This window comes from Ranitomeya variabilis, chromosome 6, assembly GCF_051348905.1.
Source record: "Ranitomeya variabilis isolate aRanVar5 chromosome 6, aRanVar5.hap1, whole genome shotgun sequence".
Taxonomy (NCBI): domain Eukaryota; kingdom Metazoa; phylum Chordata; class Amphibia; order Anura; family Dendrobatidae; genus Ranitomeya; species Ranitomeya variabilis.
Genome location: NC_135237.1, coordinates 127,295,683 through 127,439,861, shown reverse-complemented (window position 1 = coordinate 127,439,861; position 144,179 = coordinate 127,295,683). Strand labels below are relative to the sequence as shown.

Here is a 144,179-nt window from a genome sequence, read left to right as displayed (position 1 = left end):
TTAAATGGAACCTGTCACATTGTTCATGCGGTGCTATCTATGGACAGCATGGTATAGAGGAGGAGAAGCTGACCAGAATGATATATACAGTAGGTTTGTTTGAAAAGATTCAGTGTAACTTAAATTTTGTTAATTGAAATTCAATTGTAAGAATAGAAGTCCAGTGGGTGGTCCTACTATTGATTGACAGCTATCTATGCATGCATGATCACATCAGAAGACTGTAAATCACTGACTGGGATCACCCAATGGACTTATGCATACAAACACCAGGAAATTCAATAAAAAAATGTAAGTTTTATAGGAAAACATTTTGCATAACTTGTATTTGTCACTGAAATCCCTAGTATTCGTATACATAGGAGTCCAGTGGATGGTCCTAATAGTGATTGACGGTTATCTTTGCATATCAGTCATACAGGGAAGTACCGCTCAAGTTTTACTGAAACTTTTCCCACAAAAATGTACATCAATCTGATTGGCTCCTGTTCTATGACATTCTGTCTTGAGATCATATGCCATTTTCAACATGTCAGGTTCTCTTTAAAGGGTTGATCTACTACTTTGATATTGATTATCTCTCGTTGGGATAGGTAATTAATATAAGATCAGTTGGGGTCTGACACCTGGCATTTCAATTAATGAGGAACAGGTCTGCAGACTCGCCAGCGGCCAAGAAAACATGGATGGAGCTGTGCTGCTCACCTCTGTAACTGCTTACATCCAGCTGCCGACGCTGAGAACAGATAATTGGTGGGAGTTAGGGTGTTGAACTTGTACCCCACTGATCTGATGATCTTTCCTAACAGAGGCGTAACAACCGCGATCGCAGCAGACGTCCCTGCAATCGGGCCCGGCAGGTTGGGGGCCCGCCGATGGCAGCAGAAACCTCAAGTGGAAGTGGCTCCTTGGACGTACATCTAGTTGAAGTGTATTGTGGCGCACAGATACACATTGCCGGCCAATCAGAGCCCAGCAGCTGACGTCGTCATGCACATGATGGGGCGCATGGCAGGCAGTGACGTCATTCGCTACCGTAGCATGCCTAAAGAAACTAAATCCATTTAATATGGGACACAAATCATACCATCTCTAAAGAAGATCTACGATTCATTACCAGATGTGACTGTCTAACCAGGTCTTCCAGGGGGACATGACAGAAATGAACAGGTGTTTTCAAGTTCAATTCCCTCCTTGGACTCTCTGCAGGCCCCAATTTGCATCTGCTCTCCTCCCTCAATAGGATAAGATGGAGAAGTCACTAAAATACCCTCAAATGTGTTGTTAGCCCTAAGACTAGATGAGGTGGGAGCCTGTGCGGGTGCGGGACACACATCCAGTTGAACTATATTGTGGCACACAGACCCATTGGGTCCATGCACCTGCCAATCTCGTCGCTTGCACACTGAATTCAGCTGCTTGCTCCTGAAGAGGACGCCAAGCAGTGGGGGAGCAGAGGGAGTGTGAGTATAATGGTTGAATTTTTCTATGCATTAAAGAACAGCAGCAGAATGAAGGACATATGCCAGCATGGCGCTGGGAACATATTACCAGGATAAGGGACATGTTACCAGAACGGCAGATATATACACAGTGGATACGGAAAGTATTCAGACCCCTTTAAACTTTTCACTCTTTGTTTCATTGCAGCCATTTGATAAATTCAAAAAAGTTAATTTTTTTTCACATTAATGTACACTCTGCACCCCATCTTGATGGAGAAAAACAGAAATGTAGTCATTTTTGCAAATTTAATAAAAAAGAAAAACTGAAATATCACATGGTCATAAGTATTCAGACCCTTTGCTCCGACACTCATATTTAAGTCACTTGCTGTCCATTTCCTTGTGATCCTCCTTGAAAAGGTTCTACTCCATCAGTGGAGTCCAGCTGTGTTTAATTAAACTAATTGGACTTGATTTGGAAAGGCACACACCTGTCTATATAAGACCTCACAGCTCACAGTGCATGTCAGACCAAATGAGAATCATGAGGTCAAAGGAACTGGCCAAGGAGATCAGAGACAGAATTGTGGCAAGGCACAGATCTGGCCAAGGTTACAACAGAATTTCTGCAGTACTCAAAGTTCCTAAGAGCACAGTGGCCTCCATAATCCTTAAATAGAAGAAATTTGGGACCACCAGAAGTCTTCCTAGACCTGGCCATCCAGCCAAACTGAGCAATCATGGGAGAAGAGCCTTGGTGAGAGAGGTAAAGACAAACCCCAAAATCACTGTGGCTGAGCTCCAGAGATGCAGTAGGGAGATGGGAGACAAATCCACAAAGCAAACTATCACTGCAGCCCTCCACCAGTCAGGCCTTTATGGCAGAGTGGCCTGACAGAAGCCTCTCCTCAGTGCAACACATATGAAAGCCCGCATAGAGTTTGCTAAAAACACATGAAGAACTCCCAGACTATGAGAAATAAGATTCTCTGGCCTGATGAGATGAAGATAGACCTTTTTGGTGATAATTCCAAGTGGTATGTGTGGAGAAAATCAGGCACTGCTCATCCCCTGCCCAATACAATCCCAACAGTGAAACATGGTGGTAGCAGCATCAGGCTATGGGGGTGTGTTTCAGCTTCAGGGACAGGACAACTGGTTGTCATTGAACGAAACATGAATGCGGCCAAGTACAGAGCTATCCTGGATGAAAACCTCTTCCAGAGTGCTCTGGACCTCAGACTTGGCCGAAGGTTCACCTTCCAACAAGACAATGACCTTAAGCACACAGCTAAAATAACAAAGGAGTGACTTCAGAAAAACTCTATGTCCATTCCTGACTGGCCCAGCCAGAGACCTGACCTAAACCCAATTGAGCATCTCTGGAGAGACCTGAAAATGGCTGTCCACCAATGTTCACCATCCAACCTAACGGAACTGGAGAGGATCTGCAAGGAAGAATGGCAGAGGATACCTAAATCCAAGTGTGAAAAACTTGTTGCATCATTCCCAAGACTCATGGCTGTACTAGCTCAAAAGGGTGCTTCTACTCAATGCTGAGCAAATGGTCTGAATACTTAGTTATGACCATGTGATATTTCAGATTTTCTTTTTAAATACATTTGCAAAAAATACTACATTCCTGGGAAAAAAAGTGAACTCTTGAATTTACCAAATGGCTGCAATAAAACAAAGAGGGAAAAATTTGAAGTGGTATGAATACTTTCCGTACCCACTGTATATACAGTACAGACCAAAAGTTTGGACACACCTTCTCATTTAAAGATTTTTCTGTATTTTCAGGACTATGAAAATTGTACATTCACACTGAAGGCATCACAACTATGAATTAACACATGTGGAATTATATACTTAACAAAAAAGTGTGAAACAACTGAAACTATGTCTTATATTCTAGGTTCTTCGAAGTAGCCACCTTTTGCTTTGCTGACTGCTTTGCACACTATTGGCATTTCCCCTCAAGCTTTAAACATGCCTCCATCACACCTATCCTCAAAAAGCCCTCTCTTGACCCATCCTCTGTATCTAGCTATCGCCCTATATCACTTCTCCCTTATGCCTCCAAACTACTGGAACAACACGTCTACCTTGAACTGTCCTCCCATCTCTCTTCTTGCTCCCTCTTTGACCGCTTACAATCTGGCTTCCGGTCACACCATTCCACTGAAACTGCCCTAACTAAGGTCACCAACGACCTCTTAACCGCCATGTTATGATCCGGTGGTAGGATCACAAAACTGACCTGATAGGTAAACCTGAATTGTAGGACAAGCTCCGGGATTGTGGGAACTATACCGACCGCAATCCTGATCCTATCCACACACACTAAAGGCAGCCGTGGAGCGGTACCTAAAAACCTAGACGCCTCTTCACAGCCTAAGAAACTGGCTACCCCTAGAGAGAAAGCAAAGCCTCACTTGCCTCAGAGAAATAACCCCAAAGTTTAGACAGCCCCCCACAAATAATAACGGTGAGTTAAGAGGAAAATACAAACGTAGGAATGAAAAACAGGTTTAAGCAAATGAGGCCCGCTAACACTAAATAGACAGAAGAAAGCAAGGGATCTGTGCGGTCGGTACAAAAACTATCAAAAACTATCCACGCAGAAAGTACAAGAACCCCCACACCGACTCACGATGTGAGGGGCGCACTGCACCCCAGAGCTACCAGCAAGCGAAAAATCACATATAAGCAAGCTGGACTGAACACATCATATACTGAGAAACATATTCAAGGAAACAATGAGCAAAAAGAACTAGCAAGACTTAGCTTCTCAGGAAGAGACAGGTCACCAGGGAGATCCGGGAGAGGTCAGAACCAGTACTGAATACAACGACAGCAGGCAACAAGTAAAGGTCCAGGTGGAGTTAAATAGGAACCAGCATAGCAGGAAATGAGGCAGCTGAGCCCAGCTCCAGACCCGCAGTATCGCTAAAGGCCACCAGAGGGAGCCCAGACGGAATTCACAACACGCCAAGAGCAAGCGACACTACTCTGTTCTCCTCCTCCTCGACCTGTCGGCTGCCTTTATCACAGTGGACCATTCCCTATTATTACAGATCCTCTCATCCCTTGGCATCACAGACTTGGCCCTATCCTGGATCTCATCATACCTAACAGACCGGACATTCAGCGTCTCCCACTCACACACCACCTCCTCACCTCGCCCCCTATCTGTCGGAGTCACACAAGGTTCAGTTCTTGGGCCCCTGCTCTTCTCCATTTACACCTTTGGCCTGGGACAGCTCATAGAATCTCATGGCTTTCAGTATCACCTCTATGCTGATGACACACAGATCTACATCTCTGGACCAGATATCACCTCCCTACTAACCAGAATCCCTCAATGTCTGTCCACTATTTCATCCTTCTTCTCCACTAGATTTCTGAAACTTAACATGGACAAAACAGAACTTATCATCTTTCCCCCATCTCACGTGACCCCCCCAACGAACCTAACCATTACAGTAAATGGCTGCCCACTCTCCCCAGTCCCACAAGCTCGCTGCCTCGGGGTAATCCTTGACGCTGATCTCTCCTTCAAACCACATATCCAAGCCCTTTCCACTTCCTGCCGACTTCAACTCAAAAATATTTCACGAATCCGTTCATTCCTCAACCAAGAATCTGCAAAAACCCTAGTCCATGCCCTCATCATCTCTCGCTTTGACTACTGCAACCTCCTGCTCTGTGGCCTCCCCTCGAACACTCTCGCACCCCTCCAATCTATTCTAAACTCTGCTGCCAGACTAATCCACCTGTCCCCCCGCTATTCCCCTGCCTCTCCCCTCTGTCAATCCCTTCACTGGCTCCCCATTGCCCAGAGACTCCAGTACAAAACCTTAACCATGACGTACAAAGCCATCCACAACCTGTCTCCTCCATACATCTGTGACCTTGTTTCCCGGTACTTACCTACACGCAACCTCCGATCCTCACAAGATCTCCTTCTCTACTCCCCTCTTATCTCCTCTTCCCACAATCGCATACAAGATTTCTCTCGCGTATCACCCCTACTCTGGAACCCTCTACCACAACACATCAGACTCTCGCCTACCATCGAAATCTTCAAAAAGAACCTGAAGACCCACCTCTTCCGACAAGCCTACAACCTGCAGTAACCACCAATCAACCAAACCACTGTATGACCAGCTCTATCCTCACCTACTGTATCCTCACCCATCCCTTGTAGATTGTGAGCCTTCGCGGGCAGGGTCCTCTCTCCTGCTGTACCAGTTATGACTTGTATTGTTTAAGATTATTGTACTTGTTTTTATTATGTATACCCCTCCTCACATGTAAAGCGCCATGGAATAAATGGCGCTATAACAATAAATAATAATAATACTAATATTGATGAGCTTCAAGAGGTAGTCACCGGGAATGGTCTTCCAACAATCTTGATGGAGTTCCCAGAGATGCTTAGCACTTGTTGGCACCTTTTGCCTTCACTCTGCGGACCAGCTCACCCCAAACCATCTCGATTGGGTTCAGGTCTGGTGACTGTGGAGACCAAGTCATCTGGCGTAGCACCCGATCACTCTCCTTCTTGGTCAAATAGCCCTTACACAGCCTATAGGTGTGTTTGGGGTCATTGTCCTGTTGAAAAATAAATGATGGTCCAACTAAACGCAAACCAGATGGAATAGCATGCCGCTGCAAGATGCTGTGGTAGCCATGCTGGTTCAGTATGCCTTCAATTTTGAATAAATCCCCAACAGTGTCACCAGCAAAGCACCCCCACACCATCAGACCTCCTCCTCCATGCTTCACAGTGGGAACCAGGCATGTAGAGTCCATCCGTTCACCTTTTCGGCGTCGCACAAAGACACAGTGGTTGGAACCAAAGATCTCAAATTTGAACTCATCAGACCAAAGCCAGATTTCCACTGGTCTAATGTCCATTCCTTGTGTTCTTTAGCCCAAACAAGTCTCTTTTGCTTGTTGCCTGTCCTTAGTAGTGGTTTTGTAGCAGCTATTTTACCATGAAGGCCTGCTGCACAAAGTCTCCTCTTAACAGTTGTTGTAGAGATGTGTTTGCTGCTAGAACTCTGTGTGGCATTGACCTGGTCTCTAATCTAAGCTGCTGTTAACCTGCGATTTCTGAGGCTGGTGACTCGGATAAACTTATCCTCAGAAGCAGAGGTGACTCTTGGTCTTCCTTTCCTGGGGTGGTCCTCATATGAGCCAGTTTCTTTGTAGCGCTTGATGGTTTTTGCCACTGCACTTGGGGACGCTTTCAAAGTTTTTCCAATTTTTCGGACTGACTGACCTTCATTTCTTAAAGTAATGATGGCCACTCGTTTTTCTTTACTTAGGCTAGTTTCACATTAGCGTTTAAATCTGCAGCGTTTAAATCGCATCCGCAAGTGGTGGAAAAAACGCATATAAACGCATACAAACGCGGCGTTTTTTAGACACATGCGTTGTCGCATGCGTTTGCGTTTTTGCTGCGCATGATGAGAAATTTCACAAGAGAAAAATCAAGATAACCAGACACCGCCAATGGGACTACAGAGGGCGTGTATTATGGGATCTCTATATATAGACCCTAGGACTACTGCAACTTTAACAGTTTGCTACTGTATCCTGTGTCATGATGGATCTTCACATGGAGAGCTTTTATTTCAACCTGGATTTCAGCTTCAAAATGTTTCTTGCCTGTGCTTTTGCTTGGGAGCAAGACAGAAATCGCGAAAGATGGAGGAGACAACGTAGGCGTTTTTGGAGGCACCCCATTATCGAACTACGTGAGAGCCGTGGAGCCTATCACACGCTCTATGCCGAGCTTAATGCCAACCCGGAGAAATTCCAGGAATACACCAGGATGTCGCAAGACTCGTTCCGGGATTTGCTTTCTCGTGTCCAAGGAGCCATACGGAGACAGGACACCCAGCTCCGTAGAACGATTCCACCCGAGGAACGTCTGCTGGTTACATTAAGGTACGTTCAAAATCTAAACCAATGACAGTCCAAATTTAGTGTTTTCTGACATGTATTTATTGGCTATTTTCCTTTATTTCTTTAGCGTAACCACACCATAAAAAGAATAGATTGTAATGTTTTTTGTGTGTGTTTTTCTTCCAGATTTCTGGCAACCGGAGAGAGTTTATCATCCCTCCACTTCCAATACCGGCTTGGAATATCCACCCTGTCCGGAATAGTTGTGGACACCTGCCGGGCTTTGTGGAATGTACTCCGGGATGAGTTTATACCCCTACCCACCTTGGACATGTGGCTTGAAATTGCGGAACAATTCTGGAGTGTGTGTGATTTCCCCAAATGTTTAGGAGCGGTGGATGGAAAGCACATTCGCATTATCAAACCAGCCAGAACAGGATCGAAGTACTTCAATTACAAAAAATATTTTTCTGTTGTGCTCATGGCAATAGCCGATGCGAAGTGTCGCTTCATCGCCGTGGACATTGGAGCTTTTGGCCGTGGCAACGATTCCCAGACTTTCAAGAACTCGGATATGGGCCGCCGAGTGTATGGCAAAAATTTCAATTTTCCCCCGCCACAACCTCTCCCCAACACTCAAGGTCCACCGATGCCATTTGTTATGGTTAGGGATGAGGCCTTTCAGATGTGTGAAAACCTACTGAAGCCCTATTCCAGTCGGGACTTGAACCACACTAGAAGGATCTTTAACTACAGACTGACCAGGACCCGAAGAACAGTGGAATGTACCTTTGGCATTCTGGTGGCTAAATGGCGCATTCTTGCATCAGCCATTAATCTAAAAGTGGAAACAGTCGACGAGGTGGTCAAAGCCTGTGTGGTTCTGCACAATTACATAATGGTTAAGGAGCAACCCAACATTGAACTGGATGAACCAGTTGCACACCCACTGCCCGATTTCCAGCATCACCCACTGCGGTCAACTGCAGCCGTTGGTCACATGCGGGACCAATTTGCTGCCTTTTTTTATTCAGATATTGGACGTGTGTCATGGCAGGACAACGTTGTGTAAATGTCCTGTTGTAATTACATCTGTACCAGTAATTTTCTACAATGATAATAATATTTCTCATTAATAAACTTTAGTTTTGGTTGTGTTGACCGTGTCTCCTATCTTTTTCATCTCCAAACCAAGGCTGTCCTAAAACTGGCAGTATTTGATCTGTATTTAATATCAGTTTTTGTAATCCAGGAGTGGGTGATAAAAGCATAGGTGCTAGTTATTATGTTAATATCATAATTTACCTCTAATTGTTCCACTCCTTGTTTTGGCTTACAAATACTGATATAAAACACTGGCCACATACTGCTAGTAATGGCAGCCATGTTGTAAAGTAAAGTAAAGTAAAGGCCATGCCAGGTTCCTGCTGCATCGTGGTGGTGGCGGTACGGAAGGCCATGCCAGGGTCCTGCTGCATCGTGGAGGTGGCGGTACGGAAGGCCATGCCAGGGTCCTGCTGCATCGTGGAGGTGGCGGTACGGAAGGCCATGCCAGGGTCCTGCTGCATCGTGGAGGTGGCGGTACGGAAGGCCATGCCAGGGTCCTGCTGCATCGTGGTGTCAGTGGAGGAGGTCCAAGCAGGAGCAGCGGATGAATCAGCGGCTTATCAGTGTCTAGACATGTTTTTCTCAATTGAAACGCATGCGTTCAAAAACGCAACAAGACGCATGTGCTTAAAAACGCATGCATTTACATTGACAGCAATCTGTTTTTTTGTCGCAATCCTTGCGCAATCGAACGCATGCGTTTCTTGGCGGCAAATAGACGCCTCTAGAAATTACTACATGTTGCATTTCCGCGCCAAGCCGCAAACGACGAGACAACGCATGTGTCGTCAAACGCGGCAAAACGCGAACAAAAAAAAAGCATGCGTTTTTAATGTTAAATATAGGAAAACACAACGCATGCGTTTATATGCGGTACAAATGCTGCGGCCACAAATGCAAATGTGAAACCAGCCTTAGCTGCTTTTTTCTTGCCACAATACAAATTCTAACAGTCTATTCAGTAGGACTATCAGCTGTGTATCCACCAGACTTCTGCACAACACAACTGATGGTCCCAACCCCATTTATAAGGCAAGAAATCCCACTTATTAAACCTGACAGGGCACACATGTGAAGTGAAAACCATTCCCGGTGACTACCTCTTGAAGCTCATCAAGAGAATGCCAATAGTGTGCAAAGCAGTCATCAAAGCAAAAGGTGGCTACTTTGAAGAACCTAGAATATAAGACATAGTTTCAGTTGTTTCACACTTTTTTGTTAAGTATATACCGTATTTTCCGGCATATAAGACGACTGGGCGTATAAGACGACCCCCCAACTTTTCCAGTTAAAATATAAAATCTTCTTAAAAGTTGGGGGTCTTCTTATACGCCATATGTCATCTTATAGGGCCGGTGAATATGTGCCTTTTGGCGTGGGGAGTGGTCCCGATGACGAAGAGAGGGGGCGTCTCACAGTAAAGTGTGAGTGGAGTATATCCCCCTATTACCTCACTGCGGCAGCATGGGGGTCTCTGTGCTGGGAGCGGCAGCTCCTCTTCATGCCGTGGGTGCTCTGTGCCGTGGGTGCTGTAGGGAGGCAGCGGCGCATCTTCTTGCAGCGTCGGGGCTTCTCCGGCATCTCCTCCAGGCCCGGAGGCAGTCCGGCAGCCCCACTGCTGTGATGCGGTGGCCTCCGGGAAAATGGCCGCTGCTCAGATTCAGATCTCGTCTCCCGAGATCTCGGGAGACGAGATCTGAATCTGAGCAGCGGCCATTTTCCCGGAGGCTGCGATGCGGTGGCCTCCGGGAAAATGGCCGCTGGGGGCGGTGCATGCTCAGATTCAGATCTCATCTCCCGAGATCTCGGGAGACGAGATCTGAATCTGAGCAGCGGCCATTTTCCCGGAGGCCACCGCATCACAGCAATGGGGCTGCCAGTGCCTCCAGGCCTGGAGGAGATGCCGGAGGAGCCCCGACGCCGAGATGCCTCGCCGCCGCCGCCCCACAGCACCCACGGCACGAAGATCCGCCGCCGCCCCACAGCACAGAGCACCCACGGCACGAAGAGGAGCTGTCGCTCCCAGCACAGAGGCCCCCACGTTGCCGCAATGAGGTAATAGGGGGATATACTCCACTCACACTTTACTGTGAGACGCCCCCTGTCTTAGTCATCGGGACCACTCCCCCCCACCCACCATATGCACATTTTATCTGTACCCGGCGTATAAGACGACCCCCGACTTTTAAGAAGATTTTGAGGGGTTAAAAAGTCGTCTTATACGCCAGAAAACACGGTAATTCCACATGTGTTAATTCATAGTTTTGATGCCTTCAGTGTGAATGTACAATTTTTATAGTCATGAAAATACAGAAAAATATTTAAATGAGAAGGTGTGTCCAAACTTTTGGTCTGTACTGTATATACAGTGGGTACGAAAAGTATTCATACCACTTCAAATTTTTCCCTCTTTGTTTTATTGCCGCCATTTGGTAAATTCAAGAGTTCACTTTTTTTCTCATTAAGGTACACTCTGTTCCCCGTCTTGACTGAAAAACCCCCCAGAAATGTAGTATTTTTTGCAAATGTATTAAAAAAGAAAATCTGAAATATCACATGGTCATAAGTAGGGTTGAGCGAAACGGATCGGATATTTTCAAAAATCGCCGATTTTCGGCAAAGTCGGGTTTCGTGAAACCCGAATCGATCCCAGCGTGGGATCGGCCATGCTGTTGGCGATCTTCACGCCAAAGTCGTGTTTCGTATGACGCTTTCAGCGCCATTTCTCAGCCAATGAAGGTGGACGCAGAGTGTGGGCAGCGTGATGACATAGGTCTCGGTCCCCACCATCTTAGAGAAGGGCATGACAGTGATTGGCTTGCTTTCTGCGGCGTCACAGGGGCTATAAAGGGGCGTTCCCGCCGACCGCCATCTTACTTCTGCCGATCTGAGCATAGGGAGAGGTTGCTGCAGCTTCGTCAGAAGCAGGGATATTGTTAGGGAGGAAATATTAACCCCCAAACCGCTTATGCTGTAGCAATTTCCACTGTCCAACACCACCCTTTCTTGGCAGGGACAGTGGAGGCTAGATTTCTGTGCATCAGCTCTGTAGCTTATAAGGCTCCCTGATAGCTGCATTGCCGTTTGTACGCCGCTGTGCAAACCAACTGCTTTTTTAAAAGCAAAAGTCCTGTAGCTCCTTTCTGCACAGTTCTATTGTTTATTTGTCCACACTTTTGTGTTCAGCAGTCCTTTTTATTGCTGGTTGCCATACTTTTCCTGAGATAATTGTAGGGAGATTGTTATTGTAGTACAGTCCCTTTTTTTTTTTATATATATCTTCCAGCCATTTTCTGCCACTAAAACTGTGTAGTGTAATACAGTGGGCCTGATTTTTGCAGCAGTGTCCCACACATAAAAAGGGAGATTTATATTGCCACTAAGTGCCTCTGCGGCAGTCCTGTTTGTGGTATATCTGCCAGCCACTTTCTGCCACTTATACTGTGTAGTGTAATACAGTGGGCCTGATTTTTCCAGCAGTCTCCCACACAAAAAAGGGAGATTTATATTGCCACTAAGTGCATCTGTGGCAGTCCTGTTTGTGGTATATCTGCCAGCCACTTTCTGCCGCTGAAACTGTGTAGTGTAATACAGTGGGCCTGATTTTTCCAGCAGTCTCCCACACATAAAAAGGGAGATTTATATTGCCACTAAGTGCATCTGTGGCAGTCCTGTTTGTGGTATATCTGCCAGCCACTTTCTGCCACTGAAACTGTGTAGTGTAATACAGTGGGCCTGATTTTTCCAGCAGTCTCCCACACATAAAAAGGGAGATTTATATTGCCACTAAGTGCCTCTGCGGCAGTCCTGTTTGTGGTATATCTGCCAGCCACTTTCTGCCACTGAAACTGTGTAGTGTAATACAGTGGGCCTGATTTTTCCAGCAGTGTCCCACACATAAAAAGTGAGATTTATATTGCCACTAAGTGCATCTGCCGCAGTCCTGTTTGTGGTATTTCTGCCAGCCACTTTCTGCCACTGAAACTGTGTAATACAGTGGGCCTGATTTTTCCAGCAGTCTCCCACACATAAAAAGTGAGATTTATATTGCCACTAAGTGCATCTGCGGCAGTCCTGTTTGTGGTATATCTGCCAGCTACTTTCTGCCACTGAAACTGTGTAGTGTAATACAGTGGGCCTGATTTTTCCAGCAGTCTCCCACACATAAAAAGGGAGATTTATATTGCCACTAAGTGCATCTGCGTCCGTTGTGTTTGGCGTATATCTGCCAGCCACTTTCTGCCACTTATACAGTGTAGTGTAATACAGTGGGCCTGTTTTTTTTTTTTTTTGCAGCAGTCTCCCACACAAAAAAGGGAGATTTAAATTCTCAACAAGTTTATATACACCTTCTACCTTGTTTTACAGTACCATATAACGGTTGTTACTTTGGTTACATTTTCACAAAAATGAGGAAGCCTGGTGGAAGAGGCCGTGGGCGGTCTGTTGTGGATTCTGTTTGTGGGCTCCCTCTGGTGGTTACTGCTGGTACTGGGTGACTTTGGTGGGTTGCGGCCTTTGGTTTCCACCTGTCCATCAGAGGCTGGGTGTTTCCTATTTTACCTGGCCTTTCTGTCATTCCCTTGCCGGCTATCAATGTATTCAGATGTGCTCTGTTTGGTTCCTGCCTACCTGCTCCCAGATCTTTCAGGATAAGCTAAGTGCTGATTTTCAGTTGTTTGTTTTTTTGTCCAGCTTGCTTATTATGTCTCTATGCTAGCTGGTAGCTCTAGTGGACTGAGGTTCTCCCCATGTGCCATGAGTTGGCACATGGGTTCTTGTAATCTCAGGATGGTTTTTTTGATTAGGGTTTTTTGCTGACCGCTCAGTCCCCTTTTGTATCGTTCTGCTTTCTAGTTTACAGCGGGCCTCAATTTGCTAAATCTATATATATCATCTCTATGTGTGTGCCTTCCTCTCATTTCACCGTCAATACATGTGAGGGGGCAACTATATCTTTTGGGGTTTATTCCTCTGGAGGCAAGTGAGGTCTTTATTTTCTCTGCAGTACTAGTTAGCTCTTAGGCTGGTGCGTGGCGTCTAGAACCAACGTAGGCACGCTCCCTGGCTATCTCTAGTTGCGTTTGTCAGGCGTAGGGCAGCGGTCAGCCCAGGTTCCATCACCCTAGAGCTCGTCCGTTATTTATTTGTACTTTGCTTGTCCTGTGCTATCCCTAGCCATTGGGGATTCATGACAGTATAGCCGGCCCACAAAGTGTTAATTGTTTGGGCTGAAGCAGGAGAAAAAGAAGTGTTTAAGGGAAATTTTTTTATTTTTTTTTTCCCTTCAGAGTTTTGCTGCCTAGCCCTTAATTGCTGTCTAGCTGCTTCTTACCTCCTCTTAACCCTTGAATGGCTCTGATCTTAGCTGTTTAACATGGATGTCCAGAGTTTGGCTTCCAGCCTGAGTAATCTCGCGGCAAAAGTTCAAAACATACAGGATTTTGTTGTTCACACTCCCATGTCTGAACCGAGAATTCCTATTCCAGAGTTCTTCTCTGGAGATAGATCTACCTTCCTGAATTTCAGGAACAATTGTAAATTGTTTCTTTCTTTAAAATCTCGCTCCTCTGGAGACCCTGCTCAACAGGTCAGGATTGTAATATCTTTCCTGCGGGGCGACCCTCAGAATTGGGCATTTGCATTGGCACCAGGGGATCCTGCATTGCTCAGTGTGGATGCGTTTTTTCTGGCATTGGGATTGCTCTATGAGGAACCCAACCTGGAGATTCAGGCTGAAAAGGCTTTATTAGCCCTCTCTCAGGGGCATGATGAAGCGGAAATATATTGTCAAAAATTTCGGAAATGGTCGGTGCTTACTCAGTGGAATGAGTGCGCCCTGGCTGCAAGCTTCAGAGATGGTCTTTCTGAGGCCATTAAGGATATTATGGTGGGGTTCCCTACGCCTACAGGTCTGAATGAGTCTATGGCTATGGCCATTCAGATTGATCGGCGTTTGCGGGAGCGCAAACCCGTGCACCAGTTGGCGGTGTCTTCTGAACAGGCACCTGAGACTATGCAATGTGATAGAATTCAGTCCAGAAGTGAACGGCAAAATTATAGGCGGAAAAATGGATTGTGTTTTTATTGTGGTGATTCAGCTCATGTTATATCAGCATGCTCTAAACGCACAAAAAAGCTTGATAAATCTTTTGCCATTGGTACTCTGCAGCCTAAGTTCATTTTGTCTGTGACTCTGATTTTTTCACTGTCTTCCATTTCCGTTGATGCCTATGTGGATTCGGGTGCTGCCCTGAGTCTTATGGATTGGTCATTTGCTAAACGCTGCGGTTTTAGTCTGGAGCCTCTGGAAGTCCCTATTCCTCTGAAGGGAATTGACTCTACACCATTGGCTATGAATAAACCGCAGTATTGGACACAAGTGACCATGCGCATGACTCCCGTTCATCAGGAGGTGATTCGCTTCCTTGTACTGTATAATTTACATGATGTACTAGTGCTGGGTCTACCATGGTTACAAACTCATAATCCTGTCCTGGACTGGAAAACAATGTCTGTGTTATGCTGGGGATGTCAGGGGGTTCATGATGATGCACCTCCGATTTCTATCGCTTCATCTACTCCTTCTGAGATCCCTGAGTTTTTGTCTGACTATAGGGATGTTTTTGAGGAGCCTAAGCTCAATTCGCTCCCTCCTCATAGAGATTGTGACTGTGCTATAGAATTGATTCCTGGCAGTAAGTTCCCTAAGGGTCGTTTATTTAATCTGTCACTGCCAGAGCATACTGCTATGCGGAATTATATTAAGGAGTCCTTGGAAAAGGGACATATTCGTCCATCTTCGTCCCCTCTGGGAGCAGGTTTTTTTTTCGTGGCAAAAAAAGATGGTTCCCTGAGGCCTTGTATAGATTATCGCCTTCTGAATAAGATTACAGTCAAATATCAGTATCCATTGCCATTATTGACTGACTTGTTTGCTCGCATTAAGGGGGCTAGGTGGTTCACAAAGATAGATCTTCGCGGTGCGTATAATCTGGTGCGGATAAAACAAGGTGATGAGTGGAAAACCGCATTTAATACGCCTGAGGGCCATTTTGAGTATTTGGTAATGCCTTTTGGACTCTCCAATGCTCCGTCAGTCTTCCAGTCCTTTATGCACAATATTTTCCGTGAATATCTGGATAAGTTTATGATTGTGTATTTGGATGATATTTTGGTGTTTTCTGATGACTGGGAGTCTCATGTTCTACAGGTCAGGAAGGTGTTTCAGGTTCTGCGGGCCAATTCTCTGTTTGTGAAGGGCTCAAAGTGTCTCTTCGGAGTCCAGAAGATTTCTTTTTTGGGGTACATTTTTTCTCCTTCTACTATTGAGATGGATCCCGTTAAGGTTCAGGCAATTTGTGACTGGACACAACCTACATCTGTTAAGAGCCTACAGAAGTTCTTGGGGTTTGCTAATTTTTATCGTCGGTTCATTGCAAATTTTTCCAGTATTGTTAAACCTTTGACTGATTTAACTAAAAAGGGTGCTGATGTTGCTAATTGGTCTCCTGCGGCTGTGGGGGCCTTTCAGGAACTTAAGCGCCGGTTTTCTTCTGCTCCTGTGTTGTGTCAACCAGATGTTTCACTTCCTTTTCAGGTTGAGGTTGATGCTTCCGAGATTGGAGCGGGGGCGGTTTTGTCACAGAGAAGTTCTGATGGCTCGGTGATGAAGCCATGTGCATTCTTCTCTAGAAAATTCTCGCCCGCCGAGCGCGATTATGATGTGGGTAATCGGGAGCTTTTGGCCATGAAGTGGGCATTTGAGGAGTGGCGTCATTGGCTTGAGGGTGCTAAACATCGTGTGGTGGTCTTGACTGATCACAAGAATCTCATTTACCTTGAGTCTGCCAGGCGTTTGAATCCTAGACAGGCTCGTTGGTCGTTGTTTTTTTCTCGTTTCAATTTCGTGGTTTCATACCTGCCAGGTTCAAAGAATGTGAAGGCAGATGCTCTTTCCAGGAGTTTTGTGCCTGACTCTCCTGGAGACTCTGGGCCTACTGGTATCCTTAGGGATGGGGTAATATTGTCCGCCGTATCCCCAGACTTGCGACGTGCATTGCAGGAGTTTCAGGTGGATAAACCGGATCGTTGTCCACCAGAAAGACTGTTTGTTCCGGATGATTGGACCAGTAGAGTCATCTCCGAGGTCCATTCTTCTGTGTTGGCTGGTCATCCTGGAATATTTGGTACTAGAGACTTGGTGGCCAGGTCTTTTTGGTGGCCTTCCTTGTCTAGGGATGTGCGTACCTTTGTGCAGTCTTGTGAAGTGTGTGCTCGAGCTAAGCCTTGCTGTTCTCGGGCCAGTGGGTTGTTGTTATCCTTGCCCATCCCGAAGAGGCCTTGGACGCACATTTCCATGGATTTTATTTCTGATCTCCCGGTTTCACAGAAAATGTCCGTTATCTGGGTTGCGTGTGACCACTTTTCTAAGATGGTTCATTTGGTGCCCTTGCCTAAGTTGCCTTCCTCCTCTGAGTTGGTCCCTTTATTTTTTCAGAACGTGGTTCGTTTGCATGGGATTCCGGAGAATATCGTTTCTGACAGGGGATCCCAGTTTGTGTCTAGATTTTGGCGGACGTTTTGTGCCAAGATGGGCATTGATTTGTCTTTCTCGTCTGCATTCCATCCTCAGACGAATGGCCAGACGGAGCGAACTAATCAGACCTTGGAAACTTATTTGAGGTGTTTTGTTTCTGCTGACCAGGATGACTGGGTTGCTTTTTTGCCACTGGCCGAATTTGCTCTTAATAATCGGGCTAGTTCTGCTACGTTGGTCTCTCCTTTTTTTTGTAATTCGGGGTTTCATCCTCGTTTTTCCTCTGGTCAGGTGGAGTCTTCGGATTGTCCTGGAGTGGACATGGTGGTGGACAGGCTACATCAGATTTGGAATCAGGTGGTGGACAATTTGAAGTTATCTCAGGAGAAGACTCAGCAGTTTGCTAATCGCCGTCGCCGTGTGGGTCCCCGACTTCTTGTTGGGGATTTGGTGTGGTTGTCTTCTCGTTTTGTCCCTATGAAGGTCTCTTCTCCTAAGTTCAAGCCTCGGTTCATCGGTCCTTATAGGATCTCGGAGATTCTTAACCCTGTATCTTTTCGTTTGGATCTCCCAGCATCGTTTGCTATTCATAATGTGTTCCATCGGTCGTTGTTGCGGAGGTATGAGGTGCCCGTTGTTCCTTCGGTTGAGCCTCCTGCTCCGGTGCTGGTGGAGGGAGAATTGGAGTATGTTGTTGAGAAGATCTTGGATTCTCGTGTTTCCAGACGCAAACTCCAGTATTTGGTTAAGTGGAAGGGTTATGGTCAGGAGGATAATTCCTGGGTGGTCGCCTCCGATGTTCATGCGACTGATTTGGTCCGCGCCTTCCATAGAGCTCACCCTGATCGCCCTGGGGGTTCTCGTGAGGGTTCGGTGACCCCTCCTCAAGGGGGGGGTACTGTTGTGGATTCTGTTTGTGGGCTCCCTCTGGTGGTTACTGCTGGTACTGGGTGACTTTGGTGGGTTGCGGCCTTTGGTTTCCACCTGTCCATCAGAGGCTGGGTGTTTCCTATTTTACCTGGCCTTTCTGTCATTCCCTTGCTGGCTATCAATGTATTCAGATGTGCTCTGTTTGGTTCCTGCCTACCTGCTCCCAGATCTTTCAGGATAAGCTAAGTGCTGATTTTCAGTTGTTTGGTTTTTTGTCCAGCTTGCTTATTATGTCTCTATGCTAGCTGGTAGCTCTAGTGGACTGAGGTTCTCCCCATGTGCCATGAGTTGGCACATGGGTTCTTGTAATCTCAGGATGTTTTTTTTGATTAGGGTTTTTTGCTGACCGCTCAGTCCCCTTTTGTATCGTTCTGCTTTCTAGTTTACAGCGGGCCTCAATTTGCTAAATCTATATATATCATCTCTATGTGTGTGCCTTCCTCTCATTTCACCGTCAATACATGTGAGGGGGCAACTATATCTTTTGGGGTTTATTCCTCTGGAGGCAAGTGAGGTCTTCTCTGCAGTACTAGTTAGCTCTTAGGCTGGTGCGTGGCGTCTAGAACCAACGTAGGCACGCTCCCTGGCTATCTCTAGTTGCGTTTGTCAGGTGTAGGGCAGCGGTCAGCCCAGGTTCCATCACCCTAGAGCTCGTCCGTTATTTATTTGTACTTTGCTTGTCCTGTGCTATCCCTAGCCATTGGGGATTCATGACAGCGGTCATTGCCAGCTGGTAATGATGGTGGTGGTGGTGGTGGTAGTGGTGGAGCATCTGGTGGTAGTGGGAAAAGCAAAATAGCACCTAAGGCTCGAGTTGTTGAGCCAGCGTCATCGTCTGCCTACATAAGGCCTCGAAGGCTCCCTTATCTTGGAGTAGGAAAACCGCTTTTAAAGCCGGAGCAGCAGGAAAAAGTTTTGGCTTTCCTTGCTGACTCAGCCTCTAGCTCTTTCGCTTCCTCTTCCGAAAGTTCCAAATTTAAAAGCAGCGAGTCGTCAGTGTGTGCTCCCGGGCAGGAACAAGTCGCTTCCTTGTGTCCTTCACCCAAACCAAAAGCGAAGGATGCGGCAGGCGACACTACAGTTTACTCCATGGAGCTCTTTACACAAATTGTTAACAGCCCATTACAAGATGAATTGGACATGGAGTGCACAGATGCACAGCCACAGCTAGATTATTATGCTGTTCCATTGACTCAGATCACAACATTGCCCTCGCAGTGTACTGAGCCAGAATCTGACCCTGATGAGACTATGGTGCCCCGTCCCGAACGCTATAGCACCTTACACGGTGACACAGAGGAAGGTGCACAGGACATTGAAGAGGAGGTGATAGATGACCCAGTTGTTGACCAAGATTGGCAGCCATTGGGGGAACAGGGTGCCGCTGGCAGTAGCTCAGAAGCGAAGGAGGATGAGCCGCAGCAGGCATCAACATCGCAACAGCTTTCATCTGGCAGGCCCGTATCAGGCCAAAAACGTGTGTCAAAAACAAAACCAGTTTTAGGACAGCGTGGCCATCCGGTGAAAGTAGCACAGCGTGCAATGCCTGAAAAGGTATTTGATAATAGGAAGAGTGCAGTGTGGCAATTTTTTAACCAAGATCCGAATGATCAGTGCAAAGTTATCTGTAAGAAATGCTCAAAGACCTTTAGCAGAGGGCAGAATGTCAAAAATTTAAATACAACGTGCATGCGTAGACATTTAACCAGCATGCACTTGCAAGCCTGGACTAACTACCAAATGTCCCGTAACGTTGGTGCACCAGCTCAGAATGAAGGTAGTCAGCAACGCTACATTGCTTCCCTCACTGTAAGCCCACCGTTTAGGACACCACCTGCAGCAAATGCGGAGGTATCGTCGCAAGGCCAAAGCAGTCAGGGAATCACAAGGTTTTTGGTAGGAAACACTGTATGTAGGTCAACATCAAGAATACCATCACCAACCCTCTCTCAATCCACCATGTCCACCAGCACCACCACCGCTGCTTGTTCCACCATATGCAGCTCTCCAGTCCAGCTCACCCTACAAGAGACTCTCGTTAGGAAAAGGAAGTACTCATCCTCACATCCGCGTACACAGGGTTTGAACGCCCACATTGCTAGACTAATCTCGTTAGAGATGATGCCCTACCGGTTGGTTCAAAGCGAAGCTTTCAAAGCCTTGATGGCGTACGCAGTACCATGCTATGACCTACCCAGTCGTCACTTCTTTGTGAGAAAAGCCATCCCAGCCCTCCACCAGCATGTCAAGACCGCATAGTCCATGCACTCAGGCAATCAGTCAGTAGAAAGGTGCACCTCACAACAGATGCATGGACCAGTAGGCATGGCCAGGGATGTTACGTGTCCATCACGGCACACTGAGTTAATGTGGTGGATGCAGGGTCCACAGGGGACAGCCATAGTGGGACAGTTCTGCCTAGCCCACGGTCTAGGAAACAGTTGGCAGTAGGCGTTCGACACCCCTCCTCCTCCTCCTCCTCCACAAGCAGAAGCTCATCCACAGAGCGCATTCGCCCTACCACTCCATCCGCAGCTGCCAGTGTTGCACACGAGGTGTCCCATTATGGAACAGCAAGTGGTAAGCGTCCGCAGGCTGTGTTGGAAATGAAGTGTTTGGGCGACAACAGACACACCGCGGAAGTTCTGGCCGAGTTCTTGCAGCAAGAAACTCATTCATGGCTGGGCAGTGTACATCTTGAGGCAGGCAAGGTAGTCAGTGATAACGGAAGGAATTTTATGGCTGCCATAGCTGTTATGGACCTGGTGGTTAGGAGCACCCGAAATGACCTGATGGTTAAAACAGAAAACCTGAGACAAGCTCTGAGGAGGTGGAAACTCTACTGACCGCAATCCCTAATCCTATCACAAACACTAGAAATAGCCGTGGAGCGTGCCTAACTCTCCCTAGATGCCTCTTCACAGCCTAAGAGCTAACTACCCCTAAAGATAGAAATAGCAGCCTACCTTGCCTCAGAGAAATTCCCCAAAGTAAAGGTAGCCCCCCACAAATATTGACTGTGAGTTAAGAGGGAAGTAACAAACACAGGAATGAAACAGATTTTAGAGCTTCCAGCTAGCAAGGAAATATCATAATAGCAAGCTGGACTAGAAACATAGCATGTACTGAGAAATATATTCAAAAACCAATGAACAGCAAATGAACTAGCAGGGACTTAGCTTCTGCTGGAGTAGACAGGTCAACTGAGAAATCCAAGAGAGATCTGAACCAGTACTGAGACATTGACAGCTGGCATGAACTAACGACCTGGGCAGAGTTAAATAGGGAAGCCAGCAGAAGCAATAAGCGAGGGCAGCTGAGAAAGCAACCTCAAAGATCAGCAGTTCCACTCAAAGCCACCAGAGGGTGTCCAAGAACAGAACTCACCAAAGTACCATTCACGACCACAGGAGGGAGCCCGAGAACGGAATTCACAACAGTACCCCCCCTTGAGGAGGGGTCACCGAACCCTCACCAGAGCCCCCAGGCCGATCAGGACGAGCCAAATGAAAGGCACGAACCAAATCGGCAGCATGGACATCGGAGGCAACAACCCAGGAATTATCCTCCTGACCATAGCCCTTCCATTTAACCAGGTACTGAAGCTTCCGTCTCGAAATACGAGAATCCAAAATCTTCTCCACCACATACTCCAACTCCCCCTCAACCAACACCGGAGCAGGAGGATCAACGGAGGGAACCATAGGCGCCACATATCTCCGCAACAACGACCTATGGAACACATTATGGATGGCAAAAGAAGCTGGAAGGGCCAAATGAAACGACACAGGATTGATAATTTCAGAAATCTTATAAGGACCAATGAAACGAGGCTTGAACTTAGGAGAAGAAACCTTCATAGGAACATAACGAGAAGACAACCAGACCAAATCCCCAACACGAAGTCGGGGACCAACACAGCGACGGCGGTTAGCAAAACGTTGCGCCTTCTCCTGAGACAACGTCAAATTGTCCACCCCGTGAGTCCAAATTTGCTGCAACCTGTCCACCACAGAATCCACACCAGGACAGTCAGAAGGCTCAACCTGCCCTGAAGAAAAACGAGGATGAAAACCAGAATTACAAAAAAAAGGCGAAACCAAAGTAGCAGAACTAGCCCGATTATTAAGGGCAAACTCGGCCAATGGCAAGAAGGTCACCCAATCATCCTGATCAGCAGAAAGAAAGCATCTCAGATAGGTTTCCAAGGTCTGATTGGTTCGTTCGGTTTGGCCATTTGTCTGAGGATGGAACGCTGAAGAAAAAGACAAATCAATGCCGATCTTAGCACAAAAGGACCGCCAAAACCTAGAAACAAACTGGGAACCTCTGTCCGACACAATGTTCTCCGGAATGCCATGCAAACGAACCACATGCTGAAAAAATAATGGAACCAACTCAGAGGAGGAAGGCAATTTAGGCAAGGGTACCAAATGGACCATCTTAGAAAACCGATCACAAACCACCCAGATGACAGACATCCTTTGAGAGACAGGAAGATCAGAAATAAAATCCATGGAAATATGCGTCCAGGGCCTCTTCGGGACAGGTAAAGGCAAAAGCCACCCACTGGCACGAGAACAGCAAGGTTTGGCCCGAGCACAAGTCCCACAGGACTGCACAAAAGAACGCACATCCCGTGACAAGGAAGGCCACCAAAAGGACCTAGCAACCAAATCTCTGGTACCAAAAATCCCAGGATGACCAGCCAATACTGACCAATGAACCTCAGAAATAACCCTACTAGTCCATCTATCAGGGACAAACAGTTTCTCCACTGGACAGCGGTCAGGTCTATCAGCCTGAAACTCCTGCAGCACCCGCCGCAAATCAAGGGAGATGGCAGACAGAATCACCCCCTCTTTGAGAATACCAGCCGGCTCAGGGACTCCCGGAGAATCAGGCAAAAAACTCCTAGAAAGGGCATCAGCCTTCACATTCTTAGATCCCGGAAGGTATGAGACCACAAAATCGAAACGGGAGAAAAACAGTGACCATCGAGCCTGTCTAGGATTCAACCGCTTGGCGGACTCGAGGTAAGTCAGATTCTTGTGATCAGTCAGGACCACCACGCGATGTTTGGCTCCCTCAAGCCAATGTCGCCACTCCTCGAATGCCCACTTCATAGCCAACAACTCCCGATTGCCAACATCATAATTACGCTCAGCAGGCGAAAACTTTCTAGAAAAGAAAGCACATGGCTTCATCAAAGAGCCATCAGAACTTCTCTGAGACAAAACAGCCCCTGCCCCAATCTCAGAAGCATCAACCTCGACCTGAAAAGGGAGCAAAACATCTGGCTGACGCAACACAGGGGCCGAAGTAAAACGACGTTTAAGCTCCTGAAAAGCCTCAACGGCCGCAGGGGACCAATTCACCACATCAGCGCCTTTCTTCGTCAAATCAGTCAAAGGCTTAACCACACTAGAAAAATTAGCGATGAAGCGACGGTAAAAATTAGCAAAGCCCAGGAACTTCTGAAGACTCTTCACAGATGTAGGTTGAGTCCAATCATAAATGGCCTGAACTTTAACAGGGTCCATCTTGATAGTAGAAGGGGAAAAAATGAAGCCCAAAAAGGAAACCTTCTGAACTCCTAAGAGGCATTTAGACCCCTTCACAAACAACGCATTAGCACGAAGGACCTGGAATACCATCCTGACCTGCTTCACATGAGACTCCCAATCATCCGAAAAGACCAAAATATCATCCAAATATACAATCATGAATCTATCCAGATACTTCCGGAAGATATCGTGCATAAAGGACTGAAACACAGATGGAGCATTAGAAAGCCCGAATGGCATCACCAGGTACTCAAAATGGCCCTCGGGCGTATTAAATGCTGTTTTCCATTCATCGCCCTGTTTAATACGCACAAGATTATACGCCCCTCGAAGGTCAATCTTGGTAAACCAACTAGCCCCCTTAATCCGAGCAAATAAATCAGACAGCAGAGGCAAAGGGTACTGAAATTTGACCGTGATTTTATTGAGAAGGCGGTAATCTATACAGGGTCTCAGAGAGCCATCCTTCTTGGCCACAAAAAAGAACCCTGCTCCCAATGGTGACGAAGACGGGCGAATATGCCCTTTCTCCAAGGACTCCTTTACATAACTCCGCATAGCGGCATGTTCTGGCACAGATAAATTGAACAGTCGGCCCTTAGGGAACTTACTACCAGGAATCAAATTAATAGCGCAATCACAGTCCCTATGAGGAGGTAGGGCACTGGACTTGGGCTCATCAAATACATCCTGGTAATCCGACAAAAACTCAGGGACTTCAGAAGGAGTGGAAGAAGAAATTGACATCATAGGAACATCACTATGTATCCCTTGACAACCCCAACTAGACACAAACATTGATTTCCAATCCAGTACTGGATTATGAACCTGCAACCATGGCAAACCCAACACGACAACATCATGCAAATTATGCAACACCAAAAAGCGAATATTTTCCTGATGTGCGGGAGCCATGTACATGGTCAGCTGAGTCCAGTACTGAGGTTTATTCTTGGCCAATGGCGTAGCATCAATCCCCCTTAAGGGAATAGGATTCTGCAAAGGCTCCAAGGAAAAACCACAGCGCCTGGCAAACTCCAAGTCCATCAAGTTCAGGGCAGCGCCCGAATCCACAAATGCCATAACAGAGTAGGACGACAATGAGCAAATCAGAGTAACAGATAAGAGAAATTTAGGCTGCACAGTACTAATGGTGACAGACCTAGCGAACCTCTTAGTGCGCTTAGGACAATCAGAGATAGCATGAGAGGAGTCACCACAGTAAAAACACAGCCCATTCTGACGTCTGTGTTCTTGCCGTTCAGCTCTGGTCAAAGTCCTATCACAGTGCATAGGCTCAGGCCTCCGCTCAGAGGACACCGCCAAATGGTGCACAACTTTGCGCTCGCGCAAACGCCGATCTATCTGAATGGCCAAAGACATTGATTCATTCAGACCAGCAGGCATGGGGAACCCCACCATAACATCTTTAAGGGCTTCAGAAAGACCCTTTCTGAAAATTGCTGCCAGGGCACACTCATTCCATTGTGTAAGCACAGACCACTTTCTAAACTTCTGGCAATATACTTCTGCTTCATCCTGACCCTGACATAGAGTCGGCAAGATCTTTTCTGCCTGATCCACAGAATTTGGTTCGTCATAAAGCAATCCAAGCGCTAGAAAAAATGCATCTACATTAACCCCTTCACCCCCGGAGCTTTTTCCGTTTTTCCATTTTCGTTTTTCGCTCCCCTCCTTCCCAGAGCCATAACTTTTTTATTTTTCCGTCAATTTGGCCATGTGAGGGCTTATTTTTTGCGGGACGAGTTGTACTTTTGAACGACATCATTGGTTTTAGCATGTCGTGTACTAGAAAACGGGAAAAAAATTCCAAGTGCAGTGAAATTGCAAAAAAAGTGCAATCCCACACTTGTTTTTTGCTTGCCTATTTTGCTAGGTTCACTAAATGCTAAAACTGACCTGCCATTATGATTCTCCAGGTCACTACGAGTTCATAGACACCTAACATGACTAGGTGGTGAAAAAAAATTCCAAACTTTGCAAAAAACAAAACAAAACAAAATTGCGCCATTTTCCGATACTCGTAGCGTCTCCATTTTTCGTGATCTGGGGTCAGGTGAGGGCTTATTTTTTGCGTGCCGAGCTGGCGTTTTTAATGATAGCATTTTGGTGTAGATACGTTCTTTTGATCGCCCGTTATTGCATTTTAATGCAATGTCGTGGCGACCAAAAAAACGTAAATCTGGCGTTTCGAATTTTTTTCTCATTACGCCATTTAGCGATCAGGTTAATGCTTTTTTTTTATTGATAGATCGGGCGATTCTGAACGCGGCGATACCAAATATGTGTAGGTTGGGTTTTTTTTTTATTGATTTATTTTGATTGGGGCGAAAGGGGGGTGATTTAAACTTTTATATTTTTTTTATTTTTTTCACATTTTTAAAAACTTTTTTTTTTTACTTTTGCCATGCTTCAATAGCCTCCATGGGAGGCTAGAAGCAGGCACAGCCCGATCGGCTCTGCTATGCAGCAGTGATCATAAGATCGCTGCTACACAGCAGATTTGCAGGTGTGCTGTGAGCGCCGACCACAGGGGGGCGCTCACAGCCACCGGCAATCAGTAACCATAGAGGTCTCAAGGACCTCTATGGTTACCTTCCTGACACATCGCCGACCCCCGATCATGTGACGGGGGTCGGCGATGCGCTCATATCCGGCCGCACGGCCGGATGCGGTAGTTAAATGCCGCTGTCTGCGCTTGACAGCGGCATTTAACTAGTTAATAGCGGCGGGTGATCGCGATTTCACCCGCCGCTATTGCGCGCACATGTCAGCTGTAAAAAACAGCTGACATGTCGCGACTTTGATGTGCGCTCACCGCCGGAGCGCACATCAAAGCGGGGGTCCCGACATGTGACGTACTATACCGTCACATGTCGGGAAGGGGTTAAGCAATGCAGGATTTCCTGGCTCAAGGGAGAATGCCCAGTCTTGCGGGTCGCCACGCAACAAAGAAATAATAATCTTTACTTGCTGAATGGGGTCACCAGAGGAGCGGGGTTTCAGAGCAAGAAACAGTCTGCAATTATTTTTGAAATTCAAAAATTTTGATCTATCCCCAGAAAACAAATCAGGAATTGGAATTCTAGGCTCTAACATCGGATTCTGAACTACATAATCTTGAATCCTTTGTACCCTTGCAGTGAGTTGATCCACACAAGAGGACAAACCTTGAACATCCATATCTACACCGAAGTCCTGAACCACCCAGAGGTTAAGGGGAAAAGAAAGACAAAACAAGCTGCAAAGAAAAAAAAATTGACTCAGAACTTCTCTTATCCCTTTTTTGAGATGCATTAACACTTTGTTTCAGGCCAGCTGTACTGTTATGGACCTGGTGGTTAGGAGCACCCGAAATGACCTGATGGTTAAAACAGAAAACCTGGGACAAGCTCTGAGGAGGTGGAAACTCTACTGACCGCAATCCCTAATCCTATCACAAACACTAGAAATAGCCGTGGAGCGTGCCTAACTCTCCCTAGATGCCTCTTCACAGCCTAAGAGCTAACTACCCCTAAAGATAGAAATAGCAGCCTACCTTGCCTCAGAGAAATTCCCCAAAGTAAAGGTAGCCCCCCACAAATATTGACTGTGAGTTAAGAGGGAAGTAACAAACACAGGAATGAAACAGATTTTAGCAAAGGAGGCCAAATCTTCTCTAGATAGACAGAGGATAGGAAAGGGAACTATTCGGTCAGTATTAAAAACTACAAAAACCACGCAGAGTGTGCAAAAAGACCTCCACACCGACTCACGGTGTGGAGGTGCAGCTCTGCACCCCCAGAGCTTCCAGCTAGCAAGGAAATATAATAGCAAGCTGGACTAGAAACATAGCATGTACTGAGAAATATATTCAAAAACCAATGAACAGCAAATGAACTAGCAGGGACTTAGCTTCTGCTGGAGTAGACAGGTCAACTGAGAAATCCAAGAGAGATCTGAACCAGTACTGAGACATTGACAGCTGGCATGAACTAACGACCTGGGCAGAGTTAAATAGGGAAGCCAGCAGAAGCAATAAGCGAGGGCAGCTGAGAAAGCAACCTCAAAGATCAGCAGTTCCACTCAAAGCCACCAGAGGGTGTCCAAGAACAGAACTCACCAAAGTACCATTCACGACCACAGGAGGGAGCCCGAGAACGGAATTCACAACACATAGCCCTTTCAAAACTGAAACACATAAATTGCCTGGCTCACACATTGAACCTGGTGGTGCAGTGATTCCTGAAAAGTTATCCGGGGTTACCAGCCCTGCTCCTGAAGGTGCGAAGACTTTGCTCGCACATCCGCTGGTCGCCCGTACACTTCAGCCGTATGCAAAACCATCAGCAATCGTTGAAGCTTCCCCAGCACCGCCTAATAATCGACGTTGCAACAAGGTGGAACTCCACACTGCACATGCTTCAGAGGCTGTGCGAACAGAGGCGTGCTGTAATGTATTTGTGGAAGGATACACATACACGGGCAGGCTGTTGGATGGCAGACATGGAGTTGTCAGGTGTGCAGTGGTCGAAGCTACAAGACCTCTGTCAAGTCCTTCAGTGTTTTGAGGAATGCACATGGCTGGTAAGTGCAGATGACGCCATCCTAAGCATGAGCATCCCACTAATGCATCTGCTGATGTAAAGTTTGACGCACATTAAGGAGCAGGCGTGTGCAGCCGAGGAGGGAAAGCCTTGATGACAGTCAGCCATTGTCTGCTCAGGGAACTCTCCTGAACGAGGTGGCGGACGAAGAGGAGGAGGAGGAGGATGATGGGGATGAATATTTATGGGAGGAGGAAGCTTCTCAGGGGGCAATAAAAACTGGTGGCGTTGCAAGGTCAGGTACAGGGTTTTTGCGGGAGACAAGTGATGTTGATTTGCCAGAAAGTACTCCTCAACCCAGCACAAGCAATGATTTGACACCTGGAACATTGGCCCACGTGGCTGATTATGCCTTGCGCATCCTAAAAAGGGACCCCCGCATTATCAAAATGATGACCGATGACTAGGGTTGAGCGACTTTTATTTTTATAGGATCGGGTCCGGTTTCATGAAACCCGACTTTCTCAAAAGTCGGGTCGAGTGAAATCGGCCTATCCTATAAAAAAGTCGGGGACGGGGTCGGCCGAAACACGAAACCCAATGCAGTGCAATGGGATACTATGGTTCCCAGGGTCTGAAGGAGAGGAAACTCTCCTTCAGGCCCTGGGATCCATATTAATGTGTAAAATAAAGAATTAAAATAAAAAATATTGATATACTCACCTCTCCGACGCAGCCTGGACCTTACCGCTGGTGACCGGCAGCCTTCTTTGCTTAAAATGAGCGCGTTCAGGGCCTTAGATGACGTCACGGCTTGTGATTGGTCGCGGCCGCCCATGTGACCGCCACGCGACCAATCACAAGCCGTGACGTAATTCTCAGGTCCTAAATTCCTAATTTAGGACCTGAGAATTACGTCACGGCTTGTGATTGGTCGCGTGGCGGTCACATGGGCGGCCGCGACCAATCACAAGCCGTGACGTCATCTAAGGCCCTGAACGCGCTCATTCTTAGGAAGGAAGGCTGCCGGAAAGAAGCCGAGGGTGAGTATATTCCTATTAGGTATATACTCAACCTCGGACGCGCCCTGCTTCTTTCCGGCAGCCTTCCTTCTTAAGAATGAGCGCGTTCAGGGCCTTAGATGACGTCACGGCTTGTGATTGGTCGCGACCGCCCATGTGACCGCCACGCGACCAATCACAAGCCGTGACGTAATTCTCAGGTCCTAAATTCCTAGAATTAGGAATTTAGGACCTGAGAATTACGTCACGGCTTGTGATTGGTCGCGTGGCGGTCGCATGAGCGGCACGCGACCAATCAGAAGCCGTGATGTCATGGAAGGCCGTAAACGCGCTCATTTTAAGCAAAGAAGGCTGCCGGTTACCAGCGGCGATGTCCAGGGGCCTCCGGAGAGGTGAGTATATCAATATTTTTTATTTTAAATCTTTATTTTACACTTAAATGTGGATTCCGATACCGATTTCCGATATCGCAAACATATCGGAACTCGGTATCGGAATTCCGATACCAGATTCAGAAGATCGCCGACCTCATGGCCGACCCCACACAGGGGTCGGGTCGGGTTTCATGAAACCCGACTTTGCCAAAAGTCGGCGACTTCTGAAAATGGCCGACCCGTTTCGCTCAACCCTACCGATGACGATTACTGGTTGGCCTGCCTCCTGGATCCACGCTATAAAGGGAAATTGCAAAATATCATGCCACATGAGAACCTTGAGCAAATATTGGCTACCAAACAAGCAACTCTTGTAGACCGTTTGGTTCAGGCATTCCCAGCATACAGCGGCGGTGATGGTTCTCACACGAGCTGCAGGGGGCAACATGGCAGAGGTGATAGAGGTGCACAAATCAGAAGTGGCATTGGACAGAGGGGTTTTATGACCAGGTTGTGGAGTGATTTCGCAATGACCGCAGACACGACAGGTACTGCTGCATCAATTCAAAGTGACAGGAGACAACATTTGTCCAGTATGGTTACGAACTATTTTTCCTCCCTTATCGATGTTCTCCCTCACACGTCATTCCCCTTTGATTACTGGGCATCTAAAATAGACACTTGGCCTGAATTGGCAGAATATGCATTACAGGAGCTCGCTTGCCCAGCTGCTAGTGTGCTATCAGAAAGAGTATTCAGTGCTGCTGGTTCAATACTGACCGAAAAAAGGACTCGTCTGGCTACCCAAAATGTTGATGATCTAACCTTCATTAAAATGAACCAATCATGGATTTCTAATTATTTTGCCCCACCTTCCCCTGATGACACGTAGCTTTCCTGTAAAAAGGTCTTGCTTTTGGACTCCTCTTACTGACTGCTCCAATTCCTCCATTTGCAGCTGCTGAATGTCCACCATAGGCCATTTTTACACATCCCTAAATGGGCTGACTCCCCCCACGGGGCCGTGGTCACCACTTGGCGCAAGCACCCTTGCGAGTGCCGTTTGCCTGGACAGGTGGGGGTGCCCACTTTTGGCCGACGGCACTGGCACAGGGTCCCTCATAGTACAATGAAGTGTCTCTGGCGGTGGTGGTGCACACCCAATGTCAGACACACCGTCGTAATATGAGGGGCCCTGGGCCAGTACCGCCGCCCGCGAGACAGTGTTCCCCCCCCAGCTCAAACAGTGCTCTACCACTTGCAAAACTTACCTCTCACTGCTCCACCACTGTTTAGTCTGTGCTGTTAAATCCTTCAATGGCACTGCCAATACAAATTTGTTGAAATGATAATAATAATAATAACAATAATAATTTTTATTTATATAGGGCCAACATATTCCGCAGCACTTTACAATTAAGCGGGGACATGTACAAACAATAAATTCAGTACGAGTTAAGACAATTTAAACAGTGACTTTAGGAGTGAGGTCCCTGCTCGCAAGCTTACAATCTACAAGGAAATGGGGGGACACAATAGGTAAAAAGTGCTCGTTATTAAATAAATTATATATGATAGTAAAAATATACAGGGGCCCTGCCCTCCATTTAGACCTGTGAATACTGTGCGCGAACTACCACTGTCTGCTACTCAGCAGAGGAACCTACCCCTGTACCTAGCTTTGCCACCTGTTTATTTAGGAACATTTTTTTTGCAGACATTTAGCCCACTTTACTATTTTGGCCAACTTACTGTGTCAGCCACTTCTTCCAGTTGTCCTCCGCCGAACAAAGCAGTGCCGCCAGATTACTCCTGTTACCAGTTTAGAACAGCATAGAGCCTACTTTTTTATTTTAGGCCTAGTAAGTCTGCGCCACACCTTGCAATCGTCCTCCGCTGACCAAACCGATGCTGCCTGTGTATCCCTGTAACCCATTTTAAACTGCATTGAGCCTACTTTTTTACTTTAGGCCTAGTAAGTCTGCGCCACTCCTTGCAATCGTCCTCCGCTGACCAAACCAATGCTGCCTGTGTACCCCTGTAACCCATTTTAAACTGCATTGAGCATACTTTTTTATTTTAGGCCTAGTAAGTCTGCGCCACTTCTTGCAATCGTCCTACGCTGACCAAACCAATGCTGCCTGTGTACCCCTGTAACCCATTTTAAACTGCATTAAGCCTACTTTTTTATTTTAGACCTAGTAAGTCTGCGCCACTCCTTGCAATTGTCCTTCGTTGACCAAACCATAGCTGCCTGTGTACCCCTGTAACCTATTTTAAACTGCATTGAGCCTACTTTTTTATTTTAGGCCTAGTAAGTCTGTCTGCGCCACTCCTTGCAATCGTCCTCTGCTGACCAAACCAATGCTGCCTGTGTACCCCTGTAACCCATTTTAAACTGCATTGAGCCTGCTTTTTTATTTTACGCCTACTACCTGTGTCTGTCTGCGCCACTCAATATAGCTGTCCTCCACTGAACAAAGCTGATCTTCAATCTTCAGGCTTTCGGCCTATATTTAGAATATGAAAATGCATTTGGCCTACTTGTTTGGTTGGGCCTAATAACGGTGTCTGCCGCTCCGTGGTGTTCTCCTCCACTGAACAAAGCTGAGCTTCAATCTTCAGGCTTTCGGCCTATATTTAGAATATGAAAATGCATTTGGCCTATTAGTTTGGTTGGGCCCTACTAACGGTGTCTGCCGCTCCTTGCTTTTCTCTTCCACTGAACAAAGCTGAGCTTCAGTCTTCAGGCTTTCGGCCTATATTTAGAATATGAAAATGCATTTGGCCTACTTGTTTGGTTGGGCCTACTAATGGTGTCTGCCACTCCTTGCTTTTCTCCTCCACTGAACAAAGCTGAGCTTCAATCTTCAGGCTTTCGGCCTATATTTAGAATATGAAAATGCATTTGGCCTACTTGTTTGGTTGGGCCTACTAACGGTGTCTGCCGCTCCGTGCTTTTCTCCTCCACTGAACAAAGCTGAGCTTCAATCTTCAGGCTTTCGGACTATATTTAGAATATGAAAATGCATTTGGCCTACTTGTTTGGTTGGGCCTACTAACGGTGTCTGCCACTCCTTGCTTTTCTCCTCCACTGAACAAAGCTGAGCTTCAATCTTCAGGCTTTCGGCCTATATTTAGAATATGAAAATGCATTTGGCCTACTTGTTTGGTTGGGCCTACTAACGGTGTCTGCCGCTCCTTGCTATTCTCCTCCACTGAACAAAGCTGAGCTTCAATCTTCAGGCTTTCGGCCTATATTTAGAATATGAAAATGCATTTGGCCTACTAGTTTGGTTGGGCCCTACTAACGGTGTCTGCCGCTCCTTGCTTTTCTCCTCCTCTGAACAAAGCTGAGCTTCAATCTTCAGGCTTTCGGCCTATATTTAGAATATGAAAATGCATTTGGCCTACTTGTTTGGTTGGGCCTACTAACGGTGTCTGCCGCTCCTTGCTTTTCTCCTCCACTGAACAAAGCTGAGCTTCAATCTTCAGGCTTTCGGCCTATATTTAGAATATGAAAATGCATTTGGCCTACTAGTTTGGTTGGGCCTACTAACGGTGTCTGCCGCTCCTTGCTTTTCTCCTCCACTGAACAAAGCTGAGCTTCAATCTACAGGCTTTCGGCCTATATTTAGAATATGAAAATGCATTTGGCCTACTAGTTTGGTTGGGCCCTAATAACGGTGTCTGCTACTCCTTGCTTTTCTCCTCCACTGAACAAAGCTGAGCTTCAATCTTCAGGCTTTCGGCCTAATTTAGAATATGAAAATGCATTTGGCCTACTAGTTTGGTTGGGCCTACTAACGGTGTCTGCCGCTCCTTGGTGTTCTCCTCCACTGAACAAAGCAGTGCCGCCTGTTTACTCCTGTTACCAATTTTGAACTTAATTTGGTCCACTTTATTATTTGGGCCTACTAACTGTGTCTGCCACTCATTACAGTTGTCCTCCACTTAACAAAGCAATGCCGCCAGTTTAGTTCTGTTACCAATTTTGAACTGCATTTAGCCTACTTTATTATTTGGGCCTACTAACTGTGTTTCCTCCTCATCCTGCCCATTGCCCAGCCACTACTAGATGAGTCTGCTGGTACATTGACCCAGACCACTACATTCCCCTTGCACTCTACACAGCCAGAATCTGACCCTGCTGAAAGTCAGGTTCCCCTTCCCGCATACTATACCACCTTACACGGGGACAAAGAGGAAGGTGCAGATGAAAGTGCAGGTTCCTTCATCAGGTGGGGGGGAACATACTCGTTGGCGATGTCTGTTGTGAACTCTGTTTTTGGGCTCCCTCTTGTGGTCACAAGTGGTACTGTGTGAGTGCTGTCTTTGGGCTCCCTCTGGTGGCTCTTTGTGTCTTTCTGCAGGTCTGGGGCTGGCTTCAGCTGTCTCGTTATCTGTTAGCTGGTTTCCTATTTAGCTCACCTGGACTTTCAGTGGTTGCCTGCTGTCGATGTATTCAGTGCTATTTTGATCGCTCCTGAATTCCTTTGTTATCAGTCTCTCCAAGAGAGGCTAAGTTTCTGTTTGGTTATTTTTTGCTCATCAGTGTTCAATATGTTTCTTGGTTATTTATTTGTCCTTGTCCAGCTTGCTAATATGTGATTTCCTTGCTTGCAGGTAGCTCTAGGGGGCTGAGTTTCTCCCCTCACACTGTTAGTTGGTGTGGGGGTTCTTGAATTCTCAGCGTGGATATTTTGTATAGGGTTTTTTACTGACCGCACAGTTCCCTGTCTGTCTTCTGCTATCTAGTATTAGTGGGCCTCATTTGCTGAATCTGTTTTCATTTCTACGTTTTGTATTTTCCCTTTACCTCACCGTTATTATTTGTTGGGGGCTTCCTATATCTTTGGGGTCATTTCTCGGAGGCAAGTGAGGTCTTACTTTCTCTATAGGGGTAGCAAGTTTCTCAGGCTGCGTCGAGACGTCCAGGAATTTAGGCACGTTCACCGGCTACCTTTAGTGTGTTTGGTTAGGATCAGGTTTTGCGGTCAGTCCAGTTACCACTTCCCTAGAGCTCGTTCTATGTTCAGTAACTAAGCTAGTCCATTCTGTGATCCTCAGCCACTAAGGATCATAACAGATGTCACTGGCACAGGGCCCCTCATAGTACGCAAAAGTGTCTCTGCCGGTGGGAGGCACCCCCGCCGTCAAACACACCGCCGTACTTTGAGGGGCCCTGTGCCAGTGCCAATGCGAACGAGTGTGCCCCCCGTGCTTGCTCAGGATCACAGCACCTGCAAAGTTGAAATACTTACCTCTCCCTGCTCCACCACCATGATGTAGTCCGCGTTTCCTGGGCACACAAAAAACTTGAGCCAGCCCTACCCCCCCCACAACTTTAGCCAAATGACCCCCAATTTTCAATGCCTATTATTATAAGGTAAATTAATATTGACAAGCTTAAGTAACAAGAATGGATGTTTTTGGCATTAAAATGGGCACTGTAGGTGTTTTCCTGTCCTCCACTCACTGCCGACTTTGCTTCCCCATTGACTTGCATTGGGTTTCGTGTTTCAGTCGGATCCCCGACTTCGCAATAATCGGCCGATTTCACCCGACCCGACTTTTGACAAAGTCGGGTTTCGCGAAACCCGACTCGATCCTCAAAAAGTAAAAGTCGCTCAACTCTAGTCATAACTATTCAGACCATTTGCTCAGTATTGAGTAGAAGCACCCTTTTGAGCTAGTACAGCCATGAGTCTTGGGAATTATGCAACACGTTTTTCACATTTGGATTTAGATATATTTTTGAGCAAAATGTAAAATGTTCTTTTTTTCTATAACATGTCTCCGAAATTCCAAGCAATACATTTTGTATTTATTTTCTGAAAATGAGAAATGGTCAAAATATCAAAAAAATGCATTGCTTGCAGACCTCATATAAGGAAAAAAAAAATAAGTTCATAATTATTTAAAAACAACAATATTATTGTTTTAACTCAGGAAGAGTTCAGAAATAAATATTTTGTGGAATATCCATGATTTTTAATCACAGCTTTCATGCGTCTTGGCATGCTTTCCACCAGTCTTTCACATTGCTTTTGGATGACCTTATGCCACTCCTGGTACAAAAATGTAAGCAGTTCATTGTTTGATGGCTTGTCACTATCCATCTCCCTTTTGATTACATTTCAGATATTTTCAATGGCTTCAGATCTGGAGATTGGGCTGGCCATGACAGGGATTTGATGTGGTGGTCCTTCATCCACACCTTGATTGACCTAGCTGTGTGGCATGGTGCATTTTCCTGCTGGAAAAACCAGTCCTGCGAAGGACGTATGAATCAAGATGCATACAAGGTTATCCTGGAAAAACAGTTGATTCCTTCTGCTCAGGCAATGTTCCCCAACTCTGAAGACTGTTTTTTTCAGCAGGACAATGCGCCATGCCACACAGTGCTGGATTGGCCTTAACCCCATAAAGACTCTATGGGGTATTGTCAATAGGAAGATGAGAGACACCAGACCCAACAATGCAGACAAGCTGAAGGCTGCTATCAAAGCAACCTGGGCTTCCATAACGCCTCAGCAGTGCTACAGGCTGATCGCCTCCATGCCACGCCGCATTGATGCAGTAATTGATGCAAAAGGGGCCTCGACCAAATCCACAACATGTCAATTTCTCTTGTGGGTACGCTGAGTTTTCTGTGCGGAATTTTCTCACACAGGTAAAAAACACGCATGCATTTTTAGTGCATTTCCATTGCGGAAACTCATCTAAAATGTATGTAATCCACACAAGACTGTATCAATAAAGTTTTGTCAAAGCCAAATACTAGGAAGTCTCAAAAACAAAGTAGCTTTATTGATAACATGAAACAGAAACAACAAAGAACGCAATAAAATGCACTCAGAAACACAACTAACCTAATAGGTGCAGAAAAGCTGCAACATCAAAAGCTCAAAGTGGAAACGTAGCCTTAAAGGTAATTTTTTTCTATTGATGTGCCCATATACAGTGGTTTACCCTCCTTGTGGAGTGTGTCAATGACTGCCTTCTGGACATCTGCCAAGTCAGCAGTCTTCCCCATGATTGTGGAGCCTACTGAAACCGTCTAAGGCCAGAGTCACACTAGAGAGGAATACGGACGAGTGCTATGCGATAAAAAAATTGCATAGCACTTGGACCAATGTTAATCTATGGGGCAGCTCCCAATGAAAGTCTATGGGTGCGAGAAAAACTCGCACACCACACGGACCAGCAGTGTGACTTGAGACAAATATGCTCCAAGTTTTTGAATTTCCACAAAAATTTAAAATAAATAATACATTTCTTTCAACTTCACATTTGTGTTCCACTTGTTAATTCTTCACCAAAAATTTACATTTGGTATCTTTATGTTTGAAGCATGATATGTGGGAAAAGGTTGAAAAGTTCCAGGGCACTGAATACTTTTGCAAGGCACTGTATATATATATATATATATATATATATATATATATATATATATATATATATATATATCGACACACATATATATTGTGATGCAGTGACCTCTGGTAGGGGGCGCTGCATGGTCTCCCCAGAATGCGCATGGAGGCGTATTGACGCCATAGGAATGCATGGCAGTCGCAGGCATGACTATGGTGGTGAGATAAAGTCTGGCATTATTGTGAATGGCTGGTATGTGTGTCGCAGAGGAAGATACTCTGCGCTGTAAGCCTGAAGTAAGGTTGTTCTGGGACCTGTAGTCCTACAAGTACTTGTGTTGTTTTAGAGGGAGGCTGTCAGGGCTAGTTCTGAGAGCTGGGCGGGTCGAACTAGCCACACACAAACCACCCACCTATGGGAGTGGTTACAGGTTTTCCTGTGTATGGACCTGAATGGATATTGGCTGGAAGGTCCTGTGAAAGGAAAGGCCTGGGTATTGGGAGGTCCAGAGTGGGGACCGGATCCCTGAATAGTACCTGGTGAGGCCGTGACCCTGAGTGGCCTGGGTGTTGGGAGGTCCAGAGTGGGGACCGGATCCCTGAATAGCACCTGGTGAGGCTGTGATCCTGAGTGGCCTGGGTGTTGGGAGGTCCAGAGTGGGGACCGGATCCCTGAATAGCACCTGGTGAGGCCCTGATCCTGAGTGGCCTGGGTGTTAGGAGGCCCAGAGTGGGGACCGGATCCCTGAATAGCACCTGGTGAGGCCGTGATCCTGAGTGGCCTCTGTGTTGGGAGGTCCTGGGAGTAGGACCGGATCCCTGAAGAGCACGAGGTGAGGCCAAGGACTTGCAGAGCCGGTGACAGCTACTGTGTTGGGGAAGCTACCATCCTTTGGTGGGTCTGGACTGACTAAGGTGTGCCTGCCAGGCAAGTTGGTGATCCCCATGAGGCAGCTTTCCCAGGGAGAGAGGACTGATAAGGAGTCAGCAGGTAGAGCAGGAGCTCCCATAAGGTACTGTACCTTCACAGACTGTTGATGCTTATTATGTTCTATGAACTGTGCGGTCACCCACGGCAACTGGTCAGAGGAGGACCAGCGTGTTCAGTTGCCGCAGACTAATGATGTGAAATCTAATGTCATGTCCTGATACAGTGTGTAATGGACTGTTCGTGGTACGGTATATGACTCTATAATAAACCACATAGACTGTTATGTGTTAAAAAGTGTTCCTGTGTACCTTGAATCCCATTGCTAAGCGAGTATTCCCCAAGCCGTTAATGAGTGCTATCTCACTATATATATATATTTCATAGAGAGTTAAGTAGCAAAATAGCCGATTATTCAATTGTCGGCATCTGTAAAATCATTACAGAACCCAACAGGATATGACACATGGTTTACATACAGTAAACCATTGCATAGCCGTTAGTTTTTTATATGTCCTTCACTAATAATGTTAGTAGAGTGTGTGTTAAATTTTGGAGCTGTAGGTGTTAAATTAAAGGATTAATTCACAGAAAAAACTGTCAAGGGCTCCCGTGCAATTTTCTCTGCCAGAGAGGGAAAGCCAGTGACTGAGGGCAAATATTAATAGCCTAGAGAAGGAACATGGTTATTTCCCCCCTCCCCCGGCTAAAACATCTGCCCCCAGCCACCCCAGAAAAGGCGCATCTGTTAATGTCACCTTGCTATTGTAAGGTGACATTAAGTCTGGTTAATAATGGAGAGGTGTCAATAAGACATCTAACCATTATTAATCCAATAGTCTGAAAGTGTTAAAAATACACAAACACATTAAGAATAAAGTCTTTTAATGAAATAATTAAACACACCGGTTTACCATCTTTATTACACTCTCAATCCAAGCGAAGTCCTCGTTCTTCTGTAAAAAAAAAAAACAAAATAAAAAAGCAACAATATCGCATACCTGTCCGCTGTACAGTCAAGTCCCATGTTGCAATTTATCTCAAGGGGTTAAATAGTTTACAACCGGGAGCGGTGCTAATGCTACCGGTCGGGCTGTAAACCACTGTGTAATGAATGAAAAGTCTGCGCAGCCTCCCCGCCTGACTTTATTCTTTATGTGTGTGTATTTTTTCAACTCATTCATACTATTGGATTAATAATGGATAGCAAGGTGACATTAACTCCTTATTACCCCATATGCCACCGCTAAAGGGCAATGGGAAGAGAGAGGCTAAGTGCTGGGGTGTCTGGGGGCAGATGTTTTTAGCCGGGAGGGGGAGGGGAAATAACCATGGCCTTCTTTAGGCTATTAATATCTGCCCTCAGTCACTGGCTTTCCCTCTCTGGCGGAGAAAATTGCGCGGGAGCCCACGCCAGGTTTTTCCGTAAATACTTTAATTTAACATATACAGCTCCCAAATTTTACACACACTACTAGCATTATTAGTGAGGCACATATAAGAAATCTAATGAATACGCAATGGTTTACTGTATGTACACCATGTCTCATATCCTTTCAGGTTCGGTAATGGTTTTACAGAACGCGACAATTGAATTATCGGCTATTCTGCTATCTAGCTCTGCATGAAATATAAAGATATATATATATACACTAGATGGTGGCCCGATTCTAACTCATCGGGTATTCTAGAATATGTATGTATGTAAGTATGTATATAGCAGCCACATAGTATATAGCACAGGCCATGTAGTATATAGCAGACAAATACTACGTGGCCTGTGCTATATACTATGTGGCTGCTATATACATACATACATATTGTAGAATACCCGATGCGTTAATACAGGCCACACAGTATATAACTGTGGCCATGCAGTATATAACACAGCCCACGTACTATATAACACAGCCCACGCAGTATATAGCAGCCACGCAGTATATAACACAGGGGACGTAGTTTATAACACAGGCCAAACAGTATATAACACTGGCCACGTAATATATAGCACAGCCCACACAGTATATAACACAGCCCACGTACTATATAACACAGCCCACGCAGTATATAGCAGCCACGTAGTATATAACACTGCCCACGTAGTATATAACACAGCCCACGCAGTATATAGCAGCCACGTAGTATATGACACAGGCGACGTAGTATATAACACAGGCCACGCAGTATATAACACTGGCCACGTAATATATAGCACAGCCCACGCAGTATATAACACTGGCCACGTAGTATATAGCAGAGTGCGACGTATCAATAGACAACCTTGGCACAATAACACCACTAAAAAGCTCCGGCAAGTGTCCAGGATTGCAGAGCGGCGTTGGAAGAAAACACACTCGCAAGATGACTTCACTGTATTCAAACAAGCAACACTCGCTTTTAAATCTGCTCTCACCTCTGCTAAACAGGCCTATCATGATCTCTGCAGGCAGAGATCATAGCAAGCCTATAGAGGGACAAGCTCTCGGAAGATGGAACTATACTGACCATGAACTAAGCCTGCCGCGCAACTAGAAATAGCCAGGTAGCATTTCCTATTTATCGCTAGATGCCCAGCTCTGGCCTAAGACCTAAATAGCTAGCAGAGGGAAATATAAGACCTGGCTCACCTCTAGAGAAATATTCCAAAGAAGACAGTAGCCCCCCACATATAATGACGGTGAGTTCAGATGAAACAACAAACGCAGCAGGAAAATAGTCTTAGCAAATTTGAGGTCCGCTTACTAGATAGCAGAAGACAGATAGTATACTTTCATGGTCAGCAGAAAAACACTAACAAAACACCATCCAGAGATTACCTTAAACTCTGGCATTAACTCATAACGCCAGAGTAGCAATCCCTGATCAACGAGAGCTTTCCAGACACAGTAACAAAACTTCAGCTGTGAACTGGAACAAATAGGCAAAACAAAACATGGACAAAAGTCCAACTTATCTAGTAGTTGTCTAGAAGCAGGAACAAGCACTGAGAGGCATCAGATAACATTGATGACCGGCAAGAAACCACCAGAGAAATGAGCTTAAATAGCGACACCCACTACTGATGGAACCAGGTGAAACAGGAAAGAGGATGACAAGTCCAATTCCACAAGCGGCCACCGGGGGAGCCCAGAATCCAAATTCACAACAGTACCCCCCCCTCAAGGAGGGGGCACCGAACCCTCACCAGATCCACCAGGGCGACCAGGATGAGCCCTATGGAAGGCACGAACAAGATCAGAAGCATGAACATCAGATGCATTGACCCAAGAATTATCCTCCTGGCCGTAACCCTTCCAGTTGACCAGATACTGGAGTTTCCGTCTGGAAACACGAGAGTCCAAAATTTTCTCCACAACGTACTCCAACTCACCCTCAACCAACACCGGAGCAGGAGGCTCAACTGAAGGTACAACAGGTACCTCATACCTGCGCAATAACGACCGATGAAAAACGTTATGAATGGAAAAGGACGCAGGGAGGTCCAAACGGAAAGAAACAGGATTAAGAATCTCCAATATTCTATAAGGGCCGATGAACCGAGGTTTAAACTTAGGAGAAGAGACCCTCATAGGGACAAAACGAGAAGACAACCACACTAAATCTCCAACACAAAGCCGAGAACCAACACGACGATGACGGTTGGCAAAACGCTGAGTCTTCTCCTGGGACAACTTCAAATTGTCCATAACCTGCCCCCAGATGTGATGCGATCTCTCCACCACCGCATCCACTCCAGGACAATCCGAGGATTCCACCTGACCGGAGGAAAATCGAGGGTGAAACCCCGAATTACAGAAAAACGGGGACACCAAGGTGGAAGAACTGGCCCGATTATTGAGGGCGAACTCTGCCAATGGCAAAAAAGCAACCCAATCATCCTGGTCAGCAGAGACAAAACACCTCAGATATGTCTCAAGGGTCTGATTAGTCCGCTCGGTCTGGCCATTAGTCTGAGGGTGAAAAGCAGATGAAAAAGACAAATCTATGCCCATCCTAGCACAGAATGCCCGCCAAAATCTAGACACAAATTGGGTACCTCTGTCAGAAACAATATTCTCAGGAATACCGTGCAATCGGACAACATTCTGAAAAAACAGAGGAACCAACTCAGAAGAAGAAGGCAACTTGGGCAGAGGAACCAAATGGACCATTTTAGAGAAACGGTCACAGACCACCCAGATGACAGACATCTTCTGGGAAACAGGCAGATCTGAAATAAAATCCATCGAGATGTGTGTCCAAGGCCTCTTAGGAATAGGCAAGGGCAACAACAGTCCGCTAGCCCGAGAACTACAAGACTTGGCCCGAGCACAAACGTCACATGACTGCACAAAGACTCGCACATCTCGTGACAGGGAAGGCCACCAGAAGGATCTTGCCACCAAATCCCTGGTACCAAAAATTCCGGGATGACCTGCCAATGCAGAAGAATGTACCTCAGAGATGACTCTGCTGGTCCAATCATCCGGAACAAACAGTCTATCAGGCGGACAACGATCCGGTCTATCCGCCTGAAACTCTTGCAAGGACCGCCGCAGATCAGGAGAAACGGCCGACAAAATTACTCCCTCCCTAAGGATACCTGTGGGTTCAGAATTACCAGGAGAGTCCGGGTCAAAACTCCTAGAAAGGGCATCTGCCTTAACATTCTTAGAACCCGGTAGGTATGACACCACAAAATTAAAGCGAGAAAAAAATAAAGACCAGCGCGCCTGTCTAGGATTCAGGCGTCTGGCAGTCTCAAGATAAATCAAATTTTTGTGGTCAGTCAATACCACCACCTGATGCCTAGCCCCCTCGAGCCAATGGCGCCACTCCTCAAACGCCCACTTCATGGCCAAAAGCTCCCGATTCCCAACATCATAATTCCGCTCTGCGGGCGAAAATTTGCGAGAAAAGAAGGCACAAGGCCTAATGACGGAGCAGTCGGAACCTTTCTGCGACAACACTGCCCCAGCTCCGATCTCCGAAGCGTCAACCTCAACCTGAAAAGGCAGATTCACATCAGGCTGACGCAACACAGGGGCAGAGGCAAAACGGCGCTTAAGCTCCTGAAAGGCCTCTACAGCATGAGGGGACCAATTAGCAACATCAGCGCCTTGTCTGGTCAAATCAGTAAGTGGTTTAACGACATCCGAAAAACCAGCAATAAATCGGCGGTAAAAGTTGGCAAAGCCCAAAAATCTCTGAAGACCCTTAAGAGAGGAGGGCTGAGTCCAGTCACAAATAGCCTGCACCTTGACGGGATCCATCTCAATGGAAGAGGGAGAAAAAATATACCCCAAAAAGGAAATTTTCTGGACCCCAAAAACGCACTTAGACCCCTTCACACATAAAGAATTAGACCGCAGAACCTGAAAAACTCTCCTGACCTGCTGGACATGAGAGTCCCAGTCATCAGAAAAAATCAGAATATCATCCAGATATATTATCATAAATTTATCCAGAAAATCGCGGAAAATATCATGCATAAAAGACTGGAAAACTGAAGGGGCATTAGAAAGACCAAAAGGCATGACCAAATACTCAAAGTGGCCCTCGGGCGTATTAAATGCGGTCTTCCACTCATCCCCCTGCCTGATCCGCACCAAATTATACGCCCCACGAAGATCAATTTTAGAGAACCACTTAGCACCCTCTATACGAGCAAACAAATCAGTAAGCAATGGCAATGGGTATTGATACTTAACAGTGATCTTATTCAGAAGCCGATAATCAATACATGGTCTCAAAGAGCCGTCTTTTTTTGAGACAAAGAAAAACCCAGCTCCCAAGGGAGAAGAAGATGGACGAATATGTCCCTTTTCCAAAGACTCCTTTATATATTCCCGCATAGCAGCATGTTCCGGCACAGACAAATTAAACAAACGACCCTTTGGATATTTACAACCCGGTATCAAATCTATGGCACAATCGCACTCACGGTGCGGAGGTAACGACCCAAGCTTGGGTTCGTCAAAGACGTCTTGATAATCCGAGAGGAACTCAGGGACTTCAGAGGGAATGGACGACGAAATAGAAACCAAAGGTACGTCCCCATGAATACCCTTACATCCCCAGCTCAACACAGACATTGCTCTCCAGTCCAAGACTGGGTTGTGAGACTGCAACCATGGCAATCCCAGTACCAAATCGTCATGTAAATTATACAGCACCAGGAAACGAATAATCTCCTGGTGATCCGGATTGATACGCATGGTTACTTGTGTCCAGTATTGTGGTTTATTATTAGCCAATGGGGTGGAGTCAATCCCCTTCAGAGGAATAAGAGTCTCCAAAGGCTCTAAATCAAAACCACAACGATTGGCAAAGGACCAATCCATAAGACTCAGAGCGGCGCCAGAGTCAACATAGGCGTCCGTGGCAATGGATGACAAAGAGCAAATCAGGGTTACAGACAAAATAAACCTAGACTGAATGGTGCCAATGGAAACAGACTTATCAAGCTTCTTTGTACGCCTAGAGCATGCTGATATAACATGAGCAGAATCCCCACAATAGAAACACAATCCATTCTTCCGTCTAAAATTCTGTCGCTCGCTCCTGGACAGAATTCTATCACACTGCATACTTTCTGGCGTCTTTTCCATAGACACCGCCAGATGGTGCACCGGTTTGCGCTCCCGCAGACGCCTATCAATCTGAATAGCCATTGTCATGGACTCATTCAGACCTGCAGGCAAAGGGAACCCCACCATAACATCCTTAACGGCATCAGAGAGACCTTCTCTGAAAGTTGCCGCCAAGGCGCACTCATTCCACTGAGTAAGCACAGACCATTTACGGAATTTTTGGCAGAAAACTTCAGCTTCGTCTTGCCCCTGAGATAGTGCCATCAAAGTTTTTTCTGCCTGAAGTTCCAAATGAGGTTCCTCATAAAGCAAGCCCAAGGCCAGAAAAAACGCATCCACATCGCGTAACGCAGGATCCCCTGCTGGCAATGAGAAGGCCCAATCTTGAGGGTCACCCCTGAGCAAGGAAATCACAATCCTAACCTGCTGAGCAGGGTCATCAGCTGAACGAGACTTCAGGGACAAATAAAGCTTACAATTATTTCGGAAATTCTGGAAGCTAGCTCTATTCCCTGTAAAGAACTCCGGCAAAGGAATTCTCGGCTCAGATACCGGAGCATGTACCACAAAATCTTGTAAATTTTGTACTTTCGTGATGAGATTATTCAAACCCACAGTTACACTCTGGAGATCCATTATTGTCAGGTGCACACAGAGCATACAGAGATTAGGAGGAGAGAGAGAAAAAAGACTGCAGCAAGGCAGACTGAAGGAAAAAAAAAAAAAAAAAAAAAAATTCCAGCAGACTTCTTATAACTCTCCTTTCTCAACCTGGGTCTTTAACACTTTATGGGCCGGTCAAACTATCATGATCTCTGCAGGCAGAGATCATAGCAAGCCTATAGAGGGACAAGCTCTCGGAAGATGGAACTATACTGACCATGAACTAAGCCTGCCGCGCAACTAGAAATAGCCAGGTAGCATTTCCTATTTATCGCTAGATGCCCAGCTCTGGCCTAAGACCTAAATAGCTAGCAGAGGGAAATATAAGACCTGGCTCACCTCTAGAGAAATATTCCAAAGAAGACAGTAGCCCCCCACATATAATGACGGTGAGTTCAGATGAAACAACAAACGCAGCAGGAAAATAGTCTTAGCAAATTTGAGGTCCGCTTACTAGATAGCAGAAGACAGATAGTATACTTTCATGGTCAGCAGAAAAACACTAACAAAACACCATCCAGAGATTACCTTAAACTCTGGCATTAACTCATAACGCCAGAGTAGCAATCCCTGATCAACGAGAGCTTTCCAGACACAGTAACAAAACTTCAGCTGTGAACTGGAACAAATAGGCAAAACAAAACATGGACAAAAGTCCAACTTATCTAGTAGTTGTCTAGAAGCAGGAACAAGCACTGAGAGGCATCAGATAACATTGATGACCGGCAAGAAACCACCAGAGAAATGAGCTTAAATAGCGACACCCACTACTGATGGAACCAGGTGAAACAGGAAAGAGGATGACAAGTCCAATTCCACAAGCGGCCACCGGGGGAGCCCAGAATCCAAATTCACAACACAGGCCTACTTCACAACCCTCGTATCTTCCCTATCCTACAACCCCAAACAGTTATTCAAAACTTTTAACTCCCTCCTCCGCCCCCCACTGCCCCCTCCAACCTCCCTCATCTCTGCTGAGGACTTTGCCACACACTTTAAAAATAAGATCGACCAGACAAGGCAAGTCTTTATTGTTCAACCACCACAACCCCTTTGTATACCTGACCAATGCCCAAACCTCATAACCTCCCTATCCAACATCACTGAAGGGGGGCTTAATTGTCTCCTATCCAAATCGCACCTCACCATCTGTGCGCTCAACCCCATCCCATCCCACCTCCTCCCCAACCTCACCACCACACTTATCCCATCCCTAACCCACCTGTTCAACCTATCACTAACTTCTGGCACCTTCCCTTCTGCGTTCAAACATGCCACAATCACGCCTATCCTTAAAAAGCCAACCCTCGATCCAACTGCTATGTCCAGCTATCGCCCAATATCGCTGCTCCCATTCGCTTCCAAACTCCTAGAGCAGCACGTCCACGCTGAACTTTCCTCCCACCTCTCATCTAACTTGTTGTTCGACAGTCTACAATCTGGTTTCCGCCCCATCACTCAACTGAGACTGCCCTGACCAAAATCACTAACGACCTACTTACCGCCAAAGCGACTGGACAGTACTCTGTACTCCTCCTTCTAGACCTGTCCTCTGCTTTCGACACAGTTGACCACTGCCTCCTACTACAGATCCTCTCCTCCTTTGGCATCAAAGACCTCGCCCTATCCTGGATCGCCTTGTACCTTTCCAACCGCACATTCAGCGTCTCCCACTCCCACACTACCTCCTCATCCCACGCTCTCTCTGTTGGAGTCCCCTAAGGCTCTGTTCTAGGACCCCTACTCTTCTCAATCTATACACTTGGCTTGGGACAACTAATAAAGTCCCATGGATTCCAGTACCACCTCTATGCTGATGACACTCAGATCTACCTCTCTGGCCCAGACGTCACCGCTCTGCTGTCCAGAATCCCAGAGTGCCTATCAGCCATATCCTCCTTCTTCTCCTCTCGCTTCCCCAAACTCAATGTGGACAAATCTGAACTCATCATCTTTCCTCCATCCCACAGATCTTCCTTACCTGACCTATCTATCGCAATCAATGACATCATGCTTTCCCCCGTACCAGAAGTCCGCTGCCTAGGAGTAACCTTCGACTCTGCCCTGTCCTTCAAACCGCACATCCAAGCTCTTTCCACCTCCTGTCGCCTCCAGCTCAAAAATATCTCCAAAATCCGTCCTTTCCTCAACCTTCAATCTACTAAAATGCTTGTGCATGCCCTCATCATCTCCCGCCTTGACTACTGCAACATCCTTTTCTGCGGCCTCCCTGCTAACACCCTTGCACCTCTCCAGTCCATCCTTAACTCTGCTGCCCGACTAATCCATCTCTCTCCTCGCTACTCCTCCGCTTCTCCCCTCTGCAAATCTCTACACTGGCTCCCATTCCCTCAGCGTATTCAGTTTAAATTACTAATACTAACCTACAAAGCCATCCATAACCTGTCTCCTCCATATATCTCTGAACTAATCTCCCGATATCTTCCCTCACGTAATCTCCGGTCCTCCCAAGACCTCCTTCTCTCCTCCACACTTATTCGCTCCTCATCCAATCGCCTCCAAGACTTCTCCCGAATATCCCCCATCCTCTGGAACTCTCTGCCCCAACATGTCCGACTATCAACCACATTCGGATCCTTCAGACGGAACCTGAAAACTCATCTCTTCAGGAAAGCCTACAGCCTGCACTGACCCCGCTGCCTCCTCATCACTACCGAAGCTACCGCCTCACCAACATCGGAGCTCCTGCAACCCCCAACCTATTGTCTCCTTCCCCATAATCCTGCAGAATGTAAGCCCGCAAGGGCAGGGTCCTCGCCCCTCTGTATCAGTCTGTCATTGTTAGTTTGTTTACTGTAAGTGATATCTGTAACTTCTATGTAACTCCTTCTCATGTACAGCACCATGGAATCAATGATGCTATATAAATAAATAATAATAATAATATAGCAGCCACGCGGTATATAACACAGCCCACTTAGTGTATAGCAGTGTGGGCACCATATCCCTGTTAAAAAAAATATTTAAAATAAAAAATAGTTATATACTCACCCGCTGGGATCCAGCTAAGTTGTGCCGATGCGCGCGCAGCTGCCGCCATCTTCCGTTCCCAGGATGCATTGCGAAATTACCCAGATGACTTAGCGGCCTCGTGAGACCGCTAAGTCTTCTGGGTAATTTCGCAATGCATCCCTGGGAACGGAAGCTAGCGGCAGCTGAGCGCATCGGCACAGCTTAGCTTAGCTGCGAGTGCCTCAGCAGACTATGGAAGGTAAGAATAGTAGTTTTTTTTTATTATTATTATTTTTAACATTACATCTTTTTACTATTGATGCTACATAGGCAGCATCAATAGTAAAAAGTTGGGGACACACAGGGTTAATAGCAACGTTAACGGAGTGCGTTACCCGCGGCATAACGCGGTCCGTTAACGCTGGCAACAACCCTGTGTGAGCGCTGACTGGGGGGGAGTATGGAGCAGGCACCGGGCACTGACTGGACTGAAGTAGGGAGGGACTAATCGGACTGTGCCCATCGCTGATTGGTCGCGGCAGCCAGGACAGGCAGCTGGCGAGACCAATCAGCGACGCGGGATTTCTGGGACACACAGACGGAAGTACCCCTTAGACAATTATATAGTAGATATACACTCACCGGCCACTTTATTAGGTACACCTGTCCAACTTCTTGTTAACACTTAATTTCTAATCAGCCAATCACATGGCGGCAACTCAGTGCATTTAGGCATGTAGACATGGTCAAGACAATCTCCTGCAGTTCAAACCGAGCATCAGTATGGGGAAGAAAGGTGATTTGAGTGCCTTTGAACGTGGCATGGTTGTTGGTGCCAGAAGGGCTGGTCTGAGTATTTCAGAAACTGCTGATCTACTGGGATTTTCACGCACAACCATCTCTAGGGTTTACAGAGAATGGTCCGAAAAAGAAAAAAAATCCAGTGAGCGGCAGTTCTGTGGGCGGAAATGCCTTGTTGATGCCAGAGGTCAGAGGAGAATGGGCAGACTGGTTCGAGCTGATAGAAAGGCAACAGTGACTCAAATCGCCACCCGTTACAACCAAGGTAGGCCTAAGAGCATCTCTGAACGCACAGTGCGTCGAACTTTGAGGCAGATGGGCTACAGCAGCAGAAGACCACACCGGGTACCACTCCTTTCAGCTAAGAACAGGAAACTGAGGCTACAATTTGTACAAGCTCATCGAAATTGGACAGTAGAAGATTGGAAAAACGTTGCTTGGTCTGATGAGTCTCGATTTCTGCTGCGACATTCGGATGGTAGGGTCAGAATTTGGCGTAAACAACATGAAAGCATGGATCCATCCTGCCTTGCATGGAGCATCTTTGGGATGTGCAGCCGACAAATCTGCGGCAACTGTGTGATGCCATCATGTCAATATGGACCAAAATCTCTGAGGAATGCTTCCAGCACCTTGTTGAATCTATGCCACGAAGAATTGAGGCAGTTCTGAAGGCAAAAGGGGGTCCAACCCGTTACTAGCATGGTGTACCTAATAAAGTGGCCGGTGAGTGTATATACACACACTGCTCAAAAAAATAAAGGGAACACTAAAATCCTGCATCCTAGATATCACTGAATGAAGTATTCCAGTTGTAAATCTTGTAAATGATGCTCAGTAGTGTGTGTGGCCTCCACGTGCCTGTATGATCTCCCTACAATGCCTGGGCATGCTATTGATGAGGAGGTGGATGGTCTCCTGAGGGATCTCCTCCCAGACCTGGACTAAAGCATCTGTCAACTCCTGGACAGTCTGTGGTGCAACGTGACGTTGGTGGATGGTGTGAGACACCCAGATGTGTTCAATTGGATTCAGGTCTGGGGAACGGGCGGGCCAGTCCATAGCTTCAATGCCTTCAACTTGCAGGAACTGCTGACACACTCCAGCCACCTGAGGTCTGGCATTGTCCTGCATTAGGAGGAACCCAACCGCTCCAGTATATGGTCTCACAAGGGTTATGAGGAGCTCATCTCGGTACCTAATGGCAGTCAGGCTACCTCTGGCGAGCACATGGAGGGCTGTGCAGCCCTCCAAAGAAAGTCCACCCCACACCATTATTGACCCACTGTCAAACCAGTCATGCTGAAGGATGTTGCAGGCAGATCGCTCTCCACGGTATCTCCAGACTCTGTCCCGTCTGTCACATGTGCTCTGTGTGAACCTGCTTTCATCTGTGAAGAGCACAGGGCGCCAGTGGCGAATTTGCCAATCCTGGTGTTCTGTGGCAAATGCCAATCGTCCTGCATGGTGTTGGGCTGTGAGCAAAACCCACATGTGTGGACGTCAGGCACTCAGACCACCCTTATGGAGATGGTTTCTAACCATTTGTGCAGATACATGCACATTGGTGGCCTGCTGGAGGGCATTTTGCAGGGCTCTGGCAGTGCTCCTCCTGTTCCTCCTTGCACAAAGGCTGAGGTAGCAGTCCTGCTGCTGGGTTGTTGCCCTCCTATGGCCCCCTCCATGTCTCCTGGTAGCTCCTCCAGCCTCTGGACACTACACTGACACAGCAAACCTTCTTGCCACAGCTCGCATTGATGTGCCATCCTGGATGAGCTGCATTACCTGAGCCACTTGTGGGGGTTGTAGAGTCCATCTCATGCTACCACGAGTGTGAAAGCACAACCAACATTCAAAAGTGACCAAAACATCAGCGAGAACGCATTGGTGCTAAGATGTGGTCTGTGGTCAACACCTGCAGAACAACTCCTTTATTGTTTTTTAATAATTGCCAATAATTTCCATCCGTTGTCTATTCCATTTGCACAACAGCATGTGAAATTGATTGTCAAACAGTGTTGCTTCCTAAGTGGACAGTTTTGATTTCACAGAAGTTTGATTTGCTTGGAGTTATATTGTTGTTTAAGTGTTCCCTTTATTTTTTTGAGCAGTGTATATATGTGTCTCACATATATATATGTTTTCACGAATATTTGAGGCCAAGGATCCATTATATGTCCATTTTGCAAGCCGGCAAGAAAATCTCACCATACGGATGCCATACAGATACTTTAATGAGAAAAAAAAGTCGCATCCTCACATTGCACACGGATGACATATGGATCACTGTTCATGAAACATTTGTGCGATTCTTGTCCGTGAAAAACGGACCGATTTTTTATACGTTGTGGGTGACTCCAGCCTAAGGTACCTTTTTAAATCCTTAGGAAGCCTTTGCAGGTGTTTTTGGTTAATTATTCTAATTTACTGAGATAATGACTTTTGGGTTTTCATTGGCTGTCAGCCATAATCATCAACATTAACAGAAATAAACACTTGAAATAGATCACTCTGTTTGTAATGACTCTATATAATATAGGAGTTTCAATTTTTGTATTGAAGAACTGAAATAAATTAACTTTTTGATGATATTCTAATTTTGCGGGTAGCATCTGTATATATTAAATGAAGATCACCTGATTGCCCGAGTTCTGGCAGGAATGTAAAGAAGGAGAGAATAGAGAAAAAAATAAGGGGGAAGGGGTGAGAATAGGGAATGTAAAGGCAAGAAGAGTGGTAGAAGTGTAAATCCTAAATTATTTTATTTGTTGGTGCAAGTTACAAGGAAGGAATCCATCAGTGGAAGAATGACCCAGCTGGGAGGGCACCTGTAGGTAAGTGATAAATCTGCAAATGTATCATGGTAACACAAGACCCATGGATATTTTAAAGGGAACCTGTCACCCCCCCAGGCGTTTGTAACTAAAAGAGCCAGCTTGTGCAGCAGTAATGCTGCATTCTGACAAGGTGGCTCTTTTAGTTCGGGTCCCTGGCACTGCTGCAATAATCGCTTTTGAAGTTTGTCCCTCATACCTTTGAAATTGTCCCGGGGGCAGGTCTTTCCCCCTAATCCAGACGCCTCCCAGCCGTCACTCATGGCCTCTGCGCGCCGGGCGCCGCCTCCTCTTCCTTCATTAGCGTCCCTTTTTTTTTCGGGCATGCGCAGTTGCGCTGCCCTTCGAACTTACAGCGCAACTTAAAGCGATTATTGCAGCAGTGCCAGGGACCCGAACTAAAAGAGCCACCTTGTCAGAATGCAGCATTAGTGCTGCACAAGTAGGCTCTTTTAGTTACAAACGCCTGGGGGGGGGGGGGGGGGGGGTGACAGGTTCCCTTTAAATAGATACACCACACAAATAAACTTGGAAGAAATGTCCGTGATGTTTGATTTAAGGTTACTCAAAGAATAAAATATAATAAGTCACTTGAATCACCAAAATAACCATCACTTAAAACACCAATAACCAATCCACCCTTATGTAGGGCAATTTACCCACAAATATTACATCACGACAAAAGGAATTACATAATGGAGGAGGGAGGGTGGGATCTTTTTTCTTCATAGGACTTCAATCTGGAGAAATAGCTGAACAGCTGGGATTTATATACATTAAATTCGCCCGCCAAAACCAAATTCAGCCAATCAAATTCTTTAAAAAAGGGTGCCAAAGAACTAGTTCAAACCGATTTGGGCTGCTCGTGACAAACACCACAGATTACTTAGTGATCTCAAATTGCCCCCTGAATTTGAATTGCCCATATACTGAATACTGAATACGCCTGTATAGAAACCTTATAATCCGTGCCTGTATTCTCATGAGACCCCCCCTATATTGCATTGTTGCTTGCAGGGGATGGCTTCCATTCTAGAATAAAACTTAATTATTGGCAATAACATGAGAAAATATACAAACTTTCACCGATAATGAATCATTTTATAGTTTCTCTTTTTCTGCATTTACACTGGGCAGTTACTCTAGGCGTGAAGGTTGGGGCTATTATATACAACCTTTGGCAAAAATTATGGAATCACCGGCCTTGGAGGATGTTCATTCAGTTGTTTAATTTTGTAGAAAGAAAAGCAGATCAAAGACATGGCACAAAACTAAAATCATTTCAAATGGCGACTTTCTGGCTTTAAGAAACACTAAAAGAAATCAAGAACAAAAAAATGTGGTAGTCAGTAATGGTTACTTTTTTTAACTAAGCATAGGGGAAAAATTATGGAATCACTCAATTCTGAGGAAAAAATTATGGAATCACCCTGTAAATTTTCATACCCAAAAATAACACCTGCAGCAAATTAGATCAGCTCGTTAGTCTGCATCTAAAAAGGAGTGATTACACCTTGGAGAGCTGTTGCACCAAGTGGACTGACATGAATCATGGCTCCAACACGAGAGATGTCAATTGAAACAAAGGAGAGGATTATCAAACTCTTAAAAGATGCAATGTTGCAAAAGATCTTGGTTTTTCACAGTCAGCTGTGTCTAAAATCTGGACCAAATACAAACAACATGGGAAGGTTGTTAAAGGCAAACATACTGGTAGACCAAAGAAGACATCAAAGCGTCAAGACCGGAAACTTAAAGCAATATGTCTCCAAAAGAGGAAATGCACAACAAAACAAATGAGGAACGAATGGGTGGAAACTGGAGTCGACGTCTGTGACCGAACTGTAAGAAACCGCCTAAAGGAAATGGGATTTACATACAGGAAAGCTAAACGAAAGCCATCATTAACACCTAAACAGAAAAAAACAAGGTTACAATGGGCTAAGGAAAAGCAATCGTAGACTGTGGATGACTGGATGAAAGTCATATTTCTTGATGAATCACGAATCTGCATTGGGCAAGGTGATGATGCTAGAACTTTTGTTTGGTGCCGTTCCAATTAGATTTATAAAGATGACTGCCTGAAGAGAATATGCAAATTTCCACAGTCATTGATGATATGGGGCTGCATGTCAGGTAAAGGCACTGGGGAGATGGCTGTCATTACATCTTCAATAAATGCACAAGTTTATGTTGATATTTTGGACACTTTTTTTTATCCCATCAATTGAAAGGATGTTTGGGGATGATTAAATCATTTTTCAAGATGAAAATGCATCCTGCCATAGAGCAAAAATTGTGAAAACATTCCTTGAAAAAAGACACATAAGGTCAATACCATGGCCTGCAAATAGTCCTGATCTCAATCCAATTGAGAATCTTTGGTGGAAGATTGATGAAGAGTACTGTTTGACACTCATTAAGTCCATGCCTCAGAGACTGCAAGCTGTTATAAAAGCCAGAGGTGGTGGAACAAAATACTAGTGATGCTTTGGAGTGTTTTTTTGTTTGTTTCTTTTTCATGATTCCATATTTTTTTCCTCAGAATTGAGTGATTCCATAATTTTTCCCCTATACTTGGTTAAAAAAACTAACCATTACTGACTACCACATTTTTTGTTCTTGATTTCTTTTAGTGTTTCTTAAAGCCAGAAAGTTGCCATTTGAAATGACTTTAGTTTTGTGCCATGTGTGTGATCTTTTTTTCTACAAAATTAAACAACTGAATGAACATCCTCCAAGGCCGGTGATTCCATAATTTTTGCCAGGGGTTGTATGTAGTAGACTTAGTAGGCTGGGTTCTGCTCCCTTATCTCTGTTGTAAGCTGGGTTCTGCTCCCTTATCTCGGTAATAATCTCAGTTCTGCTCCCTTATCTCTCTAGTAAGCTCGGTTCTGCTCCCACATCTCTGTAGTAAACTTGGTTCTGCTCCCAAATATCTGTAGTAAGCTACCAAGGCCGGTGATTCCATAATTTTTGCCAGGGGTTGTATTATAGGCATGTCTGGTTGGCAGCAGGGGTGCCATATAGCACTTGTCACCATGCAGGAAGCATTGCCATCATCACAGAACCTGTGCAGGCTGAACACACGGCCTATAATACCTACTGACATGTCAATGTAGCTGTGTATGGTGCTAGTAACAATCACTTAATGATCCCAACTATTAGCCACTGTACTGGTTTATATATCCTCATAGTGAGATGGCATGTTTATCATTAAAGAAAAAAATCCTATAAAACCCTAAGCTATTCTTACAGTCGAATAGTAAAGACTTTCAACATCTTCCCATCGGAGCATATTCCCCCCCCAAGAGCCAGAACTTCTTCATTTTTTAGTCGACAATGCTGTGTCTTTTTTTGGAGGAGGAATTGTTTTGAATAATTACCAAATAATGTAATGAAAAATGAGAAATAAATTACAAGTTGGGTGAAATAGTGAAAAAAAAGGCAATCTGATCATTGTTTTCTGGATTTTGTTAAGGCAACATTACATGTCTACAGGGTTTAAAAAAATAAAAATTGTGGAGAATTGAGAACATGCTGTGGTTTTTTACAGCATTAGTCACTTTTTCTTTTTAAAGCTGGGTGATATCTCCCAAACCCACTTATCTAAAGTGATGGCTGGATCAACACTACTTTTTATACATTTATCCTCTTCCCAACTTCTTCTCAGCTGCGAATCATGCAACTTCGGGGACTCTAACATATTATTCGAGCACGCCCAAGGTACTCGTATAACAGCAGAGCATGCCTCCAATAACACGTTATCCGAACATTTTCGGTCTTCATTAGTGATGAACTAGTATGCTCGTTTCTTCAGATTTCCAAGCATGCTTGGGTGATCTCCGAGTATTTTGGGCGTGCTCGAAGATTTAGTTGTGTCGCCGCAGATGCATGATTTGTGGCTGCTAGACAGCCTGAATACATGTGGGGATTTCCTAACAAACAGGCAATCCCTGCATGTATTCAGACTGTCTAGCAGCTGCAAATCATGCAGCTGCGGTGACACAAACTAAATCTCCGAGCACGCCCAAAATACTCGAAGCTCACCCAAGCATGCTCGGAAAACTTGAGTAGCGAGCATACTCGCTCATCACTAGTAGGTTTGTATTAGCTGCCAGTAAGGCTCCACAGCATGTATACCTCCATCCCGACACCATTTCGCCTCGCTTCTTCCAGAGGAGTGTTAGGGTAGTGGACTGTGTCCTTAATATATACCTCGCCTGCCAATGGGGATTTAAAGAGGTAAATGACGCACACTCTATTGATATAGTTAGGTGCAGGCTGAACTTGGACCAAGTCCAGAAATCTTCACCATGAGAAAACAGCCGCACTCAAACTTTTTTTTGCCACAATTGCAGATAGAGAACACTAGATTTATTTTGTGCACAATATTAATTTTTTTTTAATGTGGCTGTTTTCTCATGGTGCCAATGGGGATTTGACATGACAAAGTTATCATATGCTGTGGGCGGTATTAGTGGTTCATCGCGCATCTGCAGAGATCCCATAGGTTTGAATGTGACTTCCAAGTTTATGCGCACTGGAATGCATGCTTGGAACGCATGTGGTCACATGTATGCGCAAACCGTAAGTCAGTGGGGTCTGAAAGCAGTGTGTGTACACAGCTAGAGGCGGCAATGTGGGAGGTCATTTTCATAAGGAATGAATGAAATATTACGTGTGTGTTTAATAAAAGCAATGCAATGAAAGGGTTTTTGGCAATGTTGTTAATACTACGAAGGTGATTGAATAGAGATGCTACATCATAAGCCAGAGTCACAAAACCGCTCTGATTCTCATCCAGGAGGGATGGCCGAGTGCTCTCCGTATGGTAATCTATGTGTAATGCGAGTGCAAGGTGAGTATGTGATTTTTACTAGCATTTAATCCGTATGCAATGTGTTTTTAACATCATCTTTTACATACTATAATACTCTACGTAACTTAAAGGGAACCTGTCACCTGTTTTGGCCACTATAAGATGCAGCCACTGCCTTTTAGGGCTTATCTACTGCATTCTATACAGAGCAAAGTACTGCAGTGCGCAGGCGCTGGGCCTCTCTGACCTTTCCCGGCGCCTGCGCACTGCAGTACTTTGCTCTGCCCTCAACAGGACAGAGAAGTACGAATGTGCAGGAGCGAGATGCAGGGGAGCGATGAAGAAGCTGGAGGGCGGCATCTGAAGAAGATGGGAGGCGCCGGACCCAAACCAGCAACACCCATCGGACCGAACCGCCCCCCGGGTGAGTATAATAAAACTTATTTTTCTTCTTTTGCAGGTCAGATCAGGGGCTTATCTACAGCATTATAGAATGCTGTACATAAGACTTGAATGGCAGTGGCCGCAGCTAATATCGGCCAAAACATGTGACAGGTTTGCTTTAAAGCGATCTTGCAAAACCAATAAAGCAATCATATATAAAGAGAGAGATGTAGATAGATGAAATATGTTAAATCTATAATAGCTAGAATACATATCCTGCAGGTATATATAACTTTACAACCCCCCTACATACAGCTCTGGCAAAAATTAAGAGACCACTGCAAAATGTTCAGTTTGTCTGATTTTTCTCTTTATAGGTATATTTTTGAGTAAAATGTAAATTGTTCTTTTATTCTATAAACTACTGACAACATGTCTCCGAAGTTCCAAGCAATAAATTTTTTATTTATTTTCTGAAAATGAGAAATGGTGAAGATAACAAAAATGCATTACTTGCAAACCTCAAATAATGCAAAAAAAAAACCACATTCATAATCATTTAGAACCAACAATACTAATGTTTTAACTCAGGAAGAGTTCAGAAATCAATATTTTGTGGAATAACCATGATTTTTAATCACAGCTTTCGTGCATCTTGGCATGCTTTCCATCAGTCTTTTACACTGCTTTTGGGTGACCTTATGCCACTCCTGGTACAAAAATGTAAGCAGTTCTTCTTGTTTGAGGCTTGTGACAATCCATCTTCCTCTTGATTACATTCCAGAGGTTTTCATTAGGGTTCAGGTCTGGAGATTGGGCTGGCCATGAGAGGGATTTGATGTGGTGGTCCTTCATCCACACCTTGATTGACCTAGCTGTGTGGCATGGTGCATTGTCCTGCTGGAAAAAAAACAGTCGTCAGAGTTTAGAGAACATTGCCTGAGCAGAAGGAATCAACTGTTTTTCCAGGATAACCTTGCATGCGGCTTGATTCATATGTCCTTCGCAAAGATTAACCTGCCCAATTCCAGCCAATTCCCCCTCACAGGGAAAGTGTGGGGGGAGTGTTTTTTTTCCTCCAAAATAAAGTATATATATATTTTTTTTATTTCTGGGTTAGCAATGGGGGTATCTGATAGCCACTTCTCCATTACTATCAGGGCTTGATGCCAGCTGTGATTTTTACCAAATCACAGCTGACATCAGCCCCAAGCCCCACTACCATTTTCCAATGCGCCAGGGCAATCAGGACAAGTGAGGCAAAGCACCAGAATTGGTGAATCTAACTTCTGGGATACTGTGGGCTTGTTACATGGATCTTCCCAGACTGATAATAGAAGCCCACAGCTATCTGCTTTCCCTTGTCTGGTTATCAAAAATAGGGGGAACACCAAGTTGTTTTCATTATTAGGTTAAACAAATCTAAACAACACCCTTCAGTGCCACATTAAAGGGCCACTGTCACCCCCTCCAGCCGTTATAAACTAAAAGAGCCACCTTGTGCAGCAGTACTGCTGCATTCTAACAAGGTGGCTCTTTTAGTTTTAGGTTCAAGTATACCCCAAAAAACGCGATTTGATACTTAGCCATAATTGGTGTCTCTAGCCACATAGGCTGCTCCTCCCTCCGCAGCTCGAAACGCTCCTCTGCCGTCACTCATATCTTCTTGGTCTTTCTGCGCCGCCCCCTCAGCGCTGTTTACGTTTTCAAACCGGCGCCTGCGCTGTGTAGTACTGTTCTGCGCAGACGCAGTAAGCTCTGGCCGTCTGCCGTCCAAGCCAGGCTTTCACACTGCGCCTGCGTGGGCAGTGCGGCCCCCACCTTTGGAAATCGCGTTTTTTGGGGTATACTTGAACCTAAAACTAAAAGAGCCACCTTGTTAGACTGCAGCATTACTGCTGCACAAGGTGGCTCTTTTAGTTTATAACGGCTGGAGGGGGGTGACAGTGGCCCTTTAAAGGCAATAAAGAGAGCAAGTTTATTATATGTAGGGGGCTTGTGAAATTATATATCTGCAGGACAGCTATCTATATAGCATCTATCTATTCTGATGGTTAAGGCTGTGAATTTATGGTTCTTGGCTGATTACATTTTGTGGTTCCTTTGAGATGTATGCCTCTGTTTTATTCTCGCACCCACAGGCTTGCATTGGCGAGTCTCGTCAGTCCGACATACGCGTACAACCATAGCATGCTGCGATTTCTTTCTCAGTCTGATTAGAGCAGAGGAAAAATACACAGATCTGAGCTACATCATTGAAGAACATTGGTCCGGGCGCAATCTGATTTTTTTTTATTGGCTTGCACTCTTCCGATTCATATGCTCGTGTGACTCCGGCCATACACTGATAGCATCTGGTGGTAATGGTGTTATATCTAAACAAAACATTAAATCCATCATTATAAATAAGAAATGTATAAATAATATTCAATTGTGATGAATAATGATAAAATGAAAATTAAAAAAAAAAATTATATAGTAGGTTCACATCTACTATAGGGAATAAGAATACAAAATTAAATCAATTTCAATCACTCCTATTTACCTGAAAACACAGAAATTAAAAATAAACATTTGTTATTGTTGTGTGTGATAAAGTCCAATCTATTAAGATATAAAATGACTTATCCAATGTTAAACAACATAAGGCTGTGTGCTCACCATCAGTTCTTGATGTTGCGGTGTGCGTTTCAAGACTATTGCTCGCCTTCCCAAAAAAAATTAAACAAAAATTACAGTTATGCACCTCAAAAAAGGGAGATTTTTTTTTTATTTTTTATTATAAAGTTCAGATTTTTTTGACCATTAAAATATAAAAACTGGATGGACGTCCATCCTGAACTGCCCTCCCACCTCTCCTCCTGCTCCCGTTCCCATCACTCAACTGAAACTGCCCTAACTAAAGTCACCAATGACCTACTAACTGCCAGGAACAAGCGACACTACTCTGTCCTCCTTCTCCTGTACCTGTCTTCTGCCTTCGACACTGTGGACCACTCCCTTCTGCTACAAATCTTCTCATCTCTTGGCATCACAGACTTGGCCCTTTCCTGGATCTCGTCATATCTGACAGACCGAACATTCAGTGTCTCCCTCCCCCACACCACCTCCTCACTTCGCTCCTTGTCAGTCAGTGTTCCTCAAGGCTCTGTTCTAGGACCCCTACTCTTCTCCATTTACACTTTCGGCCTGGGACAGCTCATAGAATCCCATGGTATGCAGTACCATCTCTATGCTGAGGACATGCAGATCTACCTATCCAGACCTCACCTCACCTCCTTACTCACCAAAATCCCGCACTGTCTGTCTGCTATTTCAGCCTTCTTTTCTGCTCGCTTTCTACAACTGAACATGGACAAAACAGAATTCATCATCTTTCCCCCATCTCACTCTACCACTCCACCAGACCTATCTATCAATGTCAATGGCTGCTCACTTTCCCCAGTCCCACACGCCCGGTGCCTCGGGGTGATCCTCGACTCTGCCCTCTCTTTCAAGCCACATATCCAAGCCCTTGCCTCCTCCTGCCGTCTTAAACTCAAAAATATTTCCCGGATCCGCGCATTCCTTGACCGCGACACCGCAAAAACGCTAGAGCATGCCCTTATCTCCCGCCTCGACTACTGCAACCTCCTACTCTCTGGACTCCCCTCTAGCACCACTCCAATCCATCCCACACTCTGCTGCCTGACTAATCTACCTGTCTCCCCGCTATTCCCCAGCCTCTCCCCTATGTCAAGCCCTTCACTGGCTTCCTATCGCCCAGAGACTCCAGTTCAAAACCATCACCATGACATACAAAGCCATCCACAACCTGTCTCCTCTATACATCTGTGACATGGTCTCCCGGTACCTACCAACACGCAACCTCCGATCCTCTCAAGACCTCCTTCTCTACTCCCCTCTCATCTCTTCTTCCCACAACCGCATCCAAGACTTCTCCCGTGCTGCCCCCATACTCTGGAACTCTCTACCCCAGCACATCAGACTCTCGCCTACCATAGAAACCTTCAAAAAGAACCTGAAGACTCACCTCTTCCGACAAGCCTACAGCCTGCAGTGACCTCAAAATCCTGAACCGCCGCACGACCAACTCTACCCTCTCTTAGGGTACTGTCACACAGTACCATTTTGATCGCTACGACGGTACGATTTGTGACGTTCTAGCGATATCGTTACGATATCGCAGTGTCTGACACGCAGCAGCGATCAGGGATCCTGCTGAGAATCGTACGTCGTAGCAGATCGTTTGGAACTTTCTTTCGTCGCTTGATCACCCGCTGACATCGCTGGATCGTTGTGTGTGACAGCGATCCAGCGATGTGTTCGCTTGTAACCAGGGTAAACATCGGGTAACTAAGCGCAGGGCCGCGCTTAGTAACCCGATGTTTACCCTGGTTACCAGCGTAAATGTAAAAAAAACAAACAGTACATACTTACATTCCGGTGTCTGTCCTCCGGCGTCTCAGCTTCTCTGCAGTGTGAGCGCCGGCCAGCCGGAAAGCGAGCACAGCGGTGACGTCTGACGTCACCACTCTGCTTTCCGGCTATGGTGCTTACACAGTGGAGAGAAGCAGAACGCCGGGGGACAGACACCGGAATGTAAGTATGTACTGTTTGTTTTTTTTACGTTTACGCTGGTAACCAGGGTAAACATCGGGTTACTAAGCGCGGCCCTGCGCTTAGTTACCCGATGTTTACCCTGGTTACCCGGGGACTTCGGCATCGCTCCAGCGCCGTGATTGCACCGTGTGACCGCAGTCTACGACGTTGGAGCGATAATCATACGATCGCTGCGACGTCACGGATCGTGCCGTCGTAGCGATTAAAATGGTACTGTGTGATGGTACCCTTAGTGTATCCTCACCCATCCCCTGCAGACTGTGAGCCCTCACGGGCAGGGTCCTCCCTCCCTCTGTACCTGTGTGCCTTGTTTTTTGCTCATGTTTAATGTAGTTGTCTATATTTGCCCCATATTCACATGTAAAGCACCATGGAATAAATGGCGCTATAAAAATGTATAATAATAATAATAAAAACAATCCTATATGTTTGAATATGGAAATAATCGTACTGACGTGAAGAATCATAATCCCAGGTCAATCACATTGTACAAGGAATGTTGTGGAAATAAAACTGAAAACAATACAGATTAAGTTGCAGAATGTCCTGAAGCTCCACAGGCACATGGAAGGGCCAGTATCTGGTGCAGAAATGTCTGGTTGCCGGGACTGGTCCTCTGCTGTCAGCACCACTGGGAGTTCTGCTCTGGAGGCAGACATGGAGCCTGCAGCCGATCTCAGTGACTGAGGAGTGCACGCTAGCTCAGGCTTTGTGGTGCAGATGGCAGCAGTGTTTCCTCCTCCTCCCCCTCCCTCTCTGCTCTGGCGGAAGTGAGCGCAGCTCCGGCGATCATAGTGCAGGACGGTGATGTCCGGAGCGCACGGCCAGAGCAGGATCCCGCACTGCTCATCCCCCCGCCCCCTGCACAGTCAGGAAACCCACTGCACACTGATAACATGTGACGCCCGGCCAGGGAGACCACACCACCACACATGGAGGGGAGCCCCAGCCACATACTACACCTCAGCGACCCGATCACACGGCTATGGAGTGGAGGAGAGGCGATCAGCTGCTGCGCAGGACGGGATAAATAAGCGGCAGGCACAGGGGGGTGTGTCTGGTAAACTTGCCCCGGTGTCCCCGCAGGACTGAGCCTCTGCCGCCACTGACCGACCGCGCTCTGGGCTGGAGAGTCGGGCAGCTCCGCCCGGGGACATGCTGCACGGCTGAGCCCTCTCCGCCCGCCGCCGTGCCCCGCTCCCCATGGACATGGCTTCGTTCCCGGAGTCCGACTTCCAGCAGTGCCCGCTGTGTCAGGAGATGTGCGTGTCCTCTGCCCCCATCTCCTCGTCCAGCTCGTCCTCCTCCTCGTCACAAGCGTCCAGCAGCGGCGGCGGCAGCAGCGGGGGCGGCAGCTGCAGCCTGGGCTCCGCTCCCCGCAGGCTGCACGTCTTGCCTTGTCTCCATGCTTTCTGCAGGCAGTGCCTGGAGGGGCACCGGAGCCCCGGGGACTCTCTGCAGCTGCACTGCCCGGTGTGTGACCACAAGGTGCTCATGTCTGAGGCCGGCATGGACGCGCTGCCCTCCTCCACCTTCCTTCACCTCAGCAACCTGCTGGATGCAGTAGTGGGAGCTGCTGCCGAGGAGCCGCAGAGCAACGGCAGCCGGGGCGGCGGCGGCGCCCGGAGACAGCAGCAGCAGCCGCGGCCCCGCTCCGCTTCGTGCTCGTCCTCCAGCCTCCTCCGCCGGGCGGCCCCCAGCCACCCCGAGCCGCGCTGCTCCTCCTGCGACGAGGGCAACGGTGCCAGCTGCCACTGCCTGGACTGCCAGGAGAACCTGTGCGACAACTGCCTGCGGGCGCACCAGCGAGTGCGGCTCACCAAGGACCACTTCATCGAGAGGTTCCCCGGGCCGGGCGGCAGGGCGGCCGGCGGCATCAGCGGCGCTGCCTCCCCCTGCAACTCCGCAGCCTCCAGCGCTGCCACTACCTCGTCCTCGTCTACCTCGTCGCCCTTCCCGGGCGCTGCTGCCTTCCCCATGCTGCCCGTGTACCCGGAGAGGCTGTCCTACTGCCAGCAGCACGATGAGGAGGTGAGTCCCGGAACTTTCCTACAGTTGTCTTTCCAACTGGTCCTCTTTGTAGATCACTGTTGTAGCATATAAAGAGTTAATTTATATTTCTATATTATATTTCTATATTAAAAGCTCCCTAGCTGATGCCAAATACACAGGCAGCTCCGGTTTATGGGCGCCAGCCATGTAAGGGGGTCTCACTGTTCATCGTGGTCAAAATCTCGAAATGGTGTCTGTTCTCCTCTGGACGCCCAATGTTAGGATGAATGGCTGTACTTCCATATCAATAGGCCAGCAATGATCTTCCATCTTCTCCCAGGAATACTGACCTTAAATCATCACTTTGGGATCTGACTTAATTTTTGGGGTTTCCTTATAGCTGTGATGCAATGTTTTAATTTTTCTCAGATTGAAATAACTTTATTTCCCTCATTGGATCCTTTCCCTTTAAATATTGACCTTTTGATTATGTGGGTCACTCATCTATAGAAGTAATGTTGGTGAGGAGGGGAGTTGTCCTCCTCTGGTATTGTGGCAGGGAGTTGTATTTGATAGTGTCCCCCCCCCACCTGCCCCTCTCTCATTTAGCCTTTCCTGATGGAGTAATTTATTCCGCATTGTTTGTGTGTGGCCCAGGCGAAACAGAATGTCTGTTCTGTAAACCCTAGAAAATAAATAAATCTCTCGCTCCCTGCCTTTCAGAATGATAACATTGGCGGCGGTCCCATGTACAGTCTGTATACAGTGGGCGTAAATCTAGTATTGCGTGGATGGCGTACGGGAGCACACTGCACGGATGCTGCGATTTCGTCCCATGTACCTGGATAAATAGTCTTTATTTATGAATGGTTTTGGCCCAGTGAAGGGTTAACAGTCCATCTATGCTTCTGTAAAAAAAAAGAGAACCTGGATAAGTGATTCTGATTTCTGTTATTAAACATGTAAAGGTTCGCATAGATGATAAAATAACACCGATTGTTCTTTATAGATCTCATCTTTGCTACATTCATAGTGGTGTAAAAACCATAAAAAAATCTCTTATATCAGGAATGAAAACGTAGTTTATAATGTTCACTGACCATTTATTAATAAATAATAATATATTATTATTATTATTATTATTTCCAAAATCTAATTAGTGATTTCCCACATTTGAAGTGTCAGATGTAAATTCCTTATCTGTGCATTTTCCTTATATAATACAATTTTCAATATTTAGTTCCAATGTTTCAGTTTACCTGCATTGCATAAATCAATATTTGCACATATATAGAACAGTCCTGACTTCTCTTTCTTCAATATTCGTGACATGTGACGTCCAGAAGCCTTATTCGTCCCCCCTTATTTGTGACCCCAGGCTTCATACGTCGCTGTGATGTTTAGATCGGTTTTGTATACACAAATAGAAGGGAAACAGTTGTATTTCCAGCTACTTACGGTGCCACCATCTCCGGCACATCTGTGCATTGTCTCTGTCCCCATTGAAGCTCACTATCTAATTGTCCTGTTGGATTAGGCTAAGAGGCAATTTTGTGAAATTACTTATTTTTTGAGTGTGGGAGGAAACCAGCATTTATAGGAAATGTGCACAAACACGGTGAAAACATACAGTCAGATTTAGTAGGGTAATGGTAATCTAAACTAATTTCTGTATGAAAATTCCTATCTTTAAATCCAGACTGTAGGTTAGGCCTCACGCTGCCATCTGTGAGACACATACGTCTTGTATTCATGTTTTTACGCAATCGAACATGTTCCGATTATAATCTGATGCTATTCACACGTCCAGGGTAATAATAAAACAAATAACAGGACATCTGTTTTTGACATCACAGATAAAAATTATGCATGCAAGCCTTTATAGGTCCATGAAAAATCCCTGACCGTGCACAGTCATCCGTGTGCAATCTGTGTGTTGTCCGTTTTTAATATTGTAATGTCTAGGGAAAGCTTTGCAATTTGTATTTCTTTTCCTACGAGAAAATCACTGGTGGAAAGAATTGAAAACTGATGAAAATCACTGTTTTGTGTACTAGACTTTGCACTGCAATATCTCACCCTGTGCAGGTTGATGTACCTATACAACTTATTTAGTGGGCACATGTATGGCCAGGACGGCTGACTGTAGGACATTGTGCTTAGATACAGAATCCTTGACGTTTATCCTTGATGTTTATATGGGGGTGGATACTCTGCAGATTGTCCTTCCGATTCTGCAGACTATTACTGTACCAATAAATTCTGCCTAAAAAAATCTATCTCTATATATTTTGTCTTCCCTGAATTTGACTCTTTGCGATGCATAGGGAGAGATCTGTATGAAATCCGCTCAATTTCCATTCCTGACCGATCAGCTAAGGGAGGAGTGATTCATGGATTCCCTGATAGTCATTGTATCCACTCCGCCTGTTAAACCAGTTTGAAGTCCCTTGTTTCAAACTTTTCTTCGCCATTTGTTACCCAAGTGCCCTTCAGCATTTCTGCCCCCATATTGTGACTCTCTAAAATGGAATTTCAATTGTTGTCCCACACCTTTTGGTTCTGCATTGGATTTAGGTGCAACTTGTATAACCTGTCCCTACTCTATGAATTTGTTTTATATATACAAATATCTAATATATAAAGTAATTACTTTGCTCAAACATGCTAAACAGCAAATCTGAAAATTAGCCAATTATCCTTTAAATAACAATACCAGAAGAGAGGCTCCTGTCCATATGAGTTTGAAATGGATGTAGGGTGAGTCACCCAATAAGTACAAACAACTGATTTTGAGCACCTTTATTACCACTAGTGAGTAAAGAAGCAATAGAAGTGGGTATATAAATAAAGAAAATGTAGCACAAAACACCCAAGCTAGACACATTAATAAAACTACTGCCAATATGAACTTTTATTTACTTTTTTTCCTATGTATGATTAACCTGTTAATCAGTGCGTCAGCTACAGAGGCAGTTGAAAATCTGATGGTAGTAAAACAAACTAGTCTCTTCTTGTTGAACGGAGTCCAGGGAAAACATCATTTGGGGTTAGGCTATGTTCACACCACAGTTTTGTCCTATATCTTTCTAGATATACCGTATATTACAAAAAACTTCCTGTATGAAAATAAAAAGCTGAAATTCTAAATGATACAAATAAGCACATGTTCATTTCTTTTAATATTCATGTGAAAATCGTGTGTGGAACTGCTGTTATTATATGTATAAAATGTATGTTTGCTGCTACGGTATTTAGCAAAAACATGAGAAACACGACAATAACTATAAAGTAGAATATGATGGCGCTTTAGAAGTAAACATAATAATTAAAAAGGAATGCAATGTTTCTATCCTTTACTTAACTTGATTTTTTTTTTTGGCTAGTAATGTCACACATGCCACTATTAATTCTGTTTGTGAAGGGATTAAACAATGAACTGACGAAGGAAGGGTGTGTTCACACGTGGCATAGTTCGCCTTGAAAAAAATCTGCTTGTCGTACATGCAGATTTAGGCTATGTGCACACGTTGCAGATTTTCCTGCGGATTTTTCTGCACTAAAAACCGCAGCTCTTGGCAGAAAACGCAGGTGCGTTTTTTTGTGCATTTTTGGTGCGTTTTTTGATGCGGTTTTCTCTGCAGATTGTCTGTGTGTTTGACACAAAGCTTGAACTGCAGTGGGGGGGGGGGGAAAAAAAAAAAGAAATGTCATTTCCTTGTCCAACCCTTTTCTTCTTCTTCCATCCTCCATTTTGGGAATAACACACCAAAATGAGTGGACGTATTTTGAACAGTGACAGCGCTCCGCAGAGTGCCGATCGTAGGCCAGATCGCAGCCCGCAGATCCAGCTCCGCACGCCACACCGGAAGCCTGGTTAGTAATGGAGAGGCGTCAATAAGACGCCCACCCATTATTAATCCTATTAAAAGGATAAAATAATATATATGGGGAACCCCAAAAAAATGACATGGGGTCCCCCTATATTTTTAGGCCAGAAAGGTTAGGTAGACAGCTGTGGGCCAATATTTGTGGCCCGGGAAGGGGTTAAAATACCCATGGCTGTTCCCAGGCCATGAATATTAAGCCCACAGCTGTCTGCGTAGCCTTTCTGGCTCTCAAATATAGGAAGAGCCCCCCCCAAAAAAAAGTGTTGGGGTCCCCCTATATTTTGAGGCCAGAAAGGCTACGCAGACAGCCGTGGGCTTATATTAATAGCCTAGGAAAGGGGCCATGGATATTTCCCCCCCCCCTGGCTACAAATAGAAGCCCGCAGCCGCCCCAGAAAAGGCGCATCTAAAAGATGCGCTGATTCCGGCACTTAGCCCCTCTCTTCCCACTCCCGTGTAGCGGTGGGATATGGGGTAATGAGGGATTAACCCCACCTTGCTATTGTAAGGTGGCATTAAGCCCGGTTAATAATGGAGAGGCGTCAATAAGACGCCTATCCATTATTAATCCTATGAAAGGGTTAAAAAAAACCCCCACACACTAGAAAAAATTATTTTAATGAAATAGACACCCACTTTTTGACCATTTTTTTTTATTTAACTCTCAATCCACCAGAAGACCCTCGACCTGAAAAAGAAGTAAAAAAAAATAAAGCAAATTCATACTCCCTGGCCCTGTCCGCAGAAATCCATCGAGGGTCCCACGAAGATCTGCCATGGAGAACAGACACATGCGGAGATGTGTCTGCTCTCCACGGCTGCAGCAACACACTGACAGGAGCTATGGCTCCTGTCGGTGTGTTACTGCGCATGCGCGAGAGTTTACCGGCGTTCATTGACCCCGGTACTCTCGGTGAGTATATACTCTATGTTGTATGTACTGTGTGTCATGTATGTTACGTGTATTGTATGTGTTATGTGTTACTTACAATTGTGCTAAGTCGCCGGACACAGGGACAACTCTCCCATCCTAATACCGGATGGGAGTAGTAATCCCATACGGCGACTTAGCACAATTGTATGTACCGTATGTATGTAAGTAAGTATCCATGATGACAGCCACACTCCGCCCACGCACTTCCTCCCGCTTCCCCGCACTTCCTGCTGCAGCGGTTTCTACACCCAAGACCGCAGAAAACCCGCAGATATTTTTTCATCTGCGGGTTTGACCCTCACAATGGAGGTCTATGGGTGCAGAACCGCTGCAGTTCCGCAGAAAGAAGTGACATGCTGCGGAATGTAAACCGCTGCGTTTCTGCGCGTTTTTTTCTGCAGCATGTGCACAGCGGTTTGCGGTTTCCATAGGTTTACATGTAATTGTAAATGCAATGGAAACTGCAGCGGACCCGCAGCGGCAAAATCGCTGCGGTTCCGCGGTAAAAACCGCAACCTGTGAACATGGCCTTAGAGGCCGCTTGCAATGCAAAGGATGACATTCACAGCTCGTCACCATCAAAATCAGCATGTAACATGTAGTTCTTTATGGTAGGTTTGTCTGTGGTATAAAACGCCATGTGGTTAATCTACCCTGAAGGGATGCTTATTACATATATCAGTGATGACAAATTAAATACATTTTCACACACAAAAAGTGAAAAAATTGATCATTTTATGTTTAAAAGCCAAAAAAATTCTAAAATGTAAAATTCCACCTGAATATGGCCATAAAGTAATGAACCTTGTATGGTGAAGACATCAGAGACCAGGAATATATTGGACTTGTTATGCAAGACTTTGCATGTTTTCTGATGTTTGTTCCTTTTATGTTACAGGTTTACCATTCTACTTGTTTGGAATCTGTATTTTACATTGTTTGCAAGATATTTTATTAATTGTGCAGTGAAATCCATGACATGCCTCAAGACGAATGGAGAAACAAAAATAGATGACTGATCTGAAATATAAACCATCTGTAGCGCTGGTCATAGATTTAACAAAACAAGTACATTTGTATAATTTAGCCAATAATGACAGAAATCTTTTTGTCTCCATGGCTCTGATGATCAAACAGAATACATTCACATTATATTTGATTAGTCGCATTTTATGTACATATTCTAACGTCTCTACCAAATTTATTTTAAATACGGTAGGTTAAGCGGTTAATGAACATTAATGTGTAAGACACTGAATTTAGTTCAACTTGGCGTATGCCAATTAAGATAATATAATTGGGGAGACTCGAGAACCTGTCATCAGGATCATCCATGTTAAACTAAAGGTATCGGCAGAATGGCTCTGTCATACTGATTTAGTGAAAAAATCTGCAGCCTAGTTTGTCATCATGATAAATTTCGGTTTCCTTGGTGCTTTGGGGTGGGACTGTGGGTAGGGTCTTTGGCTTGGAGAGCTCAGTCTCTGTTACATTCATCGTCATGCATTTGTATACATTTATGGGCGGGTGCCGTCTTAGCTATGAGCGATGCTCTCGCTGGTGGTGGTCTTCATGACAATGGCGCCAGCGCATATTGATCTCTGGCGGTCTTCACTGGCGGTCTTCAGGAAAATGGCATCAGAGGTGGCGCATACCCAGAATGAGATCTGATTGTCATAAATATCATTTTGCATCTGTATTAAAAAAAAGTATATGCATGCATACATACCACTTTACTTTTTTTTTTTTTTTTTTTTAATACATATGCAAAACAATGTTTATGACAATCCGAGATGTCCATACACATACATACTGCGGTTGTTGTTTAAAGGGAACCTGTCACACACCCCCCCCCCCCCCCCCCAGGCGGTTTTAATTAAGAGTCACCGTGGCTCTTTTTAGTTGGGGACCCTTCCAATGCTGAAATATTCATTTTTATAATTTGCCCCTCATACCTGTAGTCTGTCCAGGGGGCATGTCTGACCCCCCCGGACACAAACTCCTCCGAGCGCTGCCTCCTCTGCAGTCATTAATGTCCCTGGCGCCTGTGCTGTAAGTTGTTGTGTGTTGTTTTTTGTTTGTTTGTTTTCTTCGGACATGCGCAGTTTGTGCTGCCCTTCGGCCCCCATCACATGATGGGAACTTACAGCGCAGGTGTCGGGGACGTTAATAACTGCAGAGGAGGCGGCGCACGGAGGGATGGCTGGGAGGCGTTTGTGTCCGGGGGGGGGAAAGACATGCCTCCCGGACAGACTACAGGTATGAGGGGCAAATTATAAAAATGAATATTTCAGTGTTGGAAGGGTCCCCAACTAAAAGGGCTACCTTCACAGAATGCAGCATTAGTGCTGCACAAGGTGGCTATTTTTAGTTAAAAATGCCGGGGGGGGGGGGGGGGGAGGGAGACAGGTCCCCTTTAAGTCCATCTTTTCATGTTTGAATCAGTTCTCTGCACAAATTTTCATTTGTGGCTTCCATGTACACTATTTCAAATTGTATAAAAGAAAAATTAGCGTGAACATGATCGTAAATGTTTGTAATATCGCACAAAAATAATTTTGGGGCAGTCAGTGACATCCGATTCCTATTTTGTAGCCATGGTCTGGGTCCGATTCACACAGAGCTGCTGCTGTTTAGAACTTCAAAAACTCTGGAGGAAAAAAATTGCAAAAAAACATATCCACGCATTACAGGAAGTGACAGCACACACAAATTATTTAGATACCCTAAATAACACCACTTATAACTGTTCCTACTGCCTTGGTGTTACTTGCTGGTAGAGAAACCCTGGACTAGTGATCCAACAAACCAAACTTACGTTTAGCCACAAAAAGCTTCTTCCAGGGATTGTGGGGCACTGGTAAGGGAAGCTATTTAAATTACCATGCACCAATTTATATTTTTCTCCCTCTTAACCCATGTTATTGCATGTACATAATTGTCTGGGGTCCGGTGATTTCGGCACCATGTGCTCACATAACCTCAGCAGCTGCTGATATGCTGCAGTGCTTGGGTGACATGGCAATATCATATGAGGACTGGCTCACACAGCGGCCATGTATCTGAGCTATCACCCATCACAGAGGTAAATATTGTTTTTTATTTTTCCTAGGGCACTTTAGATTTTAAGGCCACACTCACATGTTGAGTATTTGAGGTTTTTTTACCTCAGTATTTGTAAGCCAAAACCAGGAGTGGAACAATCTAGGGCGGGGGTCCCCAACCTGTAGCTCTGGAGCCACATGTGGCTCGCGGCCCCAGGAATTGTGGCTCTTGACTGTCTGCCAGCTTAGTGCATTAGCTCCAGGTCTAACAAATGGCTATGGAGAGTACATCTCAAAATGGTTAATTTTTGAGTAGCCCTGCACAGTAGAGCAGATTTGGATGCTCATTTACTGGTCTTAGGGGTTTAGAGATGTTTTAGGTATGGTACACTGGAGGATGATACTACCTGTTAAAGGAGGTTCTTGAAGCTGGATGCGACAGTGTGTTAGGCTACTTTCACACACCAGGTTTTTTGCATCAGGCACAATCCGGCGAATGGAAAAAACTGATCCAGCGCAATTGTGAAAAACTGATGCAATGGATCCGTTTTTTGACGAATCCGACTAGCATATCCAGATAATTGGATAAAAAAAAAAATTGGAGTATGCACAGTTTGAAAAACCGGAATCCGGCGCTGGAATCTGTCATTTTCCGGATCCGGCTCTCATAGGCTTCCATTCTATTAAACAGCCGGTGCTTCCGGCTTTTTCGCCAAAAACAAAAAAAGTTGCTATGAATGTTTTTCTCCGGAAACGGCAGATTTGCCGGATCCGGCGAAAACCGGACGAAACGCAAGGTCATCCGGCACTAATACAAGTCTATGGGAAAAAAAAACGGATCCGGCGGGAACATTCGCCGGATCCGTTTTTTGAAAATTAGCCGGGTTGAGCCTGACGGCGAAATCCTGATGTGTGAAAGTAGCCTTAGGAGTCCTTGATGGGAGAATACGGAATTGGGGCATTGTGGGAACCCCTGGATTTCAGTGTACTGCTTTGAGGGCAGGATGTTGCTCGTGACCCCCTTTGAGCTGAATGTGGCTCGCGACCCTCTCTGTGCTGAATGTGGCTCTCAAGGTACCTTCACACGAAACGACTTTGTAACGATATCGCTAGCGATCCGTGACGTTGCAGCGTCCTGGCTAGCGATATCGTTTCGTTTGACACGCAGCAGCGATCAGGATCCTGCTGTGATGTCGCTGGTCGCTGAATAAAGTCCAGAACTTTATTTGGTCGTCCGATCGCCGTGTATCGTTGTGTTTGACAGCAAAAGCAACGATACCAGCGATGTTTTACACTGGTAACCAGGGTAAACATCGGGTTACCAAGCGCAGGGCCGCGCTTAGTAACCCGATGTTTACCCTGGTTACCAGCGTAAAAGTAAAAAAAACAAACAGTACATGCTCACCTGCGCGTCCCCCAGCGTCTGCTTCCTGACACTTACTGAGCGCCGGCCCTAAAGTGAAAGTGAAAGCACAGCGGTGACGTCACCGCTCTGCTGTTAGAGCCGGAGCTCAGTCAGTGTCAGGAAGCAGACGCTGGGGGACGCGCAGGTGAGCATGTACTGTTTTTTTTTTTTTTACTTTTACGCTGGTAACCAGGGTAAACATCGGGTTACTAAGCGCGGCCCTGCGCTTAGCAACCCGATGTTTACCCTGGTTACCCGGGGACCTCGGCATCGTTGGTCGCTGGAGAGCGGACTGTGTGACAGCTCCCCAGCGATCAAACAGCGACGCTGCAGCGATCGGCATCGTTGTCGCTATCGCTGCAGCGTCGCTTCGTGTGAAGGTACCTTCAAGGTCAAAAAGGTTGGGGACCGCTTATCTAGGGAAAAGTATAATAGAAACACGTCACCACTTCGGTATTTATCACTCACTCCTGGTTTTGGCTTACAAATACTGAAGGTAAAATATTGACCAAATACTCAACATGTGCACGTGGCCTAAAGAGTTTTGTCCAGTAGTGGACAACACCTTTAAATCACTCATCTAGGCTGTGGTCCCCTGCGTCTGATTACAGTATCTTCACAATGGCCAGGAGTTGCCTCACATGTTCTATCCACCCCCATATAATGACTAGTAGTGAATAGTCGCATGCATGTGAGATCTCCAAATCTTGCACATCATGGTGGCACGTAAAGGCAGTGTTGGAGCTACACTTTAACATGAATCTTGATGTTGCTTCTGGCTGTAGTCAGGGCAGTAGGATAAGGATCTCGCACGTCTCCTTCATAATTGTTTTACTAGAAAGGAGTTAAAAGATGGCATCTAAATGGTGGTTCCTTACAGCACTGAATTACTGGCATTCTCAACACAGATTTCAGACTGCAATAAAACATGAACATCAAAAACCATTGAATATTCGAGCAGACATGTGGTAATGAGTCAGTGTCGCGTTTCTTAGCGTTGAGCTCTATCATTCATTTCAGACTGTTTTGTGGTCGCGGAATAATATACGCTGAGATTCCAGTGTCAGTCAAGTAGTTACGAAATTATGATTTATGATCTGGAGTGATTAAGGATGTGATCACTTAACATCTTACTTCATTCTTATTTCTGACTATAATGGATATGTCACCAGACAGATGGCTTGGGCTACCTCGCCATTTTCTTGCATTTTCTAGGAAAATCATGAACATGATGTAAACTTCAACTAAAATGTAGCGACATTTCTGTCTCGGTAGGAATGTATTCAGTAGTCACACAGTCTAGTGTGTGTGGTTTTAGAGAGGGCAAACTTTAAAAGGGGTTGTCTACCATTGATTTTAATGACTAATCCTTAGGATATCTCATCAATGTCAGATCACCCGGCACCCCACCAGTCAGCTGTTTTAAGCTCCCACAGTGGCTGGATGTGAACAGTACGGTGTGCTTCTGTTCAGGGTAGTGACCATCGCCCATTCCATCGAATAGAAGCTGAACTGCAGTTCTTGCTAATGTCACTACACCATGAGCTGAGTTCTTTCAGCTCATTCACTGGTTTACATCCGCCTGGCGGCAAAGCTGAAACACTGCTGATTGGTAGGGATCCGACACACCTAACAATCTGAAGGATAGATATCAATATCATAAGTCTGGACAACCACTTTATGGCCCTCCTACGTTAGAGAAAATTTGTATGGGGACCTCTAAACTCTCCCCTGACATTTGGAAAAACTACACAATCGTTCATCAGAAAGTTATCTTAAGTGTACGAGTACAGTATCCAAACTTATCACAGCAGTTCACACTGGATTATACATTTGGCATATTTGTAGACTTTTGTCTAACTTTAAACCACTTAATGGTTAAAGTGGTTGTCCATTTAGACTGAACCACTGTGTTGCGGACATGATTTTATGGCACTTAGTAATATATAAGAATTGCTCCAAGTTCCTGCAACCTTCTTCAGACTTGTCAAGCTCTCCTGACCACAAAATGGCAATTGATGAAGCAGCATGTGACCAGACCTGTCCAGCAGCCTCCCCCAATTGATGAGCATGCATATGATAATTTCTTGTGCCATCTATTGGAAGTTTCAGTTCTACAAGTCTCCTCATACTGGCATGCCAGATCTGGAAAAACCTTAGGTCTTGATCCCAGTCTTAGCCTCTCACCCAGCCAAATTAGATCTCATACTTTGCACTGAAGAGGGGCAATATTCCAAAACACTGTGTCTATAAATTTGAGATTCTGTTTTACTTTTTATCCGAAGTCCTATTTCATGGCTTGTTAAAGGGTTGATAATGACTTGTAGGATTGCTGCTTCTAATAGGTAGCACTGGAGTTCAAGTCCTCTTCTCTAAAGAGGTAATTTTCATATGGCAAAGCGGTCTTTCATTTGGGGGTGCCAGAGTGCTTCATGTGCTCATCAATTGCCTTTTGAGATCATTTGATTAGTTTCAAAATTGCCCTATGGTTGTCCTAAAAATAAAAGATAAGGGTTGTGGGGGAGGGGTAACAATCATCTACTAGATGCTGGCATTTGTGGTCGTGGCTTCCTATTATAGTAGGGGGTGGGTTAAGGGGGTAAAGCGACTATTTGTCTGCAGAGTTCACGTTCTGTCCCTACTGCTGCAGTAGAGGGGTGGTTGGGGTTAAGAGGCGTGGAGGTTTTTGTTTTTTTTCCATCTGACTATGGGTCAATTTTTAAGCTATTTAAATGTAGTGGACAGCCCTTTTTTAAACTTCTATCTTTTTAGATATGCACTCAATGTAGATATGCACTCAATGTAGATGTTATCAGGGGTTTAAGTCCTGTCAATAAGGATGAAACAAAGGTAAACAAATGCCAAAAGGGCCTCCATGATAGGTGTGTTTTCTGACCTGATATCACCATTTTGTTAATTAATGAATTGCTAAAATCCTTGATGTTGGGAATTCATCTGTAGGCTCCCTCCCTTTCAAGACCTTAAAAAGCCAGGAATAGTCCTCATTGTTGTGATAGTCGGCACCAGTGTGTCTGTTTTCCAAACATTCCCTGAGCAGTGTCTCTGCATTTAGAGTAATGAGCTCAAACTCCATTGTCCTAAGTCAATAAATTCCTTCAGGGTTCTATTTCCTTGGGGTAATTAAACAAGACTTCAAAGATGTGAAGATTTTTAACCTTCTAAGGACCAGGGCAGTTGTACAAATTCCTGGACTCTGTGTCACATGCCATTTATGGTGGTAATCCAGTCAAAGGGTGGCCCGGACCTTATCAATCCATGTATAGGAGAGAGGGGGGGAAAAGAGTGAATACCCTAGGAAGAGTGCTTCGTTCAAAAGTAAGTTTGCACCAAAATCCTAAGAATAAAGTATGGGTCATTCCATATCAAGTGATCCAAATATGAATATATATATATATTTTTTTTACCTGGCGTCTTTAGATTTTTATTTATTTATTATTTTTTTATGAAGTACAACTTTAGTTACCGTAATTACAAATTAAAAGTTTTTTTTTTTCTTTTTTTTTTTTTTTTTTTTCATCAGTTATTTTTACAGACTTCTAAAGTTTTGAAAGTGCGGATTTTGGCCTGGTATGGCTTTACATTTATCATGTCTCGGGCTAGAATGAAGATAGAGGTGCGAGAGGCATCATTTTTCTCAAAACGGTATCGGCTTTAATTTGGTATGTCAAAAGACTGTTTCTTTATATTTTGTTTTGGAGAAATCAAATTCAAAATTGATGCGCAATTGTGGGGAAAAAAAAAAACGTATGTTTTAAAATTGTGAAAAAAATGCATGTTACTTGTGTTCTTGATTATATTTGTACAGGGATTCAACTTGGGACCTATCAGATGATTTTTTTTTTTTTTTTTCCTTAAGCCTTGAATCATCTGATTTTGTTTGTGAGTTTCTTCTTTTTCTTTTAAAATTACAACTTATTGAATTAAACATTTATATGTAACAATAAACACAAATAACAAATACTGAAGTGCCAGAATAAATGCATCTTGATCATCATAACGCAACTTGCTCAGCACTTTAAACCTGAATGCATTGAACAAGCCAAAAAAGTGATCATATACTCAAATGTGATTTTCTAAATGGTCTCATCCTAATTATGTTAAAAACAAGATTAAAAGAACCAATATTTTTACCACCTATTTTATACATGTAACAATTTTATTTTCTATTATATCACTAAACATGTCATTTATGAAGTGTTTAAGAATAGTACAGTAGTTAAATCCTCGTTCTATAAAATATGAACTAATCAAACAATTTGTAGTAGGTTTTTAAACTGGCCTGTTATCATCAATGTGTCCTTTCTAGTGGGTGAAATGTAATCTGGTCCATAAGCGCTCACTAGCAATGGCCGTTTCATTCTGTGTCAGAGTATGTGCGGCTGTCATGGCGCTCGGCTCCACCTGAGTTAATATCTGATTTTTGTTAATTTTTAAAATGTCTGGTTTTCTTGGATACACAAAGGTTGGCGCTGGACCAGAAGGTGCAAAAGTCACTTCTACTTCTTCATTTTCACAATCTTTGGAGAGTACAGTAGCTGCCACCAGCGCCGATCATATTCACAGGTCACATCACCAGTTATGTCATCCATTGCCGATCTTGTGCCGCCTTCTACCACTTCATGGACGTCACTGTCTTTGAATGAAGAAATCCTTGTTTTTATTTCTCTTTCCCTACATGGGATGACAGTCCGGTATTGCTGAGTCCCTTTGATGGGTTCTGCTTCCTGTAACCGATGTTTTCACAAACTCTCTTCCTCGTCGTAGTCCTTGTTTGTACAATACATGAACTGGATGTTAAGAATATTTATTCACTCCATTTGAAAAGTTGCCTGGGTGTTAAGATTTGGCGTGAATATGGCATCTGGAGGCGCGAGCTGCCGGCCTGTCATCTGCTCTGCATTCACTGTCTACCCCTGGTCATTCTCAGGTGGAGCCCTAACAAAGCTTTCTCCTCTGTCCTCTCCTGCTTCTAAGGCTACTCTCACTCTTGCGTCGTGTGACATCCATCGCAATGCGTTGTTTTGGGGGAAAAAACGGATCCTGCAAATGTGCCCACAGGATGCATTTTTTTTGCCCATATACTTGTATTGCTGATGGATCGCGACGTATGGCCATACGTCGTGCACTGGATGCGTCGTGTTTTTGCGAACCGTCAGCACGAAAAAACATTCAAGGGAATGTTTTTTTCGTACGTCGCGTCCGCCATTTCCTACCGCGCATGTGTGGCCGGAACTCCGCCCCATCCTCCCCGGACTTTAGAATGGGCAGCGGATGCGTTGAAAAGCTGCATCCGCTGCCCACGTCGTGCCAAATTTTCACAACGTGCGTCGGTACGTCGCGCCGATGCTTAGCGACGGACCCGTACCAACACAAGTGTGAAAGAAGCCTAAGCTGTAACATAATATAGTAATATCTAAAAAAAAAACATGGATTATTTGGTAAATACAGACCCCACACTTTTAGACAACAGTCTGAACAGATCTGAAATCAAGATTTTCGAATTGACACTGTAAGGGTATGTGTCCACGTTCAGGATTGCATCTGGATTTTATGCAGGTAAAATCCTGTCCAAATCTGCACCTGAGGTCACTGGCAGGTCACCTGCGCTGTCCTTGCGTTTCTGCAGTGTAAGGAAATGCTGCGTTCTTAAAAGACGCGCCGCATGTCCGTTTTTGCTGGTCTGCTGCATGTGTCTTTTAATGCATAGTGGAGACGGGATTTCATTAAATCCCCTCCACTATGCTGTAACATCTGGACGCTGCGTTTTGTTTACACAGGACGATGCACTGCTGAGAACGATCTTCTATGTTGCATAAAAGATCATTTCACCTAATAAGCATTTCACTCGTTTTTCAGGGTGATCGACAGCCTGTTTACATGGTACTGTAATCAAGATATTAGCGTTTTTAACACTCGTTCATGATTATCTCAGTGTAATTGCACTTTAATGGAGGTACTCTGCCACACCTCCTATAGACTGGTTTAGAGCTGTACATGGCAGAAAGCAGCCATGTTTTTCTACTTCTGATTAACCCTATATAATGATTATAAGGCTAGGGTTACCCGGTGCATGGTTGCATTTAATTTCCTCTGGCGCCACATTGTGCCATGCCGCATCTACAACACTCACTAATGTCTTGGATTGTCAGTCTCCGCTCGCCAGTCACACACCTCACTTGCCATAGACTTTAATATAAGTCTCGCATGACACTTTCTTGCATGTGATTTGGCTGTTTAATTTACAGCAAAATCAAATCTTAAACTAGACACACGACAATAAGTAGCAAACGAGGTGCACGAGTGTCAGGTCGTGTGCTTGTCTGACAAGTTGTCGCCCTGTTGTCCCAGGCTACTTGTTGCATCCACTGGATCTGCTTTAACTGTGAGCATAACATTATGTAATTTATGCTTTTATATAACGTTTGACGGTGACACACATCATATACAATGTTATGTAATTTTGTTGCACAAGTCGTTTTTGACAGCCTTGTAAACAGATCTGTTATATGAGCGCTATGAAAAATTACTGTCTTCTCGGCCTCAATCAGTGGACATTGTGTAATGTTGATAATATATGATATAACTGTTCACCAAAATGGCTTTTTTTTAAATATTTGGTCAACTGTTTGGAAATTATACACAGATAATGACAAGCTGCCAAATATGTAATCTGTTGAATATTTTTTTTTTGTTTTATTTGCCTTCTGACAATACAAGCTCTCGGCACAATCCCACTTTGTTGGTTTTACACTCTGACTCTGTACGCTGATCTGCCAGCTTCATCTGGTCATTAGTAATGGGTCAGTTCATTCATAGGAATAATCCGATGTACCATCGATCAACTGCATGCTGGCCGATCATAGCCCTGTGTGTATGGCCAGCCTAAGAAATCAATGCATCATTGCAGTGAAAGGAGCAGAAATTCTTCTTTCAAATTCTTTCAATTTTAATTTGCCTTCTTATCACTTAGGCTTGGAGCTTGACAAACACAGACCTACAAATGGACTATGATCGTGTGTAAATGGTCCATGCCCATATACTGAGCATGTCTGTAGACCTGATGTATGGTTAAATGTGTTTTTTTTTTTTTTTCTTTTTTTTTGTGTCATGGCCACCATACAGCCAGTAGGCCATAAACACCAGCCATTTCGTATGTGTACAAGGTGTTAAGACCTTCATACACCTTAAACTAATAATATTTATCATAGCGCCATTTCTTCATGGTGCTTTACGTGTGAGGAGGGGTATACATAATAAAAACAAGTACAATAATCTTAAACAATACAAGTGTCAACTGGTACAGTAGGAGAGAGGACCCTGCCCGCGAGGGCTCACAATCTAATATCTGCTGTTATTGGTTCGGCCAATGGTTTAATGTGTATGGTGGGCACCGGCCAACTGATTGAAATAGGACATGTTTGAACAACATCTCCACTCGGACTATGATTCATGTTGTTTACCACAACTAAGCATCTTTCGACGTGTCCATTGGCAGCATTCTCGTAGAATACAGGCGTTCTTTGCAGAATGAGCACTCCTGTGTATGGGAGAGCTGGCTGAGATGGCATCGTTCGGCCGTCAGACATCTAATGTGCATGGCAAAGCATTGCTGTCGCTTTCACCAAAAGACTATCATATAAGAAAAGAGGATCTGTCATGTTGAAATACAACACTTGATCCTTTTGTTTCTCGGGAGATAAGTCACCACTGTGGGTGTCTGGGGAGCTGAGCATGCATGAATACAAAAGAAAGATGAATGTCACTAAGCACTCTGGTATCGAAGGTGTATAATCTCATATCAGGTCCATGTATATTGCACTATTATTGTGCGAATTGCATCTTCAGAGAAAGAGGACTTGAACTCTATAGCGCCACCTGTTGGAAGTAGCGATCCTCCAAGTCACAATCAACCCTTTAACAAGTCTTGCAATATGACTTGGGATAAGCGCCAAATCAGTATCTCAATTTGCAGACGTGACATTGTGAACATGCATTGCTAGGAACTATACATTTCATGGTAATCGTGTAACCCTGTGCTGACGAGAACCATATCAGTCTGTTCGCACTGAACAATGTGCATATTTAAAGGGGGGTCAGTCTGTAAACAGCCTATTAAATGGCTGCTGATCAACAATTACTTCGCCCACCGGCAGTTTAACACTGCGTGCTCATCATGCAGTGTAAGCGCACCATTGGCGTTATTGTTGAATTTCTTCACTTTCATAAAATAATACTTTTTAGATTCCTATATGACAGACTATTTCTGTGGTTATGGACGACTTTACATGAAACTTTCGTTATATACCATAAATACAAATCTAACAATGATTGGCCCTGTCTTCTCAGATTGGACTTTGGCCATCTTGGTGATATCTAGCCTTCTACTACAAACCATTTTTAAGGTCTTGGCCCTTTCTGTGTTTTCCTAGTTAAATCCCAATTCACTAATAAGCCTGCCATACGCTGTGCCACGGTAATGTGCTTGATCTGTTGAATGATTTCTAACGTGTATTACAAATCCTGTCATCATAGTTCTTGCTGGATCAAATATGTTTCCACTAATCTTAGGAAACCACAGACACACAACATGCGGCGAAACGGCTTAGGAAGTTCAGTTACAGAAAATCCTTCATTGTGGGTATTTGGTTGTGTGTTCTTCTGTTCAGTTTCCGGGTTGTTGGGTCGTTCAGGTATCGCCAAACACTGAGTGAAGAGTTTGCACCCCCTCAGTTTACTATTTTAATGTGTACAGTAGTCTTTTATATGCATGAGGGCTCCATGAAAAATTACTGGCTGCTAAGTCGGTTTGTATAAATAAGTGTGATGGGTCTACCAGAGGGGGAGAAAGGAAGGACGGAGGCAATAAGGAACAGCACATTAGGATGAGAGTGGTCTTGATGTAAAGGGGGTGAGGGCCTTTATCCACTTGCAAACTCGTTGTTTTTTGTTTTTTCCACAACACCCCTGCTCATAATTTCATTTGGGTCTCCTCCCACCTCGCCATACCCATCTACACAGTTTCTGGTAACTCTGGCTATACAGTGTCAGTACACAGTGCTGTGCCATTCTTTTCCGTAGCGCCTCACATGAGCTTACAGACACTGATCGCAAGAGTGCCCTATACTATATTGTGTGCTACAAGTGCATCCTTCTAATATATCCTGTGCTTTCACTGGGCAGCTACACACTATTGTTTATATTGTGCATATATTCCCGTTGTGCATGTGATACTCATGTTGTGTTTTGCTTCTTCCCCAGCGACACAGTGAACAAGACCCAGGAAGGGTCGAAACATCTTACGTTTTCTGTCGCATTACTCCCTGCATCCCAAGTGTCTATTTTCACGTCTACAAATAAATCTCCATTTGCATTTTGAAATTAGAATGTGCAGTGTTGTTCTCTACGTTGCCTCTGGGGATTCCACATTCCTACTACCAGCACCCTGACTTCCAGACTCCGTGCACACTAATCTCCTCTATATTTTGAATTAAAGAAGTTGTCCACTGCTTGGACAACTCCTTCTCATACCCCTTGCTTGGCCCCATAAAATAATAAAGCCTATGATTACCTCCCGTGCCGGCGCTGTTCCTGTGGTGTCGGCACTCCATCTCCTGTGGCTCCGTGCTGTTGTTGTGACATGTGACGCCGGTGCAAATCAACTCGGGCATCACTGTCCCCGGCTCCTGTCGACTTGAACAGTAAGAGGGAGTCCAAGATCTGCTGCAGCCTGGACTTCCTCTTCATACTCGATTTGTCCAAAGGTGTGGTTAGTGACATCGGTGTCACTTGTCACAACATTGCACGAGAGCTCGGGGAGCGCGAGTACAGACACCGTTGGAAAGGCGCCGGCATGGGAGGCGGATATAATCATTATTTTATGGGGACCAAACATTTTGATCAAGAATGTGTCAAATTTGAAGCAGATCTGTAAATTTTGCACAGTAAAATTTCAGGAACAGGGATTTTTATTTCTACAGTTTACAGCTCGTGGCCTAGGTTACTGTCCACCACTGCTCTATAGTTTTTTGCTCTGAAGCCAACAATCTGGTCAACTTCAATACCCCTGTGTGTATGATGCTGCAAATACAAAGTTGCCTGTGCTTTGTAGCATTGGTCAGCGCACAGTTTAGGCCAGAGGCTCAACCCCTCTGATTGTCCAGTATGTCAATCACAAGGATTGTACTGCTCCCGGGCAGAAACTAGAGTGGTGCACACCTTAAGAATGAAAATGACCCTTTTAAGGTTTTTTCCACATTTCCTTGCTTCCAGTTAGTGACAATTTCCACAAAATTGTGGAGATTTGGCACACTATGATGTGTGATCAGAATTAATAAGTACGTAGATGTTTATACCCTAGGTATAATATAATTAATAAACTTTGTCAGAAATTAACAAATGCTATAATGCTGTAAAATATGGGTCGATTTTTCAGATTTCTGGAGTCTTATGTTTGCAGCTATTTAGCTGGTATCAAATTGATCGAAGCGGTCAAGATCTGGTGAAGTGGGTAGTCCTTCATTTTAATTACAGTCCTGTTTGTCGTAAGCTTGTATTTTAATTTTTTTTAATGTACATTATGGTTGTTCTATATCCTATTTGAGGATAAAGCTACAGGGTGACTTGGTGATATTACTATCCACATTACCAGTATCTGAAAAGTTGAGTAATAGGGGATGAGCAGGGCCAAATGGTGTTATTTGCTGTATGTAAATGTGAAACAATAGTAGCAGGACAATTGTTGTAATTTTAATTAGCAGTAATTGCTTCAAGTCACAGGGGTGGGATTCTTTGTCTAGATGGAAGCCTTGAAATGTAGAGTAGAATCCAATTAAATTCTTATCTTGTTGTTACAGGGCCTCCCCTGTTTGCAGAGTTAATTGGATGGCAGAACCTTTCCTCAGGGTTCCGCTCTGCAGGTTTTCTCATTATTTGCCATGTTATAGGTCTGAGAACTCGGACTCCTTAGTTTTCTGAAAAATATAAATGTTTACATCCAAATCTGACTCCTGTGTATAGTTCTATAACACATCCATGGTAATGTCGTAGCATTCTGGCCGCTGTACGGTTACATCCGTCCGGTTGTATGTCAGTGCTGATCGTACCTACAGCACCACCAATTTATCTGCTCACTTTTCGCTTACGTTCACATGCTAAAAATTTGGCATGGATTTTTTTGAAGGGCATTTGCAGCAAATTTCACCCCATGAAATACCTAAAAGATAAAATAACTGGTTAAAAATTTGCAACATAAATTTGCATGTTTCATTTTAGATTCCACACTGCACGCAGTTTCCTTTTTAATATATTTTTCAGCTGCAAATCCAGACCAATATTCCACAGCGTACATATCACAAATTTGCAGCAGTAAAAATGACACCACATAGTGTTGTTCTATACAGAAAGAAAATCCCCAGTTTATTAACCATCAAGACCAGAACCATCTACAGCTCTGGCAAAAATTAAGAGACCATTGCAAAATGTTCAGTTTCTGATTTTTCTCTTTATAGGTATATTTTTGAGTAAGATGTAAATTGATCTTTTATTCTATAAACTTCTGACATGTCTCTGAATTTCCAAGCAATAAATGTTGTATTTTTTGACACAGAAAAATGGTCCAAATTAAAAAAAAAAAGTGCTTTCAGACCTCAAATGCAAATAAAACAATTTCATTTCGAAGCAACAATACTAATGTTTTAACTCTGGAAGAGTTTATAAATCAATATTTTGTGGAATAACCATGATTTTTAATCACAGCTTTCATGCGTCTTGGCATGCTTTCCACCAGTCTTTCACTCTGCTCCTGGCACAAAAATGTAAGCAGTTCTTCTTTGTTTGATGGCTTGTGAGTATCCATCATCCTCTTGATTACATTCCAGAGGTTTTCAGTGAGGTTCAGGTCTGGAGATTGGGCTGCCCATGACAGGGTTTTGATGTTATGGTCTCTTCATTTTTGCCAGAGCTATAATCTGTAGTTCGTTAGCTCAGTTTCTTTAATACGGCTCTGCTGTGAGGGATTTTTTTTTTTAAGGTTAACATGGAAGAAAATTACATACACATTATAAATGCGATCATGATGCAGTGCATTTCATTATGTAAACAAGGGGGCAGCTCACTGAGGGATCAGTGACCAGTCAAAAGCAATCAGTATGAATAGCTAATCAGAGCACCACATGAAGGCCCCCACAGGCCACCCCGGGGCACGAGCATATCATTAACTCAAAACTGAGAGTAAGGCCATGTGCACACGTTAAGTATTTTTCGCGTTTTTTTCGCGTTTTTTCGCTATAAAAACGCGAAAAAAACGCTTACATATGCCTCCTATTATTTTAAGTGTATTCCGCATTTTTTGTGCAAATGTAGCCTTTTTTCCGCGAAAAAATCGCATCGCAGAAAAAAAAGCAACATGTTCATTAAAATGCGGAATTGCAGGGGATTCCGCACACCTAGGGGTCCATTGATCTGCTTACTTCCCGCACGGGGCTGTGCACACCATGCGGGAAGTAAGCAGATTATGTGCGGTTGGTACCCAGGGTGGAGGAGAGGAGACTCTCCTCCACGCACTGGGCACCATATAAGTGGTCAAAAAATAAGAATTAAAATAAAAAATAGTCCTATACTCACCCTCGATGTCTTCCCGCCTCCACTGCACGCTGTCGCTTCGGTTCCTGTAGCTGGTGTGCGGTGAAAAGACCTGCCGATGACGTCACTGTCCTGTGATTGGTCGTGAGCGGTCATGTGACCGCTCATGTGACCGTGACGTCACGGAAGGTCCTGTGCGCACAGACCAGCTATAGGAAGAGGAACGGACGCCGCTGAGGAGATGTCTGGGTGAGTATAAGCATTTTTTTATTTTTGTTATTATTTTTAAACATTCTATCTTTTACTATAGATGCTGCAAAAGCTGCATCTATAGTAAAAAGTTGGTCACACTTGTCAAACGCTATGTTTGACAAGTGTGACCAACCTGTCAGTCAGTTTTCCAAGCGATGCTACAGATCGCTTGGAAAACTTTAGCATTCTGCAAGCTAATTACGCTTGCAGAATGCTAAAAAAACGCGAAAAAAAACGCAAAAAAAAATGCGGATTTCTTGCAGAAAATTTCCGGTTTTCTTCAGGAAATTTCTGCAAGAAATCCGCAACATGTGCACATACCCTAAAGATTAAACAACCACAAGACGGATTTCATCACCCAAGGTATCATTGTAATCAGTGTAATGACGCCGACCTGACACTGTGTAGGTTACTGTGCACAATCCTGCTGACAGACTGCAACACAGGCGCTGATTAAATGAACCTGTCAGTTGATGATTTGCCGCACTGTCTGTTAATGTCGCTCCAGTCCGATGGGTGTGGTTTGTGGTCTCCATCCCTCCTCCCAGCTGCAGATACCCGTCGTCCTGCTGCAATTGACGTCAATGATCATAACTAAATCATAATGGCACATGCGCACTTATGTTTTCAGCTCTGCCTGCAATAGGTCAAAGTATAGTGCGCAAGTGCAAGCCGGCAATTTCTCTGTGCAGGAGCAAGACTTTGCCTGGTTATGTGGATGATGCAGATGATGCCTTCTGCATCAATTACAGTAGGTGGACGGCTATTAGCAGCCGGGAGGAGGGATGGAGAAACCGGGAGGAGGGATGGAGACCGGAGAAACCCCACCTACCTGACCGATAGGCTTAACATACAGTGCTGGAGAACTTCAAAGGTGTTTTTTTTTTTTTTTTTTTTTTTGGTTTACAGAGGGAGTCAGGGGGGTTATATAACCATTGATGGACGGCAGAACAGATGCTGATTAAGGGCATAGTTTTAGTTGACGAATGACACAACTGGTGACAGGTTCCCTATAGGGTCTGATTACAGTGGGCCATCCGCTGCACAGTATGACTGCCAATCAGTACACTTTTACTGATTGGTGGTTGTTTGCACAGGTAGACCAAGGCAAACAAGGCACCTCTTCATTCCTAAGATAAACAAAAGGAAAACCACTACAGATTCAGTCGAACCGCAACATCTACAGGATAAAAATAAATATTTATAGTAAGTGACAGGTCCTTTTTAATCCTCTTGTAATATTATAAAATATAACAATACAAGTTGCCTCTGACTGTACTTCTACCTATTTGATGCTCAGTCTTTCTCCCATAGCTATTGATGATTTTCTTTTATCAGTGTCAGAACTAATAGGCACAATATCCATAATCGCTGCAAATGGAACACTGACAAGGTTTTTAATTTTAAACCTTGCAAATCTTTTTGGTTCAGCAGGATGAAAAGGTTTTCCTAGATGAGAAAAATTAGGCCAAGGTTGCTGTAATGTACACAAACATCTGGGGAATATACAGAATGGTCCTATTTGATCAAATTATAACCTGTAGGTACAAGTAGACCTCTAAAGGGATGTCCAAAAGCAAGTTTTTAGTTTAGTCCGACCAGCCTTCCAGTATTGTTTGGATACTGAAAGGGCAAGGGGGATATATTGCAAGATGTGTGCTAAGAGTGAACTGCACTAGCATATTTAAAACTGCTTCTGATTTTTGCTAATTTGTGGTATTTAGCTATGGCTGGAACAAATATTCGTCATTCAAAACTGACCCTAATAATATTTGAGTGAGTTGTCCTAGACTAAGCAATTGATGACCTAGGATAAGTCCTCAATATGTTATCGATGGCGGTCTGACATCTCACCGATCAGGAGAAATCTGATCAAGTAGTGAGTGGATGTAAGAAGCACATAGTTGAACATCCTACCACTTCTAGCTGTTTAGTGACTGATGCAGATAGTGCACGTAATCTCCCATTCAAGTAGAGATAAAAGCATTACTGACCGTACATCTTAATTGGCTAATTCGGCTAACTTTGCTATGATGTATATTGGTACATTTTGTGCTCCATTTTGGTTACCTAGAGCATGACAAACCCTAAAAAAAAGTTGGCTCAGTGATTCGCACTGTTGCCTTGCAGGTCTGGGGTCCTGGTTCAAATTCCACCAAGGACAACTTCTTCAAGGAGTTTGTATGTTCTCCCCATGTTTGCGTGGGTTTCCTCCGGGTTCTCTGGTTAACTCCCACATTCCAAAGACCTATCGATAGGGAATCTAGATTGTGAGCCCCGATGGGACAGTGAGGCTGATGTCCTATAAAGCCCTGTGGAATTAATGGAGCTACATAAGTGAGTAAAATAAATCTTCATCTTGTCTTGGCGTTGCACTCGTCCATCTCCAGTAGGTTGTGACCTGCCTGTTCGCTTCAGTGTTTGCTGGGTGATTCAGCAGTCACAACTCGTAAGTCTTTAAGAGCCAGAACAAGGATGTTTTAGACTTGCATTGAGAGCTTGTGACCATAACCCCTACCTTGCGGTCAGTCCGTTTCGATCACAATATGGTGGCATGGAACTGGAGCAGCGGCGAGAAGAGCAAAAGATGGTGGCTGGTAAGTATAAGACTAGGGTCAGGGAACTAAGATTAGCGCCACCACTTCAGCACTGAAATAAAAAAAAATAATAATAAAAAAAACACTATAGTGGAGCTTTAAAAAAAAAAAAAAAAAGAGCTATTTTACAATGTACTGGAATGAAGTTTTCCAAGCTAGACATTGGATAGTTCTATTTTTTGGGGGTCCAGAAATGTTTCTAGATTTCTTTGTTATTCCACTGCTGAACATTGCAGTCATCTGCTCTGTGGTCAGAAATGCCAGATTCCAGTGAACAATATACTGTGTTCAAATGGAAGTAAGAGGTTGAGGTTTATACTCTTTTTTTTTTTTTTTTTTTTTTTTTTTTACTTTTTTTTTTATATATATCAACAATTTGAAGTCTTGTCAATCCCACCTGTCCTACCTACTAATATTATACATCTATCTCAAATGGGTATTATACTTCCAAATAAAACATTAACATGACTGATTCTAGCTGTAGTTGAAGAGCAAATTTTTTGGTGTCCTATAAAAAAACAAAAAACACTGCTTTTCTATTTAAATTTTTGGGTTATTTTAGGCTTTGAAAATCTAGTAAAGTATTTAATGTTCTAAGGTTTGACTGAGACTTTGATGCCACATTTGTAGATTGGTTACCCTATCCCTACCATGTAGGTTTGCTGCCGATCCATGAATTCCTTACTGAGGCTTTTTCTAGCATCCCATTTCCTTTTTTAACAAATAACATAAGGGGTGGCTTTACAAAGAAGGAAAAATGGCAGCTATTTCCCCTTTTAAAATTAAGTACCGTGTGTTTTCCTCCCTCTGACTTAAAATATTGATTCAATTAAAAACCTGTAGTTAAATGTTGTGGCCCCATTTTGACCTCCTTTCTTGTACCCCTCCTGCTTTAGATAAGGAACATTAATGCTTTGGTGGGTATGTAACCCCTCATTTGCTGATTGTAATTGTTTGGGCTAGGTTAGCGTTTCATCTAAAAATGGTAGCGGTTAGAAAATTGGACGGTCTCATAAACAGAAGCCACAGAGTTGATGTTTACAGGATTGTAAGTTTTATTAGCCAGTAATGTTAAGACATGGAATTAGATATATTTTTGTACATGGAATAAATGGCGCTATATTAATAATTAGTCCTCCTCATCATACTGATCACATTTTGACATATTGAGACAAGACAATACCTAACAACTGATCAACAGTACCTTGTCATTGTGAGGCTTCAAGCAGGATGTTCTCAGATAGAAGTGGCCACCGAGCTTAGTGCCATACTGTCATCAGGTTGCAAGAGAGCTAGAGAGACTGGAAGAGTCACAGAGGCAGAGAAGTAGACATCCTTTGGTAACATCCCACACTGATGACCTCTTTATTGTGAGTAATGCCCCTCGCAATCAGTTGATGAATGCCACTCAAGGTCAGACCATTCAAAACCATATATTATCAGCGTTATCTTCATTTATTCGGACTCCCATGACAGCACCACGAGAGAGGGGATCCGCCCCTTTAGGAACAGGAAACCCACAGATACAAAAGGGCGGCACCTCTCCCACGCATCAGTTGGTTTCCTGTTCCTAATGGGACGGGATCCTACAGAATTTACAAGAGGATCCCAGGCCGGCCGGCCGACTCAGGTAGCGAGAGGGTCTCCTACCTCGGCCGGTGCGGAATTCCTGGATGATGCCACGATGGTCCTGGTAGGGCTGCATGGCGGTGGCATTTCAGCAGGGAGCGGTCGCCGGTGGTGTCCTGTCTCCAAGCCAGCGCCGGGTGAGTATTTCCCTGGGGTCTCCTCCTGCTGAAGGTGGCTGGGGTCTCCAAGATGGCGGCGCCCACCGGTATAGCGTCGCCGGCGCTCTCAGCCCTAGAGAAAACCGCCTGCACCAGGGGGAGGCCGGAAAAATCAATCAGGAGAGCACTAGGCACAGCTGCTGACCGGAGGAGGGGCTATAAAAAACTCCGGATCGTGATCCCTTGCTTCTGGCCTCATATCTGGTAAAGATGGAGGACGAGCACGTGCAGCTTCAGGAAGAGGTGTCCCAGAAGCCTAAAGAGAAGGATCGCGACAGAAGGAGCAGTGAGTCTGGCCACAAAAGCACCTCCAGACAGGGGTCTGGAACGTCAGCCAGGAGAAATCCCCCTCGTATTCCGGTACTTTTTCTTTGGGCAGCGCTGGTAAGTGATCTTCGTGAAAGTTCACTCAGTGACATGATTCCCCTCATATGTTCCATTATAGGGGAAGAAATGTGCCGGGAAGGCGAAACACAGGGAATGTGGAATCTGCGGGGTTCCCCTACCTGATTCGTGCCCTAAAAAGTTATGTGGCCCCTGTATACAGCAGACGGTGAGGTCTCAGGAAAGGGGAGAGGGGGAGAGCATTATATCTACAGGGATTAGATTGCTTTACTTACCCCCCTCAGGTGGCGGAGGAATCCCTTACTATGACCACCAGCTTAAAGGAGATGATCAGAATGGAGGTCAGACAATCCTTAAAGGGTTTTGCTCAAGGAGGAAGCTCTAAATCCAAAGCTCCGTTACTCTCCGATTCTTCAGTAGAAGAGGATAAGGAGGAAGTTTTCTCCGGTTCAGCTGCGTCATCCTCTTCCTCGGATGAGGACACCGCCCGTTTCTGTCTACCCCTCGAACGAGTAGATAAGCTGGTCAAGGCGGTCAGAGGGACGATGGGCATAACGGAACCGAGACCCCAACTTTCCAAGGAGGAAATTATGTTCAGTGGGTTGGAGCAGAAAAAACGCAGAGTCTTCCCGCTCAATGAAAAAATCCAGGCTCTTATCAATAAAGAGTGGAAAAAAACTGAGAGAAAGGGTTCGTTACCTCCAGCGCAGAAACGCAGATATCCGTTTGATGATCCTGCAGTCACCAACTGGGAAAAAGCCCCTAAGTTGGATGCGGCAATAGCCAAAGTGGCCAAACGGGCCTCTCTCCCCTTTGAGGACATGGGGACCCTTAAGGACCCCCTTGATAGAAAAGCGGATACCTTTCTAAAAACTACCTGGGAGATGGCGGCCGGTTCTTTAAGGCCTGCGGTGGCTTCAACCTGTACAGCCAGATCAATGATGGTCTGATTGGAACAATTAGAGACTCAGTTAAAAGAAGGTGCATCAAGGGATTCTATCCTGACTGCCTTACCACTGATCCAAGAAGCAGCTGCTTTCTTATCAGATGCGTCTATTGACTCTGTCAAAATGGCTGCTAGGGCAGCAGGTCTCTCGAATGCGGCCAGAAGGGCTCTTTGGCTGAAATGTTGGCCAGGCGATATACAGTCAAAATCAAAACACTGCATCATTCCATGTAAAGGGGAGTATCTATTCGGGCCCACCTTAGATGATCTCCTAGAGAAAGCGGGAGATGACAAAAAGAAGTTCCCCAACCTGCTGGGGTCCTACCGTCGTCCCTTTAATAAAAGAAGGTTCGGTCGCGGAGGGAAGCGTACCTTTTCACCTTCAAGGGATCGGTCTAGGTGGGACGACAGACGTAGACGAGGTACGGGATATATGTTCCGTCGTTCCTCAAAAGAAAGGAAGAAGGAGGACAAATGACTAGAAGCCCCGGTGGGGGGCAGACTTTTACATTTTGGTTCAGAATGGTCAGAGATCACGAATAGTGTCTGGGTGCAAGATACTATTTCTCGAGGTCTTACTCTTGAGTTTTGCCATACCCCACGGGATAAATTGATGTTAACGCCCTTACGTTCTAATCCCCTAGAACAATCTGCTCTAGAAGAAGTTTGGTCTCTCTGTTCTAAAAATGTTCTTACACAGGTTCCAGAGACTGATAGAGGGAAGGGATTCTATTCTCCCTTGTTTCTCATTAAAAAACCTGATAACTCGTATAGAACCATTATAAATCTCAGACATCTTAATAGTTTTTTGGTTAAGCATACCTTTAAGATGGAGTCCATCAGCTCGACAATAAAGATACTGTTTAAAAACTGCTTTATGGTGGTAGTCGACTTAAAGGATGCCTATTACCACATACCTATTCATGTGGATTTCCAGCAGTTCTTGAGGGTAGCAGTATTAATGGAAGGGGTTGTTTATCATTTTCAGTACAGAGCTCTTCCTTTCGGTATAACATCAGCCCCTAGAGTATTCACAAAAATAGTGGCAGAGGTGATGGCTCACTTGCGAGAATCTAATGTCCTTATTGTCCCATACCTGGACGATTTCCTCATAATAGGTAACTCGGTAGAACACTGTTTGTCCCAACTAGAACTAACTAGGGTTAAGTTGGAACGCCTGGGCTGGATAATTAATTTTGAAAAATCTCGATTACAGCCTCAAAAAATGCAGAAGTTTCTGGGCTTAGTACTAGATTCAACTACACAACAGTGTTATCTTCCGGAAAACAAACTATCTCAGATTCAGCATCAGGTACTGAAAGCAGTAAATACACCCTCTATGACCCTGCGGCAAGCTATGTCCCTGTTGGGGTCCCTCACATCGTGCATTCCAGCGGTAAGGTGGGCACACTTTCACACTAGATCCCTCCAGAAAGAGATTTTGGTGAAAGATAGGATCTCGAGGGGTGTATTAGAGGAAAAAATAACGCTAGGACCAGCGACTCTCAAATCCCTAAGTTGGTGGCTGGATAGGGATAATTTGTCAGCAGGTGTTCCCTGGATGATAGACGTGTCCCGGGTTGTGACTACGGATGCCAGCTCCTCAGGTTGGGGGGCTCACATGAATGACATTGTGGTGCAAGGCCAATGGGAACCATACTCAACATCCTCTTCCAATCAGAGAGAATTATTAGCAATCGAATTGTCAGTTAAAAACCTCCTCATGTATCTGCAGGGCCACCACGTCAGGATCCTCTCAGACAACCGGGTGGCAGTCTCCTATATAAATCATCAAGGAGGGACACACTCCGAGGCTCTGATGCAGATCACAGATCGTCTCCTCCGGATGGCAGAAGGGAATTTACAATCTTTGACTGCTCTGCACATCACAGGAAAAGACAACATAAAAGCGGACTTTCTCAGCCGCAATGTTCTAAAGCAAGGAGAATGGTCTTTAAACGGAGACATCTTCAAACAGATTGTTCGCTTATGGGGTCAACCGGTAGTGGACCTATTTGCCACAAGAGAAAACAAAAAAGTAAAAAACTTTTGTTCCCTAAATCCCAGGGAAAATCCACTGGCAGTGGACGCATTCCTCATAAAATGGGATTTTTCTCTGGCCTACGCCTTCCCGCCACTGAACCTACTACCTCTAGTGGTGAGGAAGGTCAGAGAAGATCGTGCGAGACTCATTCTGATTGCTCCCTTTTGGCCCAGGAGAACCTGGTTTTCATGGCTCAGGACGATGTCAGTGGGCGATCCCTGGGTACTTCCAGACATCCCAAATTTACTCTCCCAGGGGCCGATACTCCATCCACAAGTGAAGGGACTTCATTTGATGGCTTGGAGTTTGAGCGGTCATTGTTAGAAAATAAAGGCTTCTCTCCTAAATTGGTCGATACCCTTTTAAGAAGTAGAAAGCCAATAACAACAAGAATCTACTCCAGAACCTGGAGAAAGTTCTTAACTTCCTCAGAATTTAATATTAATGATGGTGTACCAATACGTCAAATATTGGAATTTTTGCAAAGAGGGTTAGAGTTAAAACTCTCCACAAGCACATTAAAAGTACAAGTTTCTGCACTTGGGGCCCTGTTCTCATGTAATATTGCGGGAAACTACTGGGTGTCGAGATTCATTAAGGCGGTCGGTAGAATTAGACCACTTTATAGAAACAAAATGGTACCATGGGATTTAAATCTTGTCCTTTCTTCTTTGACAAAACCCCCTTTTGAGCCGTTGAATGAAGCCTCAGTCAGGATGTTGTCTCTTAAAACAGCTTTCCTAGTAGCTATAACATCAGCTCGCAGGATAGGAGACATCCAGGCACTCTCTAGACTTCCCCCGTATATAGAATTTCTCCAGGATAGAGTTATCCTTAGACCGGACCCAGCCTACCTACCAAAAGTAGTATCCCAGTTTCACAGGTCGCAGGAGATAGTTTTACCTTCGTTTGTCCCTAATCCTTCTAACCCTAAAGAAAGGGAGCTCCATACCTTAGATGTCAGGAGATGCCTTCTTCAATATATTTCGGTCACTAATGATTGGAAGAAGGATAATGCACTATTCCTGTCCTTCCAAGGTCCAAGGAAAGGGGCTAGAGCATCTAAATACATACTAGCTAAATGGATTAGGGAGGCTATCTCTCTTGCTTACACGACAGGTGGGGGTCCGGCTCCGCAGAATCTGAGGGCACATTCCACCCGAGCCATGGCGTCATCCTGGGCAGAGAGGTCTGGAGTGTCAGTCGACCAGATATGTAAGGCGGCCACATGGTCATCCCCTTCCACCTTTTTCAAACACTATAGATTGGACTTGGGGTTCTCCTCAGATCTCACCTTCGGGTTAAGGGTGCTGCAGGCTGTGGTCCCTCCCTAAAAATGGCTTACATCTCTGTAAATCTCTCGTGGTGCTGTCATGGGAGTCCGAATAAAGCATTAAGCTACTTACGGGTAGCGGCATTTTTCGGAGGCCCATGACAGCACCCTTAGTTCCCTCCCTTTTCACATGGGGTTGCACATCTTGGAGTTATAAATAACTAAATAATTTAAAGAAGAAATGTTATCTTCTCACGTGTGTTACTTTATTAAAGTCATTGTGTTTAATTGTATGCAATATTGTGTTTGCTTGTCATTAACTGCGGTAGTCCTCTCAGGCTCTGTAATCCAACTGATGCGTGGGAGAGGTGCCGCCCTTTTGTATCTGTGGGTTTCCTGTTCCTAAAGGGGCGGATCCCCTCTCTCGTGGTGCTGTCATGGGCCTCTGAAAAATGCCGCTACCCGTAAGTAGCTTAATGCTTTTTGACAACCTGCAAGGGTACCTGACCACACCACCAGGCACAAGCGTCATCTTGCATGGGACAGGAAGCATCTACACTGGACCAGGCCTCAGTGCTGTTCGTTGACGAAAATCAAGTTACGCAGAGCAAAAAATGATGGCCACCAACGATGTTGGAGACATCAAGGAGAGCACTATGCATCAACCACTGTTATGGTGTTACTGTGGGCAGGTGTCTAGTCAATATAGAACTGCCCTATTCTTTGGTACAGTGACAAGCGCCTACTACTTGAATAACCTCCTTTCACCAGAACTGAATCCTAATTCTCTACCCCAGATCCTCAATGATCTGAGGTCTGCTCTTCAAGAAGAGTGTGATGCCATGCCTCAGCAGACAATAACTCTACTTGTGAACAGAATAAGACGTCGTTTTCAAGCTGTAGTTGATGCACAAGGCCACATGACAAGTTGAGACATTTGACATTTTTTGTTAGGGCATACAACCATTGTTGTTGGCTTTTGTTTCAAAAACATTGTTTGAGATGAGGAAATCATCATTTCATGCTTCTACTTTCACAATAAAATATCACCGTAGTGTGAACTTTTTAAATTTTCCGTACATTTCGTCTGAAAGCCAAACATCCCTAACCTTTTGTGAGTAGTGTATTTAGCAGTATGAGAGCTAAATACACTATGGGACAATTTGTAGTTTTAAAGTACTCCATTCATTTTACTATTTTGTGTTCTGAAAAAAGGGGGAAAAAATCCAGTTTGGGTGAAATTGGGAAAAAATCTGCTATTCTACCATAGTTTTTCAGGTTTTGGTTTTACGACGTTCATTGTATGGTTAAATTCAGGGGTTAAAGGGTTAGTCACACCATGCACTAGGGATTCTCAAACAAAGTCATAGGAAGTAGGTAATATAAGCAGAACCCGAAGTTGCAGTACAGAGTGATTGGTAGGGAATTTTACCATGACTTAACTTTTGTAATGGTGTTTTACAGATTTATTAATTTAAATTTACTTTTGGGTTTCAGTCTAACCCTTTAAGCTTGCTAAAATTTTTTTATTCTCACCAGTGCAGTACATCTTGTGAAAATGAGGGTATGTGCACACGTTCAGGTTTTTTTGCGTTTTTTTCGCCATAAAAACGCTATAAAAACTCATTAAAAACGCATGCATTATGCATTCTATCATTTAGAATGCATTCTGCTTGTTTTGTGCACATGGTGCGTTTTTTTCCGCAAAAAAAAAAGCAGCATGTTCATTAATTTTGTGGATTTTCCGCGTTTTTCCCGCAAATCTATGCATTTGGAAAAAACGCATGAAAAAACGCACCAAAAACGCGAAAAAAACGCATGCGGATTTCTGGCAGAAATGTCCGGTTTTTGTCAGGAAAATTTCTGCTAGAAATCCTGACGTGTGCATAGCCTAAGAGATGTGCTGCCAAGAACAATGATATTCATGGTGCACCGCATGAAGTGTGGTGGAGGGTAAATTCTACCTAACGCTGACTTGCTAAAATAGATTGACGAGTCTTTCATTTATGAAGTTATGACCAAAAGTCCCAGAACATGCCTGAGATGGCCAATTGTAGAATTTATTGGGTTATTGCAGTGTCGTACCTTCACAGACCACTTGTGGACACCCCTGCTTACAATCTCTAGGGTATGGCCTGCTCTAGATGCGATCTTTAAGTTGCATTATTTCTGATTTTCTATTTATTTTGTTAGAAATTGAGACCATAAAAAGGTAAAATTTTGGACATTTTAAAAAAGACAATTTTGTTGTACTCGGATTATTTTTGTACAGTTGGTCCGGAGACATGCTTGTAGATTATTGCTTCGTCACCTGCAAAAACAAAAAAAAAAACATGGGGAGGACTCGTATACAGAATTTATAGGCAAGGCCACATTACCTTGAAGCCTGGAACATGCTACTTTTCAGATGGTCATATTATGTTGTTTCCTTTGGGTGCATATTTGCAGAAAATGACTTAATTTGGTATTCGCGTCGTCTAATCAGACTATGGGAATTGATAAATTTCTGATTTTTTTTTTTTTCTTCTTTTTTTGTATGTAAGGCCCCTTCCCTTTACACAACCACAGTTGGTATTCGACCTTTGGAATGTTTTCCACATATGGGCCATGTGGATGTTTTTCTAAGCGCTTTGCTTAGAGTAGACCGATAACTGCTGGTAAAGTAGGTTTTGAGTGTTTTTAATTTAGGAGCTGTGGGCACCCGGCTTTGGTGAGACTTTGGAGTGTGACTCATGCCTGGGATTCCTGGAAGGAGCTTAGGAGGGGGAAGGGCAAGGAGATGATGGAGTTTAAAAGAGCGTCCTGATTTCCCGTAATCTCCCATGTGTCACCTTCTCATCCCATCTTATGACTAAGTGTGTGGTTTATGATCGGCGTACTAATGCTACCCATATGAAGTGTCTACTCTCTACCTATTCGCACCATTCCCTTTTTTGGAACATATCCATTTGAAGCGATTTGAATGGATTGGATTTGAAAGGAAATTCGTTTTATATATATATATATATATAAGTCTGGGATTTTGGGTCGTAGAGTCTACTTGTGTAGGACTCCCTGTGGAGATTGCTAAAACTCATGTAAATTTTTTAATGCAATGTTGATAACGTAAATATATTTTTTTTATGCCTTATATGTTTACGATATATTGTAAAAAAAAAAATTAACTTTTTTCTTCACAACATCTAACCATTCCTGATCATATTTTGCATGAAAAATTCAAGTCTCCTTTTTTTCAGATTAACAAATGGAGAAAAAGAATTTACCATAAAGCACTGAAAATGGAGTTAAATTACATCACTTTTGATAGATTCTGAAAGATTTAGTATATAAAAACAAAACAAACTGTTCCTGCTTGAACCAGAAAGTGAGGGTTTTTACAAGGGGGTTAAGCCTATTGTTCAATAGGATACGTGTCTCCATTAAGTTCATAAAGGGACTGCGTACTGATAAGCCCACCATACACTAGATGACAGTGGGCTGAATAATGGTTTGGTCAGTTGTTCAGCCGGCTCTCCCATAAACGGGAGCACGCGTTCGGATTTGTTGTATATGAATCAGACGGTTCTGGCGGTGTTGGTTATCTCTAGGAGATATGATCGGCGGTCGGAAACTGGACATGCCGGATAGAGCTATCCTCTGACAAGAAATTCAGAGTCCCCTATAGATATAAAACCGTCAGCCGAGCCCATCGATACTGGCAGGGTTGAGCCGTTATTGGTCTGTGTATGGGGAGCGTTAATAGCCTCTTTACTGGTGGCATACACGACTGCTGAACGAATCCTAGTGAAATATTACGCTGATGCAACCATACACTTTTTATATATTTGATATTGTCCCAAAGAGGTTTTTCCCCACAAACAGTTCATTTTAAAGTTGATTTTAATCAATACATCTTGGAAGAATATTTACGGTAGGTCTACAATTGAATGTGTTAAAAAAAAAAAAAAAAAGTTCCTATTCCTTACAAATTATAAAATGCTGTATATAAGCCCTGAAAGGGGGTTGCCGTAACTCGTATCGGCCAAACCTATTGACAGGTTCCCTTTAAGGCTACATTCCCACAGAGTTTTTGATCATGCAGATTTTTGGTGCCTATTACAGTAAATTTTGGTTGTATTTTTATTTTTTTTTACATGCGTTATGCGTTTTTCACATGGTTAAGTCCTGTTTTAAGAAACACTGCTTTGTTTTTGGTTACTTCCTGGTACCGTATTTCGCGGACTATAAGACGCACCGGACCATAAGACGCACCCCAAATTTGGGGTGAAAATTGCAGAAAAAAAGATTTTTTTATAAGATGGGGGTCCGTCTTATTGTCCGAATTTACAGTATCTTACCTGTGGGCTGGCGGTGGCAGAGCAGGGTCACAGGAGGCATGGTGTCGGCAGAGGTGGGGTGAGGCGGTACGGCGTGCACCTGAGCAGGGTCCCTTCCTGCTTAGGTGGGCGACGCCACGGCCTGGTGTCCATGGGAGGGTGGCAGCAGTGGTTACCGGCAGAGGTGTTGGGATGAGGAGGCACAGTGAGAGGTATGGCGTGAGAGGGGTCCGGGTGAATCCTGTTGTTACCGTGGTGGCAGAGGTGTGGAGACGAGGAGGCGCAGTGAGCGGGGTCCCTTTCCCTGGTGAGGTGATGCAGCAGCCCCGGTAATGCAGCAGAGCCGGGTGAATCCTGTGGTTACCGTGGTGGCAGAGGTGTGGAGATGAGGAGGCGCAGTGAGCGGGGTCCCTTTCCCTGGTGAGGTGATGCAGCAGCCCCGGTAATGCAGCAGAGCCGGGTGAATCCTGTGGTTACCGTGGTGGCAGAGGTGTGGAGATGAGGAGGCGCAGTGAGCGGGGTCCCTTTCCCCGGTGAGGTGATGCAGCAGCCCCGGTAATGCAGCAGGGCCAGGTGAATCCTGTTATCGGTGCGCGCGGCCATCTTCCTGAGGCCGCGCGTTCGCAGATGGAGCTCTGCTGCCCGGGGCTTCAGGAAAATGGCCGCCGCGATCCCCATCTGCGCACGCGCGGCATCCCGCGGCCATTTTCCTGAAGCCCCGGGCAGCAGAGCTCCATCTGCGAACGCGCGGCCTCAGGAAGATGGCCGCGCGCACCGATAACAGGATTCACCCGGCCCTGCTGCATTATCGGGGCTGCTGCATCACCTCACCGGGGAAAGGGACCCCGCTCACTGCGCCTCCTCATCTCCACACCTCTGCCGCCGCACCTCTGCCGCCACGGTCCACGGTAAGCCTGCATTGCGAATATAAGACGCACCCCCCATTTTCCCCCCTTTTTTTGGGGGGAAAAAGTGCGTCTTATATGCCAAAAAATACGGTATTTGGCTTTGATTCAACTTTTAGTTTAAATGTATTTCCACTGCGGAAACGCATCTGCCGTATCTAATGCAAGTCGATGGAAAAATCTGCACATAAAATTAAGTATATTTTACAAGAGAAATTAACATGTTGCACATTTGAAACACGTGCCACGGGTGGGTTTGCGCCCCGCATGTCCATTTTCGCTATGCGTGCAAAGATGCCTGCGGATATGAGATTTCTTGAAATCCCATCCACTATGCTAAGGCTACTTTCACACTAGCGTTAACTGCAATCCGTCACAATGCGTAGTTTTGCAGAAAAAATGCATCCTGCAAAAGTGCTTGCAGGATGCGTTTTTTCTCCATTGACTAACATTAGCGATGCATTGCGATGGATTGCCACACGTCGCAACCGTCGTGAGACAGTTGCGCCGTGTTGTGGCGGTCCGCCGGGAGCAAAACACGGTACATGTAAAGTTTTTTGCTCCCGACGGTCTGCCTTTTCCGACTGCGCATGCGCGGCTGGAACTCCGCCCCCACCTCCCCGCACCTCACAATGGGGCAGCGGATGTGCTGGAAAAATGCATCCGCTGCCCCCGTTGTGCGGCGGAGACAACGCTAGCGTCGGTAACCTCGGCCCGACGCACTGCGACGGGCCGAGCCCGATGCTAGTCTGAAAGTAGCCTAACAGCTGGACGCTGCCGGTTGTACACTGCGGAAGTATGCAGCATCCAATCCGCAGCGTTTACTGACCGTGTGCACCTAAATGTCATCTTGTGCGCACAGCCTGAAATATTCAACAAGGCCCAACTTATTTTCAGTGAAGAACCTGTCATTCAATTAAAACTGTTTTAGGATGCTTGTAGATGAGGAAATCGTCCGAATTTCATCCAGAAAACTTGCACACTTTTTTTTTTTTTCTAATTTTTGTCCGCTTGCCACCCGGGTTTCATGTTCCGCCTGCCACCGGGTTTCACGTTCCGCCTGCCACCCGGGTTTTCACGTCCCGCCTGGGTGGGTTTCATGCAACTACATGTAACACGTAATGATCACAAACTGTGTCCTAGGTTTATAATAGAAATCTGAAATTGGGTGTTACTCTGATGGTCCATGTGGGATCTAATTTTTGTGTTTTTTTTTTTGTCGCCCCAGTACACATGAATGTCGGAGTCTCATGTAAGACTCTCATGAAAGTTGTCCATGCTATGAAAAAAATCATTATTGTGCACAGCACTATTAAATAATATGCATGAGTGTGCTGTCCAATTTGTGCAATTAAAAACCTGATGGCACACGTCCGATTTATATGCTTGTCTGCTTATCAACTGCAGTGTGTATTGCCACCTAGCAGAGAGATTTACTGATGCTTTAGTTTTGATGCTTATAAAGGAACTTGTAAATCTTCCAGTCTGTGACATATAACCTTCAGGAATAAAATAGCAAATTATTACTGCATAAAATCGGCACAAACATCTGTGCATTAAAAGATCTGACACTAAAAATGCTGACGTGGGAGCTCAAGGGTTAACTTCTGGTTTCCAATTTTTTTTTTTTTTTTTTTCCCCTTCCATGTTTGACCTACTACTCCACCCCCCCCCCCCCACACACACACACACACATCCTACACCTAACATGCTGCATTGATCAGTGTCTTTAAACTCAGAGTATACCATTACAATGTCCTTTTATAAGACCATAAAGGAATTCCTTTGGTTAGTGAAAGCCAAGGTATGTGGTCTTCAGAGGTTTGGGGTTTTTTTTTTTTTTTTCCCCCTCTTGTGAGTGATCTGGTTAGTGATTGTCACGTGGCCAAAGTCCTCTCCATTAAATGCCTAATAAACACCATTTGCATGGCTCGAAGGATATTGTTTTCATCTCTGCAGAAATGTTTCGTTACCACAGCATGGTCTTGCAGTGTTGTCATTTATGTATTAGATCATATCGCTCTGGGCTGTAAAATGGCATATTCTTCATATAACCCTCTAACTGCTTGTATTATATTTTATGGCAATGTTTCCAGCAACGACTTAATAAATATTAGGGGTTTATGATTTTTTAAATTTGATTAAATGTTGCATTTATTAGTTAAGCTTAAAGGGAACCTGTCAGCAGGATTGTGCACAGTAACCTACACACAGTGTCAGGTCGGCGCCGTTATACTGATTAACATGACACCTCTGTTGATGAAACTCATCTTGTGGTTGTTGTTTATACTCAAAACCGAAAATAAAGATTAATCTATCTTGGGGGAAAAAAAAAATCCCCTTCTGCAGACCGGTGCTGCAGCATGACTTATTTAATGTGTATGTAGTTAATTTCTTTGATGTTATCCTTAAATTCATTAGGAAACAAAATCAGTTTGAAAATGGCATCGGCTGCATCTGAGCAATACCAGCTATCGGTGAGGGTTTTTTTGTTTTTTGTTTTTTTAATGAAAATTATTACTGACATCTGAATGAGGCCTAAATTCCAGTTTGACTAAATACTCTCAGGAGAGAATTACCGTAAATACTCGCGTATAAGCCGACCCCCCCCCCCCCCCCCCCCTAATTTTGAACCAAAAAGCTGGGAAAACTTAATGATTCAAGTATAAGCCTAGGGAGGGAAATGCAGCAGCTACTGATAAATGTCAAAAGTAAAAATAGATACCAAATAAAAGTAAAATTAATTGAGACATCAGTAGGTTAAGTGTTTTTGAATATCCATATTGAACAAAGAGCCCCATTTAATGCTCCATAAAGTTTGATGGGCCCCATAAGATGCTCCATATTAAAATATGCCCCATATAGTCCTGCACAAACATTGATTATGGCCTCATAAGATGCTCCATACAGACACTTGCCCCATATAATGCTGCAGAAACATTAATTATGGACCCGTAAGATTCTCCATATAGACACTTGCCCCATTTGCTGTTGCTGCAATTTAAAAAAAAATAAAAATCACATACTCTCCTCTCAGGCCCCCGGCACTTGCTATATTCACCTTTCCTCGTTCCGGTGCCGCTCCGTCTTCAGCGCCTTCTGCACTGACATTCAGGCAGAGGGCGCGCACTAACCACGTCACTGCAGAAGACGCTGAAGACAGAGTGGCGCCCGGAACGAGGAAAGGTGACTATCGCGCAGCGCTCCCCCGCCCCATTATACTCACCTGCTCCTGGCGTGGTCCCTGCAGGTCCCTGGTTCCACGGCGCTGCAGCTTCTTCCTGTATTGAGCGGTCACCCTTACCGCTCATTACAGTAATGAATATGCGGCTCCACCCCTATGGGAGGTGGAGCCGCATATTCATTACTGTAATGAGCTGTACCATGTGACCGCTCGGTACAGGAAGAAGCTGCCGTGGAACCAGGGACCTGCAGGGACCACGCCAGGAGCAGGTGAGTATAATTAGACAGCCCCCGCTCCCCCTCCCCTGCTGACCCCTGGGTATGACTCGAGTATAAGCCGAGAGGGGGACTCAGCCCAAAAAAATGGGCTGAAAATCTCGGCTTATACTCGAGTATATACGGTACATATTGTTGGAATCGTTGTACAGGATGGAGTATAATGTGGGACTTGATTACAGGCTCATTTCTGTAGTCAAGTCAGCCCTTCTCTGCTATACACTAGCCATGACATAATAAGGGGCTTGGTCCCATTTACACACACTACATTGGACGCATTCGCTATCCTGTGTCAAAAAGGACCCAAACCGAAATGGATATCTTGAGACCTTTTTTGATTCAAGTACTGTACCAGCCAAAAGTTGTGATATTTGTAACTGCTATTTTTTGGTTCTTATTGGAAGATGCACATTATAGATTTGGACATAAGGCAACAAAAACACAGGAAACAGATGTCAAGCAAAGTAGAATGTGTGATTCTCTCAAGCAGCTCCATCACCTGGATGTTGCAGGTGTTCCCAGAGGTGCTGAGCGTTTGTTGGGCGCTTTGCCTTTTCTCTGTCAAACGCATCAAAACAATCTCAGTTGGGTTTAGGTTGGGTGATTGTGGAGGCCATATCATGGACACTGAATTCACATCCTCTCCTTCCTGGTCACATAGTATTTACATAACCTGGAGGTCTGTTTGCGTCTGTGTCCTATTGCAACACAAATGATATTCACAAAAAGTGCAAATGAGATGTGATGGCATGTTACAAAATGCTGTGGTTACCATGCTGGGTATTGTGCCTGGAATTTGCAATAAATCGCCAACAATGTCACCAGCAAAGCACCTCCGCAGCATTATACTTTCTCCTCCATGCTTCACAGTGGGCACCACACATGTAGAAACATCCACTCACCTTTTCTGTCTCAAAACACATGACGGTAGGTACCAAAAATCTCATTTTGACTGATCAGACAAGTAAAGATGTCCACTGATTTAATGGTCTGTCTTTGTCGCTTGGCCCAAACATGTCTCTTCCTGTTTGTGGTCCTCAGTAGTGGCTTCTTTGCATCATTTCATTTCTAAAGGCCTGCTTCTCGCAGTCTCCTCAACGGTTGAGGTTGTGTCTGCTGTTTGATGTCTGTGCATCGTTTTGTTATGAGGTGCTGTCAATTTTTGGTTTCCGATGCTGGTGACTCCTGAATTTATCCTAAACCAGAGGTACTGTACTTCTTAGTATAAGTCTCATGGATTGCTCCTCATAGGAACCAGGTTCATCACGGTGAGTGATGGTTTTTATATCTGTACTTGAAAGATACCTTCAAAGTTTTAGAAGTTTTCCAGATTGACGTTTTGCGTCTTGGGCTGGAGTCGCACCCAATGTATAAAATCTGTCTGATTTTTGTCTGCTGAGAATCGCACAAATGTTCTCAAATAATGGCTGAGCCTTTCCTGTCGCCTGCCCAATGCCTGAGAATTTCTCGCAAGTCACACTGATGGTCCGTGTGTAATCTGTATTTTTCTCGCCCCCCATAGACTTGCATTGGCGTTTTCTCAGCTGAGATACGCGGACAATCGCAGCCTGCTGCGATGCCCTGTTAATTCTTTACTGTGAGTTGTTGTTTCCATGTTATGTCTTAGAATAATTGTGGACTAGGGCTCAGCACTGTATGGAACGGCGTACCAGCATTGCCAATAAAATCTTAAGAGCCATTGTATAAACAAGTGTCCAAACCTTCACCCATACTGTATATTACTTACAGGTGATCTCTAAAGATCCATTTTTTAAAGTGGATTTTTTTTTTAATACATCTTTCTAAGGCTAGGCTCGCATTAGCATTTCTGTGCGCAGCGGATCATCTGCATACGCATGACCCAAACAAAAGCACTGCGTGTGCACTCGTTTAAATGCGTTTTGGCATGCGTTTGCTTTTTTATGCACATGGTGGAGGCGGTGATCTCATTTTCTGGATATGCGCAGTGTAAAGTACGCATGCGTACGAATGTCCATGCGTAGCAATGCGTTCCCATAGACAGTATGCGCACAATTGCGCAATATTTGACGCCTCAAAAAATGCACCATGTTGCGTTCGCCGCACACCGCGAAATGATGCATGCATACGCATCCGCATGTGAATGCATGCCAAAACATGTCCCTGCATACGCCATGTTAAAGATAGAAACGCTAATGTAAACCCGGCCTGACAAATGTCTAAAGTGCCACAGCCCGCGTTGATTGCTTGCTTTTTTTTTATATATACATTTTATAGTCCTTTTTAATAGCGAATATATTTGAATGCTGTCTCTCTCTCTCTGTGTGTAAGAGAGATTATATATATATATATATATATATATATATATATATATATATATATCTATCCTGTATGCAAGAAGACTATTGACTGTAGACCTTTTATTACTAGGGAAGATGAATTTTAGGAAACACAGAAGTGGTAGTTTTACTGTATGTTAAGTTGTGTGATCGTTTTTTTTTTTTTGTTTGTTTTTTTTTGTGACACATGTAATGGTGGGACGGTGTTGGTCAGTCAGTATTCCCACTTAAATGAGTTAATATAACATTTTAAAAAGTGTAAAATCTGCCCTGTAATAACCAGTGAACCTGTGTGTTTGACGAGCAAAGACTAGGTTGTCTGGTCCGATGCCATACGAAAGAATGTGAAAGACTGAAAGAAAAATATCATTTGCCATCATATAAATGTACACACACACACACACTCACACTCACACTCACACTCACACTCACACTCACACTCTCTCTGCATCACCACTAGGCAGCTAGACTATGTAGGCAGTGTGATGCTGTGGACTCTGTTCTCGTGGGCCACTTTTGGTTCTGGCATTTGTGGGTGTTACTCTGGGTAGGCCGTACATGTCATCCGTGGTTACAGACACACTGCAGGGCTTCATGACAACTGAATTGCGTAGTAAGTGGTCTCTTTTAGCAGAATCATTTCCCTGCCACAAAACAAATTGTCTTGTTGCTCAAACCATTTATGAAGAGTCCGAGTTGTTGACTCTGCCTCAGATTCTAATGTGACTGAGCATCTGCGGGATGTGCTGAAAGAAAAGTGTCGACCATGGAGCCCTCATCACCCAATGACAAGAATCTGCTACTAATGCTATATATATATATTTTTTTTTTTTTGTTACTGTCTATAGTTTTGATTGTGGATGGACTCAAGTTTTTTTTAAATGTTTAACATCAAAATTTTGAATGACTTTAATTTATTTTTTATTCTCTGTAGTTCCCATTTTCTGAAAATTTGGTCACGTTTTGCTGGCAGAATGATCAGGCCCAACAAAATGCTAACAAACTTACTGACATTTGTGCCAGAAATTGTTGTCAATCATAGCCTAATCACCAGTCCAGATAGCCAGAGATGTGGTGAATTTACTTAAAGGCGTTCTGGTTCTTCTTAACCCAACATTCTTTTAGATTAGGAGTGAGGTATAAAGCGCGAGCTTTAGTAAAGTTTCCCCTCTGATTACTTTTATATGTTTTACACATTTGTCTTTGTATGTCGTTTAAGCTTGCATTATTTCTGAGTGCTTTCCTATGTAGTTCTGATTAGTAAGTGATTTATGGGACTCCCGTTTGACATTTTGGTATTTTGGCAATTGCTCTGAAATTGTTGGAATCTCAAATTTTACTTAGATTGTGATTTCCCATTCTGAGTCAATTGCTGTATTGTGCATTAAATTGGCACAAGGAAGAGGGAAATGTTTTTGGCACTGTAGGGATTGGGATCCTTCAAAGGAATGGTGATTGTTTTCAGAAGAGAGAAGGGAACTGGATTCTGGAGCGCAAGTATAAATGAAGCGTATACAGGAACAAATGGGGATTTGTTAGCCCAGAACTTAAATATGCAGACAAGGGGATGTCAGGGGAAGCTTAGAATGGTAACAAGAAATTCTTTTAACCCAAAGACTAGTTTTGACAGTGGATTTTTATTTTTTTTTTTCAATGAAAAATTTGTTCTTTTAACCTTTTCATAGCTATAGGTATCTGAAATGCTTAGCTACTTAACCGAGTTCTTCAAAAGATCATTGCAGGTGCAGAAGCAGTCATAAATAAAAATACCATTGTAGTGAATATTGTACATTTTTCCTATGAGTTGTGATATTTCATGAACATACAGGTCCTTCTCAAAAAATTAGCATATAGTGTTAAATTTCATTATTTACCATAATGTAATGATTACAATTAAACTTTCATATATTATAGATTCATTATCCACCAACTGAAATTTGTCAGGTCTTTTATTGTTTTAATACTGATGATTTTGGCATACAACTCCTGAAAACCAAAAAAACCTGTCTCAATAAATTAGCATATCAAGAAAAGGTTCTCTAAACGACCTATTACCCTAATCTTCTGAATCAACTAATTAACTCTAAACACATGCAAAAGATACCTGAGGCTTTTAAAAACTCCCTGCCTGGTTCATTACTCAAAACCCCCATCATGGGTAAGGGTACCGTCACACATTGAAATTTTCATCGCTGCGACGGCACGATTCGTGACGTCGCAGCGTCGTATAATCATCGCTCCAGCGTCGTAGACTGCGGTCACACGTTGCAATCACGGCGCTGGAGCGATGCCGAAGTCCCCGGGTAACCAGGGTAAACATCGGGTAACTAAGCGCAGGGCCGCGCTTAGTAACCCGATGTTTACCCTGGTTACAAGCGTAAACGTAAAAAAACAAACCGTACATACTCACCCGTCGGTGTCCTTCAGGTCCCTTGCCGTCTGCTTCCTGCTCTGAGTGCAGCCGTACAGTGAGAGCAGAGCGCAGCACCGCTGCGATCTGCTCTCACTTTCCGGCCGGCACTCAGAGCAGGAAGCAGACGGCAAGGGACCTGAAGGACACCGACGGGTGAGTATGTACGGTTTGTTTTTTTACGTTTACGCTTGTAACCAGGGTAAACATCGGGTTACTAAGCGCGGCCCTGCGCTTAGTTACCCGATGTTTACCCTGGTTACAAGCGAAGACATCGCTGGATCGCTGTCACACACAACGATCCAGCGATGTCAGCGGGTGATCAAGCGACGAAAGAAAGTTCCAAACGATCTGCTACGACGTACGTTTCTCAGCAGGGTGTCTGATCGCAGTAGCGTGTCAGACACAGCGATATCGTAACGATATCGCTAGAACGTCACGAATCGTAACGTCGTAGCGATGGAAATTTCAATGTGTGACGGTACCCTAAGACTAGCGACCTGACAGATGTCAAGAAGGCCATCATTGACACCCTCAAGCAAGAGGGTAAGACCCAAAAAGAAATTTCTCAACAAATAGGCTGTTCCCAGAGTGCTGTATCAAGGCACCTCAATGGTAAGTCTGTTGGAAGGAAACAATGTGGCAGAAAACGCTGTACAACGAGAAGAGGTGACCGGACCCTGAGGAAGATTGTGGAGAAGGACCGATTCTAGACCTTGGGGAACCTGAGGAAGCAGTGGACTGAGTCTGGTGTGGCTATAGGTGCCGCATTCCCCAGGTAAAGCCACTTTTGAACCATAAACAGCAGCAGAAGCGCCTGACCTGGGCTACAGAGAAGCAGCACTGGACTGTTGCTAAGTGGTCCCAAGTACTTTTTTCTGATGAAAGCAAATTTTGCATGTCATTCGGAAATCAAGGTGCCAGAGTCTGGAGGAAGACTGGGGAGAAGGAAATGCCAAAATGCCTGAAGTCCAGTGTCAAGTACCCACAGTCAGTGATGGTGTGGGGTGCCATGTCAGCTGCTGGTGTTGGTCCACTGTGTTTCATCAAGGGCAGGGTCAATGCAGCTAGCTATCAGGAGATTTTGGAGCACTTCATGCTTCCATCGGCTGAAATGCTTTATGGAGATGAAGATTTCATTTTTCAGCACGACCTGGCACCTGCTCACAGTGCCAAAACCACTGGTAAATGGTTTACTGACCATGGTATTACTGTGCTCAATTGGCCTGCCAACTCTCCTGACCTGAACCCCATAGAGAATCTGTGGGATATTGTGAAGAGAAAGTTGAGAGACGCAAGACCCAACACTCTGGATGAGCTTAAAGGTACCTTCACACGAAACGACATTATAACGATATCGCTAGCAATCCGTGACGTTGCAGCGTCCTCGCTAGCGATATCGTTTCGTTTGACAGGCAGCAGCGATCAGGATCCTGCTGTGATGTCGCTGGTCGCTGAATAAAGTCCAGAACTTTATTTGGTCGTCCGATCGCTGTGTATCGTTGTGTTTGAAAGCAAAAGCAACGATACCAGCGATATTTTACACTGGTAACCAGGGTAAACATCGGGTTACTAAGCGCAGGGCCGCGCTTAGTTACCCGATGTTTACCCTGGTTACTAGCGTAAAATGTAAAAAAAACAAACAGCACATACTCACATTGCGTCCCCTGCAGTCTGCTTCCTCCTCTGACTCAGCGCCGCAAAGTGAAAGTGAAAGCAGCACAGCGGTGACGTCACCGCTCTGCTCTCACTGTACGGCGCTCAGTCAGTCAGGAAGTGGACGCAGGGGGACGTGAATGTAAGTATGTGCTGTTTGTTTTTTTTAGATTTTACGCTGGTAACCAGGGTAAACATCGGGTTACTAAGCGCGGCCCTGCGCTTAGTTACCCGATGTTTACCCTGGTTACCAGGGGACCTCGGCATAGTTGATCGCTGGAGAGCGGTCTGTGTGACAGCTCTCCAGCGACCAAACAGCGACGCTGCAGCGATCGACATCGTTGTCGCTATCGCTGCAGCGTCGCTTCGTGTGAAGGTACCTTAAGGCCGCTATTGAAGCATCCTGGGCCTCCATAACATCTCAGCAGTGTCACAGGCTGATTGCCTCCATGCCACGCCGCATTGAAGCAGTCATTTCTGCCAAAGGATTCCCGACCAAGTATTGAGTGCATAACTGAACATTATTATTTGATGGTTTTTTTGTTTGTTATTGAAAAACACTTTTATTTGATTGGACGGGTGAAATATGCTAATTTATTGAGACAGGTTTTTTTGGTTTTCAGGAGTTGTATGCCAAAATCATCAGTATTAAAACAATAAAAGACCTGACAAATTTCAGTTGGTGGATAATGAATCTATAATATATGAAAGTTTAATTGTAATCATTACATTATGGTAAATAATGAAATTTAACACTATATGCTAATTTTTTGAGAAGGACCTGTACACTGTGTGCAGAATTATTAGGCAAGTTGTATTTTGATCACATACTTTTATACATGTTGTCCTACTCCAAGCTGTTCAGGCTTGAGAGCCAACTACCAATTAAGTAAATCAGGTGATGTGCATCTCTGTAATGAGGAGGGGTGTTGTCTAATGACATCAAAACCCTATATAAGGTGTGCTTAATTATTAGGCAACTTCCTTTCCTTTGGCAAAATGGGTCAGAAGAGAGATTTGACAGGCTCTGAAAAGTCCAAAATTGTGAGATTTCTTGCAGAGGGATTAAGCAGTCTTGAAATTGCCAAACTTTTTGACGCGTGATCACCGAACAATCAAGCGTTTCATGGCAAATGGCCAACAGGGTCGCAAGAAGCATGTTGGGCAAAAAAGGCGCAAAATAACTGCCCATGAATTGAGGAAAATCAAGCGTGAAGCTGCCAAGATGCCATTTGCCACCAGTTTTGCCATATTTCAGAGCTGCAACGTTACTGGAGTAACAAAAAGCACAAGATGTGCGATACTCAGGGACATGGCCAAGGTAAGGAAGGCTGAAAAACGACCACCTTTGAGCAAGAAACCTAAGATAAAACGTTAAGACTGGGCCAAGAAATATCTTAAGACTGACTTTTCAAAGGTTTTATGGACTGATGAAATGAGTGACTCTTGATGGGCCAGATGGATGGGCCAGAGGCTGGATCAGTAAAGGGCAGAGAGCTCCACTCCGACTCAGATGCCAGCAAGGTGGAGGTGAGGTACTGGTATGGGCTGGTATCATCAAAGATGAACTTGTGGGACCTTTTCGGGTTGAGGATGGAGTGAAGCTCAACTTTCAGACCTACTGCCAGTTTCTGGAAGACAACTTCTTGAAGCAGTGGTACAGTAAGAAGTCGGTATCATTCAAGAAAAACATGGCTTTCATGCAGGACAATGCTCCATCACATGCCTCCAACTACTCCACAGTGTGGCTGGCCAGTAAAGGTCTCAAGAAAAAATGACATGGCCCCCTTGTTCACCTGATCTGAACCCCATAGAGAACCTGTGGTCCCTCATAAAAAGTGAGATCTACAGGGAGGGAAAGCAGTCCACCTCTCGGAACAGTGTCTGGGAGGCTGTGGTGGTTGCTGCATGCAATGTTGATCGTAAACAGATCAAGCAACTGACAGAATCTATGGATGGAAGGCTGCTGAGTGTCATCATAAAGAAAGGTGGCTATATTGGTCACTTAATTTTTTGGGGGGTTTGTTTTTGCATGCCAAAAATGTTTATTTCTAACTTTTGTGCAGTTATATTGGTTTACCTGGTGAAAATAAACAAGTGAGATGGGAATATATTTGGTTTTTATTAAGTTGCCCAATAATTCTGCACAGTAATAGATACCTGCACAAACAGAGATCCTCCTAAGATAGCCAAATCTAAAAAAAAAACAACAACAAAAAAAACCCCCAACTTCCAAAAATATTAAGCTTTGATATTTGAGTCTTTTGGGTTGACTGAGAACATAGTTGTTGATCAATAATAAAAAATAATCCTCTAAAATACAACTTGCCTAATAATTCTGCACACAGTGTATTTTGTACTCAAGTCTTTTTATTCCTGAGAGAACTTCTTAAACCATTCCATAGAAATCCCCACTAAATCCTGCAGACTTCCCTTATGGAAATTGGCACAGCATGTAAAATAACAAAAACACTATAGAGCTCTCTCCTGGAGCCTCTTTGGCCCCTTACTGTTTCTGTACACCCCAGCCTCCTGTGACAATCTCAATTTATGGAAAGTGTTTTTGTTCTAGACTGGTGGATTTTCCTGCGGATCCTCTGTTAATCCACAGCAAACCCCAATTGTTGCAGAATTGGATATCATCGTGATCTCCGTGGAGAAAATTCCACAAGTCAAGGCCAATCTGACCAAAAAAATAAAAATGCAACAAATATTTAAAATCTGGACTGTTTCGATATTTTTTTTCTTTCTTGCCCTGTGAATGATGTACAGACTCTGTATCCATTTTCTGCAGCAGATTTGCCATCTGATATTCTGCTATATGTGAACATGGCTTTTCTTACACCGGTTCATGTAATAATGGACATACGTCTAAACTTTTTTTTTACTTTCCTCTAAAAGGTTTGCATGCCTTTATTGCCCTTTTCCAGAAAATGGCCAGCTAAACTCAGATTTTTTTTTTTTACTTTTTTTTTTTTTTAGTGGCTTTGTATATTTTAATTATCCAAGTATCGTGTTTTATTTTTTTTGTTTGCTTTTTTTTTCTTGGGCATACATGCGTTGTTTTTTTCCCCCCCTGTTATGTGTACTTGTATTGTTTGCAAATCCAGTGGTGAAGTTGTGATATTTGCATTCTATAACTGGCCCCGCCATGCTGTTTGGTATTATCTACACTGGAATTTATAAAGATTCTCTTTCTCCCATTAAACCAGCTGTCCAGGCAATTACTTGAAAAGAAATCGTTTGGGAGGCCTCATCCTGTTTGCGTTCCAAGTTTCATGTTTGTTTCTTAAGACACTTGCTACTTTTATAATGGGACAATGAGGTCCTTTGTGCCACTGGAGTCATGTAGCCTTCCAGCTGCAAAGCACGTGATGACACCCCGGAGCCTGGCAACTATTAATCTTACTGGCACATCCTCTTTTAATGTGTCATCCCTCTGTTTCATGAATAACAATTAAGCAAAAAATGTCCACTTGTTGTTAAAGGAACCCTTCCTCTTCTAGTGCAATTCTACAATGTAACATAACAAGACAGATTTTTTTTTTTTTTTCTTTTCATTCTACAAAAACATTATGGAAAATCCTTCCCAAGTGTGTGATCCCTTACCATGCAGGCTTGGACTGGCCCACAGGAGAATCCAGGGCCACCACCCTCCTATATGAGCAGTGCTTGGCACATTATACTTTATTCACTATTTACAGACAGAGGCAGCATCTTATGTAATTAATAATCTACCCAGTTAATTGTTCTATACATTTATGATTGAGGATAATGTTACATTTGCATGTAGCTGAAAAGTGGGGCCCTGGAGTTGGTTACTGGTGGGCCTTGGCACCCCAGTCCAAGCACTGTCACCATGCATCTATATATTAATTTTTTTTTTTTTTTTTTTTAGATTTAGTGGCTTGTACTGTGGCTCAAAGGTTTGTATTTTGAATCTCTGAGAATATGCCGGATTTTCTCCCTTTCTTTGTAGAATTGCATTTGTACAGGGTCTTGTTTTTGTTTTAAGCTTTAGTTGGGAATGCCCTTTTTATATGTTGAATAATTTCATTACTGTCCCTAAGGGTACCGTCACACAGTGCAATTTTGATCGCTACGACGGCACGATTCGTGACGTTCCAGCGATGCATTTACGATATCGCTGTGTCTGACACGCTACTGCGATCCGGATCCCCGCTGAGAATCGTACGTCGTAGCAGATCGTTTGAAACTTTCTTTCGTCGTCTAGTGTCCCGCTGTGGCGGCATGATTGCATTGTGTGACACAGGTTGTATACGATGTGCGCACAGTAACCAACGGCTTCTACATCGCAAATACGTCATGAAATTATCGCTCCAGCGCCGTGTATTGCAACGTGTGACCGCAGTATACGACGCTGGAGCGATACTTATACGACTCTGCAACGTCACGAATCGTGCCGTCGTAGCGATGAAAATGGCACTGTGTGACGGTACCCTAAGATGTTATGAATATGTAATGGTGAGGGGGGTCCTAGCTCAGGAGTTCCTGTTAGTTCATTCATAGTGATCATTGGTGCCAGTTTTATGGCCTTATGAGCTGCTGTGTAAGGCTACTTTCACACATCAGTTTTTTGCCGTTGGACACAACCCGGCTAATTTTGAAAAAAAAAAAAAAACCCCGTTGCAAATTGTGAAAAACTGATGCGACGGATCCGTTTTTCTGCTGGATCCAACTGTTTTTTTTCGACGGACAGAAAAAACGTTCCTCTGAATGTTTTCTCCAGCCGCTGGAAAACTAATTTTTGACTGATCCGACAAAAAACTGATGAAACTTGATGCCATCCGTCGCAATCTGGCGCTAATACAAGTCTATGAGAAAAAAAAAAAAAACTGATCCGGTGGCAACTTTTGCCAGATCCAGGTTTTGTTTTTTTTTTGCCTGATGGCAACAACCTGATGTGTGAAAGGGGCCTTAATTGGAGTGTATGGATGTCCCTAAATACAAGTGGTCCCAAATAGCCTAGATGGAACTATTCCTTCAAACATCTGTTTAACATAAAAAAAAAAAAGAAATTCCAGAGTTCAGTAATGAAGCAATATGTTTCATCTGTTACATGCATGAGCTCATAAATGTATCCCGCTTTTCCACCTCCTGGATGTTGGTGATCTTTCTTTTGTGGACGTATCATGTCAAGTCCCACCATGTTGTTGTGGTGTGTTTTGTTTTTCTTGTTTAAGGGATGGTTTACCTAGCGCACACACAAATTTAGAGGCAGTCGGCCTAACAATTTTTCAGGCAGCAGCAATCCGGACCATCTGTCGTACATAGGAGCGCTTGTTTGGCCTAGAACTCCTGTGTTCTGGGACATGTCTGGCCGCAGTTTCTCTGGAAAAGACCTGTAGTCCAAAATCAGACCTGCGGGATTCTGATCTCCCAGAACAATCAATCTGTTTTGGAGGCAATGCCATGGGATCATGCATGAGGTATCGGGGTCTAGCCCAGCATTTACAGCTTGTCATTGAAGATTCAATGAGGACCTGGTGGTTAAGGGAGCGGTGTAAGCCTTCCTTGCTGGAGCCCTGACACCTCATGCAGCATCTGTTACGATACTCCAGCATGTGCGCGTCCCTTTCCAGGGGGGAAAGCATCTGGCTAATTTTACTCTTATACCATGGATCTAAATGAGTGGCAACCCAGCAATCAGCACTATTTCTAACCCTAAGAATATGGGCATCATGTGCAGCAAGAAGGCGTTCATGTGTTGGGTGCTTCCATGTGGTCCAAGTCTGTGGTGTGTGGGTGGCAGGGTAACACTGAAGGTTGCTTCCTCCGGCCGCTCCCACCATTCATGGACAACAGAGATGGGATCATTGTCCTCTTAATCTCCTGATTGTTGGCCGACTGTCTAATGTGTATGCCCCAACTGTTATCGGCAGGTTCAGTCAACCTTACTGTGTGTATGGAGGGCTTTTTTTTTTTTTTTTATTCCAAATTGGTTTGTTTGCTCAAACATTAATTAAAGGGGAATGTACACTAAGCATGCTGCTGAATACCCGATAAACAAGCAAAGTGATTGGTGAAATAATGTTTTGGTTTGCACTAAAGTTCATCGTTCCCTGCAGCACATCTTCCTGTGTAAACAAGACCTATGCTGTCATGAACAATTCAGGCCTATACCCACTGAACAGTTTAATACAGATTGTGTGTCTGGAGAGCTGCTTGTCTAAGCAGGCTATAAAACTACCTGATCAAGCAAGTAAGGCACTTATCGCAGGTCTTTTACCATTAGTCAGTGTAAATGGACCTTTAGACCAGTTGATAATCTGCACACAAATATTCTTAATGCTTGTTCCCGACTATCGGCCCATGTAAGCGTGTCAGCAGTCACATGACCATTTGTCAGGTGATCAGCTCTTATATGCCGAAATAAAACGTGTACCTAGTGTACACAGGTGATGTGCTGCTGATTAACATTATGCTATATGGCAACAGAACAGTCATAGTAACGCTCTGTTCTCACTAGTATTCATCTATCTGTGTAAGCAGGGCAGTAAACGGAGCTGATCATCTTTTATCTAGTGGTCTGAGGACAGCTATGTAAATACCCCTTGTAGGGAATGTCATCTGAACATGAGTTATTGGTTTGTTTTTTTTTGTGTTAAATGCAATTACAAGTGGCAGTATTATGAGAAAGAAACGAAACAAACAAAACAAAAATAATCTGCTAAAAAATACAAAATTGGTAATCTTGTAATTTTTTACACTGACCATACTTCCTGTCGTTTCAGGAAGACTTTCAGCAGTTTCCTTTTCATTAAATAACAGTTACAATGTCAGACAGCAAAGGATTCACCAATCACAATAGGTGAGGACACTGCACACCACCACCACCTTTCCCTCTTAGGCCCCTTTCACACATCCGTTTTTGTCCGTCAGTCACAATCCGTTGGCTCGATGGATCCGTTGCAGATTGTGAAAAACTGATGCGACGGATCAGTTTTTTGGAGGGATCCGACTAATTGGGTCAGAGCATGCTCAGTTAAAGGAAAAAAAAAAAGGAAATCATTTGACGGATCCAGTGCCCATAGGCTTCCATTCTAGCAAATGAAGGTTCCATCGCTGTCCAGTTTTTCAACGTACACAAAAAACGTTACTTTGTCCGTTGTCTCCGGTCAAACAACCTTCGATGGAACCGGCGAACGATAAATGAAACGTGACGCCATTCATCGCTAATACAAGTCTATGAGGAAAAAAAAGGATCCGGTGGCATCAGTCGCCGGATCCGTTTTTTTTTTTTGTTTGTTTTGTTTTTTTCTTCAAAATTTGACGGATTGCAACTGATGGCAAAAAACTGATGTGAAAGGGGCCTTACAATGACCTGCCATTAGATGCTTCAGTACACATGTCTATACATTGTGGCTAATATTCATGTGAATGTCCTGAAACGCCAAAAAAACAAAGTCCCCGTGGCCAATATGAAAACTGCAAGATTTCTAATTTTTTATTTTTAATATAGATTTTGATGTGGGAGGAAAAAGCCTCTTCTTTCTTAATACACTTAACACAAAAACCTGATTTTAAACAATAGGTAATTTTCTGATGACACGTTCCCTTTTAGGCTATGTGCTCACGTTGCTGATTTTGCTGCGGATCCGCAGCGGATTTGCAGCTGTTTTCCATTCTGTTTACAGTACCATGTAAACCTATGGAAAACCAAATCCACGGTGCACATGCTGTGGAAAAACGCACGAACGCTGCGTTGTATTTTCCGCAGCATGTCACCGAAAATCACCGCATCGTATTCATTGACTGTGGTATTTACCTTGCGACGAGTGAATGTCTCCGTAAGATAAATAGACATGCTGCGGTTACGCAGGCCCTGCACGCATAGTGGAGACGAGATTTCATAAAATCCCCTCCACTATTCTGTAACATCTGGACGCTGTGGCTGTAGACAGCGTCCAATCCGCAGCAAATCCTGATGCACGTGGAAATATACCCTTAGAGTTTCTCCTCCTTAATTTTGGCTTTCAGTGGGAGTCTGAGATCCTACCAATCAAAACTTCACATGTCAAGTTTATTGTTGTTGTGTTTTTTTCTTTAAAAACATCTGTAATTTGGCAATTAGCCTTGTATGGAAGAGACTTTAACTTCTCTGGTAAATCAGGATGTGTACATATTCAAGCAATGGATTGGACTCTCAGAACAATGTAAAAAGTAAATCTGTAATGAGTGCGATCTGCAGTCTTGTATTTTTCCACACTGATGAAAATAGTGCCATAGACCGCTTTTTTTTTTTTTGCTTTTTTTTGTGCGAGTGCATCTCTTGTTCTTTTTAGTTTAATGACAAATGACCTAAAGTTTACCCCTGCAGCATTAGCCAGAAGTGTGCACATAGAATGAAGCCTCTTTTTACATAATCAGGTTGGGTTCTTGGTTTTCTTTTTTTTTTTTTCCTCTTGAGGCAGCTGGGCCCATTGATGATTTAAAACTGCTATAACCTTTGACCTTCCTACTCGTGTCAATCTCCATCTGACCCGGTGTGCGCTTTTTATTTTTCTCCTCCCTGAAAGACCAGTAATGCTGTTATCAAAAAGGGTGACAGATGATAAGAAAATCCCAACAGTGAAGTATTAGAAAATGTTTGGTTTGGAGCGGAGACTTTAGAGTTCAATAACTTTGCCTGTCTTATGTTATAGACATGGAAATGATATATTTTTTAATTTATGTATTAGTGCTTTTACATGTAATGTCCAAGGACACTAATTCTACATATGGAAGCTGTTGTGAATGACATGTCCCTATTTAGGGATTTTAATGTAACTGATTACAGCGTTATATTTTTTGATGATCACGCTACGGCTGGGTGATCCCATCATCGTGTCCTCCTCAAGGTGATGTGACAGAGTGCGGCATATGTAGGAAATGAATATCCAAATAATATGTACTAGATATGTGTAGATGTAAAAGAGAGCGAGCGATAAATGTTGCTATTTTTTGATACACATTTAAAGATACAAATGTGAAAGCTCCTCATTGACCACATGAAATAAAGTATTGGGTACATATAGGAGGCCAACTCCTTTTATTAACCACGTCCATCTTTGCCTCTAGAAATGCCGTATGCAACAATGACATGGAAGGGTCTTCTATTAGAAACAAGTCCTGTGTCTAATATAGATTGTGAAACTAGTTTTAAATTGATTGTTTTACTTAACCTTTTCTTATTTCCCCTACCCCACCTCCCCTCCTCTACCCCTTATCATGGTGGCTATGTGGAGACAATGTATCACAGCTTGCCCAGTATGGGGCCCCCAATCCAAGGAGCATGCAGAGGGCCTATGTTGACTGCTGACCACTGCCATAAGTGTTTACAATGGGCACAAATATATCCAGACAGATCTGTAGCTCTTGTTTTTTTAATCATGTGAACAGCCATATGCATTGTATCTTGGTGCCATAAGTCTCCTTGCTACAAACTATGGGGGGGAAAGGTAAGCAGTCAGAGGCAGTGCAATACTCTGGGCGATGCCTTGCTGGAAAACATTTGGCCACCCAGGCTTTATTCTACGCTGCACGGTTATTGTGAACGTGTGCTCCTAAACGTTTGTTTCGTGATCATAGTGCGCTCTACACTGGCTGCCGAATACCCAACTAACGAACAAAAGGCTGAAAAGATCATCGTTCTCGGCAGCACATCGTCTTGTGTAAACAGGACCTATTATGCCAAGAACAATGGTGGCCTATGCACTGAGAATAATTACTGATTGTTCAGCGCTCATCTGAAGCGCAGTCAGTCTGCGGCTTGTAAATGACCACTGATTGGTAAATATTTTACTGATTGGTGATCATTTAATGCTGAAAAACTTACTTTCACGTGCTAACTAAAGTATTGTTAGTGATTGTTGTTCAGGATAATGAGCACTTGCAACAAAAAAAAGACTTTCTCAAATTTTCATGTTGTATTTAGATATGTTTAGATGTTTTTTTATTTTAGCTTCAAAACTTGTTTCTCGTTATCTTCTAATATCCCATATGATTTGCAGCTCTGTTCTGTATACGGCCAATGATGGATATATTTAGTTTTAGAAGATTTTAGTTTTGTCAGTTGCTGAAAAATTATACTAATTTGAACGCTTTTTTTTTCCTTGACCTGATTCAATAACCAAGTCACTGCTGTGCATATGTTCCATTCATTTTAGACTTTAGGTTGTGCCAAGTATTGCTCTTTTGTTGCTGACCACTTGACAAGCCAAGATATGATAGCCTTTGGCTTTTTCTCTTTCCTACTTTGCCTGTGGCTATCTGGCTCATGCTGGAAAGAGAGGTGGATTAAAGCACTTTAGTGATGCAAGAGAGGTCACAGCGTCAGGTCAGGGCTTAACTCTAGTGACCATTCATCACATGTTGATTGATTGCCACATGTTTCCCGGGGACATATCCATCAGCTCCCCCCTCCTGAGGGAGCAGATGGACAAGAAAGTAGCCAGGACTTGTGCCACCCAGGAATTTCCTCTGTTGTTCAATCCTTTTCCTGTTTGGTGACTTTGGTTTTACTTATCTATTTAGTTGAAGCAACTTAAGGAAACGACAAATCTTTATTTGCCATTGTTATCTGTTCGATTTCCAAACGTCAGTTGTTATAGCTAGCAGTAACGCTTTAGCTTTGCTTTTTATAAATATTTATATAATTTATTTGAATTTTTTTTTTTTTTATTATAGGAAAGCCTTAGTAGTTTCAGTGGAACCTTAAATATACCAACACTGCAGACTAATAAAGCATTCTCTTCAAACCCTGTGTCATAAAGAAAATAAAAAAACATGGTCTTCATATCTTAGGCTAACAAGCCTTATACAGCTTTATTCAATTTGCTCTCCTGTTAGCCTGGGTTCAGATGACTGCATATGGCGGTCCTCATACAGATCGCAGCGCCAAACTGATCGTGGGTCAACAGACTCCGAATTACATCCTCATATGCCTGTAAAACTGTATTTTTGGGTCATTACGGGCATATACATCCATCTGAACCTAGTATTAGGATGTGTCCAAACGTGGCATAAAATGAGCAAAAGTAAAAAAATATATATGAATCTACTGCAAAATCCACATTAAATACAAAATCTGGGTGGAAAATCCACAGCCCATCCATACTGTGTGAACCTCCATAAAGGCCATATATTGCTTCTGGTTGATTATTTGGCTACATAGTCATAGAGGAACAGTGCACATATGTCTCCAATATCCATTCGCAATGACTGCAAATATAAATAAAATCTGATAATTTGGGGACATTTCTTTATAAAAGGGTGGGTTTGAATGCAAAGACTTTTTTTTCTTTTCTTTGTTTTCATTTTTGCTTGGCTTGGATAATATTTTACATTCATTACTTGTTAATTGAACACTCCTATGTTAAATAGCTGTGATATAACCTTCCTAGTGAAACTTTTTTTTTTTTTTTTTTTTTGTATTAACAGCACTGTAAAATTTTAAGTTGAATTGATTAGTGTATACTTCGGTCTGTGCGCCAACATTGCAGGTGAATGGAGGCATCACACAATGCCAATTAACTCCTTGGGCTACCTGTGTAATACATGGAGGGTACACTGCACTGACTCTCAGCCTTGGCTAAAGGTACCTTCACACGAAGCGACGCTGCAGCGATAGCGACAACGATGTCGATCGCTGCAGCGTCGCTGTTTGGTCGCTGGAGAGCTGTCACACAGACCGCTCTCCAGCGATCAACTATGCCGAGGTCCCCTGGTAACCAGGGTAAACATCGGGTAACTAAGCGCAGGGCCGCGCTTAGTAACCCGATGTTTACCCTGGTTACCAGCGTAAAATCTAAAAAAAACAAACAGCACATACTTACATTCACGTCCCCCTGCGTCCACTTCCTGACTGACTGAGCGCCGTACAGTGAGAGCAGAGCGGTGACGTCACCGCTGTGCTGCTTTCACTTTCACTTTGCGGCGCTGAGTCAGAGGAGGAAGCAGACTGCAGGGGACGCAATGTGAGTATGTGCTGTTTGTTTTTTTTACATTTTACGCTAGTAACCAGGGTAAACATCGGGTAACTAAGCGCGGCCCTGCGCTTAGTAACCCGATGTTTACCCTGGTTACCAGTGTAAAATATCGCTGGTATCGTTGCTTTTGCTTTCAAACACAACGATACACAGCGATCGGACGACCAAATAAAGTTCTGGACTTTATTCAGCGACCAGCGACATCACAGCAGGATCCTGATCGCTGCTGCGTGTCAAACGAAACGATATCGCTAGCGAGGACGCTGCAACGTCACGGATTGCTAGCGATATCGTTATAATGTCGTTTCGTGTGAAGGTACCTTAATTTATGGAGGTCACAAATTGGAACCACATCACAACCTTAATAATTTAATAAGGAATATGGACTGGGTTGTCCTTGTAGAATGAGAGGTTTTGTTTTCTGCAGAAAGTAATGGTACAATATTAAATGGTCGTTAAGAAGTTGGTTTTCCTACCAGCTGGATTTACTGATGCAGTGATATCATTGGTAGAGTTGGCATCTACTTCTTTTTTTTTTTTTTTTTTTTTTGATTCCCTATAAAGCACCATAAGATTTTGCAGTGCTTCAACGTCACTGTCCCCATTGGGACTCGCAATTTAAATTCCCTACTGGTATATCTTTGGAGTGAGATGGGGATGGTAAAACCTGGTGGAAACTCAGACAAAACCAGAGTACCCGGAGGAAGCCCACGCAAACACTGAACAAACTCTTTGCCGATGATGTCCTTGGTGGGTTTTGAACCGAGGACCCATTGCTGTAAAGCAACAGTGCTAAACACTGATGCACCATGCTGCCCATAATCTGATAACCTAGGAAAAAGTGCAAAAATTGAATACCAGTCATTAGTTAACTTTAACACTAGATGTGGGAGACATTTGTGCAAGCATCGTTCACTTAGTGTTATAGGATCACTTATCCAATGTGAATAGGTCAGCTCTACCTGGAGTAAGCTGCAAGTTGTTGTTTTTCTATTATAATGCGCCATTTTTTTACTTCATTCTAGGTTCTGCATTTCTACTGTGATCCTTGTTCTATTCCTATCTGTCGAGAGTGCACTATGGGACGCCACAATGGGCACAGCTTTATCTATCTCCAAGAGGCTCTTCAAGACTCGAGGGCCCTCACTATTCAGCTGTTGGCAGATGTTCAGCAAGGACGCCAGGCTGTTCAGGTAAGAATGTTGAGATTGTCAGATGTATACTGCAGCATCCCAAACTAGAGAATGGTTTATATTAGAAGTAGTGCATGTAGTTAGTACATCATCTGCCATAAATGAAAAGTGGTCTACATCCAGGTAGGTGCATAGAGCCAGCGATTGATTGTCTCCTCAGCAGCTTATACAGTGAATATGGTCATTTCTGCTCACCTTGTTTTCGATTCCTGCTAGGGAATTCTGATTCAGTTTAGGCTTCCAGTCCGGATGAGCCATATGCGCACGTAACTTGTGACGAAGTATTGTAGCACCTTAAATTGGAAAAACCTGTAAAACAGCCCAGCCATTATAGCCCAGGAATGGCCACAGTGAGGTATATGTAGACATGCTAAGGGGTGGCATCTCCTCTCACTTGAAAGTTTTTCCCAAAAACCTTCAAAGAATGTTTTTCTTCTGGTGATATTGCTAAAATCCTAGTTTCCGCATTGAGACACTAAAGAAGACCTCTGGCATGCCTGTCATACTTGTCTACCACATCCGCTTCTTATTCGATAAGCAAAAAACTCTCCAGAGGGATCTTTTCTGGCGGTGAAGTAGTGTGGAAGGTCTCACTTTGGCACTACTCGAGACACGTACCATTTACAGGGATTTTTCGTGATTAGAAAGAAGTGGCTTCTTGCATCCAAAAAACAACAGCTACACATCTGCCTTCAGGTTATGTATTGTCCTGCTCCATTCACTTCAATAATACTAGCCTGCCATATACCAGGCATCACCCACTGATGGGTATGGGTAAGGCTGGTTTCACCTTTGCGGATGGAGGGCTGCGTATGTCCTCAGTGAAGCCCCGCCCACCGCCACACCTCCGGGCAGCTTCGCCTACGTCGGCATGCGGCGTGCGTACCCTATCTTTACTATTAGGTACGCAGGCCATGCGGATGCCTCCGCATGCATCATTTTGATGGTGCGGCGACCTGCGCCGAATGCAACGAGTTGCAATTTGGTGCGGTCGACGCACCGTCAAAACGCATGCGGAGGTATCTGCATGGCCTGCGTACCTAATGTTAAAGATGGGGTACGCATGCAGCCGTAGGCGGAGCTGAATGAAGAGGTGAGGCAGAGGGCGGGGCTTCACGGAGGAAGTCTGCAGCCCTGCTGAACGCTAGTGTGAAAGCAGCCTTAGTTGGGGAAAGGCAGCCATAGTTTTCTAATCCTTGAAAACAGTTTGAAATCTGAAAATGAACAGTAGAGGAACGTCTGAAGGCTCATTCACATATCTTTGGTCTGTTTTTTTTTATTTTTAATGAGGTAAACCATGACCTTTAAAAATAAAAATAAAAAAAAAATAAAAATAAAGTCCGTCTGTCATATACGAGACTTGTGAATTTGGTCTTAAAGTTTGTGTAGTCTATAGACGGTTAGTGTCCCTCAAATATGGTAAAAGGTTTAATTTCTGCACTTTAGTATCATCAACACACTGCATAGACATTGTGATAAGAGTATTAAAGCATAAGATAAAAAGGTCACATCCATCTCTGAGGGGATGTGGTGGAGTCAGAGGCACCTGATTCGTTAAGAGGCATACATTAATGAAACGGGTGCATCTTAATAGTGGTGTGCGCCTCGCCACAAATCTTACTCCAGTCAGTGACTAGAATAAGATTTTGGCATAAGGTACTCCTAAACTCTTCTTGAAGTAAACATGGGTGTTACACCGTGTTCCATCTTTGCCCCATCCCCGCTTCGCCCATTTTGGCTGAGATGGCCAAAACTGAAGTGAAAACACACCAAAAGCTGCAAAATTTTGAGACTTTTCAAAGTGTTTTGCTCCAGATTTCTGGCATAAATACTTTAAAGGATCAGGGAAAATATTTTGTCAATTTAATTTTATTTTAGCTCTGTATCAGAGACCTTCCAGAGTCCTTAATGATCAAGTAGCGGTATCAGCTGAATCTTACATAATTTTATGTCTACTCTTGAGAAGATTCATGAGTCTAGCTAAACATGAATGAAAACAAAAATTTGGTCACATTGACATCAGCTAAATTCTTTACAGTTTGACATGGTGTTAATTCATTGTCTTGTAAGGAGTCTTCCTAGTTAGTGACAATCCTATGTATGTGGCCTACTTAATAAAGTCTAGATGATAGACTTAATTTTAAAATAATTTGTGATTTTGGATGGCGGAGCTCATTACAATGCGTGATGAATCTCTGATCCTGATCTTATACCTGTTTAGTAAAGTTCCACATAACATTTTCTTGCTCAGCTTTGTGGATCCTTTTGAGGTTCTGGAAACCAATGGTCAAATTTTGTTTTCCAAATCACATCCCAAACCTCCTGTATATAATCTTCTCATTCTGTAGACAAGCGTGGGAGCACCACTTTTTTTTAATGGAGACCTCTTGTTAAGGGATAATGTAGTAGGGGAATGTAGTACCGTACTTGATAAACCCAAACTGCGAGTCTTTCAGATCTTTTGTCTTTTGCGTTAGACTTGTCTAATATTCTGGGTAGTTTATTTTGATTTTAAAAATCCATGAAAGTTTTATGCATCTATTTAAAATGATAGCAAGGCACACAGCCCGTCACATTTTAGATTAATATATTGAAAGTTACACCCTTGGATCATCTTGACAATCCTATCCCAGGAGTACAGTGAAAGATCTCAGGCCATCTGTGAGCTGTGTTGGCCATTTCCATTAGTTTTAGGGCACACCGCTAAAGATAAAGGCCTGTCTTAGACAATGTGTTCTTTTTTTATTCTTTTTCTTTTTTCCTGGAGCTGAAAGAAAATCCATTTAGAGTAAACATGAATTTGAAAAGGATGCAGTAAATGAGGTAATTTGGCACCTTCCTCCTCTGCCTCCCTGTAGGCTACTGGTGCTGAATGGTGGCTAGTGCCTTTTTTAACTTTTGTGGAGCCTGCTGCAGGGGTAGCTCATTAGCAGAACACAGAGGAAGTAATTCTGTTATCTCCCAACATCAAAGGGTCAGAAAGCTGGTTGCACAGAAGGGTCATTAGGGCACACAAAAAACTGTTTTGTCCTCATGTGGCAGATGAATTCATTGAGCCTGGGCCACATCATGTCTTGTCTTATCTGATGGTCACTCTTAGGGTATGTGCACACGTTGCGGATTTCTTGCAGAAATTTCCTGAAGAAAACCGGAAATTTTCTGCAAGAAATCCGCATTTTTTTTTTTGCGTTTTTTTTCCGTTTTTTTCGCGTTTTTTTTAGCATTCTGCAAGCGTAATTAGCTTGCAGAATGCTAAAGTTTTCCAAGCGATCTTGTAGCATCGCTTGGAAAACTGACTGACAAGTTGGTCACACTTGTCAAACATACTGTTTGACAAGTGTGACCAACTTTTTACTATAGATGCAGCCTGTGCAGCATCTATAGTAAAAGATAGAATGTTTAAAAATAATAAAAAAAATAAAAAAATGCTTATACTCACCCAGACATCTCATAAGCGGCGTCCGTTCGTCTTCCTATAGCTGGTCTGTGCGCACAGGGCCTTCCGTGACGTCACGGTCACGTGAGCGGTCACATGACCGCTCACGACCAATCACAGGACAGTGACGTCATCGGCAAGGGTCCTTCGCCGCACACCAGCTACAGGAACCGAACGGCAGCGTGCAGCGGTGAGGCGGGAACACTGCGCGGGACATCGAGGGTGAGTATAGGACTGTTTTTTTATTTTATTTCTTATTTTTTGACCAGTTATATGGTGCCCAGTGCGTGGAGGAGAGTCTCCTCTCCTCCACCCTGGGTACCAACCGCACATAATCTGCTTACTTCCCGCATGGTGTGCACAGCCCCGTGCGGGAAGTAAGCAGATCAATGGACTCCTAGGTGTGCGGAATCCCTGCAATTCCGCATTTTTAATGAACATGTTGCTTTTTTTTCCGCTATGCGATTTTTTCGCGGAAAAAATCGCAACATTTGCACAAAAAATGCGGAATACCTTGTAAATAATAGGAGGCATATGTTAGCGTTTTTTTCGCGTTTTTATAGCGAAAAAACGCGAAAAAAACGCTAAAAATCCTGAACGTGTGCACATGGCCTTATTCTGCAAAGCAAATTCATTGAAAAAGGCCTGCAGAAAAGAATTGTCCAAAAATTCCAAGTTTATATCTTCATTTTCCTTTTTGCAGCCGCCTCATTGCCCCGCCCCTGCTCCTTATCCATGGTAAACTCACTGAAACGTTTTCATCATTAGGACAAACATGACATTTCAGGTTACGTCCTGCAATAGATATTACATGCTCGTATTCATACCTGATGGAATAGCTAGAATATGTAGTCAGGGAGTTAGAAACGTTTGGAGGGACTGTGGTGGGGATTTATTAGATGTACGGTAAATTTTGCAAAATCTGCTAAATCTCTCAAAGAACAGGGTCAATTCACAATTCGTTTCCAACATTAAATTGACATGCTGCCGAATTAAAATCTGTTACTACAAGTCAATATCCACAGGACGCCAAAAAAAAAAATTTTCACTTTGCAGCTACTCAAATATGCTGCTCCTTGTAAATTGTATATTACCTCCTCAACATTGAAATTGCTACACCAAGAAGGAAAAGTCGTGTAATAAATAATTTTATTCAGATAAATATTTTTGTGCACAGGTAGTTGCATATTTAGATTTTTCAAAAATCAAAATGCTGAATACATCAGACTGTATTTTACAGTTGAGACGTCCCTATGGAAGTCAATATAGACCTGAGATAATTGCATTCATTTTATCACAAAAATGGCAAACCTCCATCCTGGATCTATAATTGGGATCTAAAATCCAATCCACAATTTTCTTTTGTCCCAAACCTGCTGAATAATGATACATCAAGGAAGATTTGAAGGCACAAATACAACAAATGTAATGCGGACTCTAGCCATGAGAATTCAGTTTGTGCTGCCCTGGTCCAATATCCAGTCCAATCCTCAGTGACAGCTTGTTTTCACTTCTGCGTCCGACACCCTCTGCCTGGCATCCTAGACACCTCTGCCACTTTCTGGACTGGAAGACCTACATCATGATGTGACAGTGTTTGGTGCGCACCAGAGGTGGCCCAGATCCTGGGCGTATAAATGAAGATGGGCTGATGTGGAGGGCTGGACACCGGACCAGAATGGCTTCAATCGAATTACTAACTCCATACCAGAATATGTCTGTCTTGCAAGTATGTTTTTAAGCAAGTACTTGTACACTATGGCCAGGGTACAAGTTGAGCTCAGTGGGCTTGTGACTTCTCTCAACCTTAAAGTTATAAGTCCTAAGAATGGAAATGTAAGCCAAATCGTTGGTGTCTCCACAAAAGAAAAACAAATCGGCACTGGAAATTGTATTCGGGTGTCATAAAGTCTATCATCTGTACACCGGTTCCTTCACATTGGCACCAGGTCAGGAAATTGATCAGCATGATCTTGGTAGACTTTGATATATTAGTTTTTAAGATGTTAGAATCTTAATTTTCACATGTTTGGTTTCCCCCTAGAAAAAGCTCAGGTATTTAATTGATAGAAAGATGGAGTTTACTGCTCCCAGCGAGGCACATTAAAGAAGGCAATGTTTAATCTTTAACCAACTTTCTATCATAGTTGTCAGCTTTGCTTCCTGCATAACAAAGAGCTGTGGGGATCTGTGGCTTATAGCCCTGCCATAAACGCATGTCTTTAAGGTCTCCTTCTGTTACTTCCAGCTGAAGTGATCCTCCCTGCAGCACTGAGCTGTTATTGCTGCTCTGCCAATCTGGGGTTACTTCTGCAGCCACCCAGCCAGTTTTCCATCAAACCTTTCAGGCGTTGTTCCTCACAAGGGAGGGTCGGGGAGCAGAATGTAACCAATTCGAATAGTCCTATAAAGGGGATGTTGATTTACCCAACATGTGGTGCTAGCCTATTCCAGGTGAGCTTTCTTCTACCCGTTTCCAGTGGTGTTATCAAGATCACACAATTGTTATTTCTTAAAGTTAAAAAAAATAAAATAAAATCTTTTCAGGTCTATAATTTGTTTTCTCCATTGTTAAATAAGTTGGTTTTTTTTTTCCCCCATGTATAAAAGTAAATATATTAAGGTAGACCTCTGGCCTAATGCTAACCACAAAGAGTAGTTTTCAGTTGTCATATGTAGACCTGCAAATATCATATTAGCCATGTTCATATAAATCTACTTTAAAAAAAAATTTAAATGTTCCCTCTTTGTAAGTCCCATTGTAAAACTTTTGTAGCATAAAGCTTTTATTACCTAAATAAAGCAACACATTAACAAATATGTTAACTACATATTTAGGTCACAAATCCCTGGAGCCAAGCATTTAACACTACTGGGCTTTCATACTTAGAATTTTCGGGATAAATGTTAAGCATGTGGTCGCTTTTGTCCTTTCTTTGTTTAATAGACCTGTCTCTTCCAAGTTTGTATGTAGGGAGAGACATGTCAATCAACTGGAGTGTGGCAAGGAGAAGCCAGCAAGTCAGTCCTCTCCCTGTAGTCCCCGCCAGCTGCCTAAACTGTTTTCTCTGAAACGCCTTCGAGTTAGAGATGAGCGAATTTGCTCAGATCAGGGCTTATTCAGCAAGCTATAGCACTTATGGAATAAGCTGCAGAGGGAACCCGGATACCTGGAGCGCGCTGGCTGATCGGCGCCGCAGCTGCATGTGTCACGGCTGTGTGACAATAATTACCAAATTGCTAAATGGCAAATAGACCTTAACTAAAGATTGTTAGACAATAAAATATACCTCTTAATGATAAATTATTTTTAATGAGCACAATATTTTCATTATTAATGTAGAGTCCACAGTAGTTATTGATGATATGATTTGATGTATTGCTGGTGTACATCAATGTAATACCTCCTCAAGCAGTGTGATTATAAACTGCTGGGGGGCTATTACTACAGTGGAAAATATTGGGAAGTATTTTCCTATTAGTGTATAGATCTAATAATGATAGATGGTCTCACATGAGGGTAGGTATTGTTCAATTCCTCCCTTTATGCGAGTTATAGTAATTCATTCTGCTGGCTATTAGCCTTTGCAGCGTACATAGGTTTCACATGGGAAAGTACTAAAACTATCACTAGCTTTTAGGACAGCAATTATTATTAAATTTTAGCCTTGGTGACTGCGGACCACTTTTACGGCATTTTGCAATGGTGTGGACTATCTGATCTAAAAACAACCTGCTGCCCCTTCCCCCTCCCACCAACATGTTTCGCCATTACTGGCTTCTTCAGGGAAATGTGGCTGTGTGACAGTCACAACTCATGCATGGAGAGCCTCATGAGAGGACATGAGGAGTCACAAGTCTGCAGTCCTATAGAGTTGACTACAGACTTTTATGATAAACCTGGACATCGCCTCTGAGGGTATGGTTTTTATTAAGCCATGTCCCATGCAGTCATTTTGTACTAACAGACGGGCTTTTAAACAACTCTTAATCCATCAGTTTTAGGACCCCAGAACGACATTGTAACAGGGATTAAATGTTAACAGCTTTGTTTGTGAGGTTCATGGAAACACATTGTTTAAAACATATGAAAAGGAGTTACAACATTATTAGGCTCAATTAAAAAAAAAAAAAAAGTATGTGTGTTTGTGGATATTAAAATACAGATTACTTTGATGGTTTAAAGTTCCAAGGAAATATTGGGTTTTGTTTAGCATACATGCTTCAAAATAGCTCTTAAACTTTTTAAAGCAGATTCTGAAGTGGCCGTAACACCGAACAAGCTCATAATAATCTGTGTGGTCACTGTAATACATTGCCGAGGGTCCTGTGAACATCGTGACCTCCGTGCTCATAGCAGGGTGTCTGACATTACGAGAGATATGAAGCATGTAACAGAATGCATTTTTTAATTGTGAAGGTGGTTTCTTATTTCATCTTGCAGCTCACCCTTGAACAGGCCCAAGAACTGGCAGAGAAAGTTGAGATGAAAGCCAAAGTCGCACAATCTGAGATCAAAGCGGTCACCTCCAGACACAAGAAGGCACTCGAGGAGAGGGAATGTGAGCTGGTATGGAAGGTTAGTAGCGTTCTGTCCCAGACTCCCCAATGATCTTACAATAAAGGTGGGTAAGGGTGATAGTTTGTTTTCTAGGTGTATATATGCATTTTTTTTTTCCCTTCCCACATGGTAATTTTTGTACATTTTTGTCTCCCAGCTGACCTTTCTTTGTGCATTCATTGCAGAAAGCCTACATTTTCCTCCTAGCAAACTAGTTTTAAAGAAGAGAAACATTTAAGGGATATTGGCTATAGATTATACATCTTGTGATTTGTGCTGTGTAGCATTTGAATGTGACAGATCTAAAACCTTGAATAATGATGAACGAGTGTCTAGTCTATTAAAATGATGGGTATATCTCCAAATGAGTGTATCCTCCATTTCAAAGGAAGGTGACCTGGACATTTGGTTTATGGATTTCCTGCCGAAAATGTATAATTCTGCGGCTTAGTGAGTCAGACCTGCGTTTGCTTTTGGGCCCTGTGCTCTACCATGTCAAAAAACCCTACATCATCATAGTCACATCACAGAGAGACCGCATGAATATGTTTTACAGAAACTCCAGGCAAACAGCTTATTTTGCCTGCAAAAGCTGTTATAACCTGATAATTACCGTAATCCTTCAGCTTTCACTGGCAGTGCATATACACAAACACCTGCTTCTCAATGGTTAACACATGGCTTTATACCTACAGTAGAAGGAATATCTCAAAGGTTCACAGTTCTAGGTTTTATAATCAATATAATTTATTCAAAATGAAGTAGAAGCAGAAGATGCAGCCAAAAAAGACAACACAATACAAGGGAGATATTAGCAGAATTACACAATTAAGTAACCTGTACATAGCAGTAAAACTTCTAGCAGAGTAATAAGGTTGGGTTAAATATGAGCATAGTGCGATAGTAGTATACAACAATGTGAATGAAGTCCTGGGAAAGAGGATGAGGGGAAAGAGGGAGAGCACTATCTTAAGCGTAGTAGATGAGTCAGTCTTACTTGGTGAGAAAAGCACAACGTGAATCTTGCTCACCTGGTGAGGTTGTGCCAGGAGGCACAACACTGGGAAAAGTTTGCAAACAAGGGTGATCCTTCCACCGGTATGCTGCCTGTCTGTAATAACATGGAGATTATTTTCCTCTCCCATATAGTATACATCAATGTAATATTAGAGGTACATAAATATAGCTGGTTGCAGCACAGTAAAGTAAAATACTAATCCCTGTAGGTATAAGTTTCACCTCGACGCTTTATCAAGGGCACTATAAGTGTAGACTAATCTATGTAAACTCCACTGCATCAGTTAAATAGCTCCCTGTGCAAGTAATATAGATGTAGCATAAACTCTCAACCTATCCGGTATCACCATCAAAACTTTGTATATGAATCCCTTGTGCAGACTGGAAAAGCGCATACCTTGTGTCAAAGGTGAGGGTGAGAAATAACTTATGGACGCAATGGGGTAACTGTGTGATGCACACTGGGGTACATTGCTACAGAGGAAACTGGAAATGGCGTCACCTGCCCTCAAAAGATGCGTCTCGCATCGGACCACATCGCTGAGAAAGGTGACATCACAGGAAACCTATAGTTCATGGCCATTTAGATAAAGGCTATGATAAAAGAAAAAGTTTTTGCTTATTGGGTCTCTGTAGTGTCCCTCTGTGACATCCATAAGCCCTGTTAGGGACAGACACTTTTAATATTTAATTAAAATGTTTGTAGAGCGTTTTGAACATGACATGCTTTGCTGCTGCTTTTTTTTTTTTTTTTTTTTTTTTTTTTTTTTTAATTCATGGCTTCTTGGAAAATTTTACCAGGCCCGTCTCCTGTTTTTTGTTTTCTTAGGTTGAGAAAATTCGTCAGGTGAAAGTCAAGTCCCTTTACCACCAGGTTGACAAGCTCCACCAGGTTCTAAAAAAATTGGACAGCACAATCAATGCAGTTCAGCAAGTTTTAGAAGAGGGTTGTACGATTGATATTCTCATAGCGCGTGACCGCGTCTTGGCCCAAATGCAAGATCTAAAAAATGCTAGAGGCTTATTACAAGTTCAAGAGGATGACAGAATTGTGTTTACTCCTTCTGATCAGGCCATTTATGTTGCAATCAAATCTATGGGTCTAGTAAGTAGTGGAGCATTTGGAGCACTAACAAAAGCCACAGGAGAAGGCTTGAAACGAGCCATTCAAGGACAAGTTGCCTCTTTCACAGTAATAGCTTATGACCATGATGGTGAAGTTCGTTTATCAGGTGGTGATCTCATAACTGTTCTAGTGATGGGTCCCGATGGAAATCTGTTTGCAGCTGATGTTACTGACCAATTGAATGGTACATATTCGGTTAGTTACAGACCTCCGCTTGAGGGAGAACACCTCATTTCTGTAATGGTGTGCAATCAACACATTGAAAACAGCCCTTTTAAAGTCCATGTGAATTCGGGACGATGCTATTCTGGCATTGGTCTCCCTTCACTTTCTATTGGAGGAGAAGGTGACACTGACGGAAAGCTTTGTCGTCCCTGGGGTGTCTGTGTGGACAAAGAAGGGTATATAATTGTGGCGGATAGGAGCAACAACCGCGTTCAGATTTTTAAACCGTGTGGCACATTTTATCACAAGTTTGGCAGCTTGGGTTCAAGACCTGGTCAGTTTGATCGCCCTGCTGGAATCACTTGTGACAGTTCCCGTAGGATTATAGTAGCTGATAAAGATAACCATCGTGTTCAAGTCTTCACCTTTGAGGGCCAATTCCTTTTGAAATTTGGAGAGAAGGGGACCAAGAATGGGCAGTTTAGCTATCCATGGGATGTTGCTATTAATTCAGAAGGGGTGATGTTGGTGTCCGATACTCGTAACCATCGTATTCAATTATTTTCTCCAGATGGGTTATTCCTAAATAAGTATGGTTTTGAAGGTGCTCTCTGGAAGCATTTTGATTCCCCACGTGGAGTGGCATTCAGTCATGATGGCTATCTCGTGGTGACTGACTTCAACAACCACCGACTGCTGATCATCAAACAAGATTGCCAGACAGCACATTTCTTGGGCACAGAGGGTACAGGAAATGGGCAGTTCCTGCGACCACAAGGTGTTGCAGTTGATCAAGAAGGACGCATTATTGTGGCAGACTCTAGAAACCACAGAGTACAAATTTTTGAGCCAAATGGCAGCTTCTTCTACAAGTTTGGCACTCATGGAAGTGGCTTTGGTCAGATGGATCGTCCATCCGGCATAGCTGTCACACCTGGTGGCACAATTGTTGTGGTGGACTTTGGTAACGACCGAGTTCTAGCCTTCTAATCAGCTTTCAACACAAAATTGTCTCAGGGAAATGTTTTCAAGAAGTATATAACTAATGTACACCAAGATGGAGCACCTACCTCATTTTTTTTTTCTTGTAAACACACAAATTATAACTGCAGAAGTAGAACCTGTGAAGAACACAAAATTGGGATAAGAAAAAATCTACCTCATCCTCAGTGTTATTTTGATTTGTTTTTGTTTTTTTTCTTTGTTTTCCTGATCCTGCACAAATTATCAACTTACCTCAATTTGAATGATTGAAACAAAACAGACTACACCTGATAAGAGAATGTTAAAAAAAAAAATCTCTTGCTGAGAAAGAAAAAGCCAAAAAGGGCTATAAACCATAACAGGAATAATTGAGACAGGTTTTTTTTTTCTTTTTGTTATAAACACTTGTGTCCTCTTTAACCAAATTTTAAATTCCTCATTTCCCCGTGCTGCTGCAACAGAGGACGCCTTGTATATTGCTATTACCTCAGTACGTTTCGATACGAGAATTACCTCAATATGCAAATTCTACAAGGTGTATTTTTTAAAAACCTTTTTTCTGAACAAATGTCATACCTCAAAAACTGAAGACATTTTATTTTCCGTATTTTATGTATTTTTTTTTTTAGTAGTGTGATGCCTAGTTTATCCTGGATTTATTGATGATTTGATTTACTTGTTTTCAAGTCGGCGTTTTTTTGTTTTTTTTTAACAAATTCCAGTCTTGGATGTTTGAGTGTTCTTGCAATTGACTGTATGTGTGTTAATATTGCACCAAGTTTTTTTTTTTTTATTACATGTTCCTCTTAAATACCCTTGAGGCTGAAAATTGTGAAAGATGAAGCACAACATGTAAAGGTCAAGTTATTTTCTTGTTGAAACAAAATAAGCATTTTGTGGGTTACATTCAGGCAGAACGGCAGGGTGGTTTTAATATACGGTATATAATTTTTTTTTTTTATTTTTTTATGAACCTGCTATTGGGTCAAAATATTATTGGACATGGCCTGAGATCACATAAAAACACCAATTCTAAATTTCCAGCAAGTAACTGGACGCCAAAGCACTCGTGTTATTGGTGTTCAGCAAATTTCTTGCTGTAAAGATCAGTATACTTGTCGTGTAGTTGGTTATTGTTACAATAGAAGAGTTAAGACTATTCTACTTTTTTATTTTTATATCATGGACTTATTGTATTTTAATTTTTAAGGGGGGGGGGGTGTTATTGCAGAGACCTTGGTAGACGTATTGTATGTCTCGCTTGCATCCATATCTGCAATTCATGACATCCAGCTTCACAAATCTTATGATTGATAGCTGTTGATTTTATTTCTTTTTATATACAATATTAAAAAGAAATAAAAAGAAGCTTGCAGAATAATAATCCAATCATGTTGGCATTTACTTACCGGCATATGGTTTTAGTTCACACCTAAAATGTTTTGGGTTTTTTTTCCAGCAGTTTTAAAAGCTTGCTAAAAAAAAAAGCAATTTAGGTGTTTGAGTTTTCTATGCTGTTTTTTCACGCTTTTTGGTAAAAAATGGTTTCCCTTTGTACAATTGTTCTTTAGGTATTTTTACAAGTTCTGTTAGAAAAGCCTATGTGAAAAATGCTAGAAAAAAAGCCAGTCATGGAGCATGTTTTATTTTGATAAAAGCTTTCCTCATAGATGCCACAGACCTCTGTATGCTTTTGTGTATAGTGTTAAAATTTGGCCTTAAAATGTTTGACCTTTTTAAAAACGCCACAAACAACCCCCCACTGGTGTGTGAATACAGCCTTACTTATGTGAACTGCATTTTGAGACCAAACCTAAAAATTGACATATTTGGCCAGATGACTTGGTTCACCAAATTAAGTTTTATACTGTGATGCTCCTCCCAAGTACTACTACTTTTATTGTTATTTTGGTCTTAATATTAATGAAGCTTTACAGAAAAAATAAGTGACTGCTCAACCAAAGATTGATAAATCTCCTGACGTCAGTCAAGTTTGTCAATTTTTTTTTCCATTTTTTTTTTTTTGTTACAAATCCTAACAGATTTGCAAGTCAAATTATCTGTCTGTGTGAATATGAGCATTATTTTTTTTCTCCCTGATTTGCACTTGCTTTTATTTATTTTTTTTCCGTTTATATAAAGCCGAAAAGAAGGCTGGATTAAACAATGTCTGTAAAACAGTGGCTCTGCTTTAAGGATTAAAGGGAATTGGTCAGCAGTACTTCAGTATTTTATACTCCAAACTATATGCACATATAGCTCTTTCAAAAACAAATTCAACAATACCTTTACATGTCCAGTCCTTTCCTCTGGTACTCAGAAATCAGTGTTTGAATATATATGCAAATTTCTTAGTGTCATTTTTTTAGATCTAAAGCCTCTGTCACTCCAGCTCTATTCCCCGTCAAGTACCACCGCCTCCTGCTTGACTAAACACTCCTTTGCCTAAAGTCACACAGTATAGTGGCTGTTAGTCAATCAGGAGGAGGCGGTGGGGGGCGGAGAGTAAAGCTGGAGTGACAAAGGCTTCAGATCTACAATAGATTTTTAATCTTAGTTCAAATTCTCAATTCAATTGCTAATTTCTGAGTAATGGATTAACGAACTAGTCATGTAAAGGTATTGCTGGACTTGTCCTTGTAAGAGCTACATGCACGCATAAACAGATCGGGGGATGAAATCCTGCTGACAGATTCCCTTTTAACATTTCTATACCTCACTCCAGTTAATGTTCTGGCTGTAATTAATGCTCTGATGCCAGTTGAGTATAAGTATGCCCTCTTTAAGAGGTGTTTAATATCTGACTTTTCAACTTGTATTAGTAGATAAGTGAGAAATGGAGGTTACAATATGTATGTAGAGTAATAACTTGATCACAGCAGCTATATAGTGGCAGGAGGTCATCTGTGCTTTAATTTTCCTGGCTGCCAAAATGCGCTAGTAATTGTAGTTTGACAAATATACAGATACAAATCCCTCATTAGTCTCAGTCCCTGGCCTTCATGTGGTCCTGTATGTAAATTAAGCAAATTGTGACAATTTCTAAACCAAATTGTTTAGCTGACTACCAAATACTATATAACTGGCTTTTTCAAATCAATATTTATTAACATATCTTGGTCCATAAAAAAAAAAAATGTTGTGTTTAATTCTGGTCTCCTCAATGCAATTGCCATCTGCAATCCCTGCCACAACTCGAGGAATGATTCCAGTGTGCACGCAGATTTCAGAATAATATCTTAATTTTTCTTGCAAAATTATAACACTGTTGGCCAACAAATGTGCGTCGCAGCAGCCTCATCTCCTGTGTCTTCATGTCTTAACAGTATATGGTTGTCAGTTATTTGTATGGCTGCGACTTAAATTGGACAAATGTAAATGTGAAAAATCCTATTGGATTAAAAAATGTGTGTGCAGTCCCGTGGGGCACTGCGATTTTTGCCAATAATTATTCTTGCTATTTAGTTTAGCCAAATTTGAGGTCACCAGAATTGATTGTTCCTTGGTGAATCTTCAGGCATTGCAGATTTTCTTTTTAAGGATTTTAAAGGATTAATATACAGAAACTCTTAAAAAAATAAACAGAAAATATGATCATACCCACAGCTGTTTTGCGGATCGGTGTTGTACAAAGCAGTAGCATGGTACCTATAGACTGCTCAGTACATGCTTTTACAGATGCCTGTTGTGCCAGATGCACATCACCTGTTGATTGTGCAAGCGTCCTGGCGGAAATCTAGAATAGGACAAGTGCACGATACTGGACTATCATTCTTCCAGCAAGCATCGGTAGAATGTTAAGTAACTGGCACCGGTGACCTCCTGGAATAGCTTCAGAATAAGGGTGCTTTCACTCTGCGCTCTGGCACCCGTTTGTCTGAGTGTCCATTCCCAGTAGGCGTACATGCCCAAAAATCATGCACGACAGAGCACACGTTCACCCTGTCGGCACCATTATAGTCTATGGCCCCGTCAGCGCATACGTCCAAATCCCGTTTTGCTGGAAGTTGACAGAAGCCCGAAGGGACCAACGAACGGCTGCCAGAACAGAGTGAAAGCCCCCTAGCCCTTTAAACTTCTACAAAGATAAGAAAAAAAAATTAATGTAATTTAAAAAAATCTGATATCTAAAATTTTTATATTGTTAAAATTTTCTGTGGGGGTGCACACGTTCAACCACATTGTGTTTTTGTTATTGATCTAAGTTTATTGCTTAAAATACAAATGATGCCTCTAGGACATTGAATGTATGTGTGTGATTATAATTGGTATTTTTCTACCCAAATCTTCCCTTTTTAAATGTGAATGTGATGTATTTCTACAAATGAAACCTAAAAACCAAAGATTTTTTTTTTTGTCAACTTTTTTCCAAGTGCTCTTTGTATACATATACTATACCAATAATCTCATGTTGCCATTCTGTTCAGAGTATTGACTGCTGAAAATTCTGATTTTTCCATGGAGAAAGGCATTGCATGATATCGGAAATCTAGTGGAACCTTGACTTCTATATAGTTTTTACAGTTGTGAAAATGTTAACTGTTGCAATTTGTTTAGGATTTTTTAGACTTTATTCTCCAGATTGGTTCCTGGTTAATGCAGTTATTTGGAGGATATGGCTTAGTTGGAAATATCACTAGTTACCGAACACTTCATTTACACCAGAGAGAAACACAAAACGTCACACTCTGAGCATGCTGCAAAAGAAAAGTGCAACATGCTGAAACTACCATGTGACTGGTCATTTTAGAATTCCTTTTTATTCACCTTACACAAGTAATCACGTTGGCGAAGGCAGAACACTGCTGTGTGAACCTGGCTTTTGGTTCATTGTACTTTATGGGAACTTTACTTTTAACCTGTTCTTTCAATGTCTAATTGAATCACCACATAGTACGTTTTTTTTTTTTTGTATAATCTTAAAAGCGTGGCACTCACAGCAGAAAAAAAGTGCTGCACTTTTAATACTTTACAGTATTTTTCTTACTATAACAGATCTACTTGAAATAAAGTAAATTGTGTCATTTATTGTACATAAATGCAGAACATACATTTTAAGACTGAGTTCACACTTCTAGTAATCTATTTGAAATTAATCAAAAGCAAATATGGTTTCAAACTGCTGAAAAACTTATACTCTTTAAAGGAATTGTGCCCCAGGGTTTTTGCTACCTTATATGAGAGCCGAATAATGTAGAGTAAGACTCTGATTCCAACGATATATCACTTAGTTTACTGGGTGCAGCCATTGTGACTAGTGATGAGCGAGTGTACTCGTTGCTCGGGTGTCCTCTGAGTATTTTTTAGTGCTTGGAGATTTAGTTTTCATCGCAGCAGCTGAATGATTTACAGATACTAGCCAGGATGAGTACATGTGGGGGTTGCCTGGTTGCTAGGGAATCCCCACATGTAAGCAAGTAGCTGTAAATCATTCAGCTGCCGCGATGAAAACTAAATCTCCGAGTAGTCATAAATACTCGGTTACCCGAGCAACGAGTACACTCGCTCATCACTACTTATGACACAATTGGGCTTTTTAGATGTACAGTAGCATGTAGCAGAGCTCAGAAAGCCAGCCCCGCCCACATCTGTGATTAGCAGCTCTCTGTGTACAGTTTATTGACAGTAAGCTGCTAATGAGTTTTGAAGGCAAGGGTTGGACCAGGACCAAGACTCCTGCTGACAAAAAACCCTCATTTGTATTGAAACCGCACACAACCTAATAAGTAACACATCTCTGAAACCAGTGTCTCAGCCTCTACCTCATGCGGCTTCAAGGGTATGCGCACACTAAGTATTTGCAGCAGAAATTTTAGGTACCAAAATTCTGTAGTTGACAGTACTAGCAAAATGAATGAGACTTCTGAAATCTCATGCACATGTTGCTTATTTTTTCCTTGCAGATTTAAAGCGGTTTCTAATCTGCAACGTATCAATTCCTTCAGTGCTTTTGCAGCGCTTTTCACTCATTCTAATGAATAGGGAGGAAAGGCGTCAGACACATGCAAGAAGTGTCTTTTATGCAGTGTTTCTGGTGCAAATATTTCTGATACAAATACTTTGTGCACATGCCCTGAAACTGATCTGCTCACATTGATTTCAATTATTTAAAGGAAATTTGTCAGTAGAATCAACTCTCCTAAGCCATCCATATGGGTAAATTTGTCAGTAGAATCAACTCTCCTAAGCCATCCATATGGGTAAATTTGTCAGTAGAATCAACTCTCCTAAGCCATCCATATGGGTAACACTCTTTTATTAAACATAATCCCTGGCGGTAGATTCTCATACAGATCTCTGTCCTGCCCATAGATCTTAACAGCTCATTTACATAAAATAAAAACATGGCTTTCTCTGGAATAAGCCATAGGATCATGGATATCAAGGTATCATTTTATTCAGCTTCTGATGACCTGCATGTCCATATAGACAGGAGGGTTGGTCCTAATGAAAGATCACCTTTAACCAATGGACCCAGCAGCAATTATTTTTCTGGAAAGATAAAAATATTGTGCAGACCTTCTCATTTTGGCTAAAAAAACAAAAAACAAAACTGATTACAGCTGGATCTGTTTATCACAACATCATTGAAGTCCTTGTGAATGGATCTGTTTTTGAGATTGTCCAGTACAGGTCAGGAGACCCCCTGCTCATTACTTTCCTTATAAATGGCATTTAAATACCATTTTTCATGGACTTTTTGAGTTCAACCCACATAACGTGTATCAGGTTTTCATCAGTTTCAGTTTTTGTTTACTTGGTATGAACATATGAGCCTCACATTTCATGTTATTAATGCGTTGGTATGTGGTGATGCATCTCACAGTGGGCATTGCATGGGTACAGACATGGTAGTGCTTGCATGCAGCCATATATTAAACACCTTTATGTAATAGATGTCTCGATACTGATAGACTCTCAAGCTGCTGCAGAGCCCTCGGCCAAACCGACTAAAGAATTGGACCTTGTAATTCACCATGCTAGAACCTTTTGACCATGAAGAATCAGGAGGTCACCCATACACATTAGTCAGCCACGCTTCCAACATCCGGGGGTTCAGACAAATGTTCTCAAATGTATTTATGGGTTTAAGGTTTCTTTAGAGATCTGAGATATAGGAGACATACCCTCATGCTGTGCTTGCTAGACAATATATCAGTAGCCACCAGACTGTTGGCTAGGAGTCAGGAGTTTGGCATGCCATTCCATTCCCCATCCCAGACTGACATTTTTCTTTAAAGATTAAAATTCTTCCAAAATGAAGTATAATACAAGGAATAGATTAACTCATTGATAAATGGAAAATGTTTTACTTACCCAAACGTAATAATTTGGTGCATGCTTGTAGTGTCACAGAGACTTTCTCCGTGCATGTGTTACAGGTATTTTTATGGCCAGGGGTTATAACCTTGATGTGTGTATATGACATGGTATGCTTTTCCTTGCAGTTATGTCATTGCTTGTGATCTGTAATGAAATACAATGGGATGTTTCTGTTACCTCCATGCCTTCTTCCTGCAATGCTATATACACTACAAATGTCCCTTAATTCTAGATTTACCTTAATCTTATCAATAGTAAAACAATTATATTGGGACGTCTTATACCAATATAATTTCAGACCGTTTATCACAATAAAGGGACCCTGTCATGTTGACCATGATCTGTTCCGCAAGCAGGATGTTATAGAGCAGTAGGGTCTAATCAGATTGGCATATGTTTTTGTGGGAAATTTTGGTAATCTATGCATTTCCGTCATTGAAAGCCTTGGTTTCTGTACATACGAGTCTAGTGGGCGGTGCCATTCAGTGATTGACAGTCTTCCCTGTATGATTGTACATGTTGAGAGCTGTCAGTCACTGAATAGGACCACCCACTGACCTCGTATTCTGTTCCTTGAAATCCCTGTTTATATGCATGCAAGTTATAGGTTTATTGGAAAATATTCAGTATATTATGTTCAACTTCTCCTCTATACCATCCTGTCCACAGATCGGACTTCATGAACAGCACGACGGGTTCCTTTTAAGCGTTGTACAATTCTTGTCTAATAAAATATTAATGTGTTGCCAAAGGTCTAGAAGGTGCCAAAAGTAACTGGCTCAGCTTCACAACCACTAAACCATCAAATGGAAATAATCCACCAGCTCTTAGACATTAAGTCCAGTCCTGTGCATATACCTCAGCAGCCAATGTTTGCTGTCCCCGTTCAAGTACTGAACAGGTTAGGGAATATACCTCAAAATGTAAAAACTTACAGTATAGATTACATATGGAAATCCATTTTCTGATGCAAGATCCTTAACGAGAAAATATTGTGATTTAATATATCCTAATATGTTGCACCCTTCCAGTGCTCCTTTGACTTTTCTTTTTTTAATGAACTATTGTATTGGAAACACATTTTCTGTAGGCAAGACCAAATTACTGATAGGTACTCAGGAAAATGGATGCTTTATAGACAGCCTTGATTGTGGTTCTAGATGTAAGACAAAGAATTAAAACACTAATGGCTTATGCTGCTTTTAGACTGGCCAATAATTCCTGGAAATGGTCTGGCCACCTAAATAGGCCAGGAATCGTCCAAAAAATAAGCAAAAATGCTGGCTTTCTTCGTAGTTTTCGTCAGTACATTGTCCTGTGTAGATAGACAGGCGCTGATGTGTACAATGATACTCTATAGGCACAGAATGATAGTTTTAACAATCGTTCCGTGTACATGAAAATGCAGTCGGCTGGTCTAAACAGGCTATTGAATGACCGCCTATTGGCTTGTATGTAGTCAACTGGTGGTTAACAGCTGTGGTTGACAGGTTTAATCCAGAATTGACAGACTTTAATTTTTAAATGTTCTCATTACTGCTGGTCTACAATTTTCATGATTCAATTTCCGATCACTCCGCATACTTAAGATGGCCCTACAGACCCACCTACCATTTAATAGATCGAAGCTGTGTGTATACCTCTCTGAAAATAAAAAAAGGCTTTGTCGTCTTGAAGCATTCTTTATGCATGATTATTATACATTACCATTAAAATTATGATAAATGATGTAATTACCAATTTTTATTTTTTTTAGAGTTTATAATGCGGGATCTAGGTATATTCTGTGACCAGATTTTCCCATTCCTGCTGTAGTGCAGGAAAACTGGATGAATTAAGATTAAGCAAATGTGTGTGTACGGCCATCTTAATTTGTGTTAAGTCTTCAGTTGCTGATCTGGAAAACTTAATCTTGCTGTTCTGGAAGGGTTAATCACAAGTGTAGATCTAATACAAAGCGAAGATAAAAAAAAAAAAAGTAAAAAACAAAAATGCGTGGTCATAGACCTGTTAATGATTGTACTTACCTTGCTGCAAACTCAGGTAGAAATCTTTTTCTTGCAGCGTCTCCTCTTCAGACCGATTCCTTTGCTTCCCAGCAGTAGCTTGGAGTTAGGGAGCGGTACTTAAAAATGAATGTAAAGTGTCATAATGTAATTCTTCCCCTTGTGTGTTCATTTGTATCAACCGTGTTGTTTTTTCCTGTGGGTTTGGAGCCATTTCTCCCTTAGTCTATATGCGTTTGTTTTTTTGGGCAGGAGAGGCTAATTCTGTATTTTGTTGTTTTTTTTTTTGTTTCTTTTTTTTGGCTGCTTTTGTGTTATTTTTGTTGCTGCCTATAGTGCAGTTTTACTTGTGTACCAAATCTGCATGCTCAGGAGATGTTAGAAGGTTTTAAATGTCTAAATAGTGTTAAGAGATTTAAAATAATTGTTGCATTCTGATTGAATTACTGTGTTAAAGCAATACCTCACAATTTTATGTTCTCAAGTTTGTTTGACCTATTGTCTCCAAATGTGTCTTAGAGTAGCTTGGACTGGCTAAACAAAAAAAAAATGTTTAAGGCCACATTACACATGGGGGAGCACAATGCCGATTTAATATGAACAATTAATTAAATTACGTATCTAATACAAAATGAGACCAACCCCAATTTTGGATAAAATAGGCCTCGATGTTTATTAAAATGGTACCCAAATAAAATAAATATTAAAACCATTAATGTACATATGAAAAAAACAAGTTTATAATATTGATCAAGTCCACCCAGCTTTGGCTG

At 43.6% G+C, this 144,179-nt stretch overlaps 1 protein-coding gene and 1 long non-coding RNA gene across 7 annotated transcripts; one reads left to right on the top strand and one right to left on the bottom strand.

Annotated features, from left to right (window-relative positions):
• Positions 1 to 57,127: 57,127 nt before the first annotated feature.
• LOC143781970 (uncharacterized) lies at positions 57,128 to 63,277 on the bottom strand. Of its 6 annotated transcripts, XR_013216846.1 has the most exons (4): positions 62,829 to 62,964; positions 59,471 to 59,516; positions 58,899 to 59,184; positions 57,128 to 57,709 (listed from the first exon to the last, which is right to left on the bottom strand). It is a non-coding gene; the product is annotated as an uncharacterized LOC143781970 (long non-coding RNA). The 6 variants fall into 6 exon arrangements; XR_013216848.1 differs by lacking the exon at positions 62,829 to 62,964 and adding an exon at positions 63,253 to 63,277 and having other exon boundaries at positions 58,899 to 59,516; XR_013216845.1 differs by having other exon boundaries at positions 58,899 to 59,516.
• Positions 62,636 to 139,324, top strand: TRIM71 (tripartite motif containing 71). The gene is made up of 4 exons (XM_077268979.1): positions 62,636 to 63,463; positions 122,621 to 122,788; positions 130,669 to 130,803; positions 132,632 to 139,324. The coding sequence occupies exons 1-4, from the start codon at positions 62,636 to 62,638 to the stop codon at positions 134,081 to 134,083; spliced, it is 2,583 nt and encodes an 860-aa protein (XP_077125094.1). The 3' UTR covers positions 134,084 to 139,324.
• Positions 139,325 to 144,179: the final 4,855 nt, after the last annotated feature.

Excerpts from the sequence above, each read along its gene's own strand:
- TRIM71 (XM_077268979.1), top strand. The coding sequence starts at position 62,636 with ATGGACATGGCTTCGTTCCCGGAGTCCGACTTCCAGCAGTGCCCGCTG. Across the intron at positions 122,789-130,668 it reads AAGGACGCCAGGCTGTTCAG|CTCACCCTTGAACAGGCCCA; the intron begins GTAAGAATGTTG and ends TTCATCTTGCAG. Across the intron at positions 130,804-132,631 it reads AATGTGAGCTGGTATGGAAG|GTTGAGAAAATTCGTCAGGT; the intron begins GTTAGTAGCGTT and ends TTGTTTTCTTAG.